Source organism: Oncorhynchus masou, chromosome 4 (genome assembly GCF_036934945.1).
Source record: "Oncorhynchus masou masou isolate Uvic2021 chromosome 4, UVic_Omas_1.1, whole genome shotgun sequence".
In the NCBI taxonomy this organism is placed as follows: Eukaryota; Metazoa; Chordata; class Actinopteri; order Salmoniformes; family Salmonidae; genus Oncorhynchus; species Oncorhynchus masou.
Genome location: NC_088215.1, coordinates 16,853,855 through 16,981,327, shown reverse-complemented (window position 1 = coordinate 16,981,327; position 127,473 = coordinate 16,853,855). Strand labels below are relative to the sequence as shown.

Sequence of the window (127,473 nt, the reverse complement as noted above, 5' to 3'; positions counted from 1 at the left end):
TGGTCTTGGTCTCTGTCTCTGTCTTGGTCTCTGTTTTGATCTCTGTCTTGGTCTCTGTCTCTGTCTTGGTCTCTGTTTTGATCTCTGTCTTGGTCTCTGTCTCTGTCTTGGTCTCTGTTTTGATCTCTGTCTTGGTCTCTGTCTCTGTCTTGGTCTCTGTCTCGGTCTCTGTCTTGGCCTCTGTCTTGGTCTCTGTCTTTGTCTTGGTCTCTGTCTTGGTCTCTGTCACGGTCTCTCCCCATCCGTCTATCTACTGTAGATACAGTATGTCTCTGTGAGTAGACCACTGACTGACTTTGCTTGTCCACATAACCAGACAGACAGGTCCTGCAGCCCTGTACTGGCTTTTCCTGGAGAAGGCTGGGTAGGGTGTGTGAGGCAGGAAGTGGGGTGAGTGTGAGGTAGGGAGTGCCCAGATGGCAGGACATACACGCCCACACACACACACACACACATCTACGTGCACACACACACAGGTGTGCCTACTGGAACAGTGACAGACATGGGCTGGCAGATTGGTACAGCAAACACAGGACTGGCAAGGGAACTGGCATGGAGACTGGCATGGAGTCAAGGGAGTATTTGCTCACTCTCCAGAGGGAGCTGAAGTGTATTTATGTGGGGACAGAGTTAGTATACGTCCCAAATGGCACCCTATTCCCTATTGGGGCGGGTCAAAGGTAGTGCACTCTATAGGGAACAGGGTGCTATTTGGGGCTCGGGCCTTAGTGTGTACGTGAGTTCTGCACGTTCTGAGCTAGCTAGGTAAACAGCTCGGTTGTTGTGTGTAAATCTGTTTCTATAGTAAACAACAACTCAGATGGATTAGATTGTAAGTCTATACAATCTTTTCTGCTCTTTTACATTTGACTGTCTCACGACACAAGTGGAATACAAGTGGAGTAAGCTGGCGTTGCTCAAAATGGTGGATCATATTTAGCCACTGTTGTTTGTACAGTAGTATGAGTGTTTGAGGATAGTTTCAGTCTTGACTGGAGTACAGTATCACTCACTGTACCTGTTATTGAAGTACGGTATCCGAGTTAAAGTTAGTATTATTTGTATGATATTAATGAGACATCTTTTGATTACCTATCTATGACTTGAATTAGCTATCTTTTAAATGTTACTTCCTCCTGTCTATGTTTCTTTGTCAGTACTTTTTAAAAATTATTTTATGACATGAAGCACTTTGTTACTTGAATTGAAAAGCACGATAAAAATAGTGATTATTATTATTAGTTCAACTTCGCCCTCTAGTGTCAGCTCACAGCACTGCTCATTTTACCGTAAACCGGAGCAGCAATACCAAAAACAACTGACAAAGGGACACCTGATAAAACTGGAGAGTAAGATGATGCAATGTTCAGTTTGTTCTGATGCTGAGAGTAGCAGAGAAAACATTTGAAACAGATAGACTAGCCTCATTGAACCATCCTGATCTTGCCAGCTTGATGCTGAATCAGGCTACAGATTGGAAGTAGACACAACTGTGGGGTAAACTAACACAACATTTAATATCAAAATGTGCTGATGCCAGCGTTAATAATGAATTTGAATAAAAGCAGCAGAGAAAGTGATGTTTGTTGTTTTGTTATTCAGCGTGTGACTATCACTGTCCACAATGTTTCTACTATCTTCTATCAAGGCTGGAGTCAGTAGCTCTTTCTGTGGGAGGAAGGTTTCGCAACAGATATTCACTCATCGTCTAAGCTGACAGGAATTGATGGTGTGCGTTTTTTGGAGTGTTTTCACAAACACACACGCACGCACACACACACACACACACACACACACACACACACACACACACACACACACACACACACACACACACACACACACACACACACACACACACACACACACACACACACACACACACACACACACACACACACACACACACCCTTGTGTTTCTCTCTCCTAAGAGAATAAACAGATTCAGATGAGACCATGGAGTTCCAAGAAACTATGTCTAAGTTTCTATTCATCCCATCCCTCTCTCTCTCTCTCTCTCTCTCTCTCTCTCACCCTCTCTCTCTCTCTCTGTCTTTCCCTCTGTCTTTCTCTCTCTCTCTCTCTCTCTCTCTCTCTCTCTCTCTCTCTCTCTCTCTCTCTCTCTCTCTCTCTCTCTCACCCTCTCTCTCTCTCTGTCTTTCCCTCTGTCTTTCTCTCTCTCTCCCTCTCTCTCTCTCTCTCTCTCTCTCTCTCTCTCTCTCTCACCCTCTCTCTCTCTCTCTGTCTTTCCCTCTGTCTTTCTCTCTCTCTCTCTCTCTCTCCCTCTCTCTCTCTCTCTCTCTCTCTCTCTCTCTCACACACAAAGTTGTGGGGAGTCACTTCATAACCACACCACTAGACCAGAGACATTCAAACATGAACTTCAAAGGTGTGTAAAGGGTGTGAGAGTTGTACGTTTGTCAGTAAATACGCCTCATGTTGACCCCAACGCCAGTTCTATTCCAGAGAAAGTCTATTCTATGATTTTGTGACTCAACCACAGAATTCTCTGAAAGTTCTGTGTGGTTATCACCTAATGGCGGAAACTCAACCATAACCACACCCCTCACACACGCACACATTGAAAAGAGCTTGAACTTGATTAAACCGCCTCTGTGAAGGAAAGGTCATGGGACGTACGAAACGGTCCCAGGTGGTCAGGGCGAATGCATTGGAAACCCCCTATAGTGCGAAAGCCAGAGTTTGTAAGAAGATAAGAAGTAAGAAGATGTGCATTTACCTAAACAAAATAAGTGTTGACCTTTTGGGGCTCGTCAGTGGTTCCATTGAACTTACAGGGGGTCAAGGAAAGGCTAATACGGGCACAGCTTGTCAGGGAGAAAGCATTGGAAATCACCTATAGTGGGAGAAAGAGTTGGCGGAAGATGGGGCCTTTTTACATGTACGTCAACAATGAACCTAATGACGTTGAATTCCGACGGGGGAAACTGATGTATGGACGTAAATCGCGGCTCTTTAGGTCATGTTGGGGACGTTGCATAAACGATTCAAACAGAGGGGCCCCTTTTTCACGCCAAGGACCTGACTGATCTGCACACCCTGTCATGGGCACAGGGTAATCTAGGTTAACCTAGAACTAAAATATTGAGTAATTTGACCACGTCCTCAATAATGTTAAGTAGTCTGTCCACGAGAGACTAGGGACAGGGTAGCCAGCCTACAGCCTTCTTACCATCAACAAATCCTTGGCTTTGTGTGCCATCACAACTGAGAGATTTCCATATACATTTCTGGTGATTTTCGATATGGCCATATTTCATTCTATGTACCCGTATAGTAAACAGTACAAGAATACAAGAATCATTACCTGTTACTTGATTATATATTTTACCCATCCTTGCTTTCTGGTAAGTAAGTCTTGGACAAGTAAGGCTTGTTCCCATGTCAGAACAGCCCATACAGCAGGAGCCTACCGCCTGTTTCTGTAGCATGAGACAGTCGGATGTACAAGTACACCATCTAAACAGGATGCTTGCTTTCTGGTGCTCACCTACAAATCCCCTCTGTGACCGTCTGAATGTGGACGTTCAATATTGAATGTGCCCTGATCAGCAGTAAAGCATATGTGGCCACAGGGAAGAGCCAGACTACTAAAGCCTAGCTCCCCATTGTCTCTCACTCTGAACAAAACCAGCCAGGGCCTCCCCCCCCATGTGGATGAGACCGGGCTGAAGAGAGAGCAGAGAGGGGCAGCGCCTGGCTGGATGTAAGGTTGGTGTGTTTATTAGTGTTTGGCGTTGTGGTTATATTTTGGCTAGAAAGTAGTTTGGTTGAAGAGAGAGGCTGGGCAGTGGCTTGCAAGCTGTTAGGTCAGTGTGTTTATCAGTGTTTAGATTCGCAACTAATTATTTTGGTTAGAAGGGTTAATGATTGTTGGAGCTAGGAACACAAGCATTTTGCTACAACTTGCAATAACATTTTTTATTATTTTTTTTATTATTTTATTTCACCTATTTAACCAGGTAAAGTAGTTGAGAACAAGTTCTCATTTACAACTGCGACCTGGCCAAGATGAAGCAAAGCAGTGCAACAGAGACAACAACACAGAGTTGCACATGGAATAAACAAGCGTACAGTCAATAACACAATAGAAAAAAAAGAACGTCTATATACAGTGTGTGCAAATGGCATGAGGAGGTAAGGCAATAAATAGGCCATAGTGGCAAAGTAATTACAATTTAGCAGATTAACACTGGAGTGATAGATGAGCAGACGATGGTGTGTAAGTAGTGATACTGGTGTGCAAAAGAGCAACAAAGTAAATAAAAACAATATGGGGGATGAGGTAGGTAGATTGGGTGGGCAATTTACAGATGGACTATGTACAGCTGCAGCGATCGGTTAGCTGCTCAGATAGCTGATGCTTAAATTTAGTGAGGGAAATGTAAGTCTCCAGCTTCAGCGATTTTTGCAATTCGTTCCAGTCATTGGCAGCAGAGAACTGGAAGGAAAGGCAGCCAAAGGAAGTGTTGGCTTTGGGGACGACCAGTGAGATATACCTGCTGGAGCGCGTGCTACGGGTGGGTGTTGTTATCGTGACCAGTGAACTGAGATAAGGCGGAGCTTTACCTAGCATAGACTTATAGATGACCTGGAGCCAGTGGGTTTGGCGACGAATATGTAGCGAGGGCCAGCCGACGAGAGCATACAGGTCGCAGTGGTGGGTGGTACAAGGGGCTTTAGTAACAAAACGGATGGCACTGTGATAGACTGCATCCAGTTTGCCGAGTAGAGTATTGGAAGCTATTTTGTAAATGACATCGCCGAAGTCGAGGATCGGTCGGAAAGTCAGTTTTACGAGGATCTGTGACCAATAAATTTTGATTTTATTTGACTGTTAATGTGATACAATTTCTCTGGCTAGACGTTGCTGTTTGGCTAGTGGTCAGTCAGTGGCCCTATTTTGGTGGTTTGGTTGGAGTACTGATGTTTTATGGGCATCGTTGTGATACAGTTAGACGATGATGACTGAAGAGGAGACTACTTCCTGTGATGTCATCATGACAGCTGTCAAAGAAGTGAGTGTTTGGCCCGATTTCAGAACTATGTTTGTCATACGCCATCATCTGTGGCAAATCTTTAATGCACCACCCAATGCTCTTAATTATATAGCCTCAAAAAAATATTTTTATGTTACTCTATCTGTTGATGTTACAGGACTTACATGAGAGGATCATGTCCAGACAAGACCAAGAGGAAAAAGTCACTATTACAGACTGGTATAGTATGGTGAGTGTGTGAGAATGTTTCCCTATATAGTGCATTACCCCAAAACTAGTCCACTATATAGTGTATAGGGTCTCATTTCAAATGCAGAAAGTTGGAAAAGTGAGGACTGAATGTTATTGTTAAACCATGCCACTCCTGAGCGGACTCTACTGTTTGAATGAGAAATGAGTTTTTATGCATCCCCTCCAGTGTGTGACTCTCCAGCAGCAGGAGCTGAGGCTGTCTGAGGGCTCTTGCAGGCCTCCAGGCCAAGCCCAGTCCTTCCTGGCCCAGCAGAGGCAGTCCACCCAGGCCAGGAGCAGGAGAGGCATGGGGCTCTCTCCCAAGCTACAGCCCAGATAGGAGGGAGAGATAGAGGGAGAGGTCCCTCTGTTGAGGGTGGTGGGAGTGACGCTGGATGGACAAGGAACGTTGGAAGAGGATGTTGATGGGATTTTTGTGGCTGTTTAAAAAAAGATTGGATGTTAAAAAAACATTTTTTTATGTAACATTGGCGCCACCTGCTGGTCAAATGGTATTGGTGTTCGTTTTTTGTCCATCTCAGTTTGAATCTAAAAGTTAAAGGAATAGATAGGACAGTAAAGGAACATCCCTATTACAATGTGTTGCCAATGGATTTTTGCGCTTGGAATAAAATATCAACATGACTTACAGTATAGCGCTCATTTTCTCCAGATTTTATTTGACTGTATTGTCTCACATATCTGCTGTCATCCCAAACTATTGTGTCTCATTGCAACAGAAATGGAACTATGGCAAGAACGATTTGTCTTTTCTTTTTATTTACCTCATTATAATTCATAACAACGTAACAAGGTGAAAAATCATTCATCTAAAGTAAATGTACAGTGTAAGATTGGTGAACACAGTGAAAGCTGCAGCTCAACCTTGCAGCATCTGGGTGGATTGATCAGTAGGATGAACTTCATGCAGATGATCTATAGACCAGTGATTTTTCATGAACATACTACAGTGACATATGTCCTAGCTTTTCAGTGTAATGTGTTGGTCCCAGTTGGACAGAAGTGTGCATGTTCTCCCTTACTCATAGTCCGGTTCTGAAATGCCATCCTATTCCCTAAGTAGTGCACTAATTTTGGCTAGAACAGGGTGCAGTTTGTAGTTTCGGAGCCGATGGGGACTCTGACCCCATGCTGACACTCCTATGACGCTGTGGGGCGTTGTAGGACGGCACGGTGAGGAAAGACATCTTGGCTCCACCAATGGGCGGCTTGGGAATGGCGGGGATCACTGTGCTCTGCTCTGTGATTGGTTCAGAGATGAAAAGGTCTTGGGTGGAGCAGGCTGTGGAACGGGGGTGGATGATGCTGGGGGCTAGGGGGCTGGAGGGGGTTGTCGAGGCTGGTCTGGGTGTCTTATCCTGGGGTTGTCTGACGGATGTTTGGCCTCGGTCTCTGGAAGGCTGGAGGGGTGATGGGAGCAGTGGCATGTGGCTTTGAATATCTCCTGTCACCTCAGTGTTCCCTCCCTCCATCTTCTCTTTCTCTGCCCACTTCTGGGTGTTCCCCTCATCCTTTTCTTCTTCCTCCTCTTCTTCCATAATCTCTTCCTGGCTTTGAAGGGCGTCCCCACATCTCTCCACCCCAACCCCAAACTGTACCTCCATGAGGGGTGTCCTAGCATTAAACACCCCGCCACAACTACATATGGTACTCTGAGTATCCTGAGCTAAAACAGACGGCAGCGAGCCCCCAGACGGCCCCAAAGTCTTCCCACCTTCGTCATCCTCGTCCTCACCCTCTTCATCACTGAAGGAGGGCGGGTACATCCCGGAGCGACGGCGGAACCTTTGGAGCTGGGCGGAGGTGCGGCGCAGCGCCCCTCCAATGAGTCCCGTGGGGGACGGGGCAGTGAAGAGGAGCCGGTTGAACAGGGCCATGTTGGGGTGGTGACCCCCACCCTGAGACTCCACGTTCTCAGTGATATCCGCCAGGGGCGCGAAGTGCATCTCCTCTTTGGGAATCCTGGAGGGGACAGACTCAATTCAAATCACTACAACTTGAATAATGCCCTTAGGGCCATACATAAGTGTTAGCAAGGTTACAAACATACAACTAATCATCTTCGGACTTGTAAGACACACATACTGAATATCCTTGCTTGCAACGAGGTGAACACATATTTGAGGTGTATTGTAAAAATGTATTGCACTTGCCCCAAAAATAGAATAAAATAGAATAGAATAGAGACTCACGCCATGTCGAAGGTGGAGCCCTGGAAGGAGGGTTTGCGCAGCCTGAATAGAGTTGCTGCAGTGTAGGGAGGACGAGGGTTAGAGTCGTTCCAATATCGGTCTCTTTCCATGATGGGAAGATCCCCATACATCTCATCGACTGCCATCATGGAGACCTGAGGAAACACACACTCAACCTCTTCAGTTTCAGATGAGGGAAGTTCCAAGAAACTCTTCTGTTGAAGTTTCCTTTCACCCCACCATTTTTTTTCTCTCACTTTGAGTGTTTCAAAAGTACTTATCCCACTCATGTACAAGTTTAGGCTCGGCCCTAATTTATGTGCTCTCTGTCCCCTGGAGCTGCATAGCAAATGGCCAGTAACACAAGGAAAGCACAAAGGACAATGCTCAAGGACTAGCCAGCCCTTCCCCTCTGAGGGGCCAAAATGTATCTCTCTGTTACAGTATCCAGAGGACTGACTACTATAAAATAAAGATATAGTATCCATGTCTGGTATCTATCTGAAACGTGTACCTTAAAGACTCTGAAGCTATCTATATGTATGTATATTGAACAAAAATATAAACGCAACATGTAAAGTGTTGGTCCCATGTTTAATGAGCTGAAATTACATTTTAAAAATGCACCGAAAGCTTACTTATTTTGTTTTGTTACATCCCTGTTTGTGAGCATTTAACCTTTTACAAGATAATCCATCCACCTGACATGGAGTGTGGCATATCAAGAAGCTGATTAAACAGCAGGATCATTACACAGGTGCACCTTGTGCTGACCACTCTAAAATGTGCTGTTCTGTCACACAACACAATGCCAGAGATGTCTCAAGTTTTGAGGGAGATGCAATTGGCATGCTGACTGCAGGAATGTCCACCAGAGCTGTTGCCAGAGAATTTAATTTAATGATAATTTCTCTACAATAAGTAGACTCCAAAGTTGTTTAAGAGAATTTGGCAGTACGTCCAACTCAAAAACGTAGATCACGTGTAACCATGTCAGCCCAGGACCTCCACATCCGGCTTCTTCACCTGTGGGATTGTCTGAGACCAGCCACCCGGACAGCTGATGGAACTGTGGGTTTGTCTGAGACCAGCCACCCGGACAGCTGATGGAACTGTGGGTTTGTCTGAGACCAGCCACCCGGACAGCTGATGAAACTGTGGGTTTGTCTGAGACCAGCCACCCGGACAGCTGATGGAACTGTGGGTTTGTCTGAGACCAGCCACCCGGACAGCTGATGAAACTGTGGGTTTGCACCACAGGAGGTTGGTGGCATCTTAATTGGGGAGGACGGGCTCGTGGTAAAGGCTGGAGCGGAATAGGTGGATTGGTATGAGATACATCAAACATGGTTTCCATGTGCTTCATGCCATTCCATTTGCCCCGTTCCAGCCATTAAATTGAATTGAAGAGAAGTGGGACAACATTCCACAGGCCACAATCAATCAACAGCCTGATCAACTCTATGAGAAGGAGATGTGTTGTGCTGCATGAGGTAAATGGTGGTCACACCAGATACTGACTGGCTTTCTGATCCACATCCCTACCTTTTTGTTAAGGTATCTGTGACCAACAGATGCATATCTGTATTCCAGTCATGTGAAATCCATAGATTAGGTCCTAATTTATTTATTTCAATTGACAGATTTCCTTATATGAACTGTAACTCAGTAAAATCTTTAAAATTGTTGCATGTTGCGTTCATATTTTTGTTCAGTGGATGGTCTCTGTGGTAACTTGTATAAAGTAGTGAATGCTCCTTAGCAGGAGGGTGAACTCTAAATTACTCTGTGCAAAGGTGTTTTATGATCCTCTCAGGAATACTTTGAAGTACTACTTAAGTAGTTTTGGGGGTATCTGTACTTTCTTTACTATTTATATTTTTGACTAATTTTACTTTTACTTCAATACATTCCTAAAGAAAAGTATATACTTTTACTCCATACATTTTCCTGACTCCCAAAAGTAGTGAATGCTCCTTAGCAGGACAGGAAAATGGTGCAATTCACACACTTATCAAGAGAACATCCCTGGTCATCTCTACTGCCATCTGGTGGACTTACTAAACACACATGCTTCGTTTGTAAATTATGTCTGAGTGTCGGAGTGTGCAACCATAATTTAAAAAACAAACAAGAAAATGGTGCTGTCTGGTTTGCTTAAGGTAAGGAATTTTAAATGATTTATACTTTTAGACTTTTACTCAAGTAGTATTTTACTGGGTGACTTTCACTTTTACTTGAGTCATTCTCTATGAAGGTATCTTTACTTTTACTCAAGTATGACAATGGGGTACATTTTACACCACTGGATCTTTATGCCTAGACTAATGCTTTGTTAATGTCAGTATTGCCTTGTAGCTTCATCTTTATGCCTAGACTAATGCTCTGTTAATGTCAGTATTGCCTTGTAGCTTCATCTTTATGCCTAGACTAATGCTTTGTTAATGTCAGTATTGCCTTGTAGCTTCATCTTTATGCCTAGACTAATGCTTTGTTAATGTCAGTATTGCCTTGTAGCTTCATCTTTATGCCTAGACTAATGCTTTGTTAATGTCAGTATTGCCTTGTAGCTTCATCTTTATGCCTAGACTAATGCTTTGTTAATGTCAGTATTGCCTTGTAGCTTCATCTTTATGCCTAGACTAATGCTTTGTTAATGTCAGTATTGCCTTGTAGCTTCATCTTTATGCCTAGACTAATGCTTTGTTAATGTCAGTATTGCCTTGTAGCTTCATCTTTATGCCTAGACTAATGCTTTGTTAATGTCAGTATTGCCTTGTAGCTTAATCTTTATGCCTAGACTAATGCTTTGTTAATGTCAGTATTGCCTTGTAGCTTAATCTTTATGCCTAGACTAATGCTTTGTTAATGTCAGTATTGCCTTGTAGCTTAATCTTTATGCCTAGACTAATGCTTTGTTAATGTCAGTATTGCCTTGTAGCTTAATCGTTATGTCGTATATATGTGAATCCATTCATTTTACAAAGTTATTAAATTATACTTGCTTTGATATTTGATTTTATGACCATTCCTTGATCTTAGTCAGCTAAGCGCATAATACTTGATAGCACATGGTTTAACCATGGTCTTACATATTGCGATCTATATTATGGAGCCATATAATTAATTTAATGGGCTAATTGCTTCGTCTTATTATGGGTTGCATGTGATGTATTTATAATATCACATATATGAAGTATTACCCCACTACATATACATGCATATACAGTGCCTTGCGAAAGTATTCGGCCCCCTTGAACTTTGCGACCTTTTGCCACATTTCAGGCTTCAAACATAAAGATATAAAACTGTATTTTTTTGTGAAGAATCAACAACAAGTGGGACACAATCATGAAGTGGAACGACATTTATTGGATATTTCAAACTTTTTTAACAAATCAAAAACTGAAAAATTGGGCGTGCAAAATTATTCAGCGTTAATACTTTGTAGCGCCACATTTTGCTGCGATTACAGCTGTAAGTCGCTTGGAGTATGTCTCTATCAGTTTTGCACATCGAGAGACTGAAAATTTTTCCCATTCCTCCTTGCAAAACAGCTCGAGCTCAGTGAGGTTGGATGGAGAGCATTTGTGAACAGCAGTTTTCAGTTCTTTCCACAGATTCTCGATTGGATTCAGGTCTGGACTTTGACTTGGCCATTCTAACACCTGGATATGTTTATTTTTGAACCATTCCATTGTAGATTTTGCTTTATGTTTTGGATCATTGTCTTGTTGGAAGACAAATCTCTGTCCCAGTCTCAGGTCTTTTGCAGACTCCATCAGGTTTTCTTCCAGAATGGTCCTGTATTTGGCTCCATCCATCTTCCCATCAATTTTAACCATCTTCCCTGTCCCTGCTGAAGAAAAGCAGGCCCAAACCATGATGCTGCCACCACCATGTTTGACAGTGAGGTTGGTGTGTTCAGGGTGATGAGCTGTGTTGCTTTTACGCCAAACATAACGTTTTGCAATGTTGCCAAAAAGTTCAATTTTGGTTTCATCTGACCAGAGCACCTTCTTCCACATGTTTGGTGTGTCTCCCAGGTGGCTTGTGGCAAACTTTAAACAACACTTTTTATGGATATCTTTAAGAAATTGCTTTCTTCTTGCCACTCTTCCATAAAGGCCAGATTTGTGCAATACACGACTGATTGTTGTCCTATGGACAGAGTCTCCCACCTCAGCTGTAGATCTCTGCAGTTCATCCAGAGTGATCATGGGCCTCTTGGCTGCATCTCTGATCAGTCTTCTCCTTGTATGAGCTGAAAGTTTAGAGGGACGGCCAGGTCTTGGTAGATTTGCAGTGGTCTGATACTCCTTGCATTTCAATATTATCGCTTGCACAGTGCTCCTTGGGATGTTTAAAGCTTGGGAAATCTTTTTGTATACAAATCCGGCTTTAAACTTCTTCACAACAGTATCCCGGACCTGCCTGGTGTGTTCTTTGTTCTTCATGATGCTCTCTGCGCTTTTAACGGACCTCTGAGACTATCACAGTGCAGGTGCATTTATACGGAGACTTGATTACACACAGGTGGATTGTATTTATCATCATTAGTCATTTAGGTCAACATTGGATCATTCAGAGATCCTCACTGAACTTCTGGAGAGAGTTTGCTGCACTGAAAGTAAAGGGGCTGAATAATTTTGCACGCCCAATTTTTCAGTTTTTGATTTGTTAAAAAAGTTTGAAATATCCAATAAATGTCATTCCACTTCATGATTGTGTCCCACTTGTTGTTGATTCTTCACAAAAAAATACAGTTTTATATCTTTATGTTTGAAGCCTGAAATGTGGCAAAAGGTCGCAAAGTACAAGGGGGCCGAATACTTTCGCAAGGCACTGTATTACATCTAAGATAACAATGGGGGGTTGTGAGATGGATAGCAGTACATGTGATTCAATATAAACCTGGAAGTTCCTGTCTATCAGCCAGTTGGTCTCAAAGTCATCATCGTCCTCTCCAAATGGGTTTATCAACTGCTCTGCTACCTGAAAAACATACAAAAAATTGGTAATGTTCATTGGGGCACGCAAGGGAAATGTTTTAAAACATTTTGCAACGGAAATAAATAAAAAAATTGTTTTTGGTAGCCTCTCCCTGTTTTAGTCTGGTTTTCTTCCATTTGCTACCTAGAGAACACAACAATGAACTTCCACTGACCTTGAGCCAGCCAGCGTAGAAGAAGAACTGCAGCAGAGTGAAGATGGGGACGTACAGGTCCAGGTCATGACCCAGGTAGCCCTGTGTGGGGTCCAGGAACTGACGTCCTATCAGACACACGAAGAAAAAACTGTACACGGCCAGAGTCACCACCTATAGGGATGGTGGAGACGAGAACATAGGACACCGAATGAGTGATACCGACAGAGGAAAGTCTACAATGATTGCACATACAATCACCTGCATGCACACACACACACACACACACACACACACACACACACACACACACACACACACACACACACACACACACACACACACAAACCTGAGTGTACACCAGGGGAACACTGATCATGTCGTAATGGAAAAGCATACTGCAGTTCCCTCTGAAATGATTGAGCTCCTGCCGACATAAACAGACAAGCACACAAATGTAAGTTATTGTTTTTGTTGAATGTATTGTTTTTTGTGTAGGTTCAGTCAGTATGTAAGTCAGGTACAGCTTATTCATGTCATATAACTATTGACATAATGTGGTTTATCACTATGTCGCTTTATGTGTGTTGTGTTGTAGACTACCTCCAGCACTAGTTTGAGGGTGCTGTCGTCCTTAATCCTGCCCTCACAGCGGGCCAGGGCGGCCAGGTTAGTGAACCACACACAGGGAATCCAGTACTTGTTATAGGGGGACTTGAGGCTCTCAAACTTCTTCCGCTCCTCCCTGGTCATGAACCCTGAGGAGAGGGGAGTGTATCTGTCACATGTACTGCTTTGAAACCCAAAGTCTTAATTAGGCCAAGAGGATATTGGACCGAGGGTGACACTGATTAAAGTTGCAGGCAGGGCTACCTCATCACCAGAGCGAGTCCGACTCACCTCCGCTAGACCGCTACATAAACTATAGGATGTGTTTGGAAGACACAGGATGTGGGACAGAACTGCAAGTGGTATGGTGTATCCAGATGTACACTGTAGGCTACTTTCTTGTGTTTGAATTCTGAAAATCTGCAAAGTGCTATTTTTCCTTGAAGGCGACATCTGGAAAGTGCAATATCTCCTCAAAGGCAGTCTCTTAGTAGCATCTGAATGACACATTTACCTGCTTCCACGACATGGTCCATGGTCGGGAAGCGTTTGAACACCGCGGTGCTGACCGAGCGCAAAATCAGTAACGCGGACAGACTTGCATAGCGCATCATGGTGCGTCGCAGCAGCCGCCCGCGCTCGTCCACACCCTGCAGGCCGCCGGAGAGCACGCACATCAGGCGGTCAGGTAATGGAATGCGGGTGTACTGATTCCACCAGCGGTTCACCACCAATGTCACGTAAAAACCTGGAAAACAGCAACAAATGGTTCTGTAATGAATAGTGGTATTTTCTTATAGAATAGAAGAATATTAGAATAGAAGAATATTCTAATAGAATCTGTGTTATTGATTTAGTAATATTGCCCACCTAGCACAAAAGACATGGGGATGAGACTGGCATAGTGGTTGCAGTAAATTGCCAGTTTTTCAAAATACCTCTTCTGGTCATCAAAGAGGAAGAATCTTAAGAGGTAAAAGTTACATAATAATGTGCACCAATTAAAACAAACTGAAATCATCAAATAGTAATGGAAAGTTCAAATAATTATGTAACTTGGTAGCCATACCTGTAAGTGACACTGATGGCAGTATACATGGCGAAGAAAGCAAGGAACTCCTTCCATAAGACCTTGTAGATGCTTCCCCTCCAGGCTAGGAGCAGTTTGGAGAACCCGCAGAAGCGCGCATTGGCAACTTGCGCGGTGTAGGTGACCGTCATGATGTCGTCTATCAGTTATTCTATCATATTAAAAAAAATATATACTATATCTCGGAAAACATATATTGTGTTAGTTTTGTTTCTATTAATCAGGGGAAATGGAAAGAAAACAAATGTCTAACCCTCCACAAATCATACCTATACAATTTTGTTTATGTAACAGATGTAAAATATACTTTATTTTTCACCGAAAATCCCTCATTTATTTATTTATTTATTTATTTATTAATTCATGGTTATTTTCAGATGTATTACAATACTTTCAAAAGTGAACTATTTTATTGTATTTCTTTTCTAAATTGTGTTGATGTTGTGATGTCATCTACGAGAACCATGCTTTTTACGTCTCAGTTTGGTCAAAGCGTGATGAGGAGAGGTATGTGTTTATGTTTATTTTGAATGCACATGTTAGCAAGTGTTCACAAATGCACACAAAAAAACAAGCAAAAATTATATCATAATTGATTAAGTGTTGTTGTACTACTGTTAGTATGAATATATATTAGCGTGAATGGGGATAATTTTCGAGAGCAACTTTAATTGCAAATTTGCAAGGTTACCGTTATCTTTGGGTGCGGGAGAGGCTCTTTCAGGTACAGACAGCGTGAGTTTTCTGACGATTTTCTCACGGGAATTCTGCACTGTCTTTTGTCAGGCAAATATACTTATGTACGACAGTATTAACGTTTGCCTTGCATTTGTATCCATTCCATGCAGGTATGTTGTGAAATGTGACGTTTTTGTATTTAATTTAGCTATCGTTCATTTTGATACCTGTCCGGTCATGTCAGGAATGGCGTTGTTTCCTCATTAGTATGCCTCGGATATAGTGGTGCAATAGTACACTCAAATAAATATTTAGCACTTATTAGAAAATTAGTAGTGTATTGGTGTACAATGTTTATAAAATTACATTTGAGTATTTTGAAAATATTAACATGTACATTTTGTACAATGCATTTTTGGGGTTTTTGCGAGTTTGTTCAAAGCGTGAAGAGGAGATGCAAATATACTTATTATGTATGAGAGTCCAGACGACAGCATTAAGCAGACAACTGCAGAATTGTGTCCAGAGCTTTCCCTTCCCATCCACCTACACCTCACCAGAACACAACACATTTAGACTTTGCGTAAAAGTCCATGAAAACACCTAGTTCGATGGACAAATTTAGGACAGATATGAAACAAATGGTATTACGTCTAGTCTACGTGCAGTGAGTGGATCTTTGGGGTGTTTGCAGGTTCAGGTTAATCAACAATCTCCGCGCTTAGCATTATTGCTGCGCACGATCAAAGCCCTTACATATTCCATAGCCTAATACATCTGTACAACTTTAATATTTTCTACTAACCATTCTACGTCCATCGTTGGTAACCCATTCAGCCGATACATCATACAGTAAAAGAAGGCAGCAGTAGAGGGTAATCCTTGGATGCTGGAGCCTCAGCAGTGCGTTCAGTGGTTTGAGCGCCCCGGGGCAAATCCCGAAAATTGGAGGAGACGAAGCTCGTTAGTGTATGTCCCCTACTGGGAGAGCGAGCTTTTCTGCACAGTGCATTTTAAATCGGTGATGGACCACAAGCGACAGCCTGCCGAGAGCTACACAATGTCAAAAACGCAAGTGGATAAAAATAAGAAAAAAAAGTATTGGAAAATAGGAAATAGTCATAGACTGCCACTGATAAAAAAATGACTAAACCATGTAGAACGGTATGGTAATATTTATTGTGCATATATTAGAAAAAGTTTATGGTGCATTATATTTTTTGAACGAGGCAAGTGTTTTTCTTCCAGTCCATTGACAAATTTGAATTAATTCTACAAAACACCGTGTCAGCTCAACAGGAGGCTTGTTGTTTGCAGGTTCTGAGCATAGAAGTCACCCACAAAGTCAGGACCTGTCAAGACGAATCTGTTGTTCAACAAGGCATGTTGTACCGCAGACCATCCAAGCGTGTCCCGGCTGCGTCTTGGGGTCGCCTGCGTCCAAGAGTCTACTTAGGGCCTACTTGTGACCCAATCACAATGTCTATATTGTAGTTCGTAACATTATTTGGTTATGAAAGCTGTGTTAATAAATAACACGTAACCAACAATCTCCCTGCGAATTAGACATGTTTGTTTTTTATTTAGTAAGTTTAACAATTGGGGAGGGGGGGCGGGTATGCATAACTTGAAGCATTAATAACATTGAATGGACAAAATCAAAAGGACCCTTCCAAGACTTGTGTTGCTGCTGCAGAGATTATGGGCCTATAGTTGGTAGTATCATGACCACTTCTGGTGTGTGACTATCTTGATGACAAGTCAAATTGACAGCTGGTGGGACATTTTGCCTGTGGATCAAAGAAGCTGTGCACCAATGCAAAAATGCAGGCAACACAAAAATCCCACACTGAATGATGTCTAAATAGGAGCTAAATAATGAACCAACCTTTCAACAGGGGACCAATCAACATTCAGTAATCAATTGTATATTATAATGCACTTAGGCATTCATTAAGCCAAGTAGCCAACTAGCATCACGCTGTGTACCCGAATAGAGAGCCCTCTACACAACAGACAGGGTGTGTCTGAAACAGCACACCATTCCCTATATAACATGCACTACTTTTGACCAGGGAGAAAGAGATTGGTTTAACCAGGCTAAGTCCCCCCCACCCAGGCTGAACACTGTACTCAATGGTAGTCAATGGTGAGTGCAGCATTCAGTCTGGTTCAACCAGGCTAGAGAGAAAAGTGGCACTTTAAAAGCTTTACACAAAGACTGCTTCAGTGGCATCCTAGAGTAGGGAAAATAATGAAATTGGCATAAAATAATTACAAATAGTCATCTGATACTGTAGATTATAGAGGAATGACAGTGCTCAGCGATCAATAAATATAATTTCTTCATCCAAGAACTGAACTAAATGTAGGTGGGGACATGCTATTTACACCATAAACATGTGGTGCGCAAGAACAACATTTTGGTCAAATAATGTAGTTAAGTATGTCCATGCTATTATTACTCAAGTATTCAAATGCTCTTCTAAGGCTGGTCAGTGGACTGATGGGATTGGAGGGACAAAAATATAACATGATCTGAAAACCCTTCCCTCTAGGCCTATATCCCTCTTCATAGTGACTATTCACCCTGGGGTCGTAAGTCCTCACCCTGCATCACACACCCACCTTCATCCAAAACAGACTAAACTTTCCCACCACTCATATTATTCTCCATTCCCACAATGGAGGGCATTAAGAAGTCAGAATGTGGATCCAAAATGGCACCCTATTCCCTATATATAGTGCACTACTTTTAACCAGGGCCCTGGTCAAAATGTGTGGCAATAATGCAATATACAGGGAATAGGGTGTGATTTCAGATGAAAACCAAACAGATACAGTCTAATTAAATCACATGGTAAAAAACAAAGATGCAGTCGATCGTCTCAAAGCTGTTTTATACTGAAAAACACAGCAGCGGCACCAGACACCAAACTCAGCCATTAAGGATAGATTCACTTGTACATTACTGAGGCTGGAATATGGAAGGAAAAATAGGATGGAGGGAGGCAGGAAGAGGAGGGGGGGGGGGGGCTTGAGTGTTCCTCTGGGAAAAGTTAGATTCTTTAGGAATAGTTCATCTTTTCCCTGGTGAGATATGATAGAGAGAATGATATGGATAGAATGATAGAGAAAAGTGAGAGGAGAGAGATAAATCACATGTGGATCCTCCTTTCTCTTTTAGACTGTAGGCCTACAACAGGAGCAGGTGGTTGTGTGTCCTTGTGTTCTGTGTTGTCCACCCCCTGTGTGTGTGTGTGTGTGTGTGTGTGTGGTTCTTGCTGTAGTGGTTTAGGTTCCTGAAGATGAAGAGGATGGGGATGTTCTTGCTGGGTTGCTGTAATGCTGGGGTCAAGGGGGACGGAGATGGTGAGTTCAGACTGCGACTGGGAGTCAGAGGTCAATCACTTGGTAGGGGGGATGTAGGGCTCCAGGAGTTGCATTGAGAAGGTGTTGACTTTTTCGGACCCCCGTACCTCGTGGGGCAGCAGCGGTAACTTGATTATGTGGAAATCTTCATATAGATCCTCCATCTGGGACAGAGAATAAAGGTTAGGACACCATTGTAGGGGCAGAGGACGTGGTGACAGACTATTGACAACAAGAAGACAACTTATGCCGTGCTTTACCTGGTCCAGGTACTTGGACTGGATCTTGTGGCGGGCCTCGCACATCTTGCATGGCCGGTCTGAGTCGGGGAACACCAGCTGGTTGACGATAATGTTGTGCGTGTCGATGCGACACTTGGCCAGCTCCTGGATCAGGCGCTCCGTCTCGTACAAGGACAGGAACTCGGCGATGCACACACAGATAAACGTTGTTTGTTCCTATGAGGGAGTGTGGGGAGGAGCGGAGAGAGGCGTCAAACACAAGTAGAGACAGTCACTATACGGACTCCAAAAACTGTAATTAACACACAATACTCAAATAACTCCACATAGTGAAGTAGAGTGGTTATCAATCAAATTTACATAATGCAGGTGTATATACACTGCATACGCACCACAATATTTTCCAAGAGCGAAGATGTTCAGTAAAGCATTGTTAAGGAGATCAATGTTTCTAAATGAGTCGGTGTTGGTCTGACTTACAGGGTCTTTGAACTGCTCACTGACAGAGCGGATGACTGGTAGGGTCTCCTCCAGCTTAGAGGCCAGCTGGTCTGCGTTCATGTCTCCCAGACCCAGCATGTTACACATCTACGTGGGAGAAAGAGTGAGCGAGAATTAGAGAGAAGGATCATGCACAAGTGGCAACAATAAGAAAACTGATGCTTCCGACTCAGACAGCAACTCTGGTCAACTAAAACAGAGCAACTAGAGCTTCATGCTTAACACAGAAATAAATCAACAGTCAGTAGGCCTTACCTGTGAGATGAAGAGGCTGATCTGGTTTAGGGCTAGTAGACCTTACCTGTGAGATGAAGAGGCTGATCTGGTTTAGGGCTAGTAGACCTTACCTGTGAGATGAAGAGGCTGATCTGGTTTAGGGCTAGTAGGCCTTACCTGTGAGATGAAGAGGCTGATCTGGTTTAGGGCTAGTAGGCCTTACCTGTGAGATGAAGAGGCTGATCTGGTTTAGGGCTAGTAGGCCTTACCTGTGAGATGAAGAGGCTGATCTGGTTTAGGGCTAGTAGACCTTACCTGTGAGATGAAGGGACTGATCTGGTTTAGGGCTAGTAGGCCTTACCTGTGAGATGAAGAGGCTGATCTGGTTTAGGGCTAGTAGGCCTTACCTGTGAGATGAAGAGGCTGATCTGGTTTAGGGCTAGTAGGCCTTACCTGTGAGATGAAGGGACTGATCTGGTTCTTGATCTGCATGAGTCGTCCCAGGCCTCTCTCCACTATGGTGGGGAAGTTGAGCAGACGTAGCGTGTGGCCAGTGGGGGCAGTGTCGAACACCACCACAGAGAAGTTCATGCCTTTCACTAACCTGAACGGAGAGAAAGAGAGTATGACTGAGGAACACTGGAGTTAGTCAATATAACCTTATTAACCCTCTAGTTTCTAAGCTGGGGGGGTTCTACTAAGCTTACATATAGATTTTTTTTAAGATGGTCACACCAAGGATCATTTAGCTATTTGGTTATGAATTTTAAGACTCCTTATTAAGGCAGGGTTTTGTTTTGCCCTAGAACTACACAGCTGATTAAAATAATCAACTAATCTAATCAAGCTTTGAATCAGCTGTGTAATGTTAGAGTAAAAAACAAAACAGTTTGGGAAAACTGCCTTAAGGGGTCTTAAAATTCAGCTAAATGGTCCTTGGTGTGACCATCTTATCCTTGGTGTGACCCCCCCGAGAGACTGAAAAACAGCTTCTATCTCAATGCCATCAGACTATTAAAAATATATATTCAAAAAAGATTTAATGAAACATTGAATTTGGCATTACTGCTATTAAACACATTGAATAACAGATCCACTACTTGGAACAGATATATATTTTTTGACAATACTAAGGAAGTTTGTTCTGTGTCAGAGATACCTGAGAGATATAAGAGATCTATTTTTATTTTAGGAAATAAACTTTAAAAAAAATCTGTACAGGGGACCCGCGGTGGATTGAGACTCAGCCCATGCAACAACTAAAAACAACTTTCATTGAAACAGATGGATTTTGATGGGGATTTTCTAAATTATAAGCTTACCCAGACGTATGAATTTGATTCGGGTGACAATAAAGCACAATAATAGCAGCCCAACTAATTTCTACTACCACAAGTACAGACCAACACTATCATCCATGGATATTTATTATTATTTTGACTTGGCAAGTCAGTTAAGAACAAATTCTTATTTTCAATGATGGCCTATGAACAGTGGGTTAACTGCCTGTTCAGGGGCAGAACGACAGATGTGTACCTTGTCAGCTCAGGGATTTGAACTTGCAACCTTTCCGTTACTAGTCCGACGCTCTAACCACTAGGCTACCCTGCTTCTATCACAGAAACTGAACATAGCCAATGATTGACTGAATTTAAAGAACTTTTAAAGACACTCAAAGCATAATGTGTATCGGTAACTAATGTGGCGAGCCATTAAGAGTTGACTTCATGACCTCTGTGTGTGTGTGTGTGTCTCCGTACCTCATGACCTCTGCGTAGCTCATGGCCTCGTCGATGCCGGGGAAGGCGCTCATGGCCTCCTGCATCATCTTCTTTCCCATACTCAGCATGTTGTCCTCTTCAAAGAACTCATCTGGGAGCTCCGCCACACCCAGGCTGGGGTCAATCTCCTGCAGGAGCACACAGACAGACAACACAGACAGACAACACAGACAGACAACACAGACAGACAACACAGACAGACAACACAGACAGACAACACAGACAGACAACACAGACAGACAACACAGACAGACAACACAGACAGACAACACAACACAGACAACACAACACAGACAACACAACACAGACAGACAACACAGACAGAGCAGAGGTCAGGGCAAGACAGAAGGAAAGAGACGGTGAGGAGGTAGTCTGACAAACCAGCTCTTTGCCTCTACTCATTCTCAAAACCTAGTAAGAGAGTGCATACTGCAGAGAGCGACATCACCAGTCTGTAGTGTAGACAATAAAAAAACTGGGGCAGAGAGACTGGGTCTAATGGTAACATACCATAGCGAAGAGGTTCTCGTAGCCCTTGACTTTTGTGGGCACCTTAGAGAACTTCTGGTCAAAGGCATCTGAGATGTTGTGTGCCGGGTCAGTGGAGATGATGAGCACGCTGTCACGCACCGCAGCCAGCTGTACAGCCAGACTGCAGCTGTGGGGGCAAAGGACAGACGGATATATTAGCACACAGACAGAATGTCATGACCACGCACAGACAGACAAATATGACCACAGACACGAACACTGATAGACAGACACATGAGCACAGACAAACAAAACAGACCTTTATCAACCCTTCAGTTAGAAACGTTGTTTACGTATGTATACATTACTACGTTAGAAACATAGTGTCTTAATTAAATAAAAATCAGCTTCGCATGAAACAAATTTAACCACCGAACTTTTGAAATTGGTGTTCGAAAGTGATGGTCCATGTTGAGTTGATGGTAGTGTCTAACTAAAACTAGTTAGCTGGATAACGTTAGATAGATAGCGGAGTTTGCTAACCTGATGTTTGCTGTTAATGTAAAAGACTGTTCAAAACTTTTTAAAACTCGCTGGATTGCTAACGTAGTAAGTAATGACAGTGTTATGAATGACAGCTAGCTAACTAGTTAGCTACAGTTTCTAGCTATTATTGTCATTTTAGCTAACCATATAACTAGCTAACGTTAGCTCACTGTGTTTCCCACTGAAATAAGAGATGATGGTGGTAAATGGTAAATGCCTGTCAATAAAGAAACATTAATTGAACGTCGGACTAGCGGTATTGGACAAGCTACGCGACTTGGCTAGGCCATTCATTTTGCTAGTGACGTTAGCTAATAGTGACAAAGCACTATTTTGCATCGGCCTACCTGCATGTTGTTTTGCCAACGCCACCTTTGCCTCCAACAAATATCCATTTCAGAGATTTCTGCTCTATAATGTTTTTCAATGTTGGTTCTAATGGCTCCACATCGGGCGCATCTTCAAATTCTTCTTCCAAAGAAGCTGCCATCTTGTGTGTATAGGTCAGCAAATGGGATGTACCAAATAATAAAAACAGCTGGGCAAAAAAAAAAGGGACCCTCTTTTGGGCTATACCAAGGCTAAATAGTTTAGCGATCAAAATGTAAACATATTTTCAGCCAACAATCTAATCAAAAACCAAATGAAAAACACTAAATTTATATGAAACCATAAAACAATGGATGGATATTGAGCAACAAAGACACAGGAGGCCCATCTATTAGGAATTGTTGTTTTTATTCCACATCAGAAATACCAGTAAGAGGACACATTATAAGACATAAACAGCTGACTGGTCATGGGAGAGTTCTGACAAATGCTTGATAGGCTGGTCCATCTTCAGCCCATTCTAAATTGTTAGCTTTTTATGTTGCATTGAATTACCATTATTTGGCTGGGATCCTCAAAGGGAAAACATGGGCCATGTGTGGGCTTCGAGGAAAATGAGCCGGTATGTCTTTCAAATTCAAAAGACATAAAATACATCAACATGGAATAATAATGAAAATAATGAAATGTTTTAATATATTTATCTTTTTAAAATCTTCTGAATGTTAAATAGACTAGATGCCGTGTTGCATATTGGGGCCATGTGTGGGCTGTACCTTGCTCAAGGTAACATAGAAATGTTTCACATTGTCGGATTGGGTTTTCGAACCAGCGACCTTTCGGTAACTGTCACAACACTCTAACCTTTAGGCTACCTGCCTTTCGCAATGTGGATTACACATTGGTCCTAAAATAAAGAAATGGGGAATGGGGAAATCTTGAATTGCACCACCATCTAACACTGCACCTATACACTATCCCCCCAAATCCACCACCCCGTTCCACTACTTTGGCCCTAAACGATCCTAAAGCAGACCATCGGCCTGGGAGGATGGAACCCCTTCTCTCAAAACTTCCTGTAGATCTTCTGCACTAAAATCTCTCACACCCAAATATTTCTCTGCTGCAACTACCACCTATATGTTCTGTGATTTCCGCTCCATCAGTGCAGTTGATCACCATGGCTAAAAACGCAAGACATCCAACCTTACTCAAACTCATGACATAGTCAAAAAAGTGAATTGTTAATACAGTAGTTTCCTTAAGATGGTTCATCATGGCAATGTCTTTGGTGGCCCTAAAAGGTTTCAAGTTGATAGGCCACTGTGAAATGAATTTACAAAGGAAAATGTGTCCATTAATAAAGATTGGGTTATCAATAACTCAGCTATCTTTTAACCAACCCCTTAGCTTTTCTCAAACTAAGTTAAGAAACCTGCCACATACCCATGTTATTTGGACTTCTGGTTCATGAGAATGTTTTTCAAAATGGTTCAATATTGAGGAAAAATTGATCCTGACAGACCTTAGTCATTGATGCAAATTTGAGTCATGGGCAAGTGCATACATGGAGTGTCTGAAAGTAGGCGTTACTAAATAATTGGGAGGATCAACGTAAGTGAGTGTATGGAAACCTAACAGCTAATTGGCCAGATTGGTTGCCACTCGAGACCTTTTTGCATGGATGTTTTCTGCTTCCTTGTAACATTTTAGCTAAGCCTAACCATTTCCCCAACCTTAACCTCATTCTCTTAACCTGCCTAGCTAAAATGTGACAAAGAAGTAGCAAGCAGCCACTGTTCTGAGGGCAAAAGGTGGTGAAACAATATTAGGAAGGTGTTCTTAATGTTTTGTCCACTAAGGGCACATCTACAGCTACTGGATAACATGACTACACCAGGTAATAGCATAGTAGGACTCAGATGAACACAATCCAACAGACCGTGTGGGCGCAGACCTTCGCCAACTCAAGAATTATAACATCCCAACAACAATCATTAGTAATAGAAAGATATCATCTGTCCCAAATTGTACCCCATTCTCTACATAGTGCACTACTTTTGACCAGAGCCCTATGACTGCACTAAATAGGGAAAAGGTTGCTATTTAGGACAAATACATATAGCTCCGCCTGTCCTGTCTTCACTGCGGCCAGCCAGTCAAGTAAACTAAATAAATGTTTATTTTTAAGGCAATTTCAGCAGAAATGTTGCAGTTGGGGAGGTTCAAGTCCCTAGTGAGACACCATGGTAGAATGATGATTTATTGAGAAAGATAAGTTGATCTGTGGCTGTCGGAAGGGCGGAATTTATGAGTGTTGAAGTATATACAGAAATGTACAGGGTAAATGTTTGAGGTCCTCCAATCAGGGGTGAGGGTGGGATGCGATTTTTCTATGTTTTGCTTTTCGTTATTTATGTTTTGTGGTTTGGTGTCATGTTGTGAGCGGTGTGTGTGCTGGTCCTGGTATTTATGGTTGCACTTTCTTTCATGCCCACCCGCGAGTCAGGCTAGGTTTTTCCAGCCTTTGGAAAATCTCTTTGGGCCGGGGCCTTGCCTTGTTAGCCCCTCGGGGCGGCTGGGGGTGAGCTCACCCTCTGACCAGAGCACCCTCTGACCAGAGCACTCTCTGTGGGAGCGGACATTTGTATTGTCTGTATTGTTGATTTAAAATAAGACAGATACAAAAAAAGTCTGGTAAACTATGAGACAGACAGTCCATAGACACAGCACTGGGGTTCAATCCAGATAGCTATGTACAGTACAGAGCTACCACGGATAAATCAAATCAAATTTTATTTGTCACATGCGCCAAATACAATTTTACCTTACTGTAAAATGCTTACTTACAAGCCCTTAACCAACAATGCAGTTAAGAAAAATATTTACTAAATAAACGAAAGTAAAAAATAAAAGAGCAACAATAAAATTAAAATAAAGAGGCTATATACAGGGAGTACTGGTACCAAGTCAAAAAAAACAATAACATGTGACGCCCACAATGGCGTAAAGAGGAGGGTCACAGTATCTTGTCTTCCAGAAGTTAAGGAGTGATTCCATTTCCAGACAGATTCCAGTCAAAGTAATAGGGGGTTAGAGAAGAGCCTCAAGCCCTTTATGTCTGGTTAACATTCTCCCAGTCCCCCTGCTCTGTTCTGCGGTAGTGCTGGGGCTGTCCTCCAGGGAAGACGCTGTCTGAACTGGGGTGCTCCAGGAGGAACTGGATGGTGGACTTGATGTGCTGGACAAAGTGTGGTGGCTCAGCCGTAGGGGACGTGGATAGGTACTGGTCAGGGGGGAAAAACAGGAGGAGTAACATATCAGTGTGTATATTAATAACATACTATGCAACATTCATTGTATCAGTGTTGACAGAAACAGGGACTATAATACATTAGAGGTTGTCAATAAGCTTTTAAAGGGACATACAACTAAAGTTCTAGTGATTGTGGGATATACATTAGTAATGTACTATTTTCTTACACCTTACCTTTAAGATGGTGTCATCGTCTTGCGACAGCCAGAAGGAAATATCCAGATTCGGGGACCACTTACATGGGCCTATCTTCACAACTCCTTTGTTCGAGTCATATATATCAGCCATCTGTGGAGATATAATTACAATGTTACACGACTGTCTGATGAAGTGTAGTTAGCAACTCGCACATGGGTTCTATCCAGACACTCCACAAGCCATTCAATGTGTCATCTTTGATCTTTCTTTATATCAATCCTTCACGTAGTGTCAGAGATGAAGTGCAAGAGTATAGACAATATATCAGTAGACAGGAATTCTAGTTCTACTTGACGTACTTGACAAATTTGCCAATCTGATGCATAGTGGCTCCATGACATCAGCCTATTTAAGGTTCTATATCTATGCGCAAGTCTCTACCTGGCCCCCAGTGAATGTCCGTGCTGATCGCAGCTCCTCCGCGGGTCCTTTGTGAGGGAACGAGGCGGGGAACACCTCCCCTGTTTTAATATTTATACCTGCAGACAAACAGTTAATGCCATACTATAAACTGTCTGCTACACAAAGGTGAATTGATTTGCAGTGTAGATACAGTACCTATGCCATGCACACCCGGTCTGTGCGCTCCGTCCACTAAGACGTCATTCATCTCTGCAAGTGGAAAAAAGAGAAAGAGCCTCGAGATAGGTAGGGGCAGAGTCAGATATACAGAGAGTTGGGCCAATGAGGGTTTCTGTCTGAACGTTCCGAGAGCGCCACTTCCTCCTTCATAGCTGTTGCTAAGTGATAATTGACACTTCCGCCTTGTGCTGTTTATTTCAGATAGTTTTCAAAACCTATGAAGATGTCCACTGAAAGAAGATATGCAATTTGTTGACACCACAACACAGTACCGATTTGGATACACCCCGAATGCGAATCAATAAAAACATTAAATAAAATCTCCTGCTTTGCTTGTTTACAGGAGGTCATTTCATAGGAAATTGTGGGAGGTGCTCTCGTATTGTTACATCACCAAAACTTCAACAATAAAGGCACTAACATGGCAGCCGTTCGATCATGGCCCCTGTGCTCACATGGCCCCTGTGCTAACTTGGCAGCCAAACTCTCTACATATATAGCTCTGGGTTGTATAAAGAAAAACAGGCTGAGAGAGAAACATGTACCAGTGATGCAGCAGGTCTCTAGGTGAATATCCTCTTTCTGTCTCTGGAAGGCCACTGCAAAACACAATAGAAGGGTTGTAGTTTCTCTATGCAGCCTGATAATGGTGTTGCTACTGTGGCAGTTGCATTCAAACAGGAGGGAAGATAAGAAGATTTACGCACACAATAGGTTAAGGCTGAGTTTGTGGGACGTCTTTGACTCATCATCAAAACCTCCAACGAGGTGGAGCTCCAGCCTGAAGGAAAAGAAGCAAGGGGACAATTACGTGTGTGGGGGGTGGGTGGGTGTGTGGGGGGTGTGTGGGTGTGTGGGGGGTGGGTTATCTCTTACCTGCCCTCCTTGGCAGGGTCCTTGCTCAGAGATGTGACAGCTTTGACGATGAGGGGAACCTCACTCCACGTGCTGGAGCCATCACAGTGAGCAAGGCAAGCAGCTCCACTTCCTACAAGATGGTACAAATGCAGACATTTTATTTTATTTCACCTTTATTTAACCAGGTAGGCTAGTTGAGAACAAGTTCTCATTTGCAACTGCGACCTGGCCAAGATAAAGCATAGCAATTCGACACATACAACAACAAAGAGTTACACATGGAATAAACAAAACATACAGTCAATAATACAGTAGAACAAAAGAAACCAAAAAGTGTATATACAGTGAGTGCAAATGAGGTAAGTTAAGGAAATAAATAGGCCATGGAGGCGAAGTAATTACAATATAGCAATTAAACACTGGAATGGTAGGTTGGCAGAAGATGAATGTGCAGGTAGAGATTCTGGTGTGCAAAGGAGCAAAATAAATAAATAAATACCAGTATGGGGATGAGGTAGGTAGATAGATGGGCTGTTTACAGATGGGCTATGTACAGGTGCAGTGATCTGTAAGCTGCTCTGACAGCTGGTGCTTAAAGCTAGTGAGGGATATGTGAGTCTCCAGCTTCAGAGATTTTGGCTTTGGGGGTGACCAGTGAGATATATCTACTGGAGTGCGTGCTACGAGTGAGCTGAGTGAGCTGAGATAAGGCGGAGCTTTACCTAGCAGAGACTTGTAGATAACCTGTAGCCAGTGGATTTGGCGACGAGTATGAAGCGAGGGCAAACCAACGAGAGCGTACAGGTCGCAATGGTGGGTAGTGTATGGGGCTTTGGTGACTAAACGGATGGCATTGTGATAGACTGCATCCAGTTTGTTGAGTAGAGTGTTGGAGGCAATTTTATAGATGACATCACCGAAGTCGAGGATCGGTAGGATGGTCAGTTTTACAAGGGTATGTTTGGCAGCATGAGTGAAGGATGCTTTGTTGCGATATAGGAAGCCGATTCTAGATTTAATTTTGGATTGGAGATGCTTAATGTGAGTCTGGAAGGAGAGTTTACAGTCTAACCAGACACCCAGGTATTTGTAGTTGTCCACGTATTCTAAGTCAGAGCCGTCCAGAGTAGTGATGCTGGACGGACGGGCGGGCAGTGATCGATTGCATAGAATGCATTTAGTTTTATTTGCGTTTAAGAGCAGTTGGAGGCCACGGAAGGAGAGTTGTATGGCATTGAAGCTCGTCTGGGGGTTAGTTAACACAGTGTCCAAGGAGGGGCAAGAAGTATACAGAATGGTGTCGTCTGCGTAGAGGTGGATCAGAGAATCACCAGCAGCAAGAGCAACATCACTGATGTATACAGAAAAGAGAGTCGGCCATAGAGATTTGAACCCTGTGGCACACCCATAAAGACTGTCAGAGGACCGGACAACAGTCCCTCCGATTTGACACACTGAACTCTATCAGAGAAGTAGTTGGTAAACCAGGAGAGGCAATCATTTGAGAAACAAGGCTGTCGAGTCTGCCAATAAGAATGTTGTGATTGATAGAGTCGAAAGCCTTGGCCAGGTCAATGAATACGGCTGCACAGTAATGTCTCTTATCGATGGCGGTTATGATATTGTTTAGAACCTTGAGCGTGGCTGAGGTGCACCCATGACCAGCTCTGAAACCAGATTGCATAGCGGAGAAGGTATGGTGGGATTCGAAAGGGTCAGTAATCTTTTTGTTAACTTGGCTTTCGAAGACCTTAGAAAGACAGGGTAGGATAGATATAGGTCTGTAGCAGTATGGGTCTAGAGTGTCACCCCATTTGAAGAGGGGGATGACCGCGGCAGCTTTCCAATCGTTGGGAGAGAGGTTGAACAGACTAGTAATAGGGGTTGCAACAATTTCGGCAGATATTTTTAGAAAGAGAGGGTCCAGATTGTCTAGCCTGGCTGATTTGTAGAGGTCCAGATTTTGCAGCTCTTTCAGAACATCAGCTATCTGGATTTGGGTAAAGGAGAAATGGTGGGGGCTTTGGCGGGTTGCTGTGGAGGGTGCCGGGCAGTTGACCGGGGTAAGGGTAGCCAAGTGGAAAGCATGGCCAGCCGTAGAGAAATGCTTATTGAAATTCTCAATTATAGTGGATTTATCGGTGGTGACAGTGTTTCCTAGCCTCAGAGCAGTGGGCAGCTGGGATGAGGTGCTCTTATTCTCCATGGACTTTACAGTGTCCCATAACTTTTTTGAGTTGGTACTACAGGATGCAAATTTGTTTGAAAAAGCTAGCCTTAGCTTTTCTAACTGCCTGTGTATATTTGTTCCCAACTTCCCTGAAAAGTTGCACATCACGGGGGCTATTCGATGCTAACGCAGAACGCCACAGGATGTTTTTGTGCTGGTCAAGGGCAGACAGGTCTGGAGTGAACCAAGGACTATATCTATTCCTAGTTCTACATTTTTTGAGAGAGGCATGCTTATTTAAGATGGTGAGGAAGGCACTTTTAAAGAATAGCCAGGCATCATCTACTGACGGGATGAGGTCAATGTCATTCCAGGATACCCCGGCCAGGTCGATTAGAAAGGCCTGCTCGCAGAAATGTTTCAGGGAGCTTTTGACAGTGATGAGGGGTGGTTGTTTGGTTGCAGACCCATTACGGATGCAGGCAATGAGGCAGTGATCGCTGAGATCTTGATTGAAAACAGCAGAGGTGTATTTGGAGGGCGAGTTAGTTAGGATGATATCTATGAGGGTGCCCGTGTTTACTGATTTGGGGTTGAACCTGGTAGGTTCATTTATAATTTGTGTAAGATTGAGGGCATCAAGCTTAGTTTGTAGGATGGCCGGGGTGTTAAGCATGTCCCAGTTTAGGTCACCTAGTAGCACAAGCTCAGGAGATAGATGGGGGGCAATCAATTCACATATGGTATCGAGGGCACAGCTGGGGGCAGAGGGAGGTCTATAGCAAGCGGCAACAGGGAGAGACTTGTTTCTGGAAAGGTGAATTTTTAGAAGTAGAAGCTCATATCTTGATGCTATCATAGTATCTACAAACACACATTACATAAAGAACTGCAGTACCCGTGTGTCGCACCAGAACGAGGTGGCAGGTGGTTGCATCATCAGAACCAAGGACAGCGACAGAGTCTGGGGAAACAGAGGGACACATTTCGTGATGTTCGTGGAAACTGTGCAGCGGATTTTTAGCTACAATTTATCAGTGTAGAGGTAGCCGTTGGATGCAACAATATACTATGTTAAGCTAGGCGAACCTATTGATTTAACTATAGGTTAAACTCACTGTCCGCTGGTGTTGTGGCTGCAAACTCTCGTTGCTGTATGTATAGGAGGCACTTCGGGTCGACATCTACAACCGGCGTGGACCGAAATACTCGGGCGTTTTCCTATGGTATAAAATACAATGTCAATATAGCATGAAGAGCAAGTGATATGTTACTTAATGGTGATTCATTCCAACAAGGACAACTTGCTTACGACATGACAGCTGCTAGTTTTATTGGCTAAATAGTCAACTCACCGGTAAATAAAGGTTAAATAAAACAAAATGAATACAAATAGTTTGCTTGGCTACTCCATTCAACTCACCTGCAAATGCGGATATCTGGCGAACAAATCGACTGTCGAACCTGGTCGTTCGATTCTTCTATTTTGTATTAGCAAAGGCATTTCTTTCTACAGTATAAATCTACCTAATATAATGTCATATTTATCTTAATGAAACATGAAAACTAAACCTATTACACAAGACAGATGGTTAGCTAGCTTGCACTTCCTGGATCCATTTTCTTCTTCTTTGGTAGGCTTTCTCCTCAAGAACGTCACTCACTGTCACAAGATGTATTACTGCCACCAACTGTACACAAGTATTATTAGGGCATGAACGCTATAAAATGTAAATGTAGGCTACGCTGAATTCTCCATTTGCCCGACGCTCCTTTGACACGAAACGTGCATGTTGTTTATGTCGGGTTACGAAACAAAACCTTACGTCCACAGGGAGGGAGTGACTGGGGGAGTTGACGTGACGTGAAGCAGCAGTAGTAGCTGCAAAACAAAATTCTGTTTTGGCTTGTTCAATAACTTCAGGGCTCGTCTTACCTTTTAAGTTGTGTTTGTAAGTAAGTGTTTAACTTTATTGCACTTTCCTTATAACATAAGCTACCTTAACGGAATTGTAGGATTTAGACTGCACACAACACCGTGCAACTTTTAAATATTTCTACAAGCAATCATTTATTGAAAACATGAGGTTCGAGTTCGTCGTATGGAGACCGAGATAGAGACCGTGGACGAGACAGAGGGTAAGCAGATATTTTCTGCAGCATGTGAAATATAGTTATAGCCACGTAGGAATATCTGTCAAAAGTGTGCTTTTTATATGATACGGGGATATCTTGGAATGCTGAAGTATCTTGCTGAATGTCTACGTGCACGGGCGTGTCTCAGACATGTTGCACGCGCCGTGTTCGTGTATGACAAATAACTACTTGCTTGCAGCAGAGTTATAGGCGGTGCCCCACCCAGGGAAAAGTGTACACAAACGGCAAATAGATTAAAATGGCCAGGGACCTATTTAGTGTCTGTTGCAGTGTTACTAATCATGGATCGTTCATCTCTTTTTTTCATCACTCCTCTCGCTGCATGTTCTATAGGTCTCGGTTTGGGTCCAGTAGCTGGGGTGGCCCTCCCCCTATGAAGAACTGGAGAACGCCTTCGTAAGAAGAAGTGGGATCTGGACAAGCTGCCCAAGTTTGAGAAGAACTTCTACAACGAGCACCCAGAGCTCCAGCTCATGACTCAGGTACACACACACACAAACACAATATATACACATGCTCTTAGAAGGATGCTATCCATAGTGTGTCTATTGAGCCTGTTGATTCTCTGTTGTCTGTGTCTGCAGTATGACATAGATGAGTTCCGCAGGAGGAAGAAGATCACAGTCAGCGGTACTGGCTGCCCCAGGGCCATGACCGGCTTCCACCAAGCACAGTTTCCCCGTAAGAAGACGACAGTAGATACCAGTTGACACTTGTTGAACCCATATTATAGCCTGTCCCTTCACCTTTTCAGCAGTCATGACGGTAAAGAGATGAGAATAGGAAGTTGAACCCATTTTTTAAGAGTTCTTGGAACACAGCCAAAGCTTACGAAACACTAGCCCCATAGGCTATTGGGAAGGGGGGCTCATGGGTCACATTATTGTTTTTGTTTTTTAAAACACTCCAGGCCACTCTTGAACGTCAAACTAAATACATAGTAGAGGTCAACCGATATATATATATTTTTATACCTTTATTTAACTAGGCAAGTCAGTTAAGAACACGTTCTTATTTTCAATGACGGCCTAGGAACAGTGGGTTAACTGCCTCGTTCAGGGGCAGAAAGACAGATTTTCACCTCGTCAGCTCGGGGGATCCAATCTTGCAACCTTAGTTAACTAGTCCAAAGCAATAACAACCTGCCTCTCTCTCGTTGCACTCCACAAGGAGACTGCCTGTTACGCGAATGCAGTAAGCCAAGGTAAGTTGCTAGGTAGCATTAAACTTATCTTATAAAAAAACAATCAATCATAATCACTAGTTAACTACACGTGGTTGATGAAATTACTAGATATTATCTAGCGTGTCCTGCGTTGCATATAATCTGACTGTGCATACAAGTATCTAAGTATCTGACTGAGCGGTGGTAGGCAGAAGCAAGCGCGTAAACATTAATTCAAACAGCACTTTCGTGCATTTTGCCAGCAGCTCTTTGTTGTGCGTCAAGCATTGCGCTGTTTATGACTTCAAGCCTATCAACTCCCGAGATGAGGCTGGTGTAACTGAAGTGAAATGGCTAGCTAGTTAGCGCGCCCTAATAGCGTTTCAAACGTCACTCGCTCTGAGCCTTGTAGTGGTTGTTTCCCTTGCTCTGCATGGGTAACGCTGCTTCGAGGGTGGCTGTTGTTGTTGTGTTCCTGGTTCGAGCCCAGGGAGGAGCGAGGAGAGGGACGGAAGCTATACTGTTACACTGGCAATACTAAAGTGCCTATAAGAACATCCAATACTCAAAGGTTAATGAAATACAAATGGTATAGAGGGAAATATTCCTATAATAACTACAACCTAAAACTTCTTACCTGGGAATATTGAAGACTCATGTTAAAAGGAACCACCAGCTTTCATATGTTCTCATGTTCTGAGCAAGGAACTGAAACGTTAGCTTTCTTACATGGCACATATTGCACTTTTGCTTTCTTCTCCAACACTTTGTTTTTGCATTATTTAAACCAAATTGAACATGTTTCATTATTTACTTGAGGCTAAGGTGATTTTATTGATGTATTATATTAAGTTGAAATAAGTGTTCATTCAGTATTGTTGTAATTGTCATTATTACAAATAAATAAATAAAAATCAGCCAATTAATCAGTATCAGTGTTTTTAGTCCTCCAATAATCGGTATCGGCGTTTTTGGTCCTCCAATAATCGGTATCGGCGTTGAAAAATCATAATCGGTCGACCTCTAATATATAGTATGTTTGACAAATCGGTCAAAAATGAATCTGTGTGGCCCTCAGTTGAATTTCAAAAGCCAAAAGGTTTGCTCACCCCTGGCTATAGCTAACTATTCCTTTAATTGTTTATCTTTGCTGACAGAGTATGTAATGTATGTGCTACTGAGTCAGGACTTCAAGGAGCCCACATCCATCCAGTCACAGGGCTTCCCTCTGGCCCTGAGTGGCAGGGACATGGTTGGCATCGCTCAGACTGGCTCCGGCAAGACCCTGACAGTAAGGGCGCCATGATAATCCAACAACACGCACAGTACCGACAGCTGCAACATCTCTGTGTTTCTTTCTGTCACTCACACACACACACACACCAACAGCTGCAGTATAAAAACAAAAACTCCCAGAGGAACATTTGACAGCTGCAACACACAAAGACATTTTGACACATGAGGACCAACGTCCCTGGACTGTCAGATTGGGACATATACCTCATGACCTCATGACCTCATTGTACTATTTGGCGCCTTTTCTTGCAGTATCTGCTTCCTGCCATTGTGCACATCAACCATCAGCCCTATCTAGAGAGGGGAGACGGACCTATTGTGAGTACACATGTGGAAACTGCACACAGTTGATGACTTGTGAGGCGTCTGTTTCTCAAACTAGACACTAATGTACATTTACATTTAAGTCATTTAGCAGACGCTCTTATCCAGAGCGACTTACAAATTGGTGAATTCACCTTCTGACATGTACTTGTACTCTTGCTCAGTTGTACACCGGGGCCTCCCACTCCTCTTTCTATTCTGTTTAGAGACAATCTGCGCTGTTCTGTGAACGGAGTAGTACACAGCGTTGAACGAGATCTTCAGTTTCTTGGCAATTTCTCGCATGCAATAGCCTTTCTTTTCTCCGAACATGAATAGACTGACAAGTTTCAGAAGAAATGTCTTTGTTTCTGGCCATTTTGAGGCTGTAATCAAACCCACAAATGCGGATGCTCCAGATACTCAACTAGTCTAAAGAAGGCCAGTTTTATTGCTTCTTTAACCAGAACAACAGTTTTCAGATGTGCTAATATAATTGCAAAAAGGATTTCTAATGATCAATTAGCCTTTTAAAATGATCAACTTGGATTATCTAACACAACATGCCATTGGAACACAGGAGTGATGGTTGCTGATAATGGATCTCTGTACTCCTATGTAGATATTCCATAAAAAATCTGTTGTTTCCAGCTACGATAGTCATTTACAACATTAACAATGTCTACGCTGCATTTGTGATCAATTTGATGTTATTTTAATGGTTTTCTTTAGAAAACAGTGACATTTCTCAGTGACGCCAAACTTTTACACGGTAGTGAATGTATTGATATCTCTCTCCTCAGTGCCTGGTCCTGGCCCCGACCAGAGAGTTGGCCCAGCAGGTGCAGCAGGTGGCTCATGATTATGGAAAGACCTCCCGCATCAAGAGTACCTGTGTCTATGGAGGAGCACCCAAGGGGCCGCAGATACGTGACCTGGAGAGAGGTGAGGAGCTACAGGTTGAATTAAATGCTGTTACAAGTTACTTACTTATATTGTTTGTTCCTGACTACAGACAAGACCTCTCCACTTCTGATGATCTAAAACCTGATTGGCTCCCTGGCCCCAGCTTAGCTTAATTTTCTGCACTTCCCCTTCAGTTACTAGTATTACGATTGAAAAAGCTACAAGTATTGGAAGTAATCTCGCAATTGGTGTCTTCTGATGCATTTGCGTCTCTTTTGAAACTGTGACACTTTGCATCCTGTGTCCATATAGGTACAGAGATCTGCATCGCCACCCCGGGGCGTCTCATAGACTTCCTGGAGGCAGGGAAGACCAACCTGCGGCGCTGCACCTACCTGGTGCTGGACGAGGCTGACCGCATGCTGGACATGGGCTTCGAACCACAAATACGCAAGATCGTGGACCAGATCCGGGTAAGCCAGGCACATGCTATACTTAGCAAACCGCACACACATCTCCTGGAATTAGGCAATTATTATGACTGTGTAATACATAGCCATTCATGGATTGTTGGGTAGGTCGATGGATACTGCAGAGGGTGGTAGATCATCTCTGTCTGTCCTATCTATCTTAGTCACAGTTGATATAATATCAATCCATCGCAAATAACTAAATACTCATGTTATAGAATAGAGTAATAGTGTAGTGTCCTCTGAGGAGGAATATCCCCATTACCGTTCTCTCTCTGTGCCCCAGCCGGACCGCCAGACTCTGATGTGGAGTGCCACCTGGCCCAAGGACGTGCGTCAGCTGGCAGAGGACTTCCTGCGGGATTATGTCCAGATCAACGTAGGAGCTCTGGAGCTCAGCGCCAACCACAACATCCTGCAGATAGTGGACGTTTGCATGGAGAACGAGAAGGACAACAAGTTAGTGAGGCCATCCGTCAATGGACAAGATCCATCTCTAGTTTTGCATTCTGTTCATGTCTCCTTTCCTTAATCATCGCTGATCTGGAAGGGATGAAACCAATGTAGTTAAAAGTATTCAGTATTCTTGGTTATGAAGGACAGGAACAGAGTGCCGGATGCTATCTTTTTGTAACGGTGAGAGAATATTAGTCTTGGGATTGTAGTGATTGAGGGATGTTTCCCTAATATCTTTCCTCTGTCTTTTTGTTGATGTCAGGCTGCTCCAGCTGATGGAAGAGATCATGGCTGAGAAGGAGAACAAGACCATCATCTTTGTGGAGACCAAGAAGCGCTGTGACGAGCTCACCCGCAGGATGAGAAGAGATGGGTGAGACGGAGAGAGACTGAGGGAAAGCACAGACTTGCAGAAATGGGTTTTAAGTCCTCTTTCAAAGCCACGATACTGACTATGCAAAACAAGAGCCAGTTGTGGTTTCATATGGAGTGTGTGTTGGGCTTCTTAGTCAGATAAGAGTGTAGAGAAATTGTCTAACTGTTCTTACAACTGGCTGCCTTATCACGTCCTGTTCTGCTGTGTCAGCGCTCTGTCCCATGGCAACATTGTTGTGGTGTGTTTTCTATGCTTTAGTCTGGCTTTGATGAAATGTGTTTCAGTATGGGGTTTTCTTCTGTTTTTTTGTTGTTTCCTTTGTCAGTCTTCTACCTAATGTCTTTGATTTTGTCTGAACTTTCAGAATTCCGTAGCAGCAAAGCCCCTATCCTCATCGCCACTGATGTGGCGTCTCGCGGTCTGGGTATGTATTCTCAACATGGAATACACACACTCGCGTGTTCACACTTGAACTCCTACAGAGCACAACATACAGATTCAAAACATATACACTCTCCAACACACACAAACAAAAACATTTTCAGAGTAAAACACACACAATTAATAAATGTGATTTTTGTTGTTGCCTAATTTCCCATCCCGTTTTCCAGGTTTAAGATTTACAACGGCAAAATCATACATTTGTCTGCAAACATGTAATAGCGGTGTTATTGAACCTGTGAACAACAACGAAAAATCGGTCAGCACTCTTTCTACAGCATGACCTCTGTCAATGACTTTCTGAAGGGAACTAGAAGCACCTGACAATCCCCCAGGCCTTCAACTCCACAATGTTTTACAGTCTGTTTCTTGTTACTTCAGTCCAAAATGTGGGCACTCTAGCACGCTGCCTAAATGGGGGTGTGATGGTGGGGCAGATGTCCCCATGCTTGCCCCAATCTCATGTCTCCTATATGATGTAACCCAAAACATGAAGGAAAACATCCCAAATATTCAGTATTATATGTTTGATTATTCCTCGATATGTTTACATTATTCATAGTACTGTAGTTATACTGTATTTTTTTTCTACGGGTATTTTCTAGATAGTGTGTGTTTTAGGGTTATCTATAAGTGAAATTGACAGTCAGTTCTCCCCATGTCCACCCTGAAACTTGTACAGAAGTGCCCTATTCCACCTCCCTAACTAAATAGGTTAAAGCTGGAACCTGAGAAGGGGAAGTAGACATGTTGGTTTTGCCAAGCTACCTATGACTGTGTCTTTGTTCTTTTTCTCTCCCCCTCAGGGTTGTGCAGCACAAGGCAGCTCCAGCACATGCTGGTGTCAGACAGTACTGAGGCTGCCCTCAGTCACGTTAGCAGCTAGCCAGGGGCTTGTCTATTTATCAGAAGGATTCATCCCCCCCATTCTCCACCTTCTCTGGTTTCTAAACACCCCAAATAGACCCCCACAATAAACTGAGGGTATATGAATATCTGGTTCCTAAACACTCCCATAGACCCCCATCATAGACTGAGGGTATGTGATTCCAGCGAGCTCTCCTTGGGATCAACCTGAGAGTTAGGAGCTCGGCTGGATCGAGTCCTGATCGATTTGCGGAGGTCCTGCAACTCGGCGAGAGAGCAACAGAACCGGCCGTTGGGGGGAGGGGTGGGGTTAGCGGTTCTGCTCCTGTTCGATGTTGCTGGTGTATGCGAAGTGTGAGGGGGAAACGGGGGGCTAGTTTGGGCCCCCTCCTCTCTCCCTCCCCCCCAGCGCCTCCAAGCGAACCAGGGCTGATCAGGACAGGACAGGGGGTGACTGACTACCCTTGTAAAACAACTCTAAAGGGGTAAGTACCTCAACACCCCCTTACCTACTACACCTTCCACGACCTCCTCAGTCGCATCAACTCATTCAGGTAGTTCCATCGATCCATATTGAAGTCAGTCACAGAAAGGTATTTGTTGAAGGAATTGTGTTGAACTTTATCCTCCAACATTTTCTCTTGATGGAAACATTAAGGTTTGGGAGGTTCTGTGAGTGGTAAAATGGTCTTTCCTCTGTTACCATGGAAAACAGAGGGAAAAGGTCCAAGGAGATGTTTTGTTTTCGGACCAACCCAGCAGTGTTGTCAGAGCTTCTGTGATGAGAAACAGACTTTTTTTGTCCTTCTACTGTCATTTCAACATCCGAATTTAAAAGAAACATTGGAAACACTTTTTACTCTTCTGGTCTGCTCGTGTTGACAGTGTACTGTCACTCATTTCCCCATATTCTTCTCATACCATTTCTCAGCAGAAAACATGTTACAATGGTAGAACTAAATGTTCTGAATGGTTATACTATTATGTAAGATTGCGTTAACTGCATTGGTGAAGGTCCAGACAGAATGTCACATCATCATCTCTACTGAAGCCTTCCTAATGCTGAGTGGTTCTCTCTTGTCACATTCTGATGGGGTTTACCACTAAACCTCTCGGCCTCCAGTCAAGATATTTTGACCCGAAACTGACTTTCAAAGGTTTTACTTCAGGAATTAACACTTTTATTCTACTTCAATTTGATTTGGATAAATGTATATTTATTCTTCTGTTATTATTGGACAGGTAAGTGGTAATCAATATGTATACAATATTAATTTGAAATGAATTTCTAAATAATCATCCACTTTTCTCTCATAGCTTTGGCATTGTTTGAATACCATCTGTCTTCTTTCTCACTGTACAAAAATCTCTCAAACCCTCCTCTCCCTCCAAACCGTCCTCTCCCTCCTCATCTCACCCTCCAAACCCTCCTCTCCCTCCAAACCGTCCTCTCCCTCCTCATCTCACCCTCCAAACCCTCCTCTCCCTCCAAACCGTCCTCTCCCTCCTCATCTCACCCTCCTCTCCCTCCAAACCATCCTCTCCCTCCTCATCTCACCCTCCAAACCCTCCTCTCATCTCACCCTCCAAACCCTCCTCTCATCTCACCCTCCAAACCCTCCTCTCATCTCACCCTCCAAACCCTCCTCTCATCTCACCCTCCAAACCCTCCTCTCATCTCACCCTCCAAACCCTCCTCTCATCTCACCCTCCAAACCCTCCTCTCATCTCACCCTCCGAACCCTCCTCTCATCTCACCCTCCTCTCTCATCTCACCCTCCTCTCTCATCTCTCTCATCTCACCCTCCTCTCTCATCTCACCCTCCTCTCTCATCTCTCTCATCTCACCCTCCTAACCCTCCACTCTCATCTCACCCTCCTCTCTCATCTCACCCTCCTCTCTCATCTCTCCCTCCTCTCTCATCTCTCCCTCCTCTCTCATCTCACCCTCCTCTCTCATCTCTCCCTCCTCTCTCATCTCTCCCTCCTCTCTCATCTCTCCCTCCTCTCTCATCTCACCCTCCTCTCTCATCTCACCCTCCTCTCTCATCTCACTCTCATCTCACCCTCCTCTCTCATCTCACCCTCCTCTCTCATCTCTCCCTCCTCTCTCATTTCTCCCTCCTCACCCATCACCTTCCTCTCCCACCTCTCAAAACCACTTTCCCAAAAAGACGTGGAGGATATCAAGTTTGTCATCAACTATGACTACCCCAACTCGTCTGAGGACTACGTGCACAGGATCGGCCGTACGGCCCGCAGCACCAACAAGGGCACGGCCTACACCTTCTTCACCCCGGGTAACCTGCGCCAGGCCAGGGACCTGGTCCGAGTCCTGGAGGAGGCCCGGCAGGCCATCAATCCCAAACTGCTGCAGCTGGTTAACTCTGGACATGGGGGAGGAGGTGGTGAGACTGGCTTGATTCACACTATAGGGTCATCCCGAACCATACTATGCTGGCTCAATTGAGGATTGGGTGTTATTTCTAGACCCCAGTTTTTAATTCTATTCTATCACCTTTACCATCTCACATCCAAACATAAACTACACATTCTGTGTAACCAGTGATGTTTGACATTCTTTAACTAAAATATTTCATCTTATATTATGACATTCTAATCCTCCTATGTGAATGTTCTTCTCCAGGTGGCAGGATGCGTTACCGTGGCGGCGGTTCCAGCGCTAACAACCCCAACATGATGTTCCAGGACGTGTGTGAGCGTCGCATGCGTTCCGTCAGCGGGGGCAACAAGCCAGACAGCCGCGGCAGCAGCTTTAGCCGGGACGGGCGCAGTGGCGGGGGTCGGGACGGAGACACCAGGTCCTCCTACAGGGACGGAAGCAGGGTCAGCCGGGGGAGTTACGGCTCCGGGAGGGGCGACCAATACCAGAGCTATGGTGGTGGTACCCAGTACAGCTCCAGGGCTGCTAATGGGGCCCCTAGGGGTAGTAGTGGTAGGGGCCAGAATCAGTCCAGTCAGCCCCAGGGTGTGTTCGGTCCAGCTCCTCCACCTGCAGCAGGGCCCAAGCCCCTCATGGCCCAGCTAATGGGCCCGCAACAGCCACCTGTCATGAGCTTCATAGGGCAGCCTCCGTACCCCTTTTCTCCTCACCCGCCGCCGCCTCCTACACCCCCACCCAGGAAGTAGAATTACTATACAGTCATGGTGCTTGAAATCCGAACCATGTTCTTCAAACCTTAGAGTTTATCAGTGTGTAACTGCAACGTTACTCCTCTGAAAGGGTGTTTAGGGTACCCGTCCTGCCCTGACCTATCATGGTAAGAAGGCATAAATCAAGAGATTTGAGGAGGTAAGGGCTAACATATAGCTACATATTTTTGTACTTGTTTGTTTTGCGATGATTTTAACTACATCTGAAAATATATAGTACTCATGCATGATACACTTCTCGCTTTTCATGTGTTCAAGAGTAGTCCGTGCGTGGCCAGAATATGATTTTCTGTGAATCTGAAGCTGTGACTCTTTGGTATTAATTGGCACGACAGGAGTTGATATTTCCATTTGCGATTTACTCTAAATGGCGAGGTTCTAGTCCTTTAGTGAGTAACAAATGCTAAAATGTGATATCCTTTTGTTGCCATGTAGAACTCCAGTGATTTTGTCAGTCAGCTATGCTTTCTACTTCTCTTTTGGGGAAGTGAATGTTGCATTATATTGTTCTCTATTATCCTATAACTTCTTCTATAAACTGTTTATAAACTACATAAGCTGTATTGCTATACAATTTTCTTCAGATTCAGATTAAAACTATATCAGGACATTTGGGAATGATAATCAGACAAGTGTCATAATCCCATCAGTCAGCACATTGAGTGTTGCTTTGTGAATGTTTAATCAACATTTATTGGAGAGGTAATTCATACTGATGTTCTTTTTCTACATTGCTTTATTTCACAGGCTTTCAATAAAGTTTCTGAAACCAAAATCCTTGTAATTGTTGTACTGAGTACAGGATAGGTAAGCATGAGTGAACATTCATTGACAACCACCAAGACAGTTTAAACCCCCAAGAAAAAGAATAACTTTATTTCCCTTAAATACATATTTGCACTACATTCTCACCATTTCCCCCGTCAATATTTATTTGCTCTCTTTAATTATATTTTTTTTGGCAAATGTACATAATTGCAGAACCATTCTTATTTACAAAGTCAGAGCAGGGAATAGGTAGCCTGAGTCCGATCTGTTTTACCAGCTCCTACAGTCAAGACAGCACAAACAGATCTGGGACGCAGGCTAGGGAATAAAGGCAGGGAGGTGGAATGTGGAGGGGAGCTGCAGAATGACGTGAGAGATGCAGCTGCTGCATGGTTGGGCCACTGTATCTGCAATAGACAGGTGGGGCTGCTGGCTTTACTTCTAGCCAAGCACTAACATGGTACCTGATCAACTAATCTTAGACTTCTATAAATCATTTTATTGGTTGAATCGGGTGTGGTACTACTTGACTGGAGCAAAAGCTTCCGCCTCCACTCTCCCGTGCGGATATGATTGAACGGACGCATCAATGACCGTATCCCACCAAAGGAAGCATAACCAAATTTCATAAGAAAATCATTAGTCCGACTCCAAAACGGGAAAACAAATTGACAAAACGTATGTACATGGAAGGTAAACAAAATTAAATACCAAGATACATAAAGAACAAACTCTCAGCTTTAGGCACATACGGCAGATTTAAACGGTGTCAGCATTGACAACTCAGTACTGAACTAACGCCTCTCCCTTTGGGTCAACGTCAACAGCTGAAGGTGGAACAGGACAGCAAATGAGGGAATCATATTCATGTACAAAACCAAACTAACAAGAAGTGCATGCACCGTGTAGTGGAAAGAAAAGCAACAAACTGCTGTTTAGAGCCCCAAAAAAATCAAAACAATATGATCATGTGATTTCAATAGAATGAATAATAGCGTCATAGATTGGATATTCCTTCACAGAAGATTGGACAGGATATACATTTATTACAGTTTGACACCTACTGCCCAACTTATCATGTAACAGTCACAGACCCAACTGGTCTCACACCGTACAAATAATACAATACTTTGGGACTACACTACGAGTGTCATATTTTGTGCAGAATAATGCTATCAGGCATAGCCTGAGAGAAACAGTCCCACACACATTCAGTTTAAAAGGCTTCGACTTCTCTCAGAACTCACAGCAATGATTTGTTTTGGACAGATCATGTGAGGTGGTTATTATACAGTAATGCATTGGAGACTAAGGGCTGATTGTAGTACAGTCAAGAAAAACACAAAATGGAGTATGAAAGATGACAACATAGGGACATGTGGTGGTGGATCATGGATGGGACACATGGGAAGGCTTAAGGGAGAAACTGCCCACAAATAACTTATCTAGGATCCACTTTCCCTGCCGATATTCAATCCATAACAAATGGGAAGACATAAGGGCTCGGACACACCAATAGCGTTTGCCTGCCGAGTGTACTTAGCACCTCTGAACAGAGTACCGGACGTAATTTGAAAACTGAGTGCAAACCGATTTTACATGTAGAATTACGCGAAAACGTCAGTAGTCAACAGCACACATTTGGTGTGACCCTTAAGGGAGAAACCGATCCCAAATAACAAGTCTAAGACCAGATTTCCCATAACCATCACAATGTAAAACGCCATCTTTCCCTGGACTAGTGCTTGGGGGGGGACGTTCGACCTACACCTAAGGTAAGCAGCGGATCAGGTGACAGGAAGTTGATCAGTCCCACTAAAGGTTCCCCCAGGTATCTGGAGGGGGAAACTGTTCTACATCGCCGGATTCGTCATGTGATTCTTCTCCCAGGTCAAATGTGAGCTTGTATCGCAACCGGACCATCTCCTGAAAGAAAGAACAGAACCATGTTAGGCTACAACAGGAAAGGGGACAAATCAACATGCTTTCTGCTTGCACATGTTTAAGTTCTGTTTTGTTGCCACGGTGACAGTTTGTCACCTCAGGGCTTTTCACAGCTACAAATGAGATGCTGACTGGGCCGTTTTTTTTTTAATGAGCATAGGTTAAACACCTTGGAAAGAAGGCAGGAGGAGTCTGTGTGTGTGTGTTTGTGTGTGTGTTTGTGGGTAGTACCTTGTGAGGATTGGCCAGCAGTAGGACCTGTGTGATGGCGGCTGGGGGTAAGATGGGGTTGAAGGCTGGAAGCTCAGTTCCTGAAGGAGGCTGTAGCTTCACCTTCATCACCTAGAAACAGACAGGAGGAAACACATTACACTCAAACTACAGTCACAACTCAGCGCACATAGGTTACCGCAGAACACAACCATCTAAATCAGACAGAGTGGAAATGAGGGACAAACAAATGATAGAGGTAGAAGATGGATCACCAAGACGAGAGAGAGAGTGGGGGGGGATTTAGTGAGAGAGAAGAGACAGGACCAACCTTGGGTACTGCAGACAGGAAACGGATGTTGGTGACTGGTATGGGGGCGGAGGACAACATGGAGATGATCACTACCAGAACGTCAGGCCGAGAGGGAGGAGAGTCACGGGCAAAGTGGAACAGCACCCGCAAACTGTGCTTGTCAAATACAGTCACTGGTAACAAGCTGCCTAGAGGACAGACAGAGGCTTAGGGTTAGTTCATGCCCAGCCATCACCATGTCTGGAGACATGTTGCAACACAGGTAATGGCTGGGTGGGTATGTTATAGTTATTATTTGGAGTCTGGTTTGGTATTTTTCTTGCTAATGTTCAAAACAACCATACAGTAATACAGATTGATCAGACAATTGGCTTACTGGGCTTGATTGATTCCAGGGGCACAGTCACGTTAGCTAAGGAGATGTCGTTCTGGGGGGCTGGGGTAGGAGGCCCGAGGCTGGGCAGGGAGTCTAGGAGAGACCCAGGCTGCTCCGAGGTGAAGGCCAGGACAGGGCTGGGGGTGGAGGTGCTAGTAGTGTTGGTACTGGACTTGGTCTGGAGGTCTCGCAGGGTGGGTCTGGACTGGGGCTGCAGCTTATCCCTGTGAGAGGGAGAGAGAGCAAGGGGTCAGCTTTTTTAAGAGAAAACAGAGTGTTTACGTTACAGATTAGCAGCTGCCCCTCTGGCTTGCAGTGTTTACCAATTGACGTGCTGCGTCCCCGGGGGTAGGGACTGATGCAGCAGGGTCTTGCCCAGCAGGTCTAACTCATCCAGGGCTTTAGGGGAAGCAGCGGGGGGGGCCCCTGATGGAGCCTGGGGGATAGGGGTCACGGCCGGTAGCAACACTGTTGCAGTAGGCACCGCTGGGACGACTGGCTCTACACTGTCAGAACACTGCGCAGAAAAACACTGTGTTAGGGACATTTTGTGTGTGTGTGTGTGTGTGTGTGTGCGCGCGCATGCGTCATATGCTGACAACTCTCTCTCACCTGAAAGGAGTTCCAGTCTCCCGACTGAGGAGTGTGGGTAGAGCTGGGCGTTACGTCATTGAGCCCTGAGTGAAAACAACAATAGAAAGAGGCTGTCGAAATGAACCGAGAGAGAACACGATGCATAACCACAGTTGGACGAGTCATGGCAAGTTGGAAAATAATTGGCCAATTTAATAAGAGTAAACAAGCGAAACAACATTCAGAACTGCTGCTTACCTAGTGACATGAGCTCATCATCTAGCAGGCTGATACCCAGTTCTTGTGACGGGGTCTGTAGTGAGGGGGTGTCTGGGTAGGAGGGAAGTCCAGTGGGCGATGTGTCTAACCCTGTCAGGTCTAGGAGGGCTGTGCTACTTCCTGTGGAGAGATCAAACATGTCAGTCTTTGTGATCAAATGTTTTGAAACTACTGAACGAAACACATCTGTGAAAATGAACAGGGAAACAACCTGGTTGATTATGCTGATGTCCTGAGGTTCAGTCTGTGCATGTGTGAACATGATGGGAGTGTGTAGAACAGAGTGTCTGCCCCCCTGAGACACCAGCAGGTTCAGGTCGTGACCCTCTCTCTCACCTGGTGCCCCTCTCGCTCACCTGGTAGTATGGGCATGGCTGTGCTGTCTCCGTTCACCTCTTCTCCCTTGACCAGCTGTCTGTACAGGTTGATGACCTGAGTCAGGCTGTCGTTGGCCTGCAGGATGTCAGCTGGCGTAACAGAGACGTACACAGAGGTGAGCTATGCAATGCGTCGATACAGAACACTACATAACCATATAGTACTGTCTAACAACCGTACAGAGGATGCATCACTCTTCAGCCATTTTGAATCATACCTCTTGTATTGATCACACTATATGTATAGAACAAGAAGGCCCGCACACTGTTAAGGCTCCCAATTCACTGCTTTATTGACAACGTTTCGATCCGAAATGGATCTTCGTCAGGTCCTGACAGTGTGTGGGCATTCTTGTTCTATACCAGTATTGTTAATTAGCCCAGCACCTGTTTTTAAGAATGTGCGTATGACCACTTTTCTATCACACTATATGGAAACATAAGATTCTCACCCAAGGCCTCATCGTTGTCCTCTGTGTCGCTAGCCAATCGGAACAAAGTAGGCCTCATCTTTTCACAGCTCTGGTATAGGTCCTGCAAACACAAACACATTTCGAAATAGCCCATTGCACACACACAAACACACCCCTAGTGGTGTTGCTCTGTGCTAACCTTGATGAGTTCCTGATTGCTCTGGGAGCTGCTCTCCTTGCTATAGTCTCCCAGTAGCTGGGTCAGCAAGCCCACACTCTCCTTCACTTCCTGGATGGCATTCACACGCTTAGACACCTTCTCCATTCGCTTCTGGTCCTGGAGGACCGTAACAGAACACACACTCAGAACACTGCAATAAAATTAAAACATTATCCCATAAAATAAAATCTGGAGCGCTCTGAAGTCTGCAAAGGTTGTTTTATTGCAGGCATATACAGTACAATTATGAGAGCAGTTGTAGGGATAGTAGATCACAATCGTGAGGGAGTTCAGAATTCAATCCATAAAAATCATTAGAAGTGCTTTGATGATATAAAGTGCTCGGTTTACTTAGCGTACGAGTAATAAATTGACTGCGCTGTGAATGCATTGATTGACACTTGTGGCTGAATCAGAATAAGTTAGGTAACATTGATAAATAAGATGTTTTATTTACATAATAATGCTTATGTGAAAGATTTTTCATTAGGATGTTTTCTTTTGGATAATACTGTTGGCAGTTGCATTTTCCTCCCTCTTCTCCAGAGCTTAGTCACTTTGGGCCCAGAGAGGGGAGAGGTCTGGCTTGTCTTCATATGTCAATGTATCTGTTAAACCATGTGATGCTATGAAGAATATCAGAAGGGGAGGAGGACAGAATGGAGGCTTGTCTTCTATTGGGAATGTGTCTAACAATTTTTTTCCCCCCTGAGGTTGCCCTTATCTTGATTTAGCATATGACCTAAGAGGCTCACTGTCTTTTCTGATCTTGTCCAGGAGGGGTTGTATTTGAGATGGGAGTATCTAGAATTGTTTTGGTCCTAAGTGGTACCAAGAACAGGATTAGAATCAAACCAAACAATAATTTATAGCTAATGCTATCTAGCTATGGGATACTCCTCTTTCAAGTAAAAGGTCCTTTGTGTAATGCTCCTAAGATCTGTTATTTGTCATGCGAGTTGAGAGAGGTGTGTCTTGGCTATAAATGAGACTAAGAATTGTTTTGTAAGCACTCTCAGAGAATTCCTTTATAGACACTGAATTGATCTGAGAGTCACAGGGCTATGGTGAAGCTCATATATAATTAAAGATGGACTTTATAATATAACTCTGACTTGTGTGTGGTTTGCTCTATCAATATTTAGTAATAAAGGAAATTATCACAACACCACCCACCCAAACAAACACACAATCACGCAGACAGGAGTAAAAAGAGTAGGACACACCTCCTGCACCATTTCCTTAATGAGTTTGTTTGCTGCTCTTAGATCTTCAGGGTGAGTGCTATTCAAAAGCCGAGACAGCATCTACAAAGGAAGGAAGGGAAGAGGAAGGAAAACAGGGGAAAACAGGAGGAGAGGTAAAAGAGGGAGAGCAGGCCGTTAGGGAATACATGAAAATTACAGTGGAAGAATGGAAAGACATCAATTCAATATGTCCGCTAATGTCATCTCTATTGACAAAACTCAAGGGGCTGCTTCATTGTCATCTTTACCTTGGACTTCTCCTCATCCTCAAAGATGACGCTCTTCGTTCTGGGCGGTGGGGGTGGGAGGGGCTCATCAGGAAGTACCGGGTCCTGCTTCACAATGCCTGGAAGAGAGCAGGGAACCCCATCCATGTCACACAATAAACAGCCTGTCACCGGCACTCCCTACAGTGTATAGTACATCATGTATATACCGTAGGTTTCCGGCACGTTGGTAATAACATTGTTTTCCCCGTGAAGTTATTGTAAACACAAGCAGCGCAACCAATGGATTTCGGGCCAGGCTAAGAAATATTGTTGGCGGTCACTCCCTGAAGCAAAACACTTAACTTGGGCACTATGTAATTATCTTCCATCATACTAAACAAGCAGTCACACTAAACAAACAGTTTCTCGCTCACTTAGACTGACTAAGTGAAAAAAATATCATGCTGGATGCAGACTCAGGAGTTTCAATATGATTTTGTCTCATGTTGGTGCATAAACTATAAAAAGAAGAAGTGAGATTGACATGGACAAAATACTATTTATATCAGGAGCACACGTTAGGGGAACATACAGATCACTCATTTTATTTTTTTGTTAACTCCTGAAATGATCATAGTTACAGTACTGTAATAATGATATGATTTAGCCATATTCCTCACCCTGAAGTTCCATCATAGTGAAAACAATGAGAGTTGATCATCACAGAGAGAACGTTTTATTTCACTCCTATTCTTTCTAGGTGTGTCATCACTATTAAAGCTCACCTTGTTTCTTCAGCATCTGGTAGGCGTCTGCTATCTTGGGCTCGTCAGGCAGACCCACCGTCCAACTGAACATCACCTCCAGAACCTTCTTCTTCACTGGCTCTGGGGCCCGAGTACCCAGGTACTGCACAGGAGATGAGATTTAGGAAAATCAAAACAGACAGAATGGAATAATGTGTTGTTTTTTTTTTAAAGGGGTTTGAGTTACATAAAGGGTTGTTCCATTTGATTTCAATCAATTGTTGTCCGCACCCTTTTAGATTTGACCAAAACTTTCCATACATATTTTCCTGTGGTAGAAGTGGTCAGAAGGTGACTTATTGGACTGAAATGACAAAACATTCAGGTGCTCAAAATTGACCCATTTTGCATACCCCACTTCTCCCATTGGAAAATATGTATGGAATGTTTCATTCAGATCAAAACAGGTGCAGTCAAAGTGATTGAATTCAAATGGAACACTAAAGAAATAGCCCTCCAGACAGTACCTTGGGTGAGACCACCTTGATGAGCTCATTGAGGAAGCGGAATTTGCCCACTTCATTGTGGAACCTCTTCCCACAGTTCTTCATGCACATCTCTAGAACCTAGGGACACATATATGTTATGATACTGCTGGTGGTGGGATCACTTACAATTAGCATATTCTGGCTAATGGAGATGTCAGTGAGCATGTCAACCAATACATTACCCTGATAACGGTATACTCACCATTAGTGCTTGCATGGCCTCCCATTCTTGGGGTGACTGGATCTTATGGGCCAAAAGTCTGGTAGCCAGTTGAGGACTAGGGGGGAGGGAGGGGACATCAAATAAGAGTACCTGTATGGTTTGCCATTGTTTAACATGTTGAAGTACTAACTGACAAAGCAAGCCTACGACCAGCTCTCCACATGTTGGTCCTTCTTACCCTTCAGGCTCATTGTTGAGCTGTTCACAGAAGCCCTGGATACTGTCCCAGTCCGCCTCCTTGTTCAGAGGGTTGGTGGCTTTGTCTGGGGAGAATAAAAGCAAATTCCAGAACCTGGGGCTTATCAACATTTTCAAGGGTTTCTCGCTACCCTAGAACCAAATGCACAAAAAAGCTTTCGTGTTTACTTGCTGCAAATGTTAGCAGAATGACTCCTCCCCAATTTATTTGCCCATTGACACTTAACCACTGGATACTGTGGCTATTTCGCTTAGCCAGTCTGATTCACCAGTTTCAAAGTCGGACTTTGTTGTATTTGTAACAAATTGCGTATTAAGAACATCTAAAATAAACGATATTCGTGCTTATCAAGGCATTATTCTGCGTAAACAATACAGGGGTGAGGTCTGTTTTTGTTCCGACCTTAGCACGCTAGCTAACACTTTGGATAAAGCATCATCATCACTGGGATGTTCGTCCACTGCACATACAACAATTATACTCATAACACTACAACTACAGGGCATTCTCTACCTCAGTTTTCTGAAAGTAAATTGGTCACGTATTGAGTCGTTATAGCAGTAAAAACATCGTATGACTCACTGACGCGAGACTCCAAGCTCTCCTCCTCTGGCGGCGCCGCCATTTTCGGGGATTCCGATTAACTGGCAGCTATCGCGTTACTTTGCCAGTCTCATGCAACGACGTGGGCGTCATCATATCAAGCCATTCTTGGTAGTCCCGCTACTTCACGGTTGTCAAGGATAAAAACTGAGGTGCGTGATGATGCATTTTATGACCGAAATCGTCTTGCACCAAAAGCCTCCATGTCAAGTCATACTTTCCTCTTTTGTTTGTTGATGTTTGTTAATATAAAATAAAACAATGTCAAGTCATACTTCCACATGTCAGCCCAAGACCTGCTGCTCTCATCCAAACACGCAGACACCATAACTCTATGTCATGCACGATAATCTCATTTTCCATGATTGATATTCCAGGATGTCACTTTTCTACACAGATACCACGAAAAGGTACAAAGTGCTATGTTTCGTCGTCACATGCAAAGGCTCCATCAGGAGAAAAACAGATACATTGCGATAGAAACACACCCAGTAGGCTAAAGCCTTCTGGCTGTTGCTCATGGTCTATTTATATGTTTTTTTAATGACTCATATACCTGATCCTTCTCTGCCTCCACAAAGTGTGTTCTCAACTCCCAACCATTGATGACAAGCCTGTGCACTAACCTGCTCTAAATAGCACAGAAACTGGAAACATAAACAGCAATATGCAGTTAGAGTTTCACTTATACGTTTATTAAACTCCACAGAGAGGAGGAGAGACCAACAACATCTTCCATAAACGTTGTCAATTTGTGAGTTTGTGTCGCTGTCAACAACAGACTGTGTGTGTCCTGTAATTATAGTGGCCAAAAAAGTTGCCAAAAATAAATATTTAACTTCAATTCAATTCAAGGGGCTTTATTGGCATGGGTAACATGTGTTAACATTGCCAAAGCAAGTAAGGTAGATAATATATAAAGTGAAATAAACAATAAAAATTAACAGTAGATATCACACATACAGAAGTTTCAAAACAATAAAGACATTACAAATGTCATATTATATATATATATACAGTGTTTTTACAATGTACAAATGGTAAAGGACACAAGATAAAATAAATAAGCATAGATATGGGTTGTATTTACAATGGTGAGTGTTCTTCACTGGTTGCCCTTTTCTCGTGGCAACAGGTCACAAATCTTGCTGCTCTGATGGCACACTATGGAATTTCACCCTCCCTCTAGCGGACACATAGGAGTAACGTTGTTGAATTCGTTTCATTTCAACAGCAGGCAGCCGAAGCAAGGCTTGGCAGAATGGTCGGCTGTCCAGATTACAATTAATTTTTCATTATACATTTAATTAACCATCATCGCCATCCAAACACAACTGTGCGTTTGATACATTTATCCTCTGTTTTGGCGTCAAGAAGAGTGCACGAGAAAGAAAAAGCGCCTTGTTCTGGAGTCTGACCGGTGTAACGACACAGATGGGACTGCACCATATAACAAGCAACGACGTTTCCCATTTAAAGTTTTGGATGAAAGCTTCAACATAATAATTGTAACTGAGTTCACACGAATAAGGGACGTGTTTCATATTATTTTATTGACACGTTTCGGGTCAATGTGTTTTCCCAAGTGAAAACATGGCTAGTTAGCTTCAGCTAGCTAACTCGCTAGAAGGCTAACTGCATCAGTCTGGAGCAGGGTTGAGATGTTCGTCTAAATTTGGACCGAAGCTAGCTAATCCAGGTAGCTAGCTAGCCACTGACAACGTTTATGTGACAAGCTGTCAAACCCATTGTATGTAGGATTCTTTTTATATGGTGATTATTGATTGTGCGTATTGGGAAAACTTGCAGATCGAAACTTTGATCACTTTTGCTGGCGGAGTTGTGGAAACCAATGTTTCATTGACATCGCAAAGTTAGCCTGCTCGCTACCAAACGTGACTCTACTATCCTCGACCAGTCAATGGAATTCCGAATGAGTCATTTCGGGTGTTGCCCTCCAAAATTCGAAAAGCAGGAGGACAGCTTCTAGAATCCTACAAAAGCTGATTTCTCATCCCGCTACTCGTGGGATGAGACCGATATTGAAAGGAATCAAATTTGAATGTTTCCAAACATGGGGTCTTTAAAAGCACTTCAAGAATGGTGTCGGATACAATGCGAGAGTTACAACGATGTAGACATCAAGAACATGTCATCGTCTTTCCGGGATGGCTTGGCATTTTGTGCCATAATCCACCGATATAGACCGGATTTGATGTAAGTATTTAGTTAGTTTCAATAAACTTTCTCCACTTCTTCCCATGCCTAAAAAAATTGATGTTGTCCCTCTGAAACAAATAAATATTTAGAAACATAACACGCCAGCAACAAAGAGTGGGTTTATTTAACACATCAGGGCAAAATTCTAAAATAATGGAACTCACAAACTCATCAAGAATTTAACAATTTGTTGCTCCAAAATACGATCACTAAGTACAATGTTTCAACGTGCTGTTACAATGTAACAACTGTTAACAACAGAACTAACGTTATATGGGTGCTGAACTTCGATACCGTAATGCGTGACTGTTGATTTCACTGTAATCTAATCCTAGCAGAACACCCGAGTGTGTTCCTGGTCAAACTCTAGGCTAAATTAACTGATCTAGTTCTTGCTTAGTTAAATAAATAAAAATCTAGCCTGTAAGTAATAATAATATAATAATATAATGGGGTGGCAAGTTAGTGCTCTCAGCCAGAGCCAGACCGCCTTCAGAATGATGTAGCCAGGGAACTAAGTTTGTCTTCACCTTCACAGAACTGTGGAACGGAAACGTTTTGAACTTGATCAAGATCATGTCACTTTAACATGAAACTAAATATAGGGAGGGTGTGCCCTCTAGCTTGTGTTGCTGTTTATCATTTTGGCACCAGTGTTTGTGTGCACAAAGATATGTTTTGCTAACCTACATTGCCTTTTGCCACAACAATCAGTGTTCCACCAACAACGTTGCTGTGAGCTATTTACAGCCAGCAAACCTAGGCTTGACTTGTAATCCAGGCGTCATTGCAGAGACTGTTTCTAAGCAGCGTTAGAAAGGGGAAAACCAAGGGTAAGCCAAGTGTGCTGTACGGTATCTAATGTGGGTTGACGGGTCTGGCCCTGTCTGTAACAACACACCCCTTTTCCTGTGTGGGACTCACACACACTGCAGTCGCAGAACAAGGGCACAGTTAGGCCACAAACTAACTGCATTAAAATGATTGTGATGATGGGCTGCAAGGAGGCGGAAGATGGTCAATAGAACTGCCTTGGCTGAGAGTTGGAGTGAGCAAATGATGATGCCTCCCATTCAATACAGTACAGATGATTCAGGTACAACCATGCACCTCGTACTGTAACTCTGCTGTGTAAAGGAATGTCTTATTACTGTACAGCAGATGTCACATGTTCTGTGTCCATGTCCTTCAACGTGTGTGAAAACCAAGCGTGCGTGACCTGCATGCAGGATCTCATACACACTGCACCAGTACCACCCACGGCACCTCGACCTGGCTCGTGTGTGTGACAGGACATGAGATCACACGACGTGACCTAAGCCTTCAACTACTACATACAGTAGAAAGGGTGTGAGTGAGTGCAAATGACACCAGATATGTTACAGTACATCTTCCTCTATGGGTCAAAGGCTGAAGATCCAGCTCTACCTCTGTCTCCTGAGCTCAGAGCTATTTGGCCAGGCAGCCTCATCAGCCAACCAGCAGCGCTGCAGTGGCCTGGCCTCTCTGTAACTGTCTTCAGTCTGATCCAGACAGACAGGCCGTCAGGATAATCTGCAGCAAGGGGCCTCCTCCTGCCAACCTGCATTCAGCTCTCATGCTACTCTAGCCAGCCGGTGTACAGTACTGCACAGCGATGCTACTCTAGCCAGCCGGTGTACAGTACTGCACAGCGATGCTACTCTAGCCAGCCGGTGTACAGTACTGCACAGCGATGTTACTCTAGCCAGCCGGTGTACAGTACTGCACAGCGATGCTACTCTAGCCAGCCGGTGTACAGTACTGCACAGCGATGCTACTCTAGCCAGCCAGCCGGTGTACAGTACTGCACAGCGATGCTACTCTAGCCAGCCGGTGTACAGTACTGCACAGCGATGTTACTCTAGCCAGCCGGTGTACAGTACTGCACAGCGATGCTACTCTAGCCAGCCGGTGTACAGTACTGCACAGCGATGCTACTCTAGCCAGCCAGCCGGTGTACAGTACTGCACAGCGATGCTACTCTAGCCAGCCAGCCGGTGTACAGTACTGCACAGCGATGCTACTCTAGCCAGCCGGTGTACAGTACTGCACAGCGATGCTACTCTAGCCAGCCAGCCAGCCGGTGTACAGTACTGCACAGCGATGCTACTCTAGCCAGCCGGTGTACAGTACTGCACAGCGATGCTACTCTAGCCAGCCAGCCGGTGTACAGTACTGCACAGCGATGCTACTCTAGCCAGCCGGTGTACAGTACTGCACAGCGATGCTACTCTAGCCAGCCAGCCGGTGTACAGTACTGCACAGCGATGCTACTCTAGCCAGCCGGTGTACAGTACTGCACAGCGATGCTACTCTAGCCAGCCAGCCGGTGTACAGTACTGCACAGCGATGCTACTCTAGCCAGCCGGTGTACAGTACTGCACAGCGATGCTACTCTAGCCAGCCAGCCGGTGTACAGTACTGCACAGCGATGCTACTCTAGCCAGCCAGCCGGTGTACAGTACTGCACAGCGATGCTACTCTAGCCAGCCAGCCGGTGTACAGTACTGCACAGCGATGCTACTCTAGCCAGCCAGCCGGTGTACAGTACTGCACAGCGATGCTACTCCAGTTCTTATCACCGACAGCGTTCAGCACGCCACTGTACTATACAGATGACTTATCTGACTGAAACCTAGTAATGTCATTCAGAATCAGACCGGGTCCAGTTCTCTCTGACTGAAGTGGCTCTTGGTTCAGGGTGAATAAGCAAGGTGTTTAAACAGAAGCTATAAGCCTGACTAAGGTTGGGTAGCTGCAACTGGTATTATTTCCTCAGTACCAACAGTAAGCCTTGTTCAGTAGATCCATCGATGGGTTCAGACAGATTGGCCCATATCAGTTATTATTCCGCCACTATTGACCTCAGTTTCATGTGATTTCGGTGCCACTACGGTCTCCTCATGTCAGACGTGTTTTGTTTGATCTGTCATTCTCCCCTGCACATGATGCTAGTGGCCTCCGTATTGTCTCTCTTTTCCCCTTTTGTGTATTTCACTTCCCGTTTCCACCCTGACACGGTGTTCTCTACCTCTGTGTTTCTCAGTTGAACCTTTCTGACGGGTTGAAGTTAGTTTTCTCCCACACCGTGCAGCTCACCCACCCAGGCGGTTCAACATGTCTCCTCTTTTCTCTTTATACTGTCCACGCAGCAACATCACCACCAAATATGCTGAGGACATTTGACTACTTGCTGTGTTTTGTTGTTAAACACCAGAGCATGTAGCTTAAAGCAGACCATGTAGCTTAAAGCAGACCATGTAGTTTGTTGGCAGCGACACCCAAGTCCACTCACACACAGTACAGGACTTAATCGTGAGGATGGTTGTCCCACCGGTGGCGATGGCAGGCCCCTCATCGAAAATCAGCTTGTGAGCAGGGCAGCAATGCTTGTAGGATTAGGTTCTCAGTGCTTCCATGTTATGGTCTGCAGTGTTTCTCCCCCCAAAAATGTGCAATGCTTGCAGAAGGAGTGGATTAAGTCGGTCTGGAACTGTTGGCAGAGAGAAAAATGTGCTGTTTTTCCAGTAAATTTCTTGCAATTCTATACATTTTTCCATGGAGCCGAAAGAACATTTTGCAGTGTGAAAATTAATTTCCTTCAGTTATACACATTTTGCCATGGCTGATTCTGTGTTATTATGCCCAAACATTCTAACAAAATCAATCAGGGCCCCATGTACCCTAACCCTGTGTGCCCCATCACTGATCCAGCCATGCCAAAAATACCCCCATCTATTGTTAGTAGTATTTTTGTTTCTCCCTGACTGTTTAGCTTTTATTGATTTCTTGTTCTCAAAGATGATATTCTAAAAAAAAATGTGATAGGTCAATTATTTTCTACATTTTTGTTGTTGTGGCAACAACAGTTTAGCTGCTGCTAAATGAGTACAGGGGAAGCATTGCTCTGATCTGGTCTGTCGAAGCATTGCTCTGATCTGGTCTGTCAAAGCATTGCTCTGATCTGGTCTGTCAAAGCATTGCTCTGATCTGGTCTGTCAAAGCATTGCTCTGTTCTGGTCTGTCAAAGCATTGCTCTGATCTGGTCTGTCAAAGCATTGCTCTGATCTGGTCTGTCAAAGCATTGCTCTGATCTGGTCTGTCAAAGCATTGCTCTGATCTGGTCTGTCAAAGCATTGCTCTGATCTGGTCTGTCAAAGCATTGCTCTGTTCTGGTCTGTCAAAGCATTGCTCTGATCTGGTCTGTCAAAGCATTGCTCTGATCTGGTCTGTCAAAGCATTGCTCTGATCTGGTCTGTCAAAGCATTGCTCTGATCTGGTCTGTCAAAGCATTGCTCTGTTCTGGTCTGTCAAAGCATTGCTCTGATCTGGTCTGTCAAAGCATTGCTCTGATCTGGTCTGTCAAAGCATTGCTCTGATCTGGTCTGTCAAAGCATTGCTCTGATCTGGTCTGTCAAAGCATTGCTCTGATCTGGTCTGTCAAAGCATTGCTCTGATCTGGTCTGTCAAAGCATTGCTCTGTTCTGGCCTGTCAGGCTGTCAACTGTTGAAGCACTGAGGGGCACCACTCCAGAGACTCCAGTGTTACTCAAGGAGGATTTGGCAGTGGCAGTTGCTGCACTTTGCACAACTTTGAGTAATAGCAGACTGGGCTGTAGCATTAGCGCTTTAGCACCCGCAGGCCTACAGCAGAGTGGCAGTGTGTGTGACGTAGCGCTAGGTCAGGACGGCAAGGCTAAGTGCATTTGGGGCCATGGGAGTCAGATTAGGGGGAGAACAGAGCTCACTTTGTGCTATGGGCTGCCTCATACCAGTCTGTGGGCTGGCTGTGCTATAGGCAATCTAATACTAGTCTATTGGCTGGCTGTGCTATAGGCAATCCAATACTAGTCTGTGGGCTCGCTGTGCTATAGGCAGTCTAATACTAGTCTATTGGCTGGCTGTGCTATAGGAAATCCAATACTAGTCTGTGGGCTGGCTGTGCTATAGGCAGTCTCATACCAGTCTGTGGGCTGGCTATGCTAGTGAGGTTTCCTGTATCCAGACTGAGAACCAACAGGTTGGTGTTTTTTCTATTTGCCTTCTTTAACAGAGCAGAGACTTTGCATCCAAAAGCAACTATCAAATGTTCTAGGATGCGTCCCAAATCCCACCCTATTCCCTACACAGTGCACGACTTTTGATCAGGGCCCATAGAGCTCTGGTCAAAAGTAGTGCTCTACATAGTTCCATTTGAGACACAGACCCAATTTTACGGCAGGATGTTAACTGGTGGGAACATGAGGTTTTGTTCCCTGCTCCAGGCCCAGTCAACCAGCCACCTACTCATTACTGCTGTGTTGAGCCAACCTGCTGTCCTTTCATCACAGTGGGGTTCACCCATAAAACACTGTTGATGTTGATGGGTGCTGTGGCCCCATTCTCAGTGAAATATAGAGGTAACTGGTTGTGTATGGCCAAACACTGTCTGTCGTTCTGTTCGGATCCTGATGTTGTTTGATGGGCCATCACTCAAGACTTTTCAGATCAAACCGACTGGTGTACAAAACCCAAAGTAAAAGACGCAAAAACAAAACTTCAGAACGGAAGCATGGAAATAGCACTTATAGAACATATCTACCACTTCTTAGACATGCTTTCAATGGGAATCAATCTATAACTGATCTATAACTCAAATGTCTATGTGAATTTGGTCGGGTTGCCCAAAAAGTGACATATAGCTTTAATATGCTATATGGGTTATTTCTGGTCTGGTTAGATCACCCTTTTACCTAACAATAGCAGTGTGATCTCTCATAATTTGACCGTAGTCTTGTGGTTGTATAAATGATTTAGAGTAGGTTATTTGTTTAGATTTTAAATGTTGTCTTTTTCCCCCTGTCATTCTAGAGACTTTGACTCCCTCTCCAAAGAGAATGTCTACGAGAACAACCGTCTGGTGAGTCACTAGAACACATCACTTCTCCACACACGCAGACACACTCTAATAGCCTTGGCGTAGATGTAATGATTAGTTGTGAACCAGCTAGTGATTTCATGTTGCCGAATACAGTAATTAGCTGTGACAAGTCAGTCATGGTCGTCACTCTGGTTCAATTCTCTGTGTCTGTGGTAGGTTATGTATTGGGTGAGTTCTGTAATGCTAGAATACAGTGTAGCCAGGTGTAGGCCTACTAGTGTCTATGAGAGGGTGAGTGTTGTTTTGGAAGGTAATAGAGATGAGTAACAGATGTCACGTGGGTGAGACAGTGGGAGCAGTGTCTGCTGTTAGTTAGTCAGCTAACTATCATACATTTTCATCTGTCTGTTTCATGTGTTTTTCTATGTCTCTGTCTTTCTATGTCTCTGTTATTCTATGTCTCTGTCTTTCTATGTCTCTGTCTGTCTATGTCTCTGTCTGTCTTTCTGTGTCTCTGTCTGTCTTTCTGTGTCTCTGTCTGTCTTTCTGTAGAGAGCATAGTTGTTTATTGGTTCCTGCCGGAGCCTGACATGTGAAGGGGGAGGGAAGGAGAGAGGGGGGGGAGCGAGAGCAAGCAAATGAGGACAGGAAAGAAAGAAAGACAGAACAGTTAACCAAAGGGAGGATATGAAAAAGAAATAGTCCTCTGCTATAGGTTTGTTTGTAGCAGTCATTTAAATAACAAAGCCACATATTTGTTTATCAACAGCTGCAAAGGTGCCAAAATAACATTGCCCTGAGGTTGAGTAGGGTTTGGTTAGCCTACTTTTTTATTTATTTTTCCTTTATTTAACCAGGCAAGTCAGTTAAGAACATATTCTTATTTTCAATGACAGCCTGGGAACAATGGGTTAACTGCCTGTTCAGGGGCAGAACGACAGATTTGTACCTTGTCAGCTCGGGGTTTTGAACTCGCAAACTTCCGGTTACTAGTCCAACACTCTAACCACTAGGCTACCCTGCCGCCCCACATATAGCAATCCTCAAACTGAGCTTGAGTGTTGTCTACTGAATGCTACTTGTTACATTTCTTTCCAATTATCCAAGAGCTTTTTCAGGGTTGAAGCAGTTGGTGGTCGAAATAACTGTTTGTTTCACTGGCAGCATGTCGGATATCTGTGAACATTTGCAGTGTTTCACTGTAGCTACAGCATTAGCCTGAGTTAGCCCGAGACAGCCTAATCCTGAACCCAAACACGCAGCATGCTAAACTAAAGCTCGGTGATTAGCGTCCAATCACTGTCTACACGCTAGATTTCAGTTGTTCCCCTGCGTTTGTTTCCCATTGTTTCTCAGACTTATCTGACTCCTGATAATCCCTGAAGGTTTTAGTCATCATGGGACGTTCTGTTTCCAGTTGTTTCTCAGACTTATCTGACTCCTGATAATCCCTGAAGGTTTTAGTCATTTACATTACATTTAAGTCATTTAGCAGACGCTCTTATCCAGAGCGACTTACAAATTGGTGAATTCACCTTCTGACATCAGTGGAACAGCCACTTTACAATAGTGCATCTAAATCATTTAAGGGGGGTGAGAAGGATTGCTTTATCCTATCCTAGGTATTCCTTGAAGAGGTGGGGTTTCAGGTGTCTCCGGAAGGTGGTGATTGACTCCGCTGTCCTGGCGTCGTGAGGGAGTTTGTTCCACCATTGGGGGGCCAGAGCAGCAAACAGTTTTGACTGGGCTGAGCGGGAACTGTACTTCCTCAGTGGTAGGGAGGCGAGCAGGCCAGAGGTGGATGAACGCAGTGCCCTTGTTTGGGTGTAGGGCCTGATCAGAGCCTGGAGGTACTGCGGTGCCGTTCCCCTCACAGCTCCGTAGGCAAGCACCATGGTCTTGTAGCGGATGCGAGCTTCAACTGGAAGCCAGTGGAGAGAGCGGAGGAGCGGGGTGACGTGAGAGAACTTGGGAAGGTTGAACACCAGACGGGCTGCGGCGTTCTGGATGAGTTGTAGGGGTTTAATGGCACAGGCTGGGAGCCCAGCCAACAGCGAGTTGCAGTAATCCAGACGGGAGATGACAAGTGCCTGGATTAGGACCTGCGCCGCTTCCTGTGTGAGGCAGGGGCGTACTCTGTGGATGTTGTAGAGCATGAACCTACAGGAACGGGCCACCGCCTTGATGTTAGTTGAGAACGACAGGGTGTTGTCCAGGATCACGCCAAGGTTCTTAGCGCTCTGGGAGGAGGAAACAATGGAGTTGTCAACCGTGATGGCGAGATCATGGAACGGGCAGTCCTTCCCGGGAGGAAGAGCAGCTCCGTCTTGCCGAGGTTCAGCTTGAGGTGGTGATCCGTCATCCACACTGATATGTCTGCCAGACATGCAGAGATGCGATTCGCCACCTGGTCATCAGAAGGGGAAAGGAGAAGATTAATTGTGTGTCGTCTGCATAGCAATGATAGGAGAGACCATGTGAGGTTATGACAGAGCCAAGTGACTTGGTGTATAGCGAGAATAGGAGAGGGCCTAGAACAGAGCCCTGGGGGACACCAGTGGTGAGAGCGCGTGGCGAGGAGACAGATTCTCGCCACGCCACCTGGTAGGAGCGACCTGTCAGGTAGGACGCAATCCAAGCGTGGGCCGCACCGGAGATGCCCAACTCGGAGAGGGTGGAGAGGAGGATCTGATGGTTCACAGTGTCGAAGGCAGCCGATAGGTCTAGAAGGATGAGAGCAGAGGAGAGAGAGTTAGCTTTAGCAGTGCGGAGCGCCTCCGTGATACAGAGAAGAGCAGTCTCAGTTGAATGACTAGTCTTGAAACCTGACTGATTTGGATCAAGAAGGTCATTCTGAGAGAGATAGCGGGAGAGCTGGCCAAGGACGGCACGTTCAAGAGTTTTGGAGAGAAAAGAAAGAAGGGATACTGGTCTGTAGTTGTTGACATCGGAGGGATCGAGTGTAGGTTTTTTCAGAAGGGGTGCAACTCTCGCTCTCTTGAAGACGGAAGGGACGTAGCCAGCGGTCAGGGATGAGTTGATGAGCGAGGTGAGGTAAGGGAGAAGGTCTCCGGAAATGGTCTGGAGAAGAGAGGAGGGGATAGGGTCAAGCGGGCAGGTTGTTGGGCGGCCGGCCGTCACAAGAAGCGAGATTTCATCTGGAGAGAGAGAGGGGAGAAAGAGGTCAGAGCACAGGGTAGGGCAGTGTGAGCAGAACCAGCGGTGTCGTTTGACTTAGCAAACGAGGGTCGGATGTCGTCGACCTTCTTTTCAAAATGGTTGACGAAGTCATCTGCAGAGAGGGAGGAGGGGGGGGAGGGGGAGGAGGATTCAGAAGGGAGGAGAAGGTGGCAAAGAGCTTCCTAGGGTTAGAGGCAGATGCTTGGAATTTAGAGTGGAAGAAAGTGGCTTTAGCAGCAGAGACAGAGGAGGAAAATGTAGAGAGGAGGGATTGAAAGGATGCCAGGTCCGCAGGGAGGCGAGTTTTCTTCCATTTCCGCTCGGCTGCCCGGAGCACTGTTCTGTGAGCTCGCAATGAGTCGTCGAGCCACGGAGCGGGAGGGGAGGACCGAGCCGGCCTGGAGGATAGGGGACATAGAGAGTCAAAGGATGCAGAAAGGGAAGAGAGGAGGGTTGAGGAGGCAGAATCAGGAGATAGGTTGGAGAAGGTATGAGCAGAGGGAAGAGATGATAGGATGGAAGAGGAGAGAGTAGCGGGGGAGAGAGAGCGAAGGTTGGGACGGCGCGATACCATCCGAGTAGGGGCAGTGTGGGAAGTGTTGGATGAGAGCGAGAGGGAAAAGGATACAAGGTAGTGGTCGGAGACTTGGAGGGGAGTTGCAATGAGGTTAGTGGAAGAACAGCATCTAGTAAAGATGAGGTCGAGCGTATTGCCTGCCTTGTGAGTAGGGGGGAAGGTGAGAGGGTGAGGTCAAAAGAGGAGAGGAGTGGAAAGAAGGAGGCAGAGAGGAATGAGTCAAAGGTAGACGTGGGGAGGTTAAAGTCGCCCAGGACTGTGAGAGGTGAGCCGTCCTCAGGAACGGAGCTTATCAAGGCATCAAGCTCATTGATGAACTCTCCGAGGGAACCTGGAGGGCGATAAATGATAAGGATGTTAAGCTTGAAAGGGCTGGTAACTGTGACAGCATGGAATTCAAAGGAGGCGATAGACAGATGGGTAAGGGGAGAGAGAGAGAATGACCACTTGGGAGAGATGAGGATCCCGGTGCCACCACCCCGCTGACCAGAAGCTCTCGGGGTGTGCGAGAACACGTGGGCGGACGAAGAGAGAGCAGTAGGAGTAGCAGTGTTGTCTGTGGTGATCCATGTTTCCGTCAGTGCCAAGAAGTCGAGGGACTGGAGGGAGGCATAGGCTGAGATGAACTCTGCCTTGTTGGCCGCAGATCGGCAGTTCCAGAGGCTACCGGAGACCTGGAACTCCACGTGGGTCGTGCGCGCTGGGACCACCAGATTAGGGTGGCCGCGGCCACGCGGTGTGGAGCGTTTGTATGGTCTGTGCAGAGAGGAGAGAACAGGGATAGATAGACACATAGTTGACAGGCTACAGAAGAGGCTACGCTAATGCAAAGGAGATTGGAATGACAAGTCATCATGGGACGTTCTGTTTCCCATTGTTTCTCAGACTTATCTGACTCCTGATAATCCCTGAAGGTTTTAGTCATCATGGGACGTTCTGTTTCCAGTTGTTTCTCAGACTTATCTGACTCCTGATAATCCCTGAAGGTTTTAGTCATCATGGGACGTTCTGTTTCCAGTTGTTTCTCAGACTTATCTGACTCCTGATAATCCCTGAAGGTTTTAGTCATCATGGGACGTTCTGTTTCCAGTTGTTTCTCAGACTTATCTGACTCCTGATAATCCCTGAAGGTTTTAGTCATCATGGGACGTTCTGTTTCCCATTGTTTCTCAGACTTATCTGACTCCTGATAATCCCTGAAGGTTTTAGTCATCATGGGACGTTCTGTTTCCAGTTGTTTCTCAGACTTATCTGACTCCTGATAATCCCTGAAGGTTTTAGTCATCATGGGACGTTCTGTTTCCAGTTGCCAGAGTTGATCTTGCTGCTGGGATAGCGTTCAGCTCAACTGCTGTCTGCAAGCTGTCGTTGTTTTGACTGATATTACATTTGATGAATATGTCTGTTTTTCACATGCAAAAATAGCTCCCGTTCACTGGTTTGTTTAAATGTACACCATTTGTAACAGTTTGTTTACATGTACACAGTTTTGCATCAATTGTGGCCCTGTTTACTGAACAGCTGCCAAGTGGTTGTATTATCCCCAGTGTTTTGTAACCTGATCAGCTCTGCGTCCCAAGTGGCACCTATCCCTGACATAGTGCACTACTTTTGACCAGAGCCACATGGACCCTGGTCAAAGTAGGGCACTATATAGAGAATAGGGTACCATTTGGGGCAGAGTACTATTAAGGCCTTCATTTCCTCAGTGGAATTTTTCATTAGGCAGATGGTTATCCAACCAACAGTATTCTGGCAGGCTGTAGCATTTAATTATGACCAAATAACACTGAGGTTTTTGAAGCAGGGGGTCAAGTATCACAGTGTACACAGGCGCGTGCACACACACACACACACACACACACGATAAAATAACTGATGTCTGTTTTCACATTGTCTTTCTCCATTCTTTCCCTCCCTCCCGTCCTCCTTCCCTCCCTCCCTCCCTCCTCTAGGCGTTTGAGGTGGCGGAGGAGGAGCTGGGAATCCCTGCTCTGCTGGACCCAGAGGACATGGTGTCCATGAAAGTGCCTGACAGGCTGAGCATCATCACCTATGTCTCCCAGTACTACAACTTCTTCACCAACAAGTCCCATGGTGAGTAGTACAGCTCTGGGGTTGGAGGGCCCAGACACTGTGAAAGCTCCAAATCCAGGACTGTGTTGTGGAATGTTGCAGATAGAATTGTCATGAATAGAGCTGACGTGATTCCTTTTACTATTTGTCAGAAAGGCATATTTGTTCTACATATTATAGTTCTATCTGAATGTTCCACAACGATCGCTTACTGACCGGTGGTCCAGTACTCCTGGGCCTTTAGTACACAGCTATAACCTAAACGCTTCGCTAGCTGGATGAGAAGTGGTCCTGTGTTATTAGATGCGACAGTATCACTGACAGGCCATCACTGAGTCACTACTATACGATTGCATTTGTAACTGGTCTCTCAAAAGGCCCTCTGGGTTTTATAGTGCTCTGACGCAATGGAAAATATCTACAGTTAGCCAATGCATAAACTCAATTAGAAATTGACTGATACCATCTCCCTCTCCTGTAGCCAACCCCCCCTGCTTGAAGAGGTCCAGTGGTACAGGCCACATTGAGCCGGCCCAGAAGAGACTGGTGGCCCCTCTGGAAGACAAAGTGGTTGAGCCCGAGGTAAGGGCGACGATGGTATCGGGAATCAGATGATGCATGAATACATGTGGTAAAGAGGTCAATGGAATGCGACCAAAACAATGGAATTGCCATGGGAACGCGTAGGGGAAAGGTCCTGAATCTCCTCATTGCCCCGCAGCAATATTAGCCTACATTTAGGCTGTTGTTTATTTGTGTTGCTAGCTTCCAACCAGAACATTAAGCTAGCTAAGACCGACAACACAATCAAACCGACTATACGGCTACAAGTAGTGAATGGCGTTACAAACATACGACACTAAACAAGTTAAATCTCTTACCTGTGTTGAAATGTTTTCCACACACATAGCTAGCTACGTGTAGCCTACTTGAACACCTGCTCCCCACAATTCCCCGCTGTCCCACGCCGAATAGCCTGAAGCCAAAGGGCTCTTCTCACAGGCTCTATTTCCCAACGTGGGAGCACTGCGATCCGTAGGTCGGGATTTCTGACCTGGTGTATGTTATTTCTGTATTACAAAACTCCATGACAAAGTTGCCTCTTTTACACTGGGGGTCAATGGGAAATAATGTTTTCCTTTTTATTACGTGAATATCGACTTGTAATATGCAGATATTCTGGATTTACGGATTGCGTGTATGATGTCATTCACACGATTCTAATTCTAAGCCTTATTAATTTAAACTAATGGCTGCGTGGACCCCAGGAAGAGTAGCTGCTGCTTTTGCAACAGCTAATAGGGATCCTAATAAAATACCAAAAATATGACATTGATTTAACTTTTATTGTACATGCATGATAACTAGAACTAATTCATTGTATTTGTTTAACATAACAGGGAAACTATTTGTGCTGGTATTTTGGCATGGACAAGACCTGGACAATCACTCAAAACGTGTTCTATAAAACATTGACTGTCACAGTATCAGGTGTCAATGCTAACGTGTCAGATGCATGAATGGATTGTTGTCTGTCTATGGCATCTATTGGTGTGACCGTATGGTAGAGGTTGGGTACCCGTTGGTGTGAGTGTTTCGATAGAAGTCACGTTGTCCGTTACATCAACGCGGTACGGGATTGAGTAATTCTATTGACTAAATACATTTTAGTCTAAACTTATAGGATGGGCCATCTCAAAAAGATGTCCTATAAGAGAGTATTGATGTGGACTATATCCTGTAAGAGAGTATTGATGTGGACTATATCCTGTAAGAGAGTATTGATGTGGACTATATCCTGTAAGAGAGTATTGATGTGGACTATATCCTGTAAGAGAGTATTGATGTGGACTATATCCTATAAGAGAGTATTGATGTGGACTATATCCTGTAAGAGAGTATTGATGTGGACTATATCCTATAAGAGAGTATTGATGTGGACTATATCCTATAAGAGAGTATTGATGTGGACTATATCCTATAAGAGAGTATTGATGTGGACTATATCCTGTAAGAGAGTATTGATGTGGACTATATCCTATAAGAGAGTATTGATGTGGACTATATCCTATAAGAGAGTATTGATGTGGACTATATCCTATAAGAGAGTATTGATGTGGACTATATCCTATAAGAGAGTATTGCTGTGGACTATATCCTGTAAGTTTAGCCTCCATTGTTTTTCTTTTAAAGATCGCCTTTGTATCCTGTCTCTCCCCTTCTTTCGCATGCCCTTTCTTCAACTTCCTCCCACCGTCCCCCCATACCGGCCTCCTCCCTTCTTCCCCCTCTTTAGACGGAAATCCACTCCTCCTCTTCCTCCTCTTCTTCCTCTTCTTCTTCCTGGCCTCTGAACTCCTCCCCTCTCTCTGGTCCTGAGCCTAGACAGTAGGATGGGCGGGGGGTGGGGGGCTAGGGGGATCAAAACCGTTAGGTCAGTCATTTTGAACTTTAACCTCTGTACATAGTTAGTGTCTATTTAACACTTGTTTTATACTACTAACATTGTGTGCCAAGTTTGAACACTTGCTGCTAACCCTTTGACTTTTAACTCAACCTAAAAACACCTGCTAGAGTTTCTTACATCACTAGTACTAGTGTTCTACTAGACTTTCCTTGCTAATTAGCGGCTAGTTTGGAACTTTACTACTTTTCCACTTAATACATATCACTTTTTAATATCAAGACCATCTTTTTCAGCGATTATAAAATACATGTAGCTAGTTAAGGCAATGACTCTAAGCCGAGGAGGCGATGGCAATATAACAGACTGGTTGTAGCTAGATAAGCAGAATGAATCGTCCACGTCCTCGATCCTGACTCCATGTTTGATCTCCCCCCACCTCCCTCCCCCCTATCCTCTCCATCTCCCCCATCCCACACCCCCTCCACCTGCGACCCTCACCCCCTGGCCACCTGCCTGCCACGCCCGTGCTAGCTGAGCCTACCTGGTCCGATGGGTACGGACGGAGGGGTACAGGCGGGGGTGAAACGTAACACCCTCAGCAGCAGCTGCGCCGCCTGCCAGAGGCACGTCCACTTGGTGCAGAGGTTCCTGGTCGACGGCAAGCTCTACCACCGCAACTGTTTCAGGTGAACACCCGTTCAGTTACTGCATATCTGGTCTGCACAGCTACTACAACATACTGCTGAGTCTGTTTACTGTATAATGATAAAACACTGCTATTCCAGTGACTCAAAACAGACCTGATCCTCTGTTGACATGTATTTCCAGAGTTTAGAGAAATTCAAGTGTTTTAATCAATGTGCTTACCACAGGGTTTGTCAGAGCCTATGTCAGACTATAGTCTGAATGTTGCCTCCTGCTCTCCTCTCTCTCAGGTGTAGGGAGTGTAGCAGCACTCTGCTGCCTGGGTCCTACAAGCTAGGAAATGAGGTCGGCTCCCTGGTCTGCACGCATCACTTTGCCAGGTCTGCCTTAGCCAATCAGAACGGCCGACCGGACCTAAGCAAGCGACCGACAATGGTTCCATCCGTCAGGATTGGTCGACCCATGCTGCCTCAAACTTCTCCTCCTTCTGGGAGGGACCAGGCGGCAAGGACTCCGCCACCAAAAGAGACTCCGCCCCAAGAGACGCCACCAAAAGAGACTCCGCCCCATGAGACGCCACCAAAAGAGACTCCGCCCCATGAGACACCACAAAAAGAGACTCCACCACAAAAAGACACTCCGCCACAAAAAGACACTCCGCCACAAAAAGACACTCCGCCACAAAAAGACACTCCGCCACAAAAAGACACTCCGCCACAGAATGAGACGCCACAAAATGAGACGCCACCAAAAGACACTCCGCCACAAAAAGAGACTCCTCCCCAAGAGGGCGTCACCAATGAGGATTACACCCCCACACCAACCAATGTCTCTGACTCTACACCATGTCCTATCTCAAGGACAAAAACAGACTCTTTGAAAACAGAGAAAGAGAGGGAAGACGGTGCAGGAGAAAGAGAGGTCAAACCTCCACCCTCCGTTCCTCCCAACCCTTTCGATGACATCAAGGAGGAGGGGGAGGAGACTCCGACAACAGCCAAAGTCACAGCCAATGGGGTTATCCCTTCTACACCTGTCAGTCATCTAGGACTAGGGGACAGTAAGCCAGTCCCCATCCCTCGCCGCTTGTCACAGCCCTCCCCTCCACCTCGTCCTGCCCCCAGGGTCCGCCCACCCCGCGTTGACAACCTTGCGATCAATGGTAAGTGGTCGATTAAGGTGATTGACAGCTGAAATAAGTTAGTGCTATTTGCTACTGTCGATCCTCAATTGAACTGTGAACTCCATCCTAATATAAAATATATGAAACCTCTTTATTTTGACTCACAGGTGATCGTGGTGAACACAGGAGATCTCTTCCTCCAGCTCCCAGACCTCGAGAAAGATCCCACTCCCTGGAAGGTTCAGTATACTGACTAACCTATCTTTACTAGTCGACAGTGATTGGCCTACTTCATCTGTTTCTCTCCCAGTCTCTGTCCAGCAGTCTTTGTGTGTTAATGCATGCTGATGTTTTCATGCACTCATCTGTTTTTGTTGTTTTGTCTCCCCCCTCCCTTTCTGTTTCTGTCTCCCCCACTCATCCTGTCTCTCAGCTCCAGTCTCTCCATCGACGCCCCCAAACCCCCTAACCCGCCCTGGCTGGCCCTTGTCCAATCCCAAGAACCCAAGAAGAAACCAGCACCTCCCCCTCCCCCTGGAGTGGCCACACCCCCACACACTGGTTCATTATCTTCTCTAAAAGGGGAGGGCTCCAGACCACCCACGCCCCCTGCACCCGCCAACCCCTTCGATGAGGAAGTAGAGGAGGTGGGGTCAGGGGAGGGGTCAGTAGGAAGTTTGGTTTCTCCCACTGTGGTGTTGAGTCATCCGTGGTACAGCATCTCCCAGGCTGCAGACGCTGCGGCTGACCCAGACACGCCCCCCATTGGGGGTATTTCCTCCCGCTCTGCAAGCCCCAATGGCTTCAGGTGCAAGAAACGCCCGGCGCCCCCAAAGCCTGTTCCAAAGGCCCCCGGCTCTAACTCAGGTCAGTGGGCCTTGATGGCAACAGGATATGATAGAGGTTGGTTAGAGAAGTGGTTCCCAGACCGGGGGACCTAGGACCTACCCACAGGGGTACTTGAGAAGACTTATCAGACCATAGACTGCCTGGTAAAATGTACTTCAGGGGTCCTCTGGGCAGAGCAAAATTCAGTTGGTACAGTAACCAAAAAAGGTTGGGAACCACTGGGTTAGAGCATTGGATGAGTTGTATCCACTTCACCTCAAATCATGTCAATCATGTGTCTTGTATGTCCTGCACAGCGCTCTGGTTTTGTTGTTGTCATTTTGAAAGTTACCATTCGATGTGTATACATGGATGTTCACAATGTTTTTCTCTCCATCCTCCTCCCATCCAACTCTGCTTTCCATTTCAACTTCTGCTCCTTTTTTCTGATATCACTTCATCCCTCTATTTCTTCAGCCCTTCCTCACTCCCAGCCCTCCTCTTCCTCTCCCTCTCCAGCTATTAGCATAGAGAGCCTATCCTCTGCCTCCGACCATAGCTCCTCCCACCCAGCTTCCCTAGGGGGTGGGGCCACAGGCGATCAGGACAACCCTTTCACCAAGAGCGTATCAGAGCCCTCCATCTGTGGGCCCTGTGGTGGTTTCACCCCCACCCACTCCAACTCAGCCAATCGCCTCTCTCCGAGCCCCTCCCCTCCTCCCCAGCCAGCCAATCCTCGCTCTGCTCCGGCCACTCCACAGAGCAATCGGAGCGCCAGGCCCCCGCCCCCAAGACCTCCAACGACACCCAGCCCCTGGCAGCATCAAGTGCTATCCCAGTTCCACCCCCCAAGGTAAGGGATTCTGAACCTTTCATTTTTTTCACCATGTAAAAATACATGAACTGCACTAACTTCCAAGAACCTTTTAATGATACAAGATATTCAATGTAATGAGCTTTATACCTAACTAACAGATACTATGATAATTATTTAATACCTTGACTTTCATCTCTGTCTTCTTCTCTCTACTTCCAGCGGACTTGTAAGGAAAACCCTTTCAACAGGAAAGCCTCTCCCTCCCCCGTTTCCTCCCCTAAAACCAGACCCCCTAGAGGCCCTCGCCCCGCCCGGCCCCCCGCCCCTGGACATGGCTTCCCCCTCATCAAACGCAAGGTGAGATTGTGAGGACACCACAGTCCGCTAAAGTTTAATTCAATGAGTCACTCGATAATTCAGCATCAGACAGTCCGAGTCTTTTTTAATTATGGAATGTGTTGACAAGCCAGCAACAGTCTACTATTACTGCTATTACCATAGGCAACTGTATTGGTTATAGTTTGACTAGTGGCACTAATGTTTTCAAAGGATCAACTCAATCTGGATGTAAATAATGTGAACTGTACCATATTGTATTTTTTTTAAAGATTGCAGTGCTAGTGTGTTTTGTGATGTGTGTGTGTTGTCCAGGTGCAGTCAGACCAGTACATCCCAGCTGAGGACATCCATGGAGAGATGGGAGAGCTGGAGAAACAGCTGGATGAGCTGGAGCAGAGAGGAGTGGCTTTGGAGAGAAAACTACGCGATAACCCCAATGGTAAAACTATCATATAAACCTCTCAAGACTAGTCTTATGATATAGGGAGGTTGCGTGGACTAGATTAAGCCTACCCCTGGACTAAGAAGCATGTTCAGTTGAGAGTCTCTATAAAAATGTTTGGTCCAAATCAAATGTTATTGGTCACAGACACGTGTTTAGCAGATGTTATTGCGGGTGCAGTGAAATGCTTGAAAATCCTGAGGCTGCATTAATAGTAAATAGTTTAATCTTCAGGTCAATAGTAAAGTGTCTAATAGTAGGTTAAATAGTCAGTAGTTTAATAGTCTAATAGTCCAGAGTCTAATAGTCAGGTCAATAGTCTAATAGACAGGTCAATAGTCTAATAGTCAGGTTAATAGTTAATAGTCAGGTCAATAGTCTAATAGTTAATAGTCAGGTCAATAGTCAGGTCAATAGTCTAATAGTCAGGTCAATAGTCTAATAGTCAGGTCAATAGTCAGGTCAATAGTCTAATAGTCAGGTCAATAGTCTAATAGTCAGGTTAATAGTTGAATAGTCAGGTCAATAGTCTAATAGTCAGGTTAATAGTTGAATAGTCAGGTCAATAGTCTAATAGTCAGGTCAATAGTCTTAATAGTCTTAATAGTCAGGTCAATAGTCTTAATAGTGTTAATAGTCAGGTCAATAGTCTTAATAGTCAGGTCAATAGTCTTAATAGTCTTAATAGTCAGGTCAATAGTCTTAATAGTCAGGTCAATAGTCTTAATAGTCAGGTCAATAGTCTTAATAGTCAGGTCAATAGTCAGGTCAATATTCTTAATAGTCAGGTCAATAGTCTTAATAGTCAGGTCAATAGTCCAATAGTCAGGTCAATAGTCCAATAGTCAGGTCAATAGTCTTAATAGTCAGGTCAATAGTCTTAATAGTCTTAATAGTCAGGTCAATAGTCTTAATAGTCAGGTCAATAGTCAGGTCAATAGTCTTAATAGTCAGGTCAATAGTCTTAATAGTCAGGTCAATAGTCTTAATAGTCAGGTCAATAGTCAGGTCAATATTCTTAATAGTCAGGTCAATAGTCCAATAGTCAGGTCAATAGTCCAATAGTCAGGTCAATAGTCTAATAGGCAGGTCAATAGTCTAATAGGCAGGTCAATAGTCTAATAGTGAGGTCAATAGTCTAATAGTCAGGTCAATAGTTAATAGTCAGGTTAATAGTTAATAGTCAGGTTAATAGTCTTAATAGTCAGGTCAATAGTTAATAGTCAGGTTAATAGTTGAATAGTCAGGTCAATAGTCTAATAGTCAGGTCAATAGTCTTAATAGTCTTAATAGTCAGGTCAATAGTCTTAATAGTGTTAATAGTCAGGTCAATAGTCTTAATAGTCAGGTCAATAGTCTTAATAGTCAGGTCAATAGTCTTAATAGTCAGGTCAATAGTCTTAATAGTCAGGTCAATAGTCTTAATAGTCAGGTCAATAGTCAGGTCAATATTCTTAATAGTCAGGTCAATAGTCCAATAGTCAAGTCAATAGTCCAATAGTCAGGTCAATAGTCCAATAGTCAGGTCAATAGTCCAATAGTCAGGTCAATAGTCTTAATAGTCAGGTCAATAGTCTTAATAGTCTTAATAGTCAGGTCAATAGTCTTAATAGTCAGGTCAATAGTCTTAATAGTCAGGTCAATAGTCTTAATAGTCAGGTCAATAGTCTTAATAGTCAGGTCAATAGTCAGGTCAATATTCTTAATAGTCAGGTCAATAGTCCAATAGTCAGGTCAATAGTCCAATAGTCAGGTCAATAGTCCAATAGTCAGGTCAATAGTCTTAATAGTCAGGTCAATAGTCAGGTCAATAGTCTTAATAGTCAGGTCAATAGTCAGGTCAATAGTCTTAATAGTCAGGTCAATAGTCTTAATAGTCAGGTCAATAGTCTTAATAGTCAGGTCAATAGTCAGGTCAATATTCTTAATAGTCAGGTCAATAGTCCAATAGTCAGGTCAATATTCTTAATAGTCAGGTCAATAGTCCAATAGTCAGGTCAATAGTCTCAATAGTCAGGTCAATAGTCTTAATAGTCAGGTCAATAGTCCAATAGTCAGGTCAATAGTCTTAATAGTCAGGTCAATAGTCAGGTCAATAGTCTTAATAGTCAGGTCAATAGTCTTAATAGTCAGGTCAATAGTCTTAATAGTCAGGTCAATAGTCAGGTCAATATTCTTAATAGTCAGGTCAATAGTCCAATAGTCAGGTCAATAGTCTAATAGTCAGGTCAATAGTCTAATAGGCAGGTCAATAGTCTAATAGGCAGGTCAATAGTCTAATAGGCAGGTCAATAGTCTAATAGTGAGGTCAATAGTCTAATAGTCAGGTCAATAGTTAATAGTCAGGTTAATAGTTAATAGTCAGGTTAATAGTCTTAATAGTCAGGTCAATAGTTAATAGTCAGGTTAATAGTTAATAGTCAGGTTAATAGTCTTAATAGTCAGGTCAATAGTCCAATAGTCAGGTCAATAGTCCAATAGTCTTAATAGTCAGGTCAATAGTCTTAATAGTGTTAATAGTCAGGTCAATAGTCTTAATAGTCAGGTCAATAGTCTTAATAGTCTTAATAGTCAGGTCAATAGTCTTAATAGTCAGGTCAATAGTCTTAATAGTCAGGTCAATAGTCTTAATAGTCAGGTCAATAGTCAGGTCAATATTCTTAATAGTCAGGTCAATAGTCCAATAGTCAGGTCAATAGTCCAATAGTCAGGTCAATAGTCCAATAGTCAGGTCAATAGTCTTAATAGTCAGGTCAATAGTCTTAATAGTCTTAATAGTCAGGTCAATAGTCTTAATAGTCAGGTCAATAGTCAGGTCAATAGTCTTAATAGTCAGGTCAATAGTCTTAATAGTCAGGTCAATAGTCTTAATAGTCAGGTCAATAGTCAGGTCAATATTCTTAATAGTCAGGTCAATAGTCCAATAGTCAGGTCAATAGTCCAATAGTCAGGTCAATAGTCTAATAGGCAGGTCAATAGTCTAATAGGCAGGTCAATAGTCTAATAGTGAGGTCAATAGTCTAATAGTCAGGTCAATAGTTAATAGTCAGGTTAATAGTTAATAGTCAGGTTAATAGTCTTAATAGTCAGGTCAATAGTTAATAGTCAGGTTAATAGTTAATAGTCAGGTTAATAGTCTTAATAGTCAGGTCAATAGTCCAATAGTCAGGTCAATAGTCCAATAGTCAGGTCAATAGTCTAATAGGCGGGTCAATAGTCCAATAGTCAGGTCAATAGTCCAATAGTCAGGTCAATAGTCAGGACAATAGTCTAATAGTCAGGTCAATAGACTAATAGGCAGGTCAATAGTCTAATAGGCAGGTCAATAGTCTAATAGGCAGGTCAATAGTCTAATAGTGAGGTCAATAGTCTAATAGTCAGGTCAATAGTTAATGGTCAGGTTAATAGTTAATAGTCAGGTCAATAGTCAGGTCAATAGTCAGGTTAATAGTCAGGTCAATAGTCTTAATAGTCAGGTCAATAGTCTTAATAGTCAGGTCAATAGTCAGGTCAATAGTCGAGTCAATAGTGTTAATAGTCAGGTCAATAGTCAGGTCAATAGTCTTAATAGTCAGGTCAATAGTCTTAATAGTCAGGTCAATAGTCCAATAGTCAGGTCAATAGTCTAATAGGCAGGTCAATAGTCTAATAGTCAGGTCAATAGTTTAATAGTCAGGTCAATAGTCTAATAGTCAGGTCAATAGTCTAATAGTCAGGTCAATAGTTATTAGTCAGGTTAATAGTTAATAGTCAGGTCAATAGTCTTAATAGTCAGGTCAATAGTCCAATAGTCAGGTCAATAGTCTAATAGGCAGGTCAATAGTCTAATAGGCAGGTCAATAGTCCAATAGTCAGGTCAATAGTCCAATAGTCAGGTCAATAGTCCAATAGTCAGGTCAATAGTCTAATAGGCAGGTCAATAGTCTAATAGGCAGGTCAATAGTTTAATAGTCAGGTCAATAGTTTAATAGTCAGGTCAATAGTCTAATAGTTTGATAGCTCAATAGTCCATATTTGTATCTATAGTATAATATTATCCATATTCTCATGGCGGTGTTCCTGTTCTAGATGAGGAGGAGGAGACTTTGCTGGTGGACTGGTTCACTCTGATCCATGAGAAACACCTGCTGGTGCGCCGTGAGGCTGAGCTGGTCTACACGTACGTACCAGAGCCTCACCAGAGCCAGTGCTCATTGGCCCATTTAGCAGCTGTCTCTTTAAGATTCTCACACTATTTATTTCCTCTTGACAGGGCCAAGCAGCAGAACCTGGAGGAGAGGCAGGCTGATGTAGAGTATGAGCTGAGATGTCTTCTTAACAAGCCAGGTGTGTGATCTCACTTCCTGTTTGTGAATGGCATCATAGAGCACAAGGCCCTTGCAGCTACCCGGGATGGGAGGCTTGTTAACTAAAGTCCTGTTTCCATTACATTTTTCTTTCCTTCCTCTTTGTTGTTGGACTGAATTCACTGAAATGAAACGGGGTCCAGAAAATAATCTACGTTTTAAATCACTGCGTTACTCTTCATTCATCCTCCCCTCTTAATCCCTCCATCTTGTAGAGAAAGACTGGAATGAGGAGGACAAGGGCAGGGAGCAGGAGCTGATGACAGAGCTGGTCACCGTCATCGAACAGCGGAACCAAATCATCAACAACATGGATCAGGACAGGCAGAGGTAATCAATCACCTATCATCTACTGTCTCATGACAGAGCAGGGTGGACTAGTAGACTAGTAGGTGATCTGCAGTCGATGTAATTTTTTTTTTGGTGATCTTACTGTGCTTCTCCAACAGGGAAGAGGAAGAGGATAAGCTGGTGGCGACCATGTTGAAGAGAAAAGGTAAGACGAGACAAAAGCTTCATGTTTTGTTAGAACTCTCCTTTTCATCTTTCTTTCCACTCGAAGTATTCACGCTTCTCGTCCATGTCTCCGTCTTCCCTCTCTCTCTCTTCTTTCTCCATCTCTCCCTTCCACCAGACTTCCAGAAGGAGCCAGCAGCAGAGGGCGAGCAGCAGCAGCAACAGAAGAAGAAGAAGAAGTTCAAACCCATGAAGGTTCTGAAGAGGTTGAGTGTGAACCAAGGAAAAGGTGGCAGCCCACGCAAGGAGATGGCAGAGAAGGACAAGAGCTGAACAAGGGAGGTGGATGATGGATGGAAGAAAAGGAAGAGGGATACCATCCTTTACAGGGGGACATATTAGATGGAAAGAGCAAGGAAACGGCAGATGAAAACAAAACACAGTGAGAAGGAAAAACAACCCAGGATTCTCACAGATATGTGAAAGACTGTAATGTGTGCAACCTGCAATTTGCTCCTCCTTCCTCTTACTGTAGCATATCCTTCTAATCTCTCCTCCCTACCAGAGTATGTGAGCAGAGTTAAGCGGTTGGATATCCGGCTCGTGCTGGCGATCCACCTCTTTTTCAACTGCTCCGCTAAAAAACCCTTCTGCTCTCGCAGGGGGAAAAAATGGCCGCTCCAAATTCGCTCCATTCATTAAAATCACAATTTAACCACCACCCATCTATTTTTGTGACTACCTTGACTTACCATTTGGTATTCAAGTAATTGAATAAACAAATACGTTGGAATACGCCAAGCCTATTTTTTTCTTAGCATGTGCAAATGGTAAGTACACCATCATGCTTACGGGATTCGTGTCTTTTCAGATTCCACGATTTGATTCTTTAGTTGTGGACGCTACATCGCCGCAATCCCTCTCTTGCTCTTGGTCCTCATCTTGTAAGTCACAGTGATTTAGCACCTGTGTGTTTTAGCAGTTTCTTTATGAAAATATTTAGTGAACTCCATGACAGTAGCTAAAGTATGGTGCTATTTGAGAATCTCGCTCCGAGGCTCCAGTCAAATTGGGATCGCTCCACTCCGCTCACATACTCTGCTCCCTACCGTAGCTCCTCGCTCCACTCAGCTCACATACTCTGCTCCCTACCGTAGCTCCACGCTCCACTCCACTCACATAGTCTGCTCCCTACCGTAGCTCCTCGCTCCACTCCGTTCACATAGTCTGCTCCCTACCGTAGCTCCTCGCTCCACTCCGCTCACATACTCTGCTCCCTACCGTAGCTCCTCGCTCCACTCCGCTCACATACTCTGCTCCCTACCGTAGCTCCTCGCTCCACTCTGCTCACATACTCTGCTCCCTACCATAGCTCCTCGCTCCACTCCGCTCACATACTCTGCTCCCTACCGTAGCTCCTCGCTCCACTCCGCTCACATACTCTGCTCCCTACCGTAGCTCCTCGCTCCACTCTGCTCACATACTCTGCTCCCTACCATAGCTCCTCGCTCCACTCCGCTCACATACTCTGCTCCCTACCGTAGCTCCTCGCTCCACTCTTCTCACATACTCTGCTCCCTACCATAGCTCCTCGCTCCACTCCGCTCACATACTCTGCTCCCTACCGTAGCTCCTCGCTCCACTCCGCTCACATACTCTGCTCCCTACCGTAGCTCCTCGCTCCACTCCGCTCACATACTCTGCTCCCTACCGTAGCTCCTCGCTCCACTCCGCTCACATACTCTGCTCCCTACCGTAGCTCCTCGCTCCACTCTGCTCACATACTCTGCTCCCTACCATAGCTCCTCGCTCCACTCCGCTCACATACTCTGCTCCCTACCGTAGCTCCTCGCTCCACTCTTCTCACATACTCTGCTCCCTACCATAGCTCCTCGCTCCACTCCGCTCACATACTCTGCTCCCTACCATAGCTCCTCGCTCCACTCCGCTCACATACTCTGCTCCCTACCGTAGCTCCTCGCTCCACTCTTCTCACATACTCTGCTCCCTACCATAGCTCCTCGCTCCACTCCGCTCACATACTCTGCTCCCTACCGTAGCTCCTCGCTCCACTCCGCTCACATACTCTGCTCCCTACCGTAGCTCCTCGCTCCACTCCGCTCACATACTCTGCTCCCTACCATAGCTCCTCGCTCCACTCCGCTCACATACTCTGCTCCCTACCGTAGCTCCTCGCTCCACTCCACTCACATACTCTGCTCCCTACCGTAGCTCCTCGCTCCACTCCGCTCACATACTCTGCTCCCTACCGTAGCTCCTCGCTCCACTCCGCTCACATACTCTGCTCCCTACCGTAGCTCCTCGCTCCACTCCGCTCACATACTCTGCTCCCTACCGTAGCTCCTTGCTCCACTCCGCTCACATACTCTGCTCCCTACTGTAGCTCCCATGATGCTCTTTCAAATACAGCCACTCCAATGCGTTCTGTACTGTGTATATATTTGAAGTTGCCTTTGTGTGAAGAGAAAGTTAAGAGAACTCAACTGCTTTAAGACTAAAACCTTAAACATCTGAAGACTGAATTGAAGAGGAGGTATATTTTCTGTAGATTTGTGGTTGAGCGCAAAATGTGGTTTCTTCTGTCCCTTTTCATTATTACTTTGCACATTGTGACCCAGGCCTTTTTAAAATCGGCTTTTAACAAAGATATAAATACTATGACTGCAGGTTTCTTACCATTCATCAGTCTCTTATCATGGTAGAAACCAAGGAAGAACACTCCCTCATCTCCTGCTTATTCAGTGGTCCTAAGGTTTCCCCTTTGTTCATTGACGTTGCCTATGTCTCATTGTCTGTAGATTGGATACAGACCGAAGAGTTGTGCGTGTCTGTCGGTTGTCTGGTTTGAGTCTGTGGTACTTATGAACTATTGTGAATCTTTTTTTAAACGAGGAACCCGTTGTTGTGAGTAAATACTGCCAGTTAAGATGGAGTAATGACAACCCAAATAATTACTCTAGTTTTTAGCGAAAAGGTTATTTCTTAACTAGCTACTTACCATGTTTTCCAAATCACTGACTATGATACTGTAGATATTATGTTGGACAGTAGATATTATGTTGGATAATCACGGGTCTGAGAATGAGACGTAAGACAGACAGGTCAGAAATAGTTCAGATGGAACGTAAGTAATGACTTGAAACAAGGAATGTAAAGCAGTGTATTTGACTAACATAGTTGTATCCTGACAGGTCACTGACCTAATAGTATTACAGAATCTGACCAGATTTACAACCGAAACAAGTGTGAACAGTTCTAGGGGCTACATTATACAATAAGGATATATGCATGCAGTGAGTGTACAAAATATTAAGAACACCTTCCTAATATTGAGTTGCACCCCCTTTTGCCCTCAGAACAGCCTGAATTGGTCGAGGCATGGACTCTACAAAGTGTCGAATGCTTTCCACGGGGATGCTGGACCATGTTGACTCCAATGCTTCCCACAGTTGTGTTAAGTTGGCTGGATGTCCTTTGGGTGGTGGACCGTTCTTGATACACACGGGAAACTGTTGAGCGTGAAATACCCAGCAGCGTTACTGTTAACACAAACGGCCACTTAAATATTTTCTTGTCCATTCACTCTCTGAATGGCACACATACACAATCCATGTCTTAGTTGTTTCAATGCTTAAAAATCCTTCTTTAACCCGTCTCCTCCCCTTCATTTACACTGATTTGAAGTGGATTTAACAAGTGTCATCAATAGGGGATCATAGATTTCACCTGGTCAGTCTAGGTCACGGAAAGAGCATGTGTTCCTACTGTTTTGTACACTCTGTGTATATAAATTCAGTAGATATCTTTTTAACAATATAGCAAACTATTAGTACCTACCAGTTGATATCAGTTTAACTGTTTTGGGAAAGTCTGCAAAATATGCAAATATTTTTAATTTATATATTTTACAATGCCTTTGTTTGTAAACGCTGTCTAATTCCATTGAGTTTTGCCTTAACTTAGAATCTGCCGTCAAAGTCGATAGCACTATGAGATCCGTTTATGTTGAGTGTCACTTATTTAAATGTATTCGTCGATAAGTCTCGTTTTTGTCCGGAGTTAAACTGAATGTCTTGTTATATATTGTCTAGTACACAATCTTGTCTTCCATTCAAAATGGCTGCTTGTCTGTGTGTGTGTTTGTGCCTCTTCTTCCAATTTAAAAACTCACACCAAGGGCTTCTGTAGAGCTATGTTGAAACATGGTCCTAAAGAAACAACAGGATCGCATTGAAATCTGGGAGACTGAGAAATAAAACATATTAATGCCGCTAAAGAGATGTGTGGTCATATTTTAATGTACACTACAATGCTTTTTCACAGTTTGACAAGGATGCATTGGGGTCTTCCCATCAACATTTGTTACCATGCCATAATTTGAACAAGCATTTATGCACAAATGAAGACTAGTATCCAAGTTTGAGTTCAGAATTCCTGTGCAGTGTATTTTCTGTAGGAGAGTATTAGCAGTATAGCAGATCCATTCAGCAGAGTCAGTAGATGAGTATTCCTCTCTGTCACTCAGTCTTCTTCTCTGGCATAATGGTCCTCAGCTCTGCACTGCGGGCCTTGTCAATCACCTCCAGCTCGCGGATTTTCTGGAAGGCGAGGAGACACAAACAAAAGTTTAAAAATGTGTGAGAGAGTGAGTGTACCTGTGTGTGCTATTTCACGTTGTGTTCACCAGTGAATCTGTATCATCGAAACCGTACAGTGTAAATACTGTTGTTTTTGGGTGTAGATTATTTTCCTTAAAGACATTCCTCATGTCACAGGAATATCAGACAACTTACCTGTGAGATCTCTGTGTTGATGATGTTGCGATACTGCTTCCCTTTCCCCAGAGCTGTCATCTCCTCCAGAAAATCTTTCCTCTCCTCAATCTCATCCAAAACTAGGAAAGAAACACAATCCTTAGAAAACTTGCGAAGACCGTACATCAAACCAAGGAGAAACTTCTTAATCAAACACTGTGTTGGGACGGGGTTACAGTAGGTTGGGGTATATTAGTTTAGTAGAGTCATATTGAAATGAGGGGAAAGTTATGTAGAAAACATGTAGGAGAGCCAGAGATGTGGACGACATGTTTCCCCATGGCCAGAAAGCAGTAACTCTCTCTGCGGTAAACCTCACCCTCCTGGAAGCGGTCCCTCTCCTCCTCTGGGCCCTGGTCCAGGGAAATGTTCCTGGGACGACTGGGTCTGGGTTCCTCCTGCCCCGTAGCTAGAATGTTCTGGAGCCTCCTCTTCTCCTTCTCTAAATCTCCTTACAGGAGAAGTGAGGGAGAGAATGAACGCACATACATCTCTTATCCAGATCTCTCATAGAAGGAAAGGGGGATACCTGGTCAGTTGTACAACTGAATGCATTCAACTGAAATGTGAGAGAACTACTGTATAAGAGGGCTCATACACACAGGCCTAAATTACTTTTTAATTTATTTTATACAAGAACAGTGGTACATTTGTTCCCAGGTGTCCCTGACCAACTATCAGTGAACTAGTTCTGATATCAGGAGAACAGGGCCTCTATCTTTAGAATTCCAAGCATCTCGGATAGTTGAAAGGTCGTAGAGCTGAAGCGGAACACGTACGTGTGGCACTGGGGCGGAACCTATCTCTGGTGTAGTTGTCCCCAGAACTACAATTGTCAGCGGTGCGCCTCAGGGGCTTGGCTGGAGTGCGGTTTGTGCTATTTTTTAAGACTTTGGGTTTGGGCAGTGAGGGTGGAGCCGATGATGTGGGGTTGCAGGTCAATGGCAAAGCTGATCCCTCTGAAAATGCAGACAAAACAACATAACATCTTAACTTTTGTTTGGCAAAATTATTCATTAAAAAAGGACCAAAATAGAGCAATAGGTGTGGAGGAAGTTCAAGCAGTAAGTCAACATTACTTTCCAAGAGAAGATGGATAACAAACATGTGACACTCACTCTTAAGTTTGTCATTGAGCTGTCTTTGCTGGAAGTTGGTGAGTCTCGACTCTTGCATCATTACTGTGAAACCAGAGCACAGGTAGGCTTATTGTATTTGTGTGGATCTAACGCTTACACACACACACACACACACACACACACACACACACACACAAAGAGAGAGAACAAAACCCCACATTTCAGCATGTCCTGAATCTCCTTGCTGTACTGGGTCCTTCTAGGACAGTTCCACAGACCTCCACCTGCTTGATCACGAGAAGACGTCTCCATCTGCAACGAATGACGGAGAAGTTATCTAAAGCCAGCTGGCTAACGTTAGCTGCTGCTGAGCAAAGACCATGGCAGATAGCAAAAACGTTGCATGCTAGGAAGCTAAGATATCCAAAACTGCAAACATTTAATATATTTATCAAGACATAACTAAACAGTGTTGTATTTCTTACCGTGGATTTCTATTTTTCTCAACTTTCTTGACGCTGCACCATGGGATAATGATGGCAGTGTTTCTTCCGGACATAACTAGCGGCTGCCATAGAAACCATAGGTCTTAAAGCCACGTGATGAGACATTTGGCCTTGCAGTACAACATTGACCCACTAGAGAGAAGCAAAACCACATATAATTCATTGTACAAGGCATATAGAGCTATGGAAAAGGGTGTTCATTTTTGTGCAATAATCTGTTTGAGTATCACTTATATTTTAAATGTTTAAGAATTAACTTTATTTTTATGTATTGTGTTTTCTATTTGTGTTTCTTGATTCAAGTATCAACTGTGTAGAGCATGGCACATGATTTATCAATCCAAAGAGTTTGGGTATCAAATGGTGCGTTGTGAGACTGTCTAACTAGCTAAAACATCTATTTTTTTACCCCATCATCTAGGTTGCTGACTGCTGTTGAATGCTTGAATCCATTAAATTTCTTAGCTGAACTGTGAAGTGCGAGCAAACGTAGCGAGGGAGGGAGACTGGGCACGAGGGAGTAGGTTAAGGCAGGGCATTTATGAAAGTCCATGTGTAAAGTAGGGTACTGACTGTGGTAGCTATTGGCCTTCTCACTGGTCCTCTCCCCTTCTAGCTCCCTCCCTCCCTCCCGCCCTCTCATATTCAATGGTTCTCTTTGTCTCTCTGAGTAACATGCAGCCTCAGCCGATTAAACGCAGCGAATTAGCAGTCAATTTTAGCTTGCCACACACACAAACAGAAATTAAACTGCTTAGGGGAAGGGTTTGTGTTGTGGGACAGAGGTCTTGTTGTTGTAGCACTGACTACATGGCAGTGATTTGATTCATTAGTGATGTTTACAGTGCATTTGGAAAGTATTCAGACCCCCCCCCGCCTTGAGTCTTCTTGGGTATGACGCTACAAGCTTGGCACACCTGTATTTGGGGAGTTGTTTCCATTCTTCTCTGCAGATCCTCTCAAGTGCTGTCAGGATGGATGGGGAGCGTCGCTGCACAGCTATTTTCAGGTCTTTCCAGAGATGTTTGATCAGGTTCAAGTCCTGGCTCTGGCTGGGCCACTCAAGGACATTCAGAGACTTGTCCCGAAGCCACTCCTGCATCGTCTTGACTGTGTGCTTAGTGTTGTTGTCCTGTTGGAAGGTGAACCTTCGCCCCAGTCTGAGGTCCTGAGCGCTGTGGGGCAGGTTTTCATCAAGGATCTCTCTGTACTTTGATCTGTTCATCTGTCCCTCGATTCTGACTAGTCTCCCATTTCCTGCTGCTGAAAAACATCCCCACAGCATGATCCTGCCACCACCATGATTCACCGTAGGGATGGTGCCTGGTTTCCTCCAGACTTGAAGCTTGGCATTGAGGCCAAAGAGTTCAATCTTGGTTTCATCAGACCAGAGAATCTTGTTTCTCAAGGTCTGAGAGTCTTTTTAGGTGCCTTTTGGTAAACTCCAAGCCAGCTGTCATGTGCCTTTTACTGAGGAGTGGTTTCGGCCTAGCCACTCTACCATAAAGACCTAATTGGTGGAGTGTTGCAGAGATGGAAGGTTCTCCCATCTCCACAGAGGAACTCTGGAGCTGTCAGAGTGACCATTGGGCTCTTGGTCACCCCTCTGACCAATGTCCTCGATTGTTCAGTTTGGCCGAGTGGCAATACTTGGTTCCATACTTCTTCCATTTAAGAATTATGGAGGTCACTGTGTTCCTGGGGACCTTCAATGCTGCAAAAAAATGTTTAGGTACCCCTCCCCAGATTGGTGTCTTGACACAATACTTTCTCAGAGCTCTACAGACAATTCCTTCAACGTCATGGCTTGGTTTTTGCTCTGACATGCACTGTCAACTGTTAGACCTAATATTGTTTGCCTTTCCAAATCATGTCCAATCAATTCAATTTACCGCAGGTGGACTTCAAGTTGTAGAAACATTTCAGGGATGATCAATGGAAACAGGATTCACCTGAGTTAAATTTTGAGTCTAATAGCAAAGGGTCTGAATACTTATTTAAATAAGGATTTTTTTTAAATACATTTGCTAAGATTTCTAAAAACATGTTTTCGCTTTGTCATTATAAGTTATTGTGAGTAGACTGATGAGGAAAACCATTTTTTAAATCCATTTTAGAATAAGGTTGTAACATAAAAAAATGTGGAAAAGAGAAGGGGTCTGAATACTTTCCGAATGCAATGTATGTGTTGTGTTGTTACTTGTTATTCTTTTACCTGATGCTTTTGTAGGACAATATATATCTTTATCATCATAATGAATTTCAATAGATTTCAGTTTTGTATAAATAAATTGCTTTAATAGAATGACAACGTAATGACAACATCAATAATATTTGTACATTGTTGTTTCTTGTAGAAGAAAGCAGATACATCAAATGTGTAGCTTACAAAGTTTTAGAAACTATCCAGAAATGTACAAAATGGAGAGAGAAAAAGCTAAACGTGAAATTATTTTTTATAAAAACTACAAAGCAGAGAGGGTCAGTATAAAATGACTCCGTCTAAATCACCTATGGAAGTAGAGGCATGTGGTGATCATTCACATTGCAGAGGGAGCCGAGAGGGACATTAAACAGGATACAGAAAAGGGAGATGCAGAGGGAAAACCTATGTACATAAACTATAGCATGTTGCATTTGTTCAAAACAGTTCACTAATTCTCACTAAGAGTAAATCTTTAGTTTAAAGCTGGAGAATTCTTCACCAAAAGATTTTGCCGACTTTGTACTTGCTATCATGTAGATTGTTTTGCTTTGATAATTTGGTAGACAAATGGAATTAGAAGCAACCAGAGCGTACAAATGCAATCCATATCAATAAAAAGAAAAGTCCAATGACTTCAACAATAGTTTTATTATTTATGAGTAGTATAAGTGAAATGTGTGCCATTATATTCTCATCGAGGATATTAGAGCATGTAGAGTGTTATTGGCACATGTACATTGAGTTGAGGTAATGTGCTGCTTTCCAGAACTATATGCTAAAGTGTTTCCAGGAATTCTCTTTCCCTCCTTTTTCATGTCCTCTTTCCTCATCAACTCTGCTTTTGCACAACGCAACACATAAGGAGTCAAGCAGCATCCCAGAAGGTGATAACTAGTCAGTTGCACAACCTGAACGCATTCAACCGTGTCTTCCACATCTAACCCAAACCCTTTGAATCAGAGATGTGCAGTGGGGGCTGCCTTAATCCACGTCCATGGCGCCCGGGGAGTAGATGTTGCAGGTGAACTGCCTTGCTCAAGGGCAGAATAGAAGATTTTTCCACCGCGCCGGCTCTGGGTTTCGAACCGGCAAGCTTTCAGTTACTGACCTAATGCACTTAACGGCTAGGCTACCTGACGCCCGTAGACCAACGCATAACGATTTTACCCAAGTAAACTGACCTTTCTTTCAAAAGCAGTGGTGAAGATATGTCAGTGTAATAATATCGAACCAGAATGTAAAGTCATATAAAAAATAACTAACAAATAAATCACTTAAGTCATAAAAAATACTAAAATGAAGTCACACAAACATTTCCTTTAGTTTGGTTAATAGAATCGGATTATTTCAATCAAAAACAACCCAGTTCTGATAAACATCATGTTGTATTTGTCCGAGGCTGAAAGCCAGTCCTTGCCGGCAATGTTACTCAATCCTGGTTATATAGGTAGCTCGGGTTGGAAAAATTCCATTAACTTTCCCCAAATTCCCCAGTTTTCCAGAAATCCCAGTAAGAGGATTCCAGGATATCCTGCTTATTCCCTCCTAATTCCAGGAACTTCCAACAAGGATTTCTGGAAAACCGGGGAATTTGGGGGAAGTTAGCAGCATTTTGAAACCCTGTGTGTATCCTTCTTACCACTACAGTATTAGTTCTGTGTGCTCTGGGCTCATCATCACAATAAGCCCTCTTACTATACACTATGACACTCTGGCAGCTGGGATCCTGACCTTACACACTAAAACATGGCACACATTGGTTAAAGGTTTATTCTGATTGGCTATTGACCATTGGCTGTGATAGAAAATATACTGTACAGTAAAATATTATAAGGACTCCATGGATAGAGATACTGTCAAGTCCCAATGAATCCCAATACAACATCAGTAAGATATCCATCCTTTGTTAACCCACACACACACACACACACACACACACACACACACACACACACACACACACACACACACACACACACACACACACACACACACACACACACACACACACACACATTTATTCAGTAGCCACTCTTCCAATCTTTGTCTTTCTTTATCCCTTTCTCAGGGTCGTGAGAAGGTGGTATAGAGACACACACACACATCCGATCCCATGCATCTCAGTCTCTCATGGCCGTGACAGGGTGGTATAGACAGGCTGCTCCCAATGTGTAGGACTGTGAGACTGGGCCACACTGGAGGGGTCAGTGATGGTAGTGTAGAGGGGCCTCTGGCTGGGCCCCATGTAGGAGAAGGCTGAGTACAGCCCCGGGGCCTGGCTGGTGTGGGTGTAGTACGGCCCCGGAGCCTGGTGCTCCCCGTACTCAAACTGGGCCCTGGAGGGCAGCGAGGGGAAGGCTGATCCGTAGTGGGGGAGGCTGAGGGGGGTGTAGGTGACGTGGGTCCCTGACGAAGAGGAGGAAGTCTCTGCGTAGTGGCTCCCGGCCCCGGACTCACTCTTGATCTGGGCCTTGGTGGCTTCTGAGGCAGAGGGGGAGGGCTGTTGATGCTGATGCTGCTTGGAGAGCCAGGCGGCTGAGTGGCCGCTGGCAGCAGCGAGGGCGTAGGCGTAGGATGTAGCGGAGGAGCTTGATGTGGCGGCGCCGCCCTGGACGACCCCCGGGTGCCCGTTGGGCGGCAGGTACTGGTCAAACTCGTTGACGTCGAAGGGCTCGATGTTGGCCATCACGTCGTGGCTGATCTCGCCGATGTCCATGGTGCAGAAGTCGATGTGGGGTTTCCCGCCCGCTGATGAATGGCCCCCGGAGGCCCCCTCTGCTCCAACCCCCAGGCCTCCTCCACGGGAGGACCCTGAGCCACCTCCGCCCTCCCTCTTCCCCTCCGTCATCTTTCCAGACTGGAGCTCTGTCTTTGGGGTGGTGGGGGGTGTTGGCGGGCTGTGACCCTGACCTGGAAGGAAAAGCAATAGAAGTGAACCATTTGGAATGGAGACAGTAGTTCAGTTTTCTTCTTGTTCTCTCAGGTTACAGAAGGCCGTGTGGTGCCAGGTGGCCAATTGTTTGCCGTAGCTTGTTGAAGTAGGACTTACTCATAGTATTGGGTAAATTCATTAACCAATAAAGCTGAACTCACCTGCAGGGTGGTGATGATGATGGTGGTGGAGGTCGGCCAGGGGGGACCCAGCCCCTGTACTGTGCACATCCAGGTGGAGGGCCTTGTAATGGGACTGGGCGTGGCTGCCCTCCCCCTCTGCTCCCTCCCCTCCCTCACCATTGGTCCCCAGCTTGCCGTTCTTGCGTCTGCGGGGCTGGTACTTGTACTCTGGGTAGTCCTTCTTATGTTGTTTCCGCAGTCGCTCCGCCTCCTCAATGAAAGGCCTCTTGTCACTCTCATTCAGGAGCCTGTGGGACAAAACATGGTCATGGCAGGCGGCAGGTAGCCTAGTGGTTAAGAGGGTTGGTCCAGTAACTGAGAAGTCACTTGTTTGAATCCCAATGCTGACTTGGTGAATAATCTATCAATGTGCCCTTTACCAAGGCATTTAAAGGCATCTAGTTGCCCTGGATAAGTGTTTCTGCTAGTTAACTGTAATGGTTATATAATATAGTGCCTTTAATTTCAGAAACATATTTAAAAATACGGGAAGGAAATGTATCTGTAGTAAGTAGGACTTTATGCATGAGTCATGCTCCAATTGCCAACAAGGCCTACAGGTAGCCTGTAGATTATCAATTTCCCACGTAGGTCTATTAATTTCAATGCCTGCCAATGCCCACCTCCACAGTTTGCCGAGTGTCTTGCTGAGCTCCGCGTTGTGCAGGTGAGGGTACTGGTCCGCCAGTTTACGGCGCGCGGCCTGCGCCCACACCATGAAGGCGTTCATCGGCCTCTTCACGTGCGGCTTGCTCTTGTTCCCGTTGTTTACGCGCACGGGCATGGGCACGAGCGTCCAGTCGTATCCGTCCAGCACCTGGCTGACCGCCTCGCGGATGCCGATGGGGAACCGGTCCATATCCACCTCTGACTTGGGTACTAGTCCACCGTCCTCTCCGCCGCCATCTGCGCCAGAAAGCCCAGTCAGTTGCTGCGACGGACCGATGAGCGGGGAGTCCCGGCCGCCGGTGGCCCCGGAGTGTGCCGGTGACAGAGAGTGACCATCATCTGAGCCCCCGGGACTCAACTCTGCCTCGGATAGACTGTGCTCCTCTCCAGACATTTTAATGTATAGGCTATTATCGATTGGCAACAAAAAATATCCTTGCAGGAAAATTTGGTAAATTTGTTCAGAGAATGCAAAACTTTAAGCTACAGCTGAGAGATGTGCTCCGGACTCGCTCCTTTATATGGAATTATTCCTATATGCCACGCGTAAACCCATAGCCTACTCGTGCGTAATCGAATGTACCCAAATCCTGTCCTTTGCACTTCCCATTCACTTCCACCGATGTCGCCTGAAATGAATAATATAGAATAGAACAACATTAGGCAATTAACACATTTTACATTGGGCAATGAGGTCAGACCACATTTGATAACTTTTTTCACATGTTTTTTTTAATAGACCTAAGCAGAGACTGTACCCAGTGGGAACAGACGTCAATTCAACGTCTATTCCCAGTGGATATGTCCCATTACAATGGCAGGCCTAGAAATGACCGTTAGCTCTGAGACGAACAGAAAGACATTCATACAATGTTTTCTTGTTTACAGTTATGTTAGGCCACAAAATATAACGAATGATAGGCTAATATATGTCCACTGGAACCAATTTATAGGCTACATAATAAGAGGACCAACGTCTTCTTTACCGGTTCTTGTCATTTTATATCAGTTCATATGCCATTACAGGCTAATCATAGGAGGGTTTACTTCAACCAATATGCCCTATTTTCCAAAGAAACAAGGTTCATGAAGAAAACTGAACATTAAAAACTAACATCATAAATGTTTCAGTACTTATCTTTAAATAATTCTGGGAATATGTATTTTACTGTTTTAATCCTATTTTAAGGCTAAAGCTGGAAAAGCCCGTAAAATTCAGCCCAACATCATCTTGGGAATTTAAAAAAACTCTTAGCTAATAAGATTTGGATATTTCTGAAATTCCACCCAAAAGCGTAAACAAATCTATTTTATGTTCATATGGAAAATAAAGTTACAAAACTTACCAATGCAGAGTTTAGGAGGTCGCCCGTTCAACACGGGAGTTCGTGCGTTCCCCTGTCCACCAGTGTGACGCTCACCCTGTCCCCTGCCCCCTCGTTTGGTTTGCCCGTCAATGAATGGCCGCTCTGTGTCGCGCACCGGAGCTTAAAGAGCGCCGTTGTGAGAAGGAAAGAGAGAAAAAAAGTGATTGAAAGTGGAAAACATTCTGAGAGGCAGCATTCCAACACTGAGTCGACGCCACCCTCTTGCGCACACGCTGGACGCCTATTGGTCACTTAATATTCTCCGGCTTTCTTACTGGACGACGGGGTTACTGTTATTGCCTGTCCGTCCGTCACCACTAATATTTCCAATGAAAGGAGGTGAGATTTTACATCAGAGTGCCTTAAGTGACTTTACACTGGCTCTATTTAGGAACCAAATAAGGCCCGCTTTGTTTGATGTGTTGACATGTTATATTGAATAAATAAACAAACAATCATGATAATACATTTGTGGTCAAAGTACACTAAATTTCACGAAAAATCTCCAAGGGATTAAAATACATAACGTCGTTATATTCATTATAACGTCATTATACAGTTGGTGAGGCCCTATTTGATTCAGTGAATATGTTACTTGTATCTCTTATATCTTAGGTCATCGTTAACCCCAGGAAATTAATAATGAAATAATTAGGTCTATGGCCTAAAAATAATTTAAAGTACTACTTAATACGTTTTTTGGGGTATCTGTACCTTACTTTTATATTTTTTTTACAACTTTTACTTTTACTACATTTCTAAAGAAAATAATGTACTTTTTACTCCATACATTTTCCCTGACATGAAAAAGTAATCCTCAGATTTCAAATGGTTTGCAGGACAGGAACATGGTCCAATTCACACACTTATCAAGAGAACATCCCTGGTCATCCATACTGCCTCTGATCTGGAGGACTCACTAAACAAAGAACATCCCTGGTCATCCATACTGCCTCTGATCTGGAGGACTCACTAAACAGAGAACATCCCTGGTCATCCCATACTGCCTCTGGAGGACTCACTAAACAGAGAACATCCCTGGTCATCCATACTGCCTCTGATCTGGAGGACTCACAAAACAGAGAACATCCCTGGTCATCCCATACTGCCTCTGGAGGACTCACTAAACAGAGAACATCCCTGGTCATCCCATACTGCCTATGGAGGACTCACTAAACAGAGAACATCCCTGGTCATCCCATACTGCCTCTGGAGGACTCACTAAACAGAGAACATCCCTGGTCATCCCATACTGCCTCTGGAGGACTCACTAAACAGAGAACATCCCTGGTCATCCCATACTGCCTCTGGAGGACTCACTAAACACAAATGATTTGTTTGTAAATGAACTGTTGGTGTGTTCCCCTGGCTATCCAGAAATAAAAAAACAAGAATCATGATGTCTGGTTAACTCAATATAAGGAATGTGAAATGATTTATACCTTTACTTTGACTTTTGATACTTAGGTATATTTTATCGATGACATTTACTTCTGATACTTAAGTATATTTAAAACCAAATACTTTTAGACTTTTACTCAAGTATTATTTTACTGTTGACTTTCACTTTTGAGTAATTTTCTATGAAGGTTTCTTTACTTTTACTCAAGTATGATAGTTGGGTACATTTCCAGTACTGCCTGTGGCTGATATAGTACTGAAATATGACCAAATGTGATATAGGGTAGAGTGAGTTGCTGGAGGAGTTGAATTCGATCCAAAATCATCATCCCTATATTGTTGACCAGCAACAAGGGCCTTATGGGCCCAATCCTGAGGTCAATGTATGTGACCTTTCACCTCTATACTCTATGAAATACGTAACTTTTCTCACTTCCAATATTGCGCTTCCAAATTGCTCTTGGACGTCCCTTAAAAAGATTACATATGCATCTAAAATACATGTCAAGACCCAGAGTGCTCTGTGTGTAAGGTTGTGCTGTTGAGGTCAAATCATTCATTATGTTGACTGCATTGAATGTATTGTTGCTGTAACTGGCTGTATTCTATGTAACTTGTAAGTAATTTACTTGTAGTCATTAATATATCAGATATTTACAGTATATAAGTACATTGTCACACGTTAAGATATATTAAGGGACTGAATATTATGGGCACACACACACACACACACACACACACACACACACACACACACACACACACACTGATTGCAACAATAACCGCCAGTGTTTCCCTTTTCCTTCTCATTTTGAATCCGTGTCTCAGTTTTCTCTCTCTCTCTCCCTTTCTCCCTCTCGTCTCTCTCTTCTTTAGCCTCTTTGTTGTCATCTCAGGTGAATTGTGACCATGTGATCAGATGCCCTGCAAGCACCCTTCCATTAGCCTCCTAAATGAAAAAAATGAGAGGAACAAAAAGCAGTTTTGTGCATCTTGAAAAAAATGATAAGAGAAAAGAAAGAGATGTGTGTCTCTGGGCCCTGTGTTACTACACAGCCACAGTATCACACACATAACACAACATCCAAGGACTGCACTCGCTGGACTAGCTGTCTCCATCTGTTTCATTCTCATGTCCACCGGGACCATGGGTCTGGGCCTTTGGGTGCTGGTCTTGGTGGGTTCGTCCGAGAGGGGTTGGTTGGGGGTGCAGGATTCAGGATGGGGGCTACATACACCCCTCTGACTACACTGGGATACTGAGGCCCTGTCCTGGCCTTGATGTGAGTGACTACTTTTGTTTGTGTATGAGTGAGAGGAGTTTAAAGAAAATGCCTCTCACTCATATGCTGACAAAAGGTTTGATTTGATGTTGATTTATATAAGCAAGCAAAGGAATCTGACAGAGTAAGAACAAGTTGGAATGAATTGTGATATGTATTTTGTGATTCAGAGTGACTGTGCTGTAGGCTATGTTATATTGTGCATTAGGTAAAATAAAAATCACTGTGAATTTATGCAGGGCTTGGCATTCTTTTTTTATGTGAATGCGAGATGTTTACTTAGAGTATCCCCAATGTATTGTAGCTAGAAGGTAAAAATGTGTTTTGAATTTATTTAAAACGAAACTGTTTTTTTTAGCGAGACGACTTCAAATTTAAAGTAAATTGTTAATTAGCAGTGATTCAAGTTGTCATTATTTTGTTAATTCACATGAAATCCTCATTTTTTTCCGTTGCCAAAATTAGCTTTAGATATTCTATAAATTCTCAATACACCCTTAACTAACGAAATAAGCACCTGCGTTAACAATTTTCTCAATTTAGCAAAACTGCAATTTTATTCTATACTTTCATAACACTGAGCTCATGCTGCCATGCTATGCCAGAAGAGTTACTTCAGTCAATTATTTTCGAGAAATGTTATAGGTCTTCTAGAAATGGTTTAATTCTGTTCAGAATTCCGGTTAAATAACGCAACAAAACTCTCTGTTGCTACTCATAAACCTATCATGGGGTCAGTTCAATCAGAATGTTCATAATATGTTCTTCATTGTCGTAGCATTAATCGTGGAGAAATGCATTCATATATAAATATATAGTCTATAAATTGTATAAATTGCTCTAAAAACAATTGTCTTGATAGTGTGGGAGAAACGCACGAAAGATAGATCTAATGAATGAACAACTAGGCGCATACGAGTTTAAACAACGTTAAAAGGTGGCCTGCCAAACAAGTGAACTTAATGTATTGGTTCAATAACTTTCGTTTGATTTTCATCTCTCTTTCGATTTTTTTCTCAAGAATTACATACTTGCAATCTATTATTTTTAGGCCTAAATCAGTCGATTATTATAAACTAATGACATCTAAAATATCATCCGATTTTGAATGTATAAGTTAACATTTGTTTGATTAAATAGTATCTTTTGAAGTATATTAGTTCAATAGCTAGTATTTATGAGGAAAAAGTGGGGCTTTTAGAAAAATAAAGTTGAGTGCAACTTTATTGCCTAAATATAATTAATCTCTGTCTGTTTATCGTCAACTATGAGACATATTCTATAGGCTACTACTAAGACTTCTTGCCAAAATATAAGACTTCTTGCCAAAATACTGATGACAATCTATTTATTTTAAAACAGTCAATTTGAATTGTTTTTAAGGTTGCAAGATCGAATCCCCGAGCTGACAAGGTGAAAATCTGTCGTTCTGCCCCTGAACAAGGCAGTTAACCCACTGTTCCTAGGCCGTCAATGAAAATAAGAATTTGTTCTTAACTGACTTGCCTAGTTAAATAAAGGTATAATAAAAATGTTAAAAAATAAATTAAATGCATTTTGCTCAAACTTTTGTTTGTTCCTCTTTACACAAGATAAGGAACTGAAGATAAGGGACTGAATGTGCTTATCAATACAATGAATTACCTACATTTTGGTACAAAGGTAATATTGTCATATACCATAGAGAGATACTGTCCATATCTTTCTCCTATCCAAGTCCCATCTCTCCCATCCAGGGCTATGGGCCCCAGGGGCTGACATAGCTCTGTGGAAAATAGAACTCACATGTCCATCTATTAACCACAGTGAGACATACACCCCTGCTTTAGCCTGCCATGTGACCGGCTGCACTAATGTGCCTGCTCCTGTCGCTGTCACAAGTGTCTGCATGGTGCTGTGGCAGGAGAGAGAGAGCGGATGGGGAACTCATGACTAGCAGGTTCAAGGGGTCAGGCTTCACTATCTCTGACTCCCCAGGTGGATGTGGGGTGATATGCCCCCCCCCCCCCCAAAAAAATGTAATCTCTTACTCTCAAATGAACCAATAAGCCTTGCAGCTACATACTATGAATGTCATTGTGACGTCATGTTCTAAAATCATAACCGTGGCAGAGAAAGATTAAAAAAGGGGAATCCAGTTTTGCGTCCTGGAAAACAGCATGCTGACGGTGAAATGATAGAGGAGAAAATGAACAAGAAAAAACGAGAGAAGGAAATAGAGAGAGATGGCTGCCCTTTTGTGTTGGCCTCAGTCCATAGAATAGTTTCACTGGGACATTCCTGAAATCTGAAGAGAGAGAAAGAGAGAGAGAGAAAGAGAGAGAGAAAGAGAGAGAGAAAGAGAGAGCGAGAGAGAGAGAGCGAGAGAAAGAGAGAGAAAGAGAACAATGGAACATGGACAGCGGTCAACATATTCATGCAGCGGGTCACATTCTGCGTTCGACTGTCGTGTGTATAATTGAGGGAAAGACAGTCATTCCCATGTCAATGGACACGTGGGGCTGATGTGAATGGCGCTGTTTGTTCCGAATGATGACGCACTCAATAGAAGCCCCGAAATAATTTGACAAGGAGGAACTGCATATATTAGCACGTTTGTATTTGACAACCTATTGCTTCCTGAATGATGAAAGTATTCTGTACTTACAGTCAAAGTTAGCTCATACTTGTTTGGCGTTTTTCCCCTATTAATTGTGACATGTTTTGTTGACACTTCAATTTTACAGTTAGCAATAGGTAAATAATATGTAGTTCAAAATCATTTCATCAAAAACCTATTGGCCAGAATATCTGTAAACAGGTTTGACGTCAATCAGGGTTCAGGACAATTCAGGAATTAAACTATTCTCATGGAAAAATTCCACATCCAAAGCAACTAACAGAAATTCAAACCTAATCAACTCTCTCCAACTCTGACCCAAATCTCTACATCTTTTTAACAACTTGCTCTAATTGATTAATATCGCTTCTAAAATTAGAATTTCATAACACTATAAACAACCAGGCCCTGTGAGTGACAAAATGGCGTATCATTCATGCTGGGAAATGGAGAATGTGGATGGAAGGTCCCAGCCCACGTCTCCATGGTTCAGGTGTAGCCTTTACCCTCCATGGCTCACATATTTACTCCGACTTACATTATGACACTCTGCCTGCCCTGGATACCATCTTAGTAATTATAGTTTTTACCCCCAAACCATAAGACTCCTGAACAGGTAATCAAATGGCTACCCAGACTATTTGCATTGTGTGGCAACCCCTCTTTTACACTGCTGCTACTCTCTGTTTATCATATATGCACAGTCACTTTAACTATACATTCATGTACATACTACCTCAATTGGCCCGACCAACCAGTGCTCCCGCACATTGGCTAACCGGGCTGTCTGCATTGTGTCCCGCCACCCTCCACCCACCAACCCCTCTTTTACGCTACTGCTACTCTCTGTTTATCATATATGCATAGTCACTTTAACCATATCAACATGTACATATTACCTCAATCAGCCTGACTAACCGGTGTCTGTATGTAGCCTCACTACTGTTATAGCCTCACTACTATATATATCCTCGCTACTGTATATATCCTCACTACTATATATATCCTCGCTACTGTATATAGCCTCACTACTATATATAGCCTCACTACTGTATATAGCCTCACTACTATATATATCCTCGCTACTGTATATAGCCTCACTACTATATATATCCTCGCTACTGTATACAGCCTCGTTACTGTATGTAGCCTCACTACTGTTATAGCCTCACTACTATATATATCCTCGCTACTGTATACAGCCTCGTTACTGTATGTAGCCTCACTACTGTATATAGCCTCACTACTATATATAGCCTCACTACTGTATATAGCCTCACTACTATATATATCCTCGCTACTGTATACAGCCTCGTTACTGTATGTAGCCTCACTACTGTTATAGCCTCACTACTATATATATCCTCGCTACTGTATATATCCTCGCTACTGTTATAGCCTCACTACTGTTATAGCCTCACTACTATATATATCCTCGCTACTGTATACAGCCTCGCTACTGCTATTTTTCACTGTCTTTTTACTGTTGTTTTTATTTCTTTATCTACCCATTGTTCACCTAATAACTTTTTTGCACTGTTGGTTAGAGCCTGTAAGTAAGCATTTCACTGTAAGGTCTACACCTGTTGTATTCAGCGCACGTGACAAATACACTTTGATTTGATATATCCTGGGACATTCAGATGTATTTTATACCACGTCATACAGGATATATTGTATTAGTAGATCCTGTCCAGATATACAATATGCTCTGATTAATTGAAACAGTATTCTTATTGATGCCAGATGCAGTGTATTCGCTAAGTATTCAGACCCCTTGACTTTTTCCACATTTTGTTATGTTACAGCCTTATTCTCAAATGGATTTAACTATTTTTTTCCCCTCATCAATCCTCACACAATACCCCATGTTGTCAAAGCGAAAACATTTTTTTTTAGAAATTATGGCACATTTATAAAAAACAAACACAGAAATACCTTATTTACATAAGTATTCAGACCCTTTGCTATGAGACTCGAAATTGAGCTCAGGTGCATCCTGTTTCCATTGATCATCCTTTAAAAGGTTAAAACAACTTGATTGAAGTCCACCTGTGGTAAATTCAATTGATTGGACATGATTTGGAAATGCACACACCTGTCTATATAAGGTCCCACAGTTGACAGTGCATGTCAGCGCAAAAATAAGTCATGAGGTCAAATGAATTGTCCGTAGAGCTCCCGGACAGGATTGTGTCGAGGCACAGATCTGACAACCATCTCTGCAGCACTCCACCAATCAGGACTTTATGGTATGAGTGGCCAAACAGAAGCCGTTCTTCAGTAAAAGGCTAATGACAGCCCACTTGGAGTTGCCCAAAGGCACCTAAAGACTCTCAGACCATGAGAAGCAAGATTCTCTAGTCGGATTAAACCAAGATTGAGCTCTTTGGCCAGAATGCCAAGCGTCACGTCTTGAGGAAACTTGGCACCATCGCTACGGTGAAGCATGGGGGTGGCAGCATCATGCTGTGGGGATGTTTTTCAGTGGCAGGGACTGGGAGACTAGTCAGGATTGAGTGAAAGATGAACGGAGCAAAGTACAGAGAGATCCTTGATGGAAACCTTCTCCATAGCACTCAGTACCTAAGATTGGGGCGAAGGTTCACCTTCGAACAGGACAATGACCCTAAGCACACAGCCAAGACAATGCAGGAGTGGCTTCGGGACAAGTCTCTGAATGTCCTTGAGTGGCCCAGCCAGAGCCCAGACTTGAACCTGATCAAACATCTCCGGAGAGACCTGAAAATAGCTGTGCAGCGACGCTCCCGATCCAACCTGACAGAGCTTGAGAGGATCTGCAAAGAAGAATGGGAGAAACTACACAAATACAGGTGTGCCAAGATTGTAGCGTCGTACCCAAGAAGACTCAAGGCTGTAATCGCTGCCAAAGGTGCTTCAACAAAGTACTGAGTAAAGGGTCTAAATACTTATGTAAATGTCATATTTCAATTTTGGGGTTTTCATAAATTTGCAAACATTTCTAAAAACCTGTTTTTGCTTTGTCATTATGGGGTATTTTGTGTAGATTGATGAGGGGAAAAACTATTTAATCCATTTTAGAATAAAGCTGTAATGTAACAAAATGTGTAAAAAGTCAAGGGGTCTGATTACTTTCCGAATGCACTGTATATGCCATTTAGCAGACACTTTTTTGTAAAGAGACGAGTAGTAGTACATACATTTTCATATGAGGGGCCTCAGTGGGAATCTAACCTACAATCCTGAAACTGCAAGTGCCATGCTCTACCAACTCAGCCACCCAGGACCACTGTCAGACCATACTGATGCCATGGCTCCCTGTGATTCATAGTTTAGTGATTTAGTGATATAGTGATTTAATGTGCACAGCCTCATGCAGATTCCAGAAGGATGAATAAAAAATTATGCTGCTTGCTGACCTTTGTCTCTCCTCACCCATTTTTTGCAATGAATCAGTGCAGCTGCGCAACACTTAAATGGGTCCCCCTCTCTTCCCGTGAGTGTCTGTGACTAAAGTCATGAATCCTCTCTTTGTGTTCCATCTGCAGAATTGCCCATTTCTTGCCCTCTCTCTTTTTATTTGGGAAGGGGGTTGAGGTTGGCTTCGGCTGCGATAGTGGTGAGGGTGGAAGTTTGGGGGGGGACTTGTTGGACCACATTCCTGTGCAGCTGTGGAGGCTGGTGGAGGTTGGGGCGGGGGGGTTTAGAGAGAGCAGGATCATCATTGCATTTGCAAGGCATCATGAATGGCCTATTGTTCGCCCCTGGGTCCGTATCTACACTGGCCCGAGTTACCTCAATTGTGATGGAGGGATGGAGAGTGAGAGAGAGATGGAGAGATAGAACTAGAAAACAAGATATCAAGAAAAATGAGAGAAGGAAAGAACGAGAGACAGAAGAGAAAGGGAGATGGGGAGAGTGAGACAACTAGAGAGAGAGATGGGGAGAGATGGGTAGAGTGAGACCACTAGGGAGAGAGATGTGGAGAGATGGGTAGAGTGAGACCACTAGAGAGAGAGATGGTGAGAGATGGTTAGAGTGAGACCACTAGAGAGAGAGATGGGGAGAGATGGGTAGAGTGAGACCACTAGAGAGAGAGATGGGGAGAGATGGGTAGAGTGAGACCACTAGAGAGAGAGACGGGGAGAGATGGGTAGAGTGAGACCACTAGAGAGAGAGATGGGGAGAGTGAGACCACTAGAGAGAGAGATGGGGAGAGTGAGGCCACTAGAGAGAGAGATGGGGAGAGTGAGACCACTAGAGAGAGAGATGGGGAGAGATGGGTAGAGTGAGACCACTAGAGAGAGAGATGGGGAGAGATGGATAGAGTGAGACCACTAGAGAGAGAGATGGGGAGAGTGAGACCACTAGAGAGAGAGATGGGGAGAGATGGGTAGAGTGAGACAACTAGAGAGAGACATGGGGAGAGATGGGTAGAGTAAGACCACTAGAGAGAGAGATGGGGAGAGATGGGTAGAGTAAGACCACTAGAGAGAGAGATGGGGAGAGTGAGACCACCAGAGAGAGAGATGTGGAGAGATGTGTAGAGATGGGTAGAGTAAGACCACTAGAGAGAGAGATGGGGAGAGATGGGTAGAGTGAGACAACTAGAGAGAGAGATGGGGAAAGATGGGTAGAGTGAGACCACCAGAGAGAGAGATGGGGAGAGATGGGTAGAGTAAGACCACTAGAGAGAGAGAGAGATGGGGAGAGTGAGACCACCAGAGAGAGAGATGTGGAGAGATGGGTAGAGATGGGTAGAGTGAGACCATTAGTGGGACTGAGTAATTAGCAGGAGGTTGAGAATTATGGTATTAAAATAATGTGATGGTGGACAATGGCGTCTGTGACTGGCTGGCAGTGGATCCTCAGTCATAGTGTCAGCATCAGGCTAGTCATGGGATTTTGTCACACAGACGTATAGGATGTTGACTATTTATTTAGCTTAGCCTTTCTTACAATGTATCTCTCAGTGTTGCTCCATCTGAAATGATTAATAATCAAAGATATCCCAATTACCAACAAGGAAGGAACTGGGCTTCATGTTTTGTCATAATATTGTAGTCTGAGCACTTAAAGCAGCAATCAGCAATTGAAATAATAACAAAGCGATCTCGCTTTCAGTAAAAAGCTGAGGGATGGGGCTGGAGAAATGTAACCGTTGGAGGCTGAGGGATGGGGCTGGAGAAATGTAACCGTTGGAGGCTGAGGGATGGGGCTGGAGAAATGTAACCGTTGGAGGCTGAGGGATGGGGCTGGAGAAATGTAACCGTTGGAGGCTGAGGGATGGGGCTGGAGAAATGTAACCGTTGGAGGCTGAGGGATGGGGCTGGAGAAATGTAACCGTTGGAGGCTGAGGGATGGGGCTGGAGAAATGTAACCGTTGGAGGCTGAGGGATGGGGCTGGAGTAATGTAACCGTTGGAGGCTGAGGGATGGGGCTGGAGTAATGTAACCGTTGGAGGCTGAGGGATGGGGCTGGAGAAATGTAACCGTTGGAGGCTGAGGGATGGGGCTGGAGTAATGTAACCGTTGGAGGCTGAGGGATGGGGCTGGAGTAATGTAACCGTTGGAGGCTGAGGGATGGGGCTGGAGAAATGTAACCGTTGGAGGCTGAGGGATGGGCCTGGAGAAATGTAACCGTTGGAGGCTGAGGGATGGGGCTGGAGTAATGTAACCGTTGGAGGCTGAGGGATGGGGCTGGAGAAATGTAACCGTTGGAGGCTGAGGGATGGGGTTGGAGAAATGTAACCGTTGGAGGCTGAGGGATGGGGCTGGAGTAATGTAACCGTTGGAGGCTGAGGGATGGGGCTGGAGTAATGTAACCGTTGGAGGCTGAGGGATGGGGCTGGAGAAATGTAACCGTTGGAGGCTGAGGGATGGGGCTGGAGAAATGTAACCGTTGGAGGCTGAGGGATGGGGCTGGAGTAATGTAACCGTTGGAGGCTGAGGGATGGGGCTGGAGAAATGTAACCGTTGGAGGCTGAGGGATGGGGCTGGAGTAATGTAACCGTTGGAGGCTGAGGGATGGGGCTGGAGAAATGTAACCGTTGGAGGCTGAGGGATGGGGCTGGAGAAATGTAACCGTTGGAGGCTGAGGGATGGGGCTGGAGAAATGTAACCGTTGGAGGCTGAGGGATGGGGCTGGAGAAATGTAACCGTTGGAGGCTGAGGGATGGGGCTGGAGTAATGTAACCGTTGGAGGCTGAGGGATGGGGCTGGAGAAATGTAACCGTTGGAGGCTGAGGGATGGGGCTGGAGAAATGTAACCGTTGGAGGCTGAGGGATGGGGCTGGAGAAATGTAACCGTTGGAGGCTGAGGGATGGGGCTGGAGAAATGTAACCGTTGGAGGCTGAGGGATGGGGCTGGAGAAATGTAACCACTCTCAAATTCATAGACACTGGTATGGATGCAAGGACTGACCATCCACAATATCAAAATTATAGTTTTAACCATGTTTTCAGGCACATTTCCTTTGTTTACAAACAAAACCTCATTCCGTCAGTACAGGATGCTTGGTTATTCTTTAAAAGTTCTTTCCTCACCATCTTATATAAGCATGCCCCTTTCAAAAATTATAGAACTAAGAACAGATATAGCCCTTGGTTCACTCCAGACCTGACTGCCCCTGACCAGCACAAAAACATCCTGTGGCGTACTGCATTCGCATCGAATAGCCCCCGTGATATGCAACTCAGGGAAGTTAGGAACCAATACACACAGGCAGTTAGGAAAGCAAAGGCTAGCTTTTTCAAACAGAAATTTGCATCCTGCAGCACAAACTCCAAAAAGTTCTGGGACACTAAAGTCCATGGAGAATAAGAGCACCTTCTCCCAGCTGCCCACTGCACTGAGGCTAGGAAACACTTTCACAACTGATAAATCTCCGATAATCAAGAATTTCAATAAGCATTTTTCTACCGCTGACCATGCTTTCCAACTGGCTACCCCTACCCTGATCAACAGCCCTGCACCCCCACAGCAACTTGCACAAGCCTCCCCATTTCTCCTTCACTCAAATCTAGAGAGCTGATGTTCTGAAAGAGCTGCAAAATCTGGAACCATACAAACCAGCCGGGCTAGACAATCTGGACCCTCTCTTTCTAAAATTGTCCGCCACAATTGCTGCAACCCAATATTACTAGCCTGTTCAACCTCTCTTTCATATCGTCTGAGATCCCCAAAGATTGGAAAGCTGCCGCAGTCATCCCCCTCTTCAAAGGGGGAGACATTCTAGACCCAAACTGTTATAGACCTATATCTATCCTACCCTGCCTTTCTAAAGTCTTTGAAAGGCAAGTTAACAAACAGATCACCGAACACTTCGAATCCCACCGTACCTTCTCCACTATGTAATCCGGTTTCCGAGCTGGTCATGGGTGCACCTCAGCCACGCTCAAGGTCCTAAACGATATCATAACCTCCATTGATAAAAGACAATACTGTGCAGCCAAGGCATTCGACTCTGTCAATCCCCACATTCTTATCGGCAGACTCAACAGCCTTGGTTTCTGAAATGACTGTCTCACCTGGTTCACCAACTACTTCTCAGATAGAGTTTAGTGTATCAAATCAGAGGGCCTGCTGTCCAGATCTCTGGCAGTCTCTATGGGGGTGCCACAGGGTTCAATTGTCGGGCCGACTCTTTTCTCTGTATACATCAATGATGTTGCTCTTGCTGCTGGTGATTCTCTGATCCACCTCTTCACAGACGATACCATTCTGTATACTTCTGGCCCTTCTTTGGACACTGTGTTAACAAACCTCCAGACGAGCTTCAATGCCGTACAAAACACCTTCCATGGCCTCCAACTGCTCTTGAATGCAAGTAAAACTAAATGCATGCTCTTCAACCGATAGCTGCCCGCACCTGCCCGTCCGTCTAGCATCACTACTCTGGACGGCTCTTATTTAGAATATGTGGACAACTACAAATACCTAGGTGTCTGGTTAGACTGTAAACTCTCCTTCCAGACTCACATTAAGCATCTCCAATCCAAAATGAAATCTAGAATTTGCTTCCTAGTTCGCAAACTAAGCATCCTTCACTCATGCTGCCAAACATACCCTCGTAAAACTGACTATCCTACCAATCCTTGACTTCGGCGATGTCATTTACAATATAGCCTCCAACACTCTCAATCTAGCAAATTGAATGCAGTCTATCACAGTGCCATCCGTTTTGTCACCAAAGCCCCATATACTACCCACCACTGCGACCTGTATGCTCTCGTTGGCTGGCCCTCGCTTCATATTTGTCACCAAACCCACTGGCTCCAGGTTATCTATAAGTCTTTGCTAGGTGAAGCCCCGCCTTATCTCAGCTCACTGGTCACCATAGCAGCACCCACCCGTAGCACGCGCTCCAGCAGGTATATTTCACTGGTCACCCCAAAGCCAACTCCTAATTTGGCCGCCGTTCCTTCCAGTTCTCTGCTGCCAGCGACTGGAACAAATTGCAAAAATCACTGAAGCTGGAGTCTAATATCTCCCTCACTAAACTTTAAGCATCAGCTGTCAGAGCAGCTTACTCATCATTGCACCTGTACACAACCCATCTGTAAATAACCCACCCAACTACCTCATCCGCATATTGTTATTTTGTTGTTGTTGCTCCTTTGCACCCCAGTATCTCTACTTGCACATTCATCCTCTGCACATGTATCACTCCAGTGTTTAATTGCTAAATTGTCATTATTTCGCCACTATGGCCTATTAATTGCCTTACCGCCCTAATCTTACTACATTTGCACACACTGTATATAGATTTTTGTATTGTGTTATTGACTGTACATCCCAAGTGTAACTCTGTGTTGTTTGTGTCGCGCTGCTTTGCTTTATCTTGGCCAGGTCGCAGTTGTAAATGAGAACTTCTTCTCAACTGGCCTACCTGGTTAAATAAAGGTGAAATAAGCTTATATTTTGGGTTCTGATGGAGTACGACAGTTGAACTAAGTTCCTGAGGCATTTCTAAGTTATATTCTCCACAAATCAATGGGTACATATCCTTAATTTATGTCCAAAAATGGACGAACAACTGCAGATTGCCCCTTTTGTCATAATGTCACCATAGATAAAGAAACCAATGTTTTTCTATCTGTTCCTATTCAAATACACAATGAATAGATAAGTCAAATATTTCTGAAAAATGTGAAGATTTTTCTCAAATAGAAAAATAATGATATATTAAGTAAACTACACTATATGTACAAAAGTATGTGGACACACCTTCAAATTAGTGGATTCGGCTGTTGCTGACAGGTGTATAAAATCGAGCACACAGCCATGCAATCTCCATAGACTCCATAGAAGATTTGGCCGTAGAATGGCCTTACTGTAGAGTTCAGTGATGATGCCACCTTTCCAACAAGTCCGTTTGTCATATTTCTGACCTGCTAGAGCTGCCCCGGTCAACTGTAAGTGCTGTTATTGTGAAGTGGAAATGTCTAGGAGCAACAACGGCTCAGCCGTGAGGTGGTAGGCCACACAAGCTCACAGAACGGGACCACCGAGAGGTGAAGCGTGTAGTGCGTAAAAATCGTCTGTCCTCTGTTGCAACACTCACTACCAAGTTCCAATCTGCCTCTGGAAGCAATGTCAATACAAGAACTATTCGTCGGGAACTTCATGAAATATGTTTCCATGGTCGAGCAGCCGCACACAAGCCTAAGAGCACCATGTGCAATGCCAAACGTTGGCTGGAGTGGTGTAAAGTTTGCCGCCATTGGGTTCTTGACTCGTGGAAACGCGTTCTCTGGAGTGAGGAATCACGCTTCACCATCTGGCAGTCTGACGGACAAATCAGGGTTTTGGCGGATGCCATGAGAACGCTACCTGCCCCAATACGTAGTGCCAACTGTAAAGTTTGGTGGATGTGGAATAATGGTCCATTGGCTGAATGGAAGCAAGACTCCGCTGCAATGTTCCAACATCTAGTGTAAATCCTTCCCAGGAGAGTGGATTCTGTTACGGCAGCAAACAGGGGATCAACCCCATATTAATGCCCATGATTTTGGAATGAGATGTTCGACGAGCAGGTGTCCACATACTTTTGGTCAGTCATGCAGTGTATAATAAGCGTAACCCCAGGTTACTATCCCAGCCTCCCATAATAATATCCTCTGAGTTCTCCCTCAATCAGCAGTGATCCAATTAACCAATTTGGGCTTATAGTAGTGGTGGTATGAGAGGCTGCAGACAGCACCACTTTCAGCCCCAGGCCTCCCCCTACCTTCCCCCCTCTCATTCAGACAGTGCTGAGTTCGGGTGTCATGTGGTTTTGGGTGGAGGGGGGCATCATTAGACCGATAACCACTTGTATGGTTGCCCAGGACTGTTGTGGATTCCTGTGTTATTGAGCAAAGGAGTTTGATGCATACGTAGGTATGTTGTCTATATAGATCATGGTAAGTAGACTTGCTTGTGAGAGCCAGAACGGCTCAAAGGAGTCGGAGCTGATCTTCTGTTTCTGTAGCGTGAGGCAGCTTGATGTGCCAGTACCCCCCCTGGACAGGACGCTGGTCTATCGCAAGGCCTTACCCCCAATCCATCTCCTTGATGCTCAGTGGCAAGCAGAGACGTATCGGGTCCCATTTTTTACAGCCTTTGGTATGACTCGGCCGGTGATCGAACTCCCAACCTTGCAATCTCAGGGCAGACGTTCTAACCACAAGCTGTTGGTGCAGATGCACTTTTTCTGTAACATTTAATTGAACCAGGAAGTCCTATTGAGTTCAGAAGACCTCCTTCCCAAGAGAGACCTGGCTGTATAGCTATGGTACAGAGGGAAAGAGCTTCATCCAGCAGACTACTCACTTGCAAAACGTAGTTTACTTCTCAGGGAAATGTCTTTCTGATGCTGATCAGAGGGGTAAAAGGAAGATGCATGGGAAAATCAATGGGAAATTGGCCTGAGGGATGAGAGAGGAGAGAGGAGAGAAGAGACGAGTCACTTTCCAATCATGAGTTTTTCTCAGAACATTTAATTAAGCTGAGCGAACAGCAGAGGGCCTGAGGGCCTGAGGCAGCCACTGAGATGCCCGAATGAAAGACTCTGTTGTTGGCGGAAAGGAGGAAGACATGAAAGGGGGAAGAAAGAGAGGAAAGGAAAAAGAAATAGGGGGATTTTCAGTATTCTTCATACGTGGTGTCAATGTTTTTCTCAGCAAACATAAACAGTCTTGTATATTCACGCACCGAGACAATAACGGATGATCTGCATGTGCTTACAGAAGCACTCATTGATACATGTGATTTCCACAGGTGTTCCTCACAGGCTAGACACCTCACCTGATCTCAGAGCCTCAAATAGACAAACAGACAGATAGACGGAAGAACGGACGGACAGACGGACGGACAGGCAGACAGAAACAAAAGCACACACACACACACACACACACACACACACACACACACACACACACACACACACACACACACACACACACACACACACACACACACACACACACACACACACACACACACACACTTACCCCCACCCCCCACACACACAGCCTGTGGTGGTTCTCAGTGGTGTAGCCAGCGTGGGCAGCCCAGTGTAACACAATGCCTCTCTGTCCTCCAACGAATGGTTCACAGCTCCACAACACACAACAGGTCATTATGGGCCCCAGGACCCCCAACCCTCCACCACTTAGTCCCCAATTCTGTCCCCTACTGAGCACACACACTAGCCCCTATTCCCTAACACTAGCCCCACTGCCCCACACAGCTCCACACAGCAGCAGAGGAGGTCTACAAAGCATTAAAGCAGCCCCCTGCCAGACAGCCCAGATCCTAGATCCTCTAGTCAGCCATTATGACTGACGAAGTCTGGAGAAAGGTCACCAAAGGTCACCCAGCTGGTCGTTTTTATGGATGTTGATGACAAGGGGGTGTGACACAGTGGCTAATTAACCGACATCAGTAGGGAGGGAGGGAGGGAGGGAGGGAGGGAGGGAGGGAGGGAGGGCAGAGAGATAGCGTATGAGATGGGGAAACGGCTCGTTTGAACTGACAGTAGTAGAGGAAGGAGAGAATGATGGAAGGATGAGAAGGAGAGAGAGATAGCGATGGGGAAGTGGCCTGTTAGAGCAGGAGAACACATTTAATACAATTAAAGATGGGAATGATTTGATTACAGGAGAGGAAGATGTTGAGGAGACATATGACATTACTGGAGTTTCCCCTGTCAGAGCTCCGCAACACCGACTGCTGAAGACGTGTAGAAGAATTGTTTGTTTTTGCTCTTGAAAATAGAGTTTAAAAAGTTATAGCTTTTGCTTACAGTTACCTCACCACATCAAGAGATTAAATGAAGAGTTTATTCCCAAAACATTATATACACCAATTTCACATTTGTGTTTTTTAACCAGTGATTGCTTATGGGTTTGATGTGTGTGTCTTCAAAATGCTATACTGTAAATCCATTGTTTAGCTTGAATGATCCTATCCTGTATATTTGACTGTGATATGTGGTTGTCTCACCGAGCTATCTTATAATTAATGCACTTACTGTAAGTCGCTCTGTATAAGAGCATCTGCTAAATGACTCAAATGTCAAATGTTTTACATACAGATCTCCTATTACTGTATTGCATTTTTATTTAATTTTTTATTTGATTTCATAAATGTATCATTTGTACAGTTCTCTATAAAAAAATGTAGTTATTTGTTACATTCGACTGTGTAAAACCTAGTAGTACTACTTATTCCTCTGAGAATGAGGCGGATATATAGCATTTTGTCTCTCTGAAACGAAACCATCAAGTGATAGATTTAAACAAATACATGTCTGTCATTGAACAACCCCATGACAAGATTAGACAGTGAAAAAACACACCAATCTCTTTCAGAATATCTTTAAACAATAAAAGTTCATTTACTAACATTTCTGAAAAGTGATATTGTTTTGGAATTAAATTCTTCATATACAAACAATAAAGGGTTCCGGTGAGCCTTAGCACTTCAGAAAATAAAGGTTTTGTGACTAGTTGTATTTAAAAAAATTGTTATGGTTGACTGATAATTTACCACATGAGGGAGCTGGTATACCATACTCTCTCTTCTATTGGTCTGTTGTGGTAGAGCAGTCTTCACTGCCCCCTCGTGGTGAACTGGGTAGGTACAGTAAACGACTGTGTTGTGTTAGCAAGCTGTTCCTCCTCTCCTCTCCCTATTTCTCTCTCCTCTCCTCTCCTCTCCCCTCTCTCTCTATCTCTCCCTCCCCACTGCCCCTCGGCCTAGTATGTCCTTCTCCAGTCTGTATCTATTTCTATCTCTATCTAACCCTCTCTCCCTCACTCTCTGGGACTTAAAAAAAACAACCTGCCAAGTAAAAACTTGTACTGAGCTATTCGAGTACGACACCGATTTGGGGTAATACCCCAGTTTTGGTTTAGAAAGAGAGAAAGACAGGTGTGTGTATGGGATTACCTCTGAGTCACTGAGCTAGAGAACAACAACCCGCTGCCTTCACATCACACACACACACACACACACACACACACACACACACACACACACACACACACACACTTCCCCAAACCAGGCCAACCAATGAGCAGTCAGAAACAGGTGGACATCAACATGGGGTCAGTTTGACCTTTGACCTTTGGGACTGATGGGAAAATATTGTGTGAGAACAGAGCAGAGTGTGTCAACCAGAACAGCTACTGCTGCTTGTTTATTATTATTATTATTACTAGACATTTATTAATTCATACAAAACAGCAATTAAAATATATATTTTTTTTTAGATATTCCTTTTGATAAAATACAGAATAAAGTGCTCGTTATTCTTTATCTGCACAATACATGTTATTTCCAACTCAGTTTCTGTTCAGATTCATTGTTTTTCCATTTATTTTTCAGTCATAAAATATTTTCCAATTTTGGAATACATAGCTTATGTATCAAACATTAACAGTAATATACCTTAAGCAGGAAGACAAAATTACCATGGTTTCTCATAGGTCTGTGATGTTACCAGTATCGCAATATTCATTGGAAACACAAAGCAGACCAAACTCTTTAGTTCTTAAAATATGTATGTAAATTATTGGGTGCTATAGCTTGGAAAGTAACTAAATGTGACTCTGAATGACAACATAATGATGTTTGTTTCCAACATTCCGGATGTTTTCCTGAAGAAGTTAAATCCACGTCATGCTTTGTTTCCTTGACACAAAATATTAACGAGTATCGTGATATTGGTATCATCCTGGCCCTAGTTTCTAAGCATGAAAAATCATATATTTACAAACAGAAAATACTTTTTAATACCACATCAACTTAATTTGTGGTTTTGAAAGTATTCATGACTCATGACAGATATCTGTAAATGAACAGAAAACTGTAACGAGATTTGGTTGAATGGAACCAAAAGTCACTTCACAAAGAATATTATTCCAGAGAATATATACAACTGAATATTGAATACAATAAGAATGCATTTAAGTCTTACGCTATAAAATGCTAATTTAGACTCATGTACTTGAACACAACTATGTTTAAAAACAAAAAGAAAGTTGAGAGGATAATAAGGTCATTCAACCTTCCTTCTTCGCTGTGCTGCACAATTATTTCCTTCTTTCCATGAGGACTTTGGTTGGATACACAGAAAAGCAGAGGAACTGTTACCAAGGGCACATAGTTCATTCGGGACACGAGACACGAGAGTCTTCTATGACTGATTCACACTACAGGGCCGACCCCAAACCACAATGTGCTTCAGGGCTGTAGCCAGGGTCTGACTGTTAGTGAGGACATTTTACTGCATTTCTATACAATTAAAAAAACTCTAAAATGCTATTCGGAGAAGAGCAAAAAAAACATGACCTAAGCCATTATCACTATGGTTTCTGAAGCTTCATTCACCTCAGTCGATCTACAAACGCATCGCCTAGCTACACAATTAGCTCAGCACCAGGATTAAAAACTATAATTTAGGTACTGAGGGATCTGTTAACAGAAAGTATTTTATTAACAAATGGTAAAGCATTAAAAAAAGTTTTGAAATGTTCCTGCAATTCTCCACATTTTGATGTGACTTATGGTTAATATGATGTCTGAGTGAGAGTGACTAACAAAATCAATGGGGGACCCTGGAGGTCAGGTCCCCTGGGCCCTATGTGCCCAGTCAGTCATTTGGTCATGATTACCACAAGTTCAGTCTAGACTAACTAGACTAATTCACCTATTTTTTAATTGTATTTTTAATGACATGGGCTAATTGAGTGACTGTCAGTGAGTGACAGAGAAAAACTGGGGCAGCCAAGTTTCAAAATCGCACCTTGTGTATTCTACTATTCTAACCCTCAACAGTAAGTTGAGACCCCGAATGAGTTCCCCCAAAATACTTTTTTTTTTTAAATATATTTTTTAAATTAACTAGGTCTGGACCTCAGTGTCCTCATGTGTAGCGATGGCCCTGGCTGGCTTGGACATTTTCTTCTCACAATATCCTTTCTAGCACAGTTCCAGCAACTATAGTGGATGTGTAACCAGGCCAGCGCAGGATTGTCTTGTCTCAGTTTGACTCTATAGCGTGAATCAGTCACTACACTCCTGATTCCCTCCTGAAGCCCAGTGCATCAAGAGCTATAGCCGGCTGCAGCCTGTCAATCTGATTGTCTATGTCCAGCACACACAGCATGTTCATGTCCACCGCTACCTGGTCCTGAAATCTCTCCTGGAAGATGTCTAGTTGTACGTCCCTCTCCTCCCCTCCCCGTCGTCCCTCCCCCCCAGCATCACACCCATCTCCCCTACCTCCTCCCCCTCCTCCTCCCCGCAGCACAGGGCCACCTCGTTCTCATAGCAGAAGGCGCTGGGGGAGTGTGGAGGCAAGAGGTGGAGGCCGGAGGACTTGGGACCGAGAGGGGACACTGACCGGGTAGAACTCGAGCCGGAGGCAGACGAGGGGGAGCGGGATCGGCCCGTCATCTCCCGGAGCTCCCTGGCGCTGCAGTGCGGAGTAGCTGGCACCTCGTAGGTCTTGTGGAAGCGGGAGTAGTCTACCTGGTAGCGGTGCTCCTTCTCGAAGACCACGGGCTCGAAGCGGTGGCCCCACAGGATCTCCCTGGCCAGGTAGGAGGAGCGGGCCTGGGTGGTCATGGCCGTGGCCTCCACCATCCCCTCCAGTATCACCACGATCTCAAAGTCCTCTGTCGTCAGGTCGGCGCTACTCATGCAGTACAGCGGGCTGTTCTCGTTGATCTCGTGGACCACGACCAGTGGAGACACCAGGAAGAGGCGGTCCAGGCCCTCGTCGTAGCCCACGTCGATGTCCGTCTGCTCCATGGGGAGGTACTCGCCTTCGGCGGTGACGTGCGGCCGGATGAGCTGCGCCCGGACGTGAGCCTCCACAATGTGGCTTTTCCTCATGTTCCCCAGGCGAAACATCAGGCACAGCTTCCCGTCCCGCATGGAGATTACCGCGTGGTGCGAGAACAGCAAGGTCTGCGCCCGCTTCTTAGGTCGAACCATTTTGGCCATGATGGTTCCGATCATGAAGGAGTCGATGATACAGCCCACAATGGACTGGACCACCACCGTAGCCACCGCCGCCGGACACTCCTCGGTGACGCAGCGGAACCCATACCCAATGGTGGTCTGGGTCTCTATGGAGAAGAGAAACGCCCCTACGAAGCCTTGGACGTGTAGGATGCAGGGCTTCCACTCCACCCCTCCTCCCTCCAAGCCGGCCAGAGGCCCCTCTCCCAGGCCGGGTCGAAGGTCGAAGTCCCCATGGGCCAGGGCCACTCCCCAGAAGACCACCCCAAAGAGGAACCAGGAGAGCAGGAAGGTAGAGGTGAAGAGGAGCAGCATGTAACGCCAGCGGATGTCCACGCAGGTGGTAAATATGTCGGCCAGATAGTGTTTCGTCTTGTCTTCCATGTTGTGGAAAACCACGTTGCACTGGCCGTTCTTCTTCACGAAGCGGCTCCGGACATGGTTGGGCCCCGTCGTGGAGATCTGGCGGACGTTGTGGACAGACTCTGTTGCTCGCAGGGCTAGCGAGCTGCCGCCTCCTCCTCCTTCTGACCCTCCTCCTCCTCCACCACCACCACCTCCTCCGCCCCCCATACCCCTCCCAGTCATATTGTGGTGCATCAGGGGACCATGGCCATTGTGGAGGCCCAAGGTGGAGATCTTGAAGTGGTCTTCATCGGTGGCTACGATGCTGTATCTGATGTGAAACAAAAACCCAAACAAAACACACAAGTTTAGAGAGGAGGGTGAAGGAGACATGGCAGGTTTAAGAGTTAAAGTCCCAGTGCAGTCAAAAACATGATTTCCCTGTGTTTTACAGTCCAAGAATAGACACCAAGGACAGGCATTTAGAGGCAGGAAAAGGAGCTGATTGTCCTATTCCCCGGTCCTACCTGTTGACTCGCACCGCTCCCATGGCACCAGTGATCATCAGGCTGTGTCTGTGTGGGCAGTAATCAGGGCCGCGGTGGCCAGTGCCAACCATTAAAAGAGACCAGCTTGGTAGGAGGCTGTGGGCAGAGGGGCAGGAGGACAACAGCCTCAGGTCTAAGGACCCCTTGGTGATATCAGCGTTGCCTCCTTCTGATGCATTTCCTGGAATGACAGCAAATCAGAGAACAGTATGAATTTTTAAGGTCATTCAGAATCACAGCACCCAATGCACAGTATTTCTACATCTACACATGTCATGCAGGAGGAGGGTGGGATGGTCAACTCTCTTCATGCATGAAAAAAAACAGACAAATATTCATCATGATGGTTATAGATTGAGTCCCTCGTAGCCGGTCGCCCGAGGCCCCTTCATGTCAGCATGGGGTGGAACACACTAACAGACATAGGAGGGGCCAAAGCTCTGAAAGAGAGGGGAATCTGTGCTGAACTCCTGTTAAGGGAACAATTGATCTGGTGTTTGGCTTGATGACAGGGTTAGAGGCCGGGTGACGTAGTGGGTTAGAGCTAGTACCCATTATGTGATCGCTAGACTATCAGGGCGACCAAGGGAAAGCGTTGCATAACAGCCATAACAGGGTTGTAGCTGCACGCTATAGAACAGCAGCACTGGGTGGTTTGAAGAGAGGTGTGGAGTTAGCTATGTGTAGAAAAACAGTGGCAGTAGCTTACGAAGCGCTGTGACATCACTGCTGGGTCAACGAAACTGACACGTCGACACACGTCAGCACGGAGTTATTAAAACACACAGACGAGCGCGAGTGCACACACATACACACGTGCACGCACACACATACACACGTACACACACAGTCCACAGACTGACAGGATTTAGCAGGGTTGTTTTTTACCTTTGCGTGACAGTCTATGTCAATTTTCTTCCCTCCCAAATACACACACACACACACACACACACACACACACACACACACACACACACACACACACACACACACACACACACACACACACACACACACACACACACAGCAGATGGACAGATGTTGTTCCTGCCGTGTGCTTATTGGCCGGATTGAGGATCCAGGATCCTTCCCAATTTAAATCCTCAGTAAGAGGCTGGGATAGATTACGTCAGCATTGTTACATATCAACCACTGTAGCAGCTGGACCAAAGGGGCTGAGAAAGGAAGAAAGAAAGAGAGGGAGAGAGAGAGAGAGAGAGAGAGAGAGAGAGAGAGAGAGGGAGAGAGAGAGGGAGAGAGAGAGGGAGAGAGAGAGGGAGAGAGAGAGAGAATGAGAGAGAGGGAGAAGAGAGGGAGAGAGAGAGAGAGAGGGAGAGAGAGATGGAGAGAGAGAGAGAGGGAGAGAGAGGGAGAGAGAGAGAGAACGAGAGAGAGGGAGAAGAGAGGGAGAGAGAGAGAGAGAGAGAGAGATCCAGGGGGCTGACATGACATTATTGACAACACACCAGTTCCACTGTGTCTTAAGGAGTGTTTAGTGTACACAGTGTTAACCAGGGTCACACGTATCAAGTCTTTCCATAACACTTCCCGAAGATCCTGGGAGTTTGATTGGACAAGAATGTGTATCTGAGTTAGGTTGGAGGAGAAGAATCATGCATATGAATGGAAGACTGTGACAGCTTGAGTTTCTCAGTTTGAGAGTCTATGGGATAATGCCAGATCATAACGAATCCATCACCACAGACTGAGGAAACAGTAGTCTTTTCCGGTCAACCTGATTCCCATTGAGACGTGAAACTCAGAATGTAGCCATACTGTTAACCATACCAGCATCTTCAACATCGGAGGCTTCCAAGACATATAGATGTACTACAGATCTGGAACATTTTGTAAAATATACAGTACCGGGCCTCCCGGGTGGCGCAGTGGTTAAGGGCGCTGTACTGCAGTGCCAGCTGTGCCATCAGAGACTCTGGGTTCGCGCCCAGGCTCTGTCGTAACCGGCCACGACCAGGAGGTCCATGGGGCAACACACAATTGGCCTAGCGTTGTCCGGGTTAGGGAGGCCTTGGCCGGTAGGGATATCCTTGTCTCATCGTGCACCAGCGACTCCTGTGGCGGGCCGGGTGCAGTGCGCACTAACCAAGGTTGCCAGGTACACGGTGTTTCCTCCGGCACATTGGTGCGGCTGGCTTCCGGGTTGGATGTGTGCTGTGTTAAGAAGCAGTGTGGCTGGTTGGGTTGTGTATCGGAGGACGCATGACTTTCAACCTTCGTCTCTCCCGAGCCCGTACGGGAGTTGTAGTGATGAGACAAGATAGTAGCTACTACAACAATTGGATACCACAAAATTGGGGAGAAAAAGGGGTAAAAGAAATGTAAAAATACCAGTCAAATGTTTGGACACACCTTCAAGGTTATTTCTTTATTTGTACTATTTTCTACATTGTTGAATAATAGTGAAGACATAAACACATAAAGACATAAATAACACATATGGAATCTTATTGGTGTCCTTTAGTAGTGATTTCTTTGCAGCAACCATGAAACACTTTTTTGGTTACTAAATGATTCCATATGTGTTCATTCATAGTTTTGATGTCTTCACTATTATTCTACAATGTAGAAAATAGTACAAAAAATTTAAGAAAATCCCTTGAATTAGTAGGTGTGTCCAAACTTTTGACTGGTACTGTATATAGAGGGTAGGAAGAAAATGGCACCCTTTTCTCTACATAGTGCACTATTTTTGACCACATCTCATACGACCCTGGTCAAAAGTAGTGCACTATATAGGGAATAGGGTGTCACTTAGGACGCAGACAGAGACAGTCAGGAACCACTAGTCCCTGAGGGAGAGCAGGAGTAATTAAATGTTGATGATAGTTATTAGCCGTTTCCATAGGAACCTCTTTCCCCTCCTCGACGCTCTGATTTGCCGTGTCGAGCGGGGATGATTTAGCATGAGGCACCGCCGCCGAGGTGAAGCCAGAGGGTAGAGACACCAGAGGTGTAAGTGCTCTCCTGAGTGACTGAGTCACATACAGGACTGATTCACTTTAATGTGGGTAAAACTGAATCACACAGAACAGAGACAAATACCCAGATATTTCAGCGCATTTACATTTTGGCAGGCGCTCTCATCCAGAGTGATTTACAGTAGTAAATACATACATTTTCATACCGTGGAATTAGAACCCACAACCCTGGCATTGCAAGCGCCATGCTCTACCAACTGAGCACCCCGACCATAACCTACTCCACACCATAACCTACTCCACAACAGAACTCCACACAACACAATATATTTAGGGCCTGAAATTGTAAATATATATATGCAGCTATGATATGCCTTGAATCCGGAAACTTTTAATCCCAGGGAAATTAATATGAATGGATGAAAGTTTGTGTGTGTGTGTGTGTGTGAGCGCGCGCGTGTGTGTGAGCGCACACTCGTGTGTGTGTGTGTACGCAGGTGCGTTGGCGTTTGCATGTGCGTGTGTGGTAATCTCCTAATCCAAACTGTGATATGAAAGGTGGATGCAGTCAAGCATCCTGGTTTAAATGATCTTCTTTAATCTGAGACTGACATTAAAAGGGGAGAAAGAAAGGAAAAAGAAAGTGAAGAGTTTAGGTGACAGCACAGGGCAGGTCATCCGCTTGTCAGTAAAGAATAGGGGGTATAGAGATTGTGACATCCGAGGATGGGGTGTTACATTTGATCCAGTTTAGCGGTGATTGGTGGCGTTGTGGCGTCGTCATCACTGAATAAAGCATTGTTATACATGATTATGGCAGACGTTATTGTAGGCAAGTAATAGGAAGGGGGGAAAGTTATGTCCGTCTTTTTTGAATGGCTTTGATGGGAGCTCTATGAACACAGTATCTCATTCAAATATGCACCGTATGCACGTCTATCACGAATGCATATTATTGTGTAAAAAAACATGTCTTTCTCATATCTATGAAAAAAATATGGGATGACGAGATATCCCATTCGTTGAATAGCCAATGATAAACTCAAATTAGGGTAGGGTAGGCCTACGCACTTACTAAACTATATCAGAGTTGATGCTAACGTGTAGAGCTGTCCAGTGCTGAAATCTATTCCCACGCATATAGGAAATAAGAATGTCTGAATATAAGGAATTATGTGTCCATATCTGATCTAATTTCGAGTCTTGCAAATCAAACCTCTCAGGATATCCAAACTGGCATGCCACATCGCCTACGGCCTAGTCAATAAAATATGTCACACAATTAGGATTTGCCTGCGCATCATTTACAGTTGATTGACATTATAGGCCAGAACAATGCGTTACGTTAGCGGATTCATTGATCATTTTACAGTGTTTGTCTGAAAGACAGTGAACAGCAGAAAACAACAGGTTTCACTGGGCTCTACAAGGCGAGGAGTTCATGTCGTGACATAATACTGGTGAAAACAGGCAAGATTACTCTGCAGTTTATTTCGGGGCCTTAACGAGTGTATGAAGTGAGCTTCGTCGAAACGCTGCATGTTAAAAACAACAAAGACTCTTCGACTGGCCAATCTAAAAACCAACCAATCTAAAAGAAAAACAGGTCAAGTTCATGACAACTTGTCCTGTCAATGGAAAAGTGTTTTGGCCTATGAAAAAACTGTCAACGATTAGAATAAATACTCACCTTTTGAATGGCAATGTTGTTAGCTACTTGGAAAAACAACGTTGACATCCTCTCCAAAATACAAAATAAAACACATCCTTAATGTTCTGTCCTCTCTCTACGAATTCCTTTTTGCAGCCCGTTTCATTGTCTCACAACGTTCATTTTGAAACTTTTTGTCTTTGAATCCTAATGTTCTTCCAATGTTCTGTTTTATTGCTTCCTTGCATCCCACTCAACTGCTCGCATTCGCTCTCTCTGTTGGACTCGCACTTGACTCAATAAGCGCTCGAACCCTGTGTATATGAGGTGCGCACGGCACATCTCTCTGTCCCTAGCAAGCTGTGGGTGGGAGAGAGAGGGCGGGCGGGAGGGATGGAGCGCTTGTCACTTTGATTATGTCCCCGTTTACGTGGAGTTGTGTTCCTGAGAGTGTAGGTGTGCTTCCCTATTATTTAACGCCCGCGCCACAGATTTTTATTAGACTGGCCTCCAGAGAAGAAAACAGGTTGCTATGCATTGCTCGGATTTTCAGTGAATTTGGATCAGTGTTCGGCTGTACATGCGAGCTGCCTGTCTTTGTGCGAGGTTGAAGCTGCATTATTGAAATGTGAATAGATTTATAGAAATAGGCCTAATAAAAAAAGTTAATGACAGGAAATAAATATTAAATAAATATTTAAATATTCCTTTTGTTGACAACTACAGATATCATGTAATGTTAGAGTCGCATTTACAAATGCAGATTCTTAATTTGATCACTCTTTTTTGTGGCTGAGAATTTTCTTGCACCGCAGGAAATTCAGATGAGCTTCGTGATTTACATAAATCCAAGGAACACCCACACTAACACAATGTTATATTAACAGTATTGCACTTTTCATGTAGCCTACTTTTAGCCAGCTAATGTCCTAACCACCGACCCAACAACATTATGGACTCAACGTTCAAATCCCGTTGCTGCAGGATTATTTTGTAGCGACATAATTGGTCAAATGATGATTCTACATATATACGTCACACACCAACTGAAGAGGGGGTGTGAGGTAAGAAACAAAGTCTCCCGAGTAACCTAGTGTGAACAGGCAATTGAAATCGGATCCCAGTGTTGCATTGTGGAGCTGTCCAGGGCAGAGGTGCTGAAAACTACGAAAACGGAAAACGGATACTCCTCGAACTACCACCACCCTACCGTGGCCTGGCTGACTGTCACATACATTTAGCCTTCAGACCAGTCTCGGCACCCTGCAAACAAAACCACCTCATTTGCTTTGTCATTGATTAGAGCAATATTTTACCATAGAGAGACTACTGAACTAGCGATGGAGACCTGCAGAACTTTCCCCAAGCTGCAATAAGTTCATCCAACTTTCTAATTTCCATCAAAGACGCAACTGTTCATAGTTCAATTTATCATTAATATTTATATTGGCATCAGCAATGTCTATTTTTTTGCAGGGAAATATAGTTAGTTATAGTATTCCAGACAGATCACAATTATATGCAACTCGATAGTTTCTATGGATACCTTTCTTATTTTCTCTCTCTCTCTCTCTCTCTCTCTCTCTCTCTCTCTCTCTCTCTCTCTCTCTCTGTCTCTCTCTCTCTCCCTCCCTCTCTTACTTGTCTGAAGCAAACATTTAGCTAAAATTATACAGTTGAACCTATTTATTTTTAAAACCCAAGTTCTCTTCAGCCAGACGTGGTGGGTGTTCAATGTACTGAGAGAGAGGGATAAAGACAGACAGACAGACAGACAGACAGACAGACAGATAGATAGATAGATAGATAGATAGATAGATAGATAGGGAGAGAAAGGTGGGAGACAGAGAGAGGAAGAGATAGATGGAGAGCGAGACTGAAAAACGGGGTGAATCAACAGTGTAGGTCAAGGTCAAGCGGGATTAGTGGCTCTATTCAATCTGTATTGCTGAACCGTTACAGATTTGGTGATAGAAATGTAAAGGCAATTTCCCATTGAGCTGACATATTCAGCATTTACTGTGAATGCAGGCTCAGCAAATGCGAGACAATTATGCTGCGAGTCAGTGCGAGTCAACCAAGCTGCGAGTCAACCACACTTTAACACTGAACTTCTGCGATAAGGGTTGAATAGAGCCCTAAATGGGGTGGGAGTGGGGAAGAAATGTGTGGGTGGGTTTAGATTCTAGAAGATAGAGGAACAAGGATGCTGCAGCTAATGACAAGAAGGGAGTTATCTTGCTGTTTGTTTACCGTTGTTTTGAGTGGGAGTAGTTAGGCCTAAATAAATGTGGTAAGACACAAGGAAACGTTACAGTAGGGATACAGTAGGTGTATTTTGATTTGTTGATCGAATCCAGGTATTTCTACTCTACTCTACCATACCCAATCAAACTCTGTATTCTACTCTACTCTACCCTACCCTACCCTATTCTGTATTCTACTCTACTCTACCATACCCTACCCAACTCTGTATTCTACTCTACTCTACCATACCCAACCCAACTCTGTATTCTACTCTACTCTACAATACCCTACCCAACTCTGTATTCTACTCTACTCTACCATACCCTACCCAACTCTGTATTCTACTGTATTCTACTCTACCATACCCTACCCAACTCTGTATTCTACTCTACCATACCCTACCCAACTCTGTATTCTGCACTACTCTACCATACCCTACACAACTCTGTATTCTACTCCACTCTACCATACCCTACCCAACTCTGTATTCTGCACTATTCTACCATACCCTACCCAACTCTGTATTCTACTCTACTCTACCATACCCTACCCAACTCTGTATTCTGCACTACTCTACTCTACCATACCCTACCCAAATCTGTATTCTACTCTACTCTACTCTACTCTACCCTACCCAACTCTGTATTCTACTCTACTCTACCCTACCCAAATCTGTATTCTACTCTACTCTACTCAACCCTACCCAACTCTGTATTCTACTCTACTCAACCATACCCTACCCAACTCTGTATTCCGCACTACTCGACCCTACCCAACTCTGTATTCCACTCTACTCTACTCTACCCAACTCTGTATTCTACTCTCCTCTACTCTACCCTACCCAACTCTGTATTTTGCACTACTCTACCATACCCTACCCAACTCTGTATTCTGCACTACTCTACCATACCCTACCCAACTCTGTATTCTACTCTACTCTACCATACCCTACCCTACCCAACTCTGTATTCTGCACTACTCTATCATACCCTACCCAACTCTGTATTCTACTCTACTCTACTATACCCTACCCAACTCTGTATTGTACTCTACTCTACCCTACCCAACTCTGTATTCTGCACTACTCTACCATACTCTACCCAACTCTGTATTCTGCTCTACTCTACCATACCCTACCCAACTCTGTATTCTGCTCTACTCTACCATACCCTACCCAACTCTGTATTCTGCACTACTCTACTCTACCATGATCTACCCAACTCTGTATTCTGCACTACTCTACCATACCCTACCCAACTCTGTATTCTGCACTACTCTACCATACCCTACCCAACTCTGTATTCTGCACTACTCTACTCTACCCTACCCAACTCTGTATTATACTCTACTCTACTATTCCCTACCCAACGCTGTACTCTGCACTACTCTACCATACCCGACCCAACTCTGTATTATACTCTACTCTACTATACCCTACCCAACTCTGTATTCTACTCTAGTCTACCATACCCTACCCAACTCTGTATTCTGCACTACTCTACTCTACCCTACCCTACTCTGTATTCTACTCTACTCTACCATACCCTACCCAACTCTGTATTCTGCACTACTCTACTCTACCCTACCCAACTCTGTATTCTGCACTACTCTACTCTACCCTACCCAACTCTGTATTCTACTCTACTCTACCATACCCTACCCAACTCTGTATTCTGCACTACTCTATTCTACTCTACTCTATGATATTCTGACTGAAACAAAGAGAAGGGAAGATCGGAGACTGCTTCCATTACACCTGCCCCACTGACAGAAATGAAATGACCATCTTTGTGTCTTTGTATTAATAACCATAATCTGTCTGAATGAGGCTGACTGGAGTAAGATATCACATAAGATATTAACTCTTTTTCATAAGCACACCTTGCTCAAGGCATCAAACCACTGCTCCTGCATCTCTCTCTCTCTCTCTCTCTCTCTCTCTCTCTCTCTCTCTCTCTCTCTCCCTCTCTCTGTCTCTCCCTCTCTTTCCCTCTTTCTGTCTCTCCCTCTCTCTCTCTCACCCTCTCTCTCTCTCTCTCACCCTCTCTCTCTCTCTCTCTCTCTCCCTCTCTCTCTCTCCCTCTCTATCTCTCTCTCTCTCTCTCTCTCTCTCTCTCTCCCTCTCTCTCTCTCGCCCTCTCTCTCCACCTTTCTCTCCTTCGCCTCCATCTCTTTCTCTATTTCCACCTGGACCTGCTTTTGGGAGATTTTTAGGCCAAAATAATAAACAATATCCTTGAAAAAACTGTATTAGTTTCACTATTAAATGTCAATGTAGTGTCTGAACTGACACACTCTATTTAGTGTTTTCCTTCGACTCTGCTCCAGTCCCGATGACTCCCTCCCGTACGCGGTGAGAGCCAATTTACTTAGAAACAGGAGGCCGCCTCATTCCTCACAGCCAGCAGATCCAGGTCAATATGTTTTTAAGAAATGAGGCTGAAGAAAAGAGAGGGACAGAATGGCCAGTATTACTCCACAAGGGGGAATACATTACAGGCATATAGTTGGGTAATAATTACATAACTAAGTCTATATTGATTTCAAATGAGGAAGAAAGACAGAGTAGGAATGGAAGGCAAGTGATGCTACACGCATAAGAAGATCAGACATGCTAAATAAACTCCCTTTGAATTTAGAACAAACTGCAAAATGGGTACAGATCTCTGTGTGAAAATGAGGGGGAATGAGGCACTTGGGTGGTGGATAGCAGTTTTATATATATATATATATAGTTCAAATACTGGGCACAGCGGGGACTCGTGATGTAACCTCAGCGGGGATGTTAGTCCAAATCTATCTCACTAAGTTCAGAGCAATGCGAAGGGACATTTGGTGGCCTGCAAAAGAGTTGTCTCTCAGATATCTCCAGTGCTTCAAGAAACCAAGGCATTGAGGCGTGTGGGTTCCACTTGAGTTTAATAAAGGCAAAAGACTGGTCCTCTGTGATTGGTCAGCTAGTCTAGACCATTAGATGGGCAATGCAGTGCCATAAAAGATAAGTATGTTTCAAATGTTCTCAGTTCGCTCAGTAGCCAATTAAAAGTTTGTATTGCACTGAATTGGTACTGGTCCATCCCTTTAAAGCTAGACTCAATATCAGCGCAACGAGGAAATATAATTAGCATAATAATGCAAATCCCCATCAAAATCTGTCTGTTTAAGATCGAGATGTCTGTTTTTTTTTGCTTACGCTGCGTCTCAATCCACAGCAACCACCAATGGCGGTTTTCAGCGTCTGCGGTGGAAGGTGACCGAGCTACAGCGGTGTTTGTCAGACCATGAGACATCCTGGAGATCAGTCTACTCATGAAAACTTGTGTAGTGTCTGAACGAATATGACCATTCTATGGAAAGATGAGACTCTTACGAACAGGAAGGTGTTCTCCGTTTTACTCCATGACCGCATCACGGGACTCATCTGACGTTGGTACCGCGAATCTGCCAACTTCTGTCTGTAGCGTCCAAACAGTTTGGGCTACACACTAAGATGGAAAGGTGAGACTAACACGAACACTACCGTTCAAAAGTTTGGGGTCACTTAGAAATGTCCTTGTTTTTGAAAGAAAAGCACATTTTTTTGTCCATTAAAATAACTTCAAATTGATCCGAAATACAGTTTAGACATTGTTAATATTGTAAATGACTATTGTAGCTGGAAACGGCATATTCTTTATGGAATATCTACATAGGTGTACAGAGACCCATTATCAGCAACCATCACTCCTGTGTTCCAAATGGCACGTTGTGTTAGCTAATCCAAGTTTATCATTTTAAAAGGCTAATTGATCATTAGAAAACCCTTTTGCAATTATGTTAGCACAGCTGAAAACTGTTGTGCTGATTAAAGAAGCAATAAAACTGTCCATCTTTAGACTAGTTGAGTATCTGGAGCGTCAGCATTTGTTGGTTCGATTACAGGCTCAAAATGGCCAGAAACAAAGACCTTTCTTCTGAAACTCGTCAGTCTATTCTTGTTGTGAGAAATGAAGGCAATTCCATGCAAGAAATTGCCAAGAAAAAATGAAGATCTCGTACAATGCTGTGTACTACTCCCTTCACAGAACAGTGCAAACTGGCCCTAACCCGAATAGAAAGAGGAGTGGAAGGCCCCGGTGCACAACTGAGCAAGAGGACAAGTACATTTGTCACAACTTCTACCGAAGTCGTTGCCTCTCCTTGTTCGGGCGGTGCTCGGTGTTCGACGTCACCGGTCTTCTAGCCATCATTGATCCATTTTTCATTTTCCATTGGTTTTGTCTTGTCTTCCCACACACCTGTTTTCAATCCCATTCATTACCTGTTGTGTATTTAACCCTCTGTTTCCCCTCATGTCTTTGTCAGAGATTGTTTTATTGTCAGTGTAGTTTTATGTTGTATAGGTGCGCGTCGGGTCCGCGTACCCATGTTTGTTTATGTATGTACCTTTTAGTGTTATGGAGCATGTTACGTGGACTTTATTAAAAGACTCCATTTTACACTCCGTTTCACTCTCCTGCGCCTGACTTCCCTGCCACCTATACACCTATGCCTGACGACATTAGAGTGTCTAGTTTGAGAAAGAGATGCCTCACAAGTCCTCAACTGGCAGCTTCATTAAATAGTACCCGCAAAACACCAGTCTCAACGTCAACAGTGAAGAGGTGACTCCGTGATGCTGGCCTTCTAGGCTGAGTTCCTCTGTCCAGTGTCTGTGTTCTTTTGCCGATCTTAATCTTTTATTTTTATTGGTAACATCGGAGATGTGTTTTTTTTTCTTTGCAACTCTGCCTAGAAGCCCAGCATCCCTGAGTCGCCTCTTCACTGTTGACGTTGAGACTGGTGTTTTGCAGGTACGAGATCTTCAGTTTCTTGTCAATTTCTCTCATGGAATAACCTTCATTTCTCAGAACAAGAATAGACTGACGAGTTTCAGAAGAAAGGTCTTTGTTTCTGGCCGTTTTGAGCCTGTAATCAAACCCACAAATGCTGATGCTCCAGATACTCAACTAATCTAAAGATGGACCTATGTATTGCTTGAAATGTCATTTTGGAGAATGACATTTTCTCTGAATGCTTTTATACGGTACTTACAATATTGTCTTTTGATGATCTGGTTCTATTTCACCCTTGCGTGTGACCTGCACGAGTCATTCTAACACCAAAGAAATGCATATTTAAGAACTTTTAATCACTCTAAGATACATCCATGAAAATACAGTCTATCTACATTTGTAGAAGTCAGTCATGCCAACTTCAAGTTGGTGGGATGCTGAACTTTTCTTTGGCGATCATATTTCCATGGTTACTAAATCTCCTCTCACCATGGCAACTGTCGCCTGAGCAACAGAGTGTATCTATGCAACTAGGACGCTCAGCGGAAAAAGGATTTGGGCAGAAATAACTCCCTGCAACATTTTCTTGCCAAACATGCTGTTATTAATATCCTGAGGGTGACATTTCATTTGAAAGATTTTTTGGGGTTAATATTCTCTGAGAGTAGTATTACAGGTAAACTTTTCAAAACTACAATATCTGAGAGTACAATTAATCACACGCAACTTTAAGTACAGCTAATTTGAGCTTGAATTGAAACTATTCCACACAGTGATAAATTGGCCCTGTTACAGGATCCAGAGCAGTCAGTGTTCACTTCACCTATTTAAACATACAGTACATCTATAAATACACAGCCTTTATAGTCTACGCTGAGCATGCAGCGGGAATGACAAGTGAGAGTATATGATCCACTAAGAGACTGTGGGAATAGTCTGTCTTTGTCAATGTGTGTGTGTGTATGTGTTCTCCTGCATGCGTATGTGTGCCTGTGTGTGCTTCCTGGCCTCCCAGTACGATCCTGATAAACACTTCTGGCCCCCTCTGCTGGCTTCTCTGGACACTGCTGTCCCCCAGTGGACGAGAGATACAATTGACTGTATATCTATGGAAACAGCTCTGTTTTCAGCATCGCACAGCTGATATTATATTCTATACACACACAAAGGGCCCCTAGACAGGTAACATATGTGAGGCTAGATGCTATAAATACTCCTTTTCATTTCCTCAGGTAGGTAGTGACATAGATACTCTACTAGCCGACCTGCCTTGCAACATTAAGGACCCACCTGGCATTTCAAAAAAGATAAGTCCGATGGTTTCGACTTATTTCGTACCACGTTTATTTTTTCACAATTCAATTTATACAGGTTCGTTTTTCATCGGTTAACCTATTTGAATCAAGTTGAATGTCAACTCAAGATTCAACGTGTATTTCTTGTTCCCCAGAAGATGGCCACTCTATGGTCCAGTCTATGTCTGTCCAACCATGCGGTGCCTGTTCTAGTAAACAGAGTTTTACAGGTGACCGCTCGCGCTTGTCTGTAACCCTCAGAGCAGCCATCTGTAAAACAGGCCCACCACATGACATCTATCCAGTGGAGCCAGTTGCATATTTCCCTCTCTAAAGCTGATGACATCTGATACACACCTTTGGGGGCGAGTGGGCCATGTTGGCTCCAATGAGAGTCAGTTGATGTTTAACATGACAAAAGACCGAGCCACAATGGCAGTTATACCCACGCCAGTTTCACCCAGACTTGGATGAGTTCTGAGAGTATGAAGTGTATGACCTGTGCTGGTTACTTTGCAGATAAAAATGAACTTGGAGTTAACAGTCATAAGGTATTTAAAAATTCTAGAAATACCGTTGAAGTGTTTTTAATATCATAATACCAGCATGGCAAAGACAGATTGGGCTTTTACGTCTTTGTGTTTATTTTATTAACTAAATGGCTGTAGGTTACTGTGTTATGGTTATAGTATTGTGTGTCAAACTATTTTTGTACAGCGCTGTAAAGGTATAGCCTACCATCCGCAGTGGTTTTTGTTTCACTCAGTCGCCGTCTTAAGTAATTGTCAAGGGACCCAGAGGATGTTGTTTGGACACAACCATGAGATGAAGTTACCCACTACCTGAAGCATTTTATTGAATGACATTGCAGTGTAAAGACCGCTACAGGTCAATGCATGCAAATGACCGATGTGGTCCATATTCTGCTTCAGAATGCAATTCTAAAGATGTAAAATCTTCATTTGATCAGTTAGTAATTTCCACTTTGACATTTCAGACTAGATTTGCCCAAAGGAAAAATGTATCAACCACTACAGAACTGTCCATTAATTATAATCCACATAATAATTCACATTTCCTGTTGCTGCAGGATTATTTTCCTGCTGTAGTAAACTGACTCAAATTAAGTTCCTACGTCTGTATAGTGTTACTCTTGACATACTGCATTACTATGTTCTGTCTATACAGTATATGGTTTGATTGGTTATCCCACCTCTAATCAGGATGTACCACCTTTGTGTAGGTGGATTTTGTAATAGTGCATCATTGCACTGGGCCGTAACATCAGAGTAAAATAGGGGTGTTCACCTGATCTGAGGATCCATCATGCCCCTCTGTGCTGACGACTTTTACTGCCACCAGTTCCAACCCAACACCTTTGACCCCTCCCGCTGTGGTTCGTGCCTGCGCCCAGGACACATGCACCTGAACAGTACCTCACAGGTGAGCCAGGCAGGAGGGGCTAGTGTTGAGAGAAATGGACGATGGACGGCTAATGACTGTTAAGGGTTATTGGGTTTGGAAAAGGTCTGGATTATTACCTTTGCTGTACAGTAAATTGTGGTATATGTTTGAAACACTTCCAAAAACGTTAATTTTATCTTCCCAAGTGGCAGTACGAGGAGTAACCATTTCTGAATGAAACAAAGGCGCATATTAAACAACATAATGATGCAATAAACACAAATAAAGCCACCAAGCGGGGTAATTCTAATATAAGCTACATTGTAGGTGTGATGAGGACTGACGAACACACATGTTGGCGTTTGATTATATTATTATTCTATCATTAATTAATGAAAAGCTCATTTGCATCCCTTTAGGGAAAGATAGTAATCTAATCCGCTTACATAACACATTGCACACAAGCACCCACACAACACATACAAGCACACCCACACCCACACCCACACACAAGCAACCACACAAGCAGGCACACACACACACACACACACACACACACACACACACACACACACACACACACACACACACACACACACACACACACACACACACACACACACACACACACACACACACACACACACACACACACACAACACCAGCCCACTCAACTGAACCTGTACCAGAAATACACTTCTACTAATCTTCACTGTCATTGGAGTAATCTAATATGCTCAAACAACACGTGCACACAAGCACCAGCTCTATGGATGAACCTGGACCAGAAATAAACTTCTACTAATATTTATTTTCATTTGAATAATCCTTTCATTTCAAAATAACAGAATATTCTAGATAGAAATCCACGCCTGCTCACAACACAACACGGAGATCAAAAGTC

The 127,473-nt window shown here is 44.2% G+C and overlaps 8 protein-coding genes and 1 pseudogene across 8 annotated transcripts; 2 read left to right on the top strand and 7 right to left on the bottom strand.

Moving 5' to 3' along the window:
- Nucleotides 1–6,340: 6,340 nt before the first annotated feature.
- Nucleotides 6,341–14,441, bottom strand: LOC135520831 (bestrophin-2-like). Its single transcript, XM_064946637.1, has 9 exons — nucleotides 14,290–14,441; nucleotides 14,091–14,185; nucleotides 13,735–13,968; nucleotides 13,215–13,369; nucleotides 12,961–13,038; nucleotides 12,633–12,785; nucleotides 12,380–12,460; nucleotides 7,466–7,620; nucleotides 6,341–7,235 (listed from the first exon to the last, which is right to left on the bottom strand). The coding sequence occupies exons 1-9, from the start codon at nucleotides 14,439–14,441 to the stop codon at nucleotides 6,341–6,343; spliced, it is 1,998 nt and encodes a 665-aa protein (XP_064802709.1).
- Nucleotides 14,442–16,540: 2,099 nt separating this feature from the next.
- On the bottom strand, nucleotides 16,541–22,627 carry LOC135524822 (ATPase GET3). The gene is made up of 7 exons (XM_064952676.1): nucleotides 22,465–22,627; nucleotides 21,611–21,758; nucleotides 21,080–21,228; nucleotides 19,773–19,923; nucleotides 19,083–19,190; nucleotides 18,621–18,818; nucleotides 16,541–18,524 (listed from the first exon to the last, which is right to left on the bottom strand). The coding sequence occupies exons 1-7, from the start codon at nucleotides 22,605–22,607 to the stop codon at nucleotides 18,396–18,398; spliced, it is 1,026 nt and encodes a 341-aa protein (XP_064808748.1). The 5' UTR covers nucleotides 22,608–22,627; the 3' UTR covers nucleotides 16,541–18,395.
- Nucleotides 22,628–25,226: 2,599 nt separating this feature from the next.
- LOC135524813 (protein N-terminal asparagine amidohydrolase-like) lies at nucleotides 25,227–31,374 on the bottom strand. The gene is made up of 10 exons (XM_064952664.1): nucleotides 30,995–31,374; nucleotides 30,690–30,792; nucleotides 30,470–30,535; nucleotides 27,420–27,531; nucleotides 27,251–27,324; nucleotides 27,089–27,142; nucleotides 26,520–26,573; nucleotides 26,343–26,440; nucleotides 25,938–26,051; nucleotides 25,227–25,733 (listed from the first exon to the last, which is right to left on the bottom strand). Exons 1-10 carry the CDS (start codon nucleotides 31,073–31,075, stop codon nucleotides 25,563–25,565), a joined length of 927 nt encoding a protein of 308 aa, XP_064808736.1. The 5' UTR covers nucleotides 31,076–31,374; the 3' UTR covers nucleotides 25,227–25,562.
- On the top strand, nucleotides 31,245–41,739 carry LOC135520823 (probable ATP-dependent RNA helicase DDX17; annotated as a pseudogene).
- Nucleotides 41,740–42,029: 290 nt separating this feature from the next.
- LOC135524809 (ADP-ribosylation factor-binding protein GGA1-like) lies at nucleotides 42,030–50,485 on the bottom strand. Its single transcript, XM_064952650.1, has 17 exons — nucleotides 50,410–50,485; nucleotides 49,807–49,891; nucleotides 49,608–49,683; nucleotides 49,385–49,483; nucleotides 48,897–49,020; nucleotides 48,151–48,248; nucleotides 47,882–47,962; nucleotides 46,635–46,772; nucleotides 46,475–46,556; nucleotides 46,002–46,112; nucleotides 45,625–45,765; nucleotides 45,406–45,470; nucleotides 45,117–45,310; nucleotides 44,794–45,017; nucleotides 44,436–44,605; nucleotides 44,126–44,236; nucleotides 42,030–43,876 (listed from the first exon to the last, which is right to left on the bottom strand). The coding sequence occupies exons 1-17, from the start codon at nucleotides 50,450–50,452 to the stop codon at nucleotides 43,766–43,768; spliced, it is 1,953 nt and encodes a 650-aa protein (XP_064808722.1). The 5' UTR covers nucleotides 50,453–50,485; the 3' UTR covers nucleotides 42,030–43,765.
- A 1,157-nt stretch (nucleotides 50,486–51,642) lies between these two features.
- On the top strand, nucleotides 51,643–80,064 carry LOC135524803 (MICAL-like protein 1). Its single transcript, XM_064952642.1, is given in 17 exon segments — nucleotides 51,643–52,647; nucleotides 58,522–58,570; nucleotides 64,244–64,385; nucleotides 64,846–64,946; nucleotides 67,303–67,457; nucleotides 67,707–68,578; nucleotides 68,707–68,772; nucleotides 68,966–69,406; nucleotides 69,845–70,174; nucleotides 70,177–70,220; nucleotides 70,404–70,541; nucleotides 70,836–70,962; nucleotides 75,034–75,124; nucleotides 75,218–75,291; nucleotides 75,527–75,641; nucleotides 75,761–75,807; nucleotides 75,946–80,064. Coding segments are annotated over 17 exon segments (3,102 nt in total). The 5' UTR covers nucleotides 51,643–52,492; the 3' UTR covers nucleotides 76,101–80,064.
- LOC135524799 (UPF0193 protein EVG1-like) lies at nucleotides 80,055–82,275 on the bottom strand. Its single transcript, XM_064952628.1, has 7 exons — nucleotides 82,167–82,275; nucleotides 81,900–81,993; nucleotides 81,721–81,783; nucleotides 81,382–81,561; nucleotides 80,922–81,053; nucleotides 80,582–80,682; nucleotides 80,055–80,386 (listed from the first exon to the last, which is right to left on the bottom strand). Exons 2-7 carry the CDS (start codon nucleotides 81,991–81,993, stop codon nucleotides 80,306–80,308), a joined length of 651 nt encoding a protein of 216 aa, XP_064808700.1. The 5' UTR covers nucleotides 82,167–82,275; the 3' UTR covers nucleotides 80,055–80,305.
- A 4,033-nt stretch (nucleotides 82,276–86,308) lies between these two features.
- On the bottom strand, nucleotides 86,309–89,674 carry LOC135524793 (transcription factor SOX-10-like). The gene is made up of 4 exons (XM_064952616.1): nucleotides 89,523–89,674; nucleotides 88,131–88,805; nucleotides 87,487–87,755; nucleotides 86,309–87,303 (listed from the first exon to the last, which is right to left on the bottom strand). Exons 2-4 carry the CDS (start codon nucleotides 88,568–88,570, stop codon nucleotides 86,522–86,524), a joined length of 1,491 nt encoding a protein of 496 aa, XP_064808688.1. The 5' UTR covers nucleotides 88,571–88,805; nucleotides 89,523–89,674; the 3' UTR covers nucleotides 86,309–86,521.
- Nucleotides 89,675–108,459: 18,785 nt separating this feature from the next.
- On the bottom strand, nucleotides 108,460–117,059 carry LOC135524784 (ATP-sensitive inward rectifier potassium channel 12-like). Its single transcript, XM_064952607.1, is given in 4 exon segments — nucleotides 108,460–110,537; nucleotides 110,540–112,002; nucleotides 112,199–112,400; nucleotides 116,849–117,059. Coding segments are annotated over 3 exon segments (1,722 nt in total). The 5' UTR covers nucleotides 112,291–112,400; nucleotides 116,849–117,059; the 3' UTR covers nucleotides 108,460–110,370.
- Between the last annotated feature and the right edge of the window lie 10,414 nt (nucleotides 117,060–127,473).

Excerpts from the sequence above, each read along its gene's own strand:
- LOC135524793 (XM_064952616.1), bottom strand. The coding sequence starts at position 88,570 with ATGTCTGGAGAGGAGCACAGTCTATCCGAGGCAGAGTTGAGTCCCGGG. Across the intron at positions 87,756-88,130 it reads ACACTCGGCAAACTGTGGAG|GCTCCTGAATGAGAGTGACA; the intron begins GTGGGCATTGGC and ends TTTGTCCCACAG. Across the intron at positions 87,304-87,486 it reads TCATCATCACCACCCTGCAG|GTCAGGGTCACAGCCCGCCA; the intron begins GTGAGTTCAGCT and ends TTTTCCTTCCAG.
- LOC135524799 (XM_064952628.1), bottom strand. The coding sequence starts at position 81,993 with ATGGAGACGTCTTCTCGTGATCAAGCAGGTGGAGGTCTGTGGAACTGT. Across the intron at positions 81,054-81,381 it reads GTTCCGCCCCAGTGCCACAC|GAGATTTAGAGAAGGAGAAG; the intron begins GTACGTGTTCCG and ends TTCTCCTGTAAG. Across the intron at positions 80,387-80,581 it reads TCAACACAGAGATCTCACAG|AAAATCCGCGAGCTGGAGGT; the intron begins GTAAGTTGTCTG and ends CTCGCCTTCCAG.
- LOC135524822 (XM_064952676.1), bottom strand. The coding sequence starts at position 22,607 with ATGGCAGCTTCTTTGGAAGAAGAATTTGAAGATGCGCCCGATGTGGAG. Across the intron at positions 21,229-21,610 it reads ACGAGAACCTCTTCGCTATG|GAGATTGACCCCAGCCTGGG; the intron begins GTATGTTACCAT and ends GTGCTCCTGCAG. Across the intron at positions 18,525-18,620 it reads AGTCCAAGTACCTGGACCAG|ATGGAGGATCTATATGAAGA; the intron begins GTAAAGCACGGC and ends TCTCTGTCCCAG.
- LOC135524809 (XM_064952650.1), bottom strand. The coding sequence starts at position 50,452 with ATGGCGGCGCCGCCAGAGGAGGAGAGCTTGGAGTCTCGCGTCA. Across the intron at positions 46,557-46,634 it reads GCAATCAGGAACTCATCAAG|GACCTATACCAGAGCTGTGA; the intron begins GTTAGCACAGAG and ends TTGTGTTTGCAG. Across the intron at positions 46,113-46,474 it reads GGACAACGATGAGGCCTTGG|CTGACATCCTGCAGGCCAAC; the intron begins GTGAGAATCTTA and ends CTGTTACGCCAG.
- LOC135520831 (XM_064946637.1), bottom strand. The coding sequence starts at position 14,441 with ATGACGGTCACCTACACCGCGCAAGTTGCCAATGCGCGCTTCTGCGGG. Across the intron at positions 13,969-14,090 it reads CCCCATGTCTTTTGTGCTAG|GTTTTTACGTGACATTGGTG; the intron begins GTGGGCAATATT and ends GCTGTTTTCCAG. Across the intron at positions 7,621-12,379 it reads TGATAGACAGGAACTTCCAG|GTCTCCATGATGGCAGTCGA; the intron begins GTTTATATTGAA and ends GTGTTTCCTCAG.
- LOC135524813 (XM_064952664.1), bottom strand. The coding sequence starts at position 31,075 with ATGCCTTTGCTAATACAAAATAGAAGAATCGAACGACCAGGTTCGACA. Across the intron at positions 27,325-27,419 it reads GACCCTGCCAAGGAGGGCAG|GCTGGAGCTCCACCTCGTTG; the intron begins GTAAGAGATAAC and ends CTTTTCCTTCAG. Across the intron at positions 25,734-25,937 it reads ACGATGACACCATCTTAAAG|TACCTATCCACGTCCCCTAC; the intron begins GTAAGGTGTAAG and ends CCCCCTGACCAG.